The sequence below is a fragment of the Bufo gargarizans genome, chromosome 6, assembly GCF_014858855.1.
Source record: "Bufo gargarizans isolate SCDJY-AF-19 chromosome 6, ASM1485885v1, whole genome shotgun sequence".
Taxonomy (NCBI): Eukaryota; Metazoa; Chordata; class Amphibia; order Anura; family Bufonidae; genus Bufo; species Bufo gargarizans.
Genome location: NC_058085.1, coordinates 31,053,880 through 31,198,058, shown reverse-complemented (window position 1 = coordinate 31,198,058; position 144,179 = coordinate 31,053,880). Strand labels below are relative to the sequence as shown.

Here is a 144,179-nt window from a genome sequence, read left to right as displayed (position 1 = left end):
TCCATCACATGATCCATCACATGATCCATCACCATGGTTCCGTTGCTGGGCCACTTTTACCAACTGGGGGGATGCCGCACTCCGGCCCCGGTTCCAGTTGGAACTATCTGATCCTATTAGAGACTTATTATCTCTACCATCCCCACCATCACTAGATGTGGCAATCCAGCAGGCAATCAACGCTGATCGCCGAATTCGGCAACGTCGTCTGGAGTGGGCTTCTCGCCAAGCCTCATCCAGTCTATCTCCAAAACCCAGTAAACCATCTGAGGAACCCATGGATCTGGGGTCCTCTCGTCTTACCAATACTGAGAGGGCTCGCCGACAAAAGGAGGGTCTTTGCCTATATTGTGGAGGAGTTGGACACCAGCTAAAGAGATGCCCATGTCACAACCAGACAGCTGAGAAGCTCTGACAGAGGCCTTTCAGAACCTCCTCCTTGAGTTCTCTTTGTTGTGCTGTTCAGTTCCTCATCTCGTTAGCCTCTCTCAGCTGTCATGGAGTTGGACTGATTGCATTCCTTTAAATTCCGCCCCATAATGCATTACTGGGCGTCTTATACTACTTCCTGGAGTGTGTGTGCATGCTGATCTTGTTTTCCTGTCTGCTACAAAGTTAAGTGCTGAACATTTATCTGTTATTTTCTGTTTGCTGGATCCCAGGTGACCCTGACTCCCTCCGTTTCTGGTGTAGGGAGTCGGTGGTCGTGTCCCCTCACTATTGTAGGGTGTTCAGGGGTTAGATAGTCGAGGTACGTGGATATGCAACCTTCCACCTCTGGGATCTTTGCATAGGCTGAGCAGCCAGGGAAAGTCTCAGGTCTTGTGCAGGGGTCTCCCTTTTGGTTCCTTAGCTTTGGATCCACTCAGTCATATATGCATGTTGCTTTGTCTTGTTTCCTGTACACCGTCCGTGACATTACAAGCCGCCAAAACCGTCTCAAGCATGGATCTGGTTTCACTTTTGGCTGAACGCTTCCAGGGTCTTTCATTGGAGGTAGCTGATCTCCGTAAGAATTTTTCTCAGCTTCAAGTGACCGGTTCAGCTTGCGTTCATGGAGTTTGTTCTGAGCCTAAGATCTCGCTCCCGGATACGTTCTCCGGGGGTAGTGAGAATTTTGTGCGTTTTAGAGAGGCTTGCAAACTCCATTTTCGCCTTCTTCCCCATTCCTCTGGTGATGAGGAACGGAGAGTGGGGATCATTATATCGCTGCTCAGGGGTAACGCTCAGTCCTGGGCCTTTTCGCTGCCGGAGGGGGCACGACCTCTCCGTTCAGTGGATGAATTCTTTTTAGCCCTGGGTCAGATATATGATGATCCGGATCGTATTGCTCTGGCTGTTATGGGACGTTGTGCACGCTGGGTGACAGGGATGGAGATCACCAAGCACTACATCCTGTAACGTTTCAGTAACTTTTTTGATGATCGCAAATTCGAATATATGAGATTTGGGACAATTTTTACAGGTCATTTGGGGCCATCTGTGAACGATTACAGATTTTTGCACTTGGTCGCAGCTTTTATAGACTACGTCTATTATGCCAGGGTAAACAATCCGCAGAAATATACTGCTAAGAATTTCGGAGATGGGCAGTTGATACTGGTTGGAATGATGCTGCACTCCGAAGTCAATTTTGCCATGGTCTTTCAGAGGGATTGAAAGATGCATTTGCCTTTCATGAGAGGCCTATTTCTTTGGACTCTGCTATGTCTCAGGCCGTTCGTATTGACAGGCGTCTTAGAGAGAGAGGAGAGATGTCCCCTTCCTGTCATACTCAGTCCCAGGACAGTGCAGCGGTCCCATTCTGTGCGCAGGGGTCTCAGTCGCTGTCAGCCCCTTCTGAGCAGGAGCCCATGCAGCTGGGGTTGATTGCTTCTGACAATAGAAGATTCAGCTTGCATGGGAGGGTTTGTTTTTGTTGTGGAGGTATAAATCATTTGGCAAATATTTGTCCCTCTAGGAGATTCAGGCAGTTTTCTGGGAGTAATAAAGAAACAAACAGGAAAAAATCTTTTAAAAATGTTCCGTCTGTTACTATTGGCAGGGTTGAGGCGGAAATTGAAGGTTTTCAGTTTGCTTGTAGTTCCCGTTTTGTCCTGCCGGCTAGGGTGGCGCTAGAGAGCAAGAACATTTTTTGTGAGATTTTTGTGGATAGTGGAGCAGCGGTCAATCTCATTGATAATCAATTTGCGATAACTCATGGTTTCCAGGTGCGCACTTTGGGAAAGGATATTCCGGTTTTTGCTATTGATTCCGCTCCACTTTCTCAGAAATAATTAAAGGGCATAGTTCACAATATCCGTTTAATTGTGAGTGATGCTCATGTTGAAGATGTGTCATGTTTCGTCCTTAGCGGTTTGCCTACTCCTCTAGTGTTGGGGCTACCCTGGCTCACTAAACATAACCCCACCATTGATTGGCAAGCGAGGCAAATAAATGGTTGGAGTGACTTTTGCAGAGAGAATTGCCTCACGACATCTGTTTCTGAGGTTGCTACTAAGACTGTACCACCTTTTCTCTCTGAATTTTCGGATGTCTTCTCTGAGAGTGGAGTTCAGGATTTGCCTCCGCACAGGGAGTACGATTGCCCTATTAATCTCACCCCAGGCGCCAAACTGCCTAAATCTCGTTTATACAATCTTTCCCAACCTGAGAGGATCGCTATGCGTGCTTATATCTCTGAGAGTCTGAGAAAAGGACACATACGACCCTCGAAGTCACCTGTTGCCGCTGGTTTTTTCTTTGTTAAGAAAAAAGATGGTTCTTTAAGACCTTGTCTGGATTTCAGGGAGCTGAACAGTATCACTATTCGTGACCCTTATCCGCTTCCTCTGATCCCGGACCTGTTTAACCAGGTTGTTGGGGCTAAAGTCTTTTCCAAATTAGATCTAAGAGGGGCATACAACCTGGTCAGGGTCAGAGAAGGAGACGAATGGAAGACGGCCTTCAATACCCCTGAGGGCCATTTTGAGAATTTGGTTATGCCTTTTGGTTTGATGAATGCCCCAGCCGTTTTTCAGCATTTCGTGAACAGCATTTTTTATCATTTGATGGGAAAATTTGTATTAGTGTATTTGGATGACATTTAGATTTTTTCTCCTGATTTCAAAACTCATAAGGAACATTTACGTCAAGTCTTGCTCATCCTGCGGGAGAATAAATTATATGCAAAACTGGAAAAATGTGTGTTTGCGGTTCCAGAAATTCAATTTCTGGGGTTTCTTCTCTCCGCTTCTGGTTTTCGCATGGACCCCGAGAAGGTCCGCGCTGTGCTTGAGTGGGAGCTTCCTGAGAATCAAAAGGCGCTGATGCGGTTTTTGGGCTTTGCCAATTATTACAGGAAGTTTATTTTGAATTATTCCTCTATTGTTAAACCACTCAGTGATATGACCAGAAAGGGGGTAGATTTTTCTTCTTGGTCAGTGGAGGCGCGTAAGGCTTTTTCTAATATCAAGGAGAGTTTTGCTTCCGCTCCCATCTTGGTGCAACCTGATATTTCTTTACCCTTCATAGTCGAGGTTGATGCTTCTGAGGTGGGTGTGGGGGCGGTCTTGTCTCAGGGTTCCTCTCCTGCCAAATGGCGACCGTGTGCCTTTTTCTCGAAAAAACTCTCCTCCGCAGAGAGAAATTACTATGTGGGAGATAGGGAATTGTTGGCCATCAAGTTGGCTTTTGAGGAATGGCGCCATTGGCTAGAGGGAGCCAGACACCCTATTACCGTATTTACTGACCATAAAAATCTGGCCTACTTGGAGTCAGCCAAGCGTCTAAACCCGAGACAGGCCAGATGGTCTTTGTTCTTTTCTAGGTTTAATTTTGTTGTCACGTTCCGCCCTGGAGTTAAGAATGTGAAGGCAGATGCCCTGTCACGTTGTTTTCCGGGAGGCGGGAATTTTGAAGACCCGGGTCCCATTTTGGCTGAAGGTGTGGTGGTCTCTGCTCACTTTTCTGAATTGGAGGCAGAGGTGCAGGCAGCCCAGTCAGAGGCTCCTGATCTTTGTCCTCCTGGGAGGTTGTTTGTGCCTCGCTTTAAGACACAAAATTTTTAAGGAACACCACGATACGGTCCTTGCTGGGCACCCGGGGGCAAGAGCCACACTGGATCTCATCGCTCGGAGATTCTGGTGGCCTGCGCTTCGTAAGTCGGTTGAGGGTTTTGTGGCAGCCTGCGAGACTTGCGCTCGTGCCATAGTCCCTCATTCACGGCCATCAGGTCCTCTCCTTCCCTTACCCATTCCTTCCCGTCCTTGGACACATCTGTCCATGGACTTTATAACGGACCTGCCTCGTTCCTCGGGGAAGACTGTGATTCTGGTGGTGGTGGACCGTTTTAGCAAAATGGTGCATTTCATCCCTTTTCCTGGTTTGCCCAATGCTAAGACGCTGGCGCAGGCATTTATTGATCACATTGTCAAATTGCACGGTATTCCTTCAGACATAGTCTCTGATAGGGGCACGCAGTTTGTTTCCAGATTCTGGAAGGCTTTCTGTTCTCGCCTGGGGGTTCGGTTGTCATTCTCTTCTGCTTTCCACCCGCAGTCAAATGGCCAGACAGAGCGCGTCAATCAGAATCTGGAGACATATCTGCGCTGTTTTGTGGCGGAGAATCAAGAGGATTGGTGTTCTTTTTTGTCCCTTGCTGAGTTTGCTTTAAATAACCGTCGTCAGGAGTCCTCTGATAAGTCACCATTTTTTGGTGCATATGGGTTTTATCCGCAGTTTGGGACTTTCTCGGGAGAGGGGTCTTCTGGTTTACCTGATGAGGACAGATTCTCCTCGTCTTTGTCATCTATTTGGCAAAAGATTCAGGATAATCTAAAGAGCATGAGTGAGAGATATAAGCGTGTGGCAGATAAGAGACGTGTGCTTGGTCCGGACCTGAATGTTGGTGATCTGGTGTGGTTGTCTACCAAGAATATCAAATTGAAGGTTCCCTCCTGGAAGTTGGGTCCTAGGTTTATTGGGCCTTACAAAATCCTGTCTGTCATCAATCCTGTTGCCTACCGTCTTGATCTTCCTCAGACTTGGAAGATCCATAATGTTTTTCATAAGTCCTTATTGAAACCTTATGTTCAACCCATTGTACCCTCGCCTTTGCCTCCTCCTCCGATTATGGTTGATGGGAATCTTGAATTTCAGGTCTCTAGGATTGTGGATTCTCGTCTTGTCCGCGGTTCACTTCAGTACCTTGTTCATTGGGAGGGTTATGGTCCTGAGGAGAGGATGTGGGTCCCAGTGACGGACATTAAGGCCTCTCGTCTCATCAGGGCTTTCCATAGGTCCCATCCTGAGAAGGTGGGCTCTGAGTGTCCGGAGTCCACTCGTAGAGGGAGGGGTACTGTCACAACCAGACAGCTGAGAAGCTCTGACAGAGGCCTTTCAGAACCTCCTCCTTGAGTTCTCTTTGTTGTGCTGTTCAGTTCCTCATCTCGTTAGCCTCAATCAGCTGTCATGGAGTTGGACTGATTGCATCCCTTTAAATTCTGCCTCATAATGCATTACTGGGCGGCTTATACTACTTCCTGGAGTGTGTGTGCATGCTGATCTTGTTTTCCTGTCTTCTACAAAGTTAAGTGCTGAACATTTATCTGTCATTTTCTGTTTGCTGGATCCCAGGTGACCCTGACTCCCTCCGTGTCTGGTGTAGGGAGCCGGTGGTCGTGTCCCCTCACTATTGTAGGGTGTTCAGGGGTTAGATAGTCGAGGTACGTGGATATGCAACCTTCCACCTCTGGGATCTTTGCATAGGCTGAGCAGCCAGGGAAAGTCTCAGGTCTTGTGCAGGGGTCTCCCTTTTGGTTCCTTAGCTTTGTATCCACTCAGTCATATATGCATGTTGCTTTGTCTTGTTTCCTGTACACCGTCCGTGACAGCCCATTACTCCTGCCGGGAAACGACAAAGCCTAGTGGGAATTGAGGAGAGCCCACTACTTAAAAGAAGTCTGCTTCTCATACCCATTTCTATTGAATGGCAAGAGAAGGACCATCCTTTTTCAGCTTTACTTGAGTCGGAAGCTGCCGGAAATTTTATCGACTAACCTGGTTCGATAGTTACAGATTCTAGTCGTTAAGCCGGAAGCAGCCATTTCCATCACTGCTGTGGACGGGTCTCCCCTTCAAGAAGGCCGGTTGTTGTGGATGAAACCCGGGTTGCAGGTAACGGTGTGGGCTGGTCACCGGGAGGTCTTAAACCTTTTAACCCTGGATATGCCATCCACTCCTGTGATTTTGGGTCTCCCCTGGTTGAGACTTCATAATCCATAAACCAGTAGTGGACTGGCGCTGCGGCCAAATTTGCCAGTGGAGTTCTGATTGCCTCACAAGGTGCACTGGCATCCACAGAAGTTCAGAGTGTGTTACCTAAACATTATCATCACTTCCAGGATGTGTTCAGCCCACAGGGGGCTGATGTCTTACCTCCTCATAGGCCATATGATTGTCCTATTGATTTGTTGGCAGGTACCATGCCACCCAGAGGACATCTGTATAATCTCACTGGACTTAAGATTCAGGCCCAGCGGGATTATACAAAAGAGAACCTCGATATGGGTTTCATTCGACCGTCTACTTCTCCCGCAGGAGTGGGATTCTTCTTCGTGGGGAAGAAAGACGGCGGATTGAGACCCTGTATCGATTTCCATGGCCTCAATCGGTACCCTCTTCCACTTATTGAGGACTTATTCTCTCAGGTGGTGGGATCCCGAGTCTTCACCAAACTCCATTTGCGGGGTGCATAGAATTTGGTACGCATTTTTTAAAGGTGACGAATAGAAGACCGCATTTAACACCAGGGACGGGTATTATGAGTATCTCGTAATGCCTTTGGGTCTCTGTAATGCCCCTGCGGTCTTCCAGGAGTTCATTAACCTTCCTGACGGTATTACCGAGCGTGACTCAGGGTTGATTTTCACTGCCAGGAACGGTAACCCCGAGTCACGCTCGGGGTAACATTGCAGAGTCCCTTCACCTTCTGTCGGCAATCCGGCAATGTCCTCCGCTTGTGTTCTGCCAGATCTCCATACCTTGCGAAAAGTCTATACCGGAAGTGATGCGGCCGCACCGGAAGTGACGCGGCCGCACAGGAATCAGCTGGAGGAGGGTGTGCGCAAGCGCACATCCACTGGCTTAGGAAAGAGTCGTTGCAGCACCGAGATAGAAATACTTTGTGCACTGCGCGTGCGCACTTAGGGGTATAGAGATTTTGCAGTGCACAATGTTGCATCAGATCTCCCTACCCCTGAGTGCACAGGTGCGCACAAATCATCAGTTGCAGTTCATCCTGATTTGATCTGACGATTTGTGCGTGCGCACTCAGGGGTAATCGCTAATTCTGCCAAAGGAAGGTATTTAACCCACAACTGTCGATTACCAGACAGGGGCGTAGCTAGAAATGACTGGGCCCCATAGCAAAAAAAATTGATGGGCCCCCCCCTCCCGGATCTCCCACCTCCACATACCTCTCAAACCTCCCACCCCTTCCAGAGCTCCCACCCAAACACCCCTCCAGGACCTCCCACCCCAACATCCCCATACCCCTCCTAGACCTCCCACCCCCACACCCATCCTAAATCTCCCACCGCCAGTCCCCAGATATAATTGTCCAGACATCAAGTGTCCTGCTCCCCCCTCCTGCCTATATAATGGTCCAGACATCCAGGTTCCTGCTTCCCCCCTACTCCCCATATATAATGGTCCAGACCTCCAGGATCCTGCTTCCCCCTACTCCTCATATATAATGGTCCATACCTCCAGGGTCCTGCTTCCCCCTCCTCCCTAAATATAATGGTCCAGACCTCCAGGGTGCTGCTCCCCCCTAAATAGAATGGTCCAGACCTCCAGTGTCCTGTTCCCCCCTATATAATGGTCCAGACCTCTAGGGTCCTGCTCCCCCTTCTTAAATATAATGGTCCAGACCTCCAGGGTCCTGCTCCCCCCTTCTCCTTAAATGTAATGGTCCAGACCTCCAGGGTCCTTCTCCCCCCTCCTCCCCAGATATAATGATCCAGACCTCGTGTCCTGTTCCCCCCTATATAATGGTCCAGACCAGATCTCCATGGTCCTGCCCCCCACTTCTCCTTAAATGTACTGGTCCAGACTTTCACGGTCCTGCTCCCCCCTTCTCCTTAAATGTATTGGTCCACACCTCCATGGTCCTGCTCCTCCCCAGATATAATGGTCCAGGACTCCAGAGTAAGTTTTACCAGTCCCAGAGTCAGCCAGCCCTCACCTCACAGCCAATTGAACGTCTGTGCGCCCACACTCCAGCAGCACGCAGCTTCGCTGTATGCTCCACCTCCTCCACTTCCGGCCAGTAGGACTGCTGCCCAGACTGGGAGCGGGACCACTCCCTCTCCTCACTGCAGGTATGCCTCTCTGCCTCCAGCTGCCGCCTATCGCACCGCCCACAGCCTGCAGGCCCTGCATATAGCTCTTTCTCTGTCTGTCCCGGAAGGGCCTGCGACCCCTGTAGCTACGCCACATGAATTTAAAAAAAAATCCTCAGCCGGCGGCCCGGGCCCCCAATGGCGTAGGGCCCCATAGCCATTGCTATGGCTGCTATGGTGATCCCTACGCCCATGTTACCAGAGACATATGAAATTGTTCCACAGACTGATTAAGTCGCTCCATCTGCCAGTTACTCTCAGGATGATAGGCAGAAGAGAAGGACAACGAGATTTGGCACCTCTGACAGATGTTGTTCTGCCTTAATTAGAGCCGTAAGATCTTGGGACACGGCTGCTAAAAAGACACTAGCTGGAAATATGGTTTCAGGCGGTGCGTCCGTGGGCTGGAACGCACAGAAACTCCGGGATAGGGCATCTGCCTTCACGGTCTTACTTCCTGGCCTGAAAGTGATGGTGAAAAACAATGCCCATCTGGCTTGATGGGGATTCAACCTCTTAGCAGACTCAAGAAACATCAGATTTTTGTGATCAGTAACAACGGTAACACAATGTTTAGCCCCCTCAAGAAAATTTCTCCACTCCACAAATGCCCATTTAATAGCCAGCAATTCGCGATTCCCCACATCATAATTTCTCTCAGTTGGAGATTTTTATTTTTGGGAAAAGAAGGCACAAGGCCTAAAATTGCTAAGGCTAGCGGGACCTTGAGGGATGGGCTGCACCTCAATGGGGAAGGGGCAGGAGTGTTGGGGGAGAAGACGGCTAGAAGGTTGGAGGATTGTTTAAACTAGGAACTGGGGGGAGGGTAATTACATTATAGGATGGGAAGATAGTGCAGATAGAGACCAGGGGCGAGGTAATGGGACTGGGGAAAGAATGGAAGGAGGGACTAGAACAGATCAGAAGTAAAGGTGTAGGGGAAAAAATATACAAACACCTCTTAATTGTATGTATACTAATGCCAGAAGCCTGACTATTAAAACTGGTGAACTAGAATTAATGATTAGAGATGTCGCGAACATAAAATTTTCCGTTCGCGAACGGCAAACGCGAAATTCCGCAAATGTTCGTTAACGGGCGAACCGCCATAGACTCCAATAGGCAGGCAAATTTTAAAACCCACAGGGACTCTTTCTGGCCACAATAGTGATGGAAAAGTTGTTTCAAGGGGACTAACGCCTGGACTGTGGCATGCCGGAGGGGGATCCATGGCAAAACTCCCATGGAAAATTACGTAGTTGACGCAGAGTCGGGTTTTAATCCATAAAGGGCATAAATTACCTAAGATTCCTAAATTGTTTGGAATAACGTGCTTTAAAACATCCAGTATGTGTATACGATCAGGTATGATGTTGTATCGATCAGGTAGTGCAAAGGTTACGCCCGCTTCACAGTGACAGACCAAACTCTGACAGACCAAACCCCCCATTTAACGCACCGCAAATAACCGCAAACAGTCCATTTGCACAACCTCAAACTCATTTGCACAAGGTTGGATACCAAGCTTAGTCATGTCCCCTTCCTTGTCCTCAATGACGTCATTGAAGGTTTCTTCCTCCACCCAGCCACGTACAACACCAAGGGTCCCCGAAAGGTGACAACAAGCCCCCTGGGATGCCTGCTGTGGTTGGTCCTCCACCTCCTCAAAGCCACCTTCCTCCTCTGACTCCTCTTCTTCAGACTCCTCTCTCTGCATTGCCGCAGGTCCAGCAATCGACGACGACAAGGCTGCTTCTGGTGGTGATGGTGACCCCAACTCTTCCTCTTTATGCTCATCTATGGCCTGATCCAGCACCCTTCGCAGGGCACGCTCCAGAAAAAATGCATATGGGATGAGATCGAGGATGTTGCCTTGGGTTTGACTGACCAGGTTTGTCACCTCCGCAAAAAGACGCATGCGCCTACAGCCATTGTGCATGATCGTTCAGTAACGCGGCCAGAAAATACCCAGCTCGGCAGAGGCTGTCCTTTTTTTTTTAAATAAAAAAAATATATCTGTTCTTAATCTCTGTTTTGTCCCCTATCAGGGGCCGGTGGAATAGATTTTAGGAACCGGGAAATGGAAACAGATGCTTGGTCGTTCCTCTTACTTCCAATTTGGGGCACTGCGCGTGCGCGTGCAATGTACTGTGCAATCCCAATATGAGTGGTATGTTAAGTAGTACTATTCCTATCAGTTTAATCCCTGTTATGTCCCCTATCAGGGGACGTGTATGGAATAGATTTTAGGAACCGGGAGACGGAAAAAGATGCTTGGTTGGTCCTGCTACTTTCAATTTGGGGCACTGCGCGTGTGCCTTGCAATGTACTGTGCTACCCTATATGAGTGGTATGTTAAGTAGTACTATTCCTATCAGTTTAATCCCTGTTACGTCCCCTATCAGGGGACGTGTATCGAATAGATTGTAGACAACCGCAAAGAGTTGTCAATTGTTGACACACTCATGACATAAATTTTATTCCTCTATGGGTCAATCTTGGTGTAGTGATGACTGTGCTCGTGGCGGTTTTTCAAAGCCTATGGAGGTAGTTCAGTGACAGTTAAGTGACCCAGAAAACAATGATTCTGCAGGGTGGGACTATTGTTGGCCTTGTAGGCTTTAATGATCACCTTAGATGATCACAAAGAAAATTCATGTTTTTTCTATGCAAAATTATACAGCCGATCGCTTTTGGTCTGTTCACAATGACCTTATCATCTGGGGTGTGCCAACATTGCTATTGCTAACACACTCATAGAGGTGATCGCTTTATTGTGATATGCAAGCCCCTTCTCCACAACAAGGTAACGATCACGAAGGGGAATTGACACATGTATGTGCCTTTTTTTGTTTTGTTTTTGCAGACACAGTGCAGCACCAGAGGCCAGAAAAATTAGGCATGTACACCTGCCAAAAAAAATCAGGTATTGTTGCAGCCGCTGCTGTCAAATGTATTGCCCACTGTTAGTCCCTTCGGGATCCATGCCTCATTCATCTTAATAAAGGTGAGGTAATCTAGACTTTTTTGACCTAGGCGACTTCTCTTCTCAGTGACCATACCTCCTGCTGCACTGAAGGTCCTTTCTGACAGGACACTTGAAGCGGGGCAGGCCATAAGTTCTATCGCAAATTGGGATAGCTCAGGCCACAGGTTAAGCCTGCACACCCAGTAGTCAAGGGGTTCATTGCTCCTCAGAGTGTCGATATCTGCAGTTAAGGCGAGGTAGTCTGCTACCTGTCGGTCGAGTCGTTCTCTGAGGGTGGACCCCGAAGGGCTGTGGCGATGCGTAGGACTTAAAAAGTTCTGCATGTCCTCCATCAACAACACGTCTGTAAAGCGTCCTGTCCTTGCCGTCGTGGTAGGAGGAGGATTACTTTCACCTCTTTCCCTGTTAGATTCCCGTTGTGCTGTGACATCACCTTTATACGCTGTGTAAAGCAAACTTTTTAACTTGTTTTGGAACTGCTGCATCCTTTCCGACTTCCGGTAATTCGGTAACATTTCAGCCACTTTCTGCTTATACCGGGGGTCTAGTAGCGTGGCCACCTAGTACAGGTCGTTCTCCTTCAGCCTTTTTATACGAGGGTCCCTCAACAGGCACGACAGCATGAAAGACCCCATTTGCACAAGGTTGGATGCCGAGCTACTCATGTCCCGTTCCTCGTCCTCACTGATCTCACTGAAGGTCTGTTCTTCCCCCCAGCCACGTACAACACCACGGGTACCAGATAGGTGACAACGAGCACCCTGGGATGCCTGCTATGGTTGGTCTTTCTCCTCTTCAAAGCCACATTCCTCCTCTGACTCCTCTTCCAGCGTTGCCGCAGGTCCAGCAAGCGATGCTGATAAGGCTGTTTCTGGTGGTGATGGTGACCACAACTCTTCCTCTTCACGCTCATCTATGGCCTGATCCAGCACTCTTCACAGGGCACGCTCCAGGAAGAAAACAAATGGGATGATGTTGCTGATGGTGCCTTCGGTGCAACTGACTAGGTTTGTCACCTCCTCAAAAGGACGCATGAGCCTACAGGCATTGCGCATGAGCGTCCAGTAACGTGGCCAAAAAATTCCCAGCTCCGCAGAGGCTGTCCTAGCACCCCGGTCATACAAATACTCGTTGACGGCTTTTTCTTGTTGGAGCAGGCGGTCGAACATTAGGAGTGTTGAATTCCAACGTGTCAGGCTGTCGCAAATCAAGCGCCTCACTGGCATGTTGTTTCGCCGCTGAATATCTGAAAAGTGCGTCATGGCCGTGTAGGAACGCCTGAAATGGCCACACACCTTCCTGGCCTGCTTGAGGATGTCCTGTAAGCCTGGGTACTTATGCACAAAGCATTGTACGATCAGATTCAACAAGATGCTGGACCAGGAGGAGAATGGTGGCTTTGAGTTTGTGTGCTGCTTGTACTCGTCATCATGTGTTGATCCCATAGGCGTTTGTGATGTGAGATCATGTGCCTTCGCAAAGCAGTTGTACCTAGGTGGGTGTTGGACTTCCCACGACTCAGTTTCTTTTGGCACAGGTTGCAAATGGCATCGCTGTTATCAGAGGCAGACACACAAAAAAACTCTGACACACTGCGCAGCTTTGCAATGACGGCATTCTGGTGGTGGCAACAGCATGCGTTGATTGGCGTGCTGTCTGTCTGACCCCGGGTGCCGATACATGCTGTCTGACTGTGCCACTAGCTCCTTGCGACGACCTCCCCCTGCTACCAACTCGTCTTCTCCTCCTCTCTGTCTCCCCATCTGAACTTTCCCCCTGTTCTTCTTCTCTTCGAGCGGGCACCCACGTGACATCCACGGACACATCGTCATCATCAACCGCTTCACTTGTATTTGACAACTCAGCAAAGGAAGCATCAGCAGGTACAACATCATCATCATCACATCGTACGTCCATGTGTGTAATGCTGCCTGACTGTGACATATCCATGTTATCTACATCCTCTGGCAATAATGGTTGCGCATCACTCATTTCTTCCAACTGATGTGTAAATAACTCCTCTGACAGATCAAGTGAAGCAGCTGTGGTGCTAGTGTTGGTGGTGGCGGCAGACGGGCAAATTTTAACTTGAGAGGTGCCCGAAGCTGAGTTGGAGGAGGATGGTGCGTCAAGGTTCCGAGAGGAAGCTGTAGAAGATTGGGTGTCCTGTGTTAGCCAGTCAACTATTTCCTCAGAACTTTTCGAGTTCAGGGTACGTGGCCTCTAAACACTGGGCATTATTTTAGGGCCAAAAGAAAAAATCACAGCACCACGACCACGACGGCCCCTGCGGGGTGGCCTGCCTCTGCCTGTCATTTTTTTTTAGATTAGTTGTACTATGCGTGCAAGCTACTGTGACACCAGATATGAGTGGTGTCACTGTGCACTGGCAGTAGTTGGCACACACGCTTGCAGGCTACTAACTGCAATTATATTACAGTCAAAATTGCAGTTTTTTTTAATGTAATCTACTGTGACATCAGATATGAGTGGTGACACTGTGCACTGGCAGTAGTTGGCACAGTACACACTGACGCTGCAGGTCTGACACACACGCTTGCAGGCAACTAACTGCAATTATATTACAGTCAAAATTGCATTTTTTTAAATGTAATTTACTGACATCAGATATGAGTGATGACACTGTGCACTGGCAGTAGTTGGCACAGTACACACTGACGCTGTAGGCCTGACACACACGCTTGCAGGCAACTAACTGCAATTATATTACAGTCAAAATTGCAGGTTTTTTTTCTACTGTGACACCAGATATGAGTGGTGGCACTGTACACTGGCAGTAGTTGGCACATATGCCGGCAATTATATTACAGTCAAAATTGTTTTTTAGTTTTTTTTTATGTAATCTAATGTGACACCAGATATGAGTGGTGGCACTGTGCACTGGCAGCAGTTGGCACAGTACACGATGACGCTGTAGGCCTGACACACACGCTTGCAGGCAACTAACTGCAATTATATTACAGTCAAAATTGCATTTTTTTTAAATGTAATTTACTGACATCAGATATGAGTGATGACACTGTGCACTGGCAGTAGTTGGCACAGTACACACTGACGCTGTAGGCCTGACACACACGCTTGCAGGCAACTAACTGCAATTATATTACAGTCAAAATTGCAGTTTTTTTTTTTTAAATGTAATCTACTGTGACACCAGATATAAAAAAAGATTAATCTACTGTGACACCAGATATGAGTGGTGGCACTGTGCACTGGCAGTAGTTGGCACAGTACACACTGATGCTGTAGACCTGACACACACGCTTTCAGCCAAGTAACTGCAATTATATTACAGTCAAAATTGCAGTTTTTTTTTTAAATGTAATCTACTGTGACACCAGATATGAGTGGTGGCACTGTACACTGGCAGTAGTTGGCACAGTACACACTGACGCTGTAGGCCTGACACACACGCTTGCAGGCAACTAACTGCAATTATATTACAGTCAAAATTGTTTTTTTTTTTTATGTAATCTACTGTGACACCAGATATGAGTGGTGGCACTGTGCACTGGCAGTAGTTGGCACAGTACACGCTGACGCTGTAGGCCTGACACACACGCTTGCAGGCAACTAACTGCAATTATATTACAGTCAAAATTGTTGTTGTTTTTTTTTTATGTAATCTACTGTGACACCAGATATGAGTGGTGTCACTGTGCATTGGCAGTAGTTGGCACACACACTTGCAGGCTACTAACTGCAATTATATTGCAGTCAAAATTGTTGTTGTTTTTTTTTTAATGTAATCTACTGTGACACCAGATATGAGTGGTGTCACTGTGCACTGTCAAAATTGTCAACAGTCAAAATTGTTGTTGTTTTTTTTTTATGTAATCTACTGTCACACCAGATATGAGTGGTTGCACTGTGCATTGGCAGTGGTTGGCACAGTACACGCTGACGCTGTAGGCCTGACACACACGCTTGCAGCCAAGTAACTGCAATTATATTACAGTCAAAATTGAATTTTTTATTTTTTTTATGTAATCTACTGTGACATCAGATATGAGTGGTGGCACTGTGCACTGGCAGTAGTTGTTTCATTTCCACTCCCCCAGTTCGACTCTGTGCCGGCTGAGGAAGTCCGCTGTGGAGTTGAGGGTCCCTTTCAGGTGCGTAGCTGTAATGGATAAGACCCTCTTTTCTGCCCACTCGAAGATTAGATCCGCTAAACTCTGAAGTTGAGGGTTCTTCGTCCCTCCTTGCCGTTTTATGTAACAGACTGTCGTCATATTTTCCAACAAGACTCTGACATGATGACCTATGAGGAGATGTTCTGTGGCTTTCAAAGACTCCCAAACTGCTTTCAGCTCTTTGTAGTTTGAGGATCTTAGGGCGTCTGTACTGGACCAGCTGTCCTGAAAGAATTGGTCTTTTGAATGAGCTCCCCAACCCCGGCTGCTTGCGTCCGTGATTATTAACTTGAGGTATCATATTCCAGGAAACCCCTTTTGACAGTTTTTTTGCTACCAACCACCAGGAGAGGGAGTCTACTGCTCTGTCTTAGAAAGCTATCCCGGAGAGATAGATGATCCTTGTCCCAGGTAGAGAGGACCTCTCCCTGGATAATTATTGAATGGAATTGGGCCCAAGGTACTGTCGCGATGCACGAGGTCATTAGGCCCAGAATCTGCATGGCCTCTCTCAGGGTCTGCTTTTCTTTTAATCTAAAGGTGTTTATTCTTTCTCTTATGTTGAGCTGTTTGTCGTGAGGAAGGAAAGAATGTTGAGCTACCGAGTCTAAGAGAGTTCCCAGGAACTTTTTCTTTGTTGCGGGTTGTAAATCCGATTTTTCGTGGTTTATCTTCCATCCCAGTACTATGAGCAAAGACAGAGTCTTTCTCTTGTGATTCTTTAACTCCTGTTCTGAATCTGCTACAAGTAGAAAGTAGTCTAGACAAGGGCGTAGCTATAGAGGGTGCTGAGGTAGCAGTCGCTACCGGGCCCAGGAGCCTGAGGGGGCCCAAAGACCCTTGTGCCATATAAGAAGACACCGGTGTTATGGAAAGTGCATGCTGGTCAAGTTACACCCCTGGCTGTAGGGAAGGTGTTAGGTCAAGAATTTGGCATGGTGCAGTTAAATTTTTTCTATTTTTGCCTCCCTGGCCACAAAGCACTGAGGGAAAGGGGAGCCCAAGCTGAAATCTTGCACAAGGGCTCATGACCCTTTAGCTACGTCTAGATATGGGATTATAGTCACCCGCCTCTGTTTTAGATAGGCCACTATCTCTGTCACTACCTTTGTGAAGATACGGGGGGCTGACGACATCCCAAACGGAAGGCACTGAAATTGATACTGCATTATCTTCCCTCCTTTCTTGATCGCAAATCTTAAGTACTGCTGAGACTGATGGTGAATGGGGATGTGGTAATAGGCATCCTTTAGATCCAGGGTGCACAGAAAGGCCCCTGGATTTATTAGTGGAATCATAGATCTTATTGACTTCATCTTGAAATGATAATGTGTTATCCATCTGTTTAAGAATTTTAGGTTGATGATGGTCCTTATTGATCCGTCTGGTTTTGTTATGAAAAATAGTTTTGAATAGGGACCCTTGAATTCCTGTGTAGGAGGGAACTGCACTATTGCCCCCAATTTCAATAGCTTTTGGACATCCACGTAAAGTTGATCCTGAAGCGAAACTGACTGGAAATCTGTAGTCTGAAACAGCTGTGGTGGGGGAAGCGAAACTCTATTCTGAACCCCTTCTGGATGGACTCCAGAATATACAGGTCCTTCTAAAAAAATTAGCATATTGTGATAAAGTTCATTATTTTCTGTAATGTACTGATAAACATTAGACTTTCATATATTTTAGATTCATTACACACAACTGAAGTAGTTCAAGCCTTTTATTGTTTTAATATTGATGATTTTGGCATACAGCTCATGAAAACCCAAAATTCCTATCTAAAAATATTAGCATATCATGAAAAGGTTCTCTAAACGAGCTATTAACCTAATCATCTGAATCAACTAATTAACTCTAAACACCTGCAAAAGATTCCTGAGGCTTTTAAAAACTCCCAGCCTGGTTCATTACTCAAAACCGCAATCATGGGTAAGACTGCCGACCTGACTGCTGTCCAGAAGGCCATCATTGACACCCTCAAGCAAGAGGGTAAGACACAGAAAGAAATTTCTGAACGAATAGGCTGTTCCCAGAGTGCTGTATCAAGGCACCTCAGTGGGAAGTCTGTGGGAAGGAAAAAGTGTGGCAGAAAACGCTGCACAACGAGAAGAGGTGACCGGACCCTGAGGAAGATTGTGGAGAAGGACCGATTCCATACCTTGGGGGACCTGCGGAAGCAGTGAACTGAGTCTGGAGTAGAAACATCCAGAGCCACCGTGTACAGGCGTGTGCAGGAAATGGGCTACAGGCGCCGCATTCCCCAGGTCAAGCCACTTTTGAACCAGAAACAGCGGCAGAACCGCCTGACCTGGGCTACAGAGAAGCAGCACTGGACTGTTGCTCAGTGGTCCAAAGTACTTTTTTCGGATGAAAGCAAATTTTGCATGTCATTCGGAAATCAAGGTGCCAGAGTCTGGAGGAAGACTGGGGAGAGGGAAATGCCAAAATGCCTGAAGTCCAGTGTCAAGTACCCACAGTCAGTGATGGTCTGGGGTGCCATGTCAGCTGCTGGTGTTGGTCCACTGTGTTTTATCATGGGCAGGGTCAATGCAGCTAGCTATCAGGAGATTTTGGAGCACTTCATGCTTCCATCTGCTGAAAAGCTTTATGGAGATGAAGATTTCATTTTTCAGCACGACCTGGCACCTGCTCACAGTGCCAAAACCACTGGTAAATGGTTTACTGACCATGGTATTACTGTGCTCAATTGGCCTGCCAACTCTCCTGACCTGAACCCCATAGACAATCTGTGGGATATTGGGAAGAGAAAGTTGAGAGACGCAAGACCCAACACTCTGGATGAGCTTAAGGCCGCTATCGAAGCATCCTGGGCCTCCATAACACCTCAGCAGTGCCACAGGCTGATTGCCTCCATGCCACGCCGCATTGAAGCAGTGATTTCTGCAAAAGGATTCCCGACCAAGTATTGAGTGCATAACTGAACATAATTATTTGAAGGTTGACTTTTTTTGTATTAAAAACACTTTTATTGGTCGGATGAAATATGCTAATTTTTTTAGATAGGAATTTGGGGTTTTTATGAGCTGTATGCCAAAATCATCAATATTAAAACAATAAAAGGCTTGAACTACTTCAGTTGTGTGTAATGAATCTAAAATATATGAAAGTCTAATGTTTATCAGTACATTACAGAAAATAATGAACTTTATCACAATATGCTAATTCTTTTTTTGAAGGACCTGTACTGATTCTTGGTTATTTGGATCCATTTTTCCCAAAAGAATTGGAGTCTACCCCTACTGGCCTGGCGTCATTGTCTTTCTGTTTTGGAATTGGGATTAAAGAGAAAGCCTCTGCCTTTTCCTCCTTTCGGGTAGCTCCATCTTCCCATTTTCCCTTTACTCTTAGAAGTGTTTTGGAAACTGCTGACCGGTTTACGAAAGGGCAATGGCTTCTTACTTTTATCCTCGGGGAATCCCTTCTTTTTATCTGCCGTCTTCTCCAGAATTTCATCTAATACCGGGCCGAAGAGGTGGGACCCTTTAAGAGGTATAGCGCCAAGTTTATTTTTAGAGGCTATATCCACTGACCAGGATTTTGGCCACAACGCTCTCCTAGCTGTATTAGTCAAGGAATCTGTTTTTGCTGCAAATCTTATGGATTCGGCTGAAGCGTCTGCCATAAAAGACGCGGCCAACTTAAATAAAGGTAGAGAACCCATGATCTCTTCCCTAGAGGTGTCCTGTTTAAGATGATCCTCCAGCTGATTCACCCATAAACACATAGATCTAGCTACCGAGGTAGCTGCGAGGTTAGTATTGATCGTGTTAGCGGACACCTCCCACGCTTTCTTGAGTAATCCATCAATCTTCTTATCCATCGGATCTTTTAATTGAGCCGAATCCTCAAATGGTAATGTGGTTCTCTTAACCACTTTCGCTACCTGGATATCAACTTTAGGGAACACATCACACAGTTTTGTATCCTCAGGGTTGAATAGCAATCTATTTATAAATTCACATGGTACATACAGCTTTCTATCTGCATCCGCCCACTCGTCAATTACTAAGTCCTTTAAAATTTCATTTACAGGGAACAATTTCTTTTTCTTTGCTTTTAACCCGCCGAACATTTCGTCTTGAACTGAGCGAGTCTTCCGCCCGCACGCCGACGGGAGGAGCGCAGGAGCCGCAGCTTAGCCCAGAGCTCCCAACCAGAGCGCAGCCTGCTGGTCAATCTTTGAATAGCATTGCTATTGAAATGTAATGCATTATAGAGATAATGCATTACATTTTAAAAGCAATCAAAATACTGTATATTATAGTCCCCTTGTGGGACTTTTAAGTAGTAAAAAAATTTGAAAAAAAATACACTTTTATTAACCGCCTCCGGACTGCCTGACGCAGGATCGCGGTCCGGAGGCGGCAGTGTGAGGCAGAGTCACGCATATACGCGTCATCCACGCTCACAGCCGGCCCGCGCATGCGCATTGCGGGCCGGCAAAAGTTAGAGGAGGGTTACATCATCAACCTGCCAGCCAATTATCATCGCTGGAAGGCTGATGATTTTTAAAAAAAACGAATCACAGGCCATTTAACACCTTATATTTATAAATATAAGGTGTTAAATGGCTTCCCTGCTCCTCTGCTGATTCTTTTGGTCAGTTGGTCTCAGCAGAGGAGCAGACATCACAGTGAGTACACCAAACAGCACACTTAGCCCCCAGATCACCCCCCTGCACCCCAATTAACCCCTTGATCGCCCCTGTCAATCACCTAGAAAAAAGGGAAAAAGGGAAAAAAGTGATAACTTTTTCACTGGTATTGACTGATAGTTTTAGGATAGTTTAGGCCCCTTGGTTAGGTAGTTTAGGGATCGGTTAGCGCCCAGCCCACCGCACCGCAGTCACTGATTCGCTGATTAGCGTATCGCTAATCAGCATTTCTACTGTTATAGTATCTGTAAGTTATCAGAACTGATCACAGTCAGATCTATAATAGTATTAGTGTCACCTTAGCTCGCCCTCCACCCAAAACGCAGTGTTTGCCCGATCAGGCCTGATCGGTTGCCCACACGTGCGTTCACCCACGCACGCCCCGCTGCAGTGACAAAATTTTTTCATTTTTTTGATCACTGCACATTCACTTTACAAGCGCTGCGGCGATAAAAAAAAATCATATTTTTTATCAACCGCAGCGGCCTCCGGTACTTTGCTAGCCTCCCCTTTGTAAGACAGACTTGCTTTTTTCTTGGGTAGTCTCAGGGAAAACCCCTAAATTTAGTTGCCCAAATGTCAAACAGGGGGTATTCTTCTGAAGAGGCCTACAGGCTTCTGACCCAGTCGGATGAGGAGTGGGAACCCTCATCTGACGAATCCAGCGGGTCAGAGTATGAACCTGTAGAAAGCAGTGGCAGTCTGACCCAAAGTTCGGACGAGGAGGTTGAGGTCCCTGATAGCACCAGGCGTACCCGGCCACGTGTTGCTACACCACAGGTTGCGCAGGATCCGCTTCAAGGGCAGCAGAGTGGGGCTGGCACTGTCGGATTACGTAGTGAGACATACACTAGCAGCGCAGCCCACCCTGGACCTAGTACCAGCACTGCCGTACAACATGGTGAAGTGGCGAGCACCAGAAGGGCAGTTGAAGCTGTGTGTGTATAATGTACAGTGCAGAGCTGTGTGTATAATGTACAGTGCAGAGCTGTGTGTGTATAATATACAGTGCAGAGCTGTGTGTATAATGTACAGTGCAGAGCTGTGTGTATAATGTACAGTGCAGAGCGGTGTGTATAGTGTACAGTGCAGAGCTGTGTGTACAATGTACAGTGCAGAGCTGTGTGTATAATATACAGTGCAGAGCTGTGTATATAATGTACAGTGCAGAGCTGTGTGTATAATGTACAGTGCAGAGCGGTGTGTATAGTGTACAGTGCAGAGCTGTGTGTACAATGTACAGTGCAGAGCTGTGTGTATAATATACAGTGCAGAGCTGTGTGTATAATGTACAGGGCAGAGCTGTGTGTGTATAATGTACGGTGCAGAGCTGTGTGTGTATTATGTACAGTGCAGAGCTATGTGTATAATGTACAGTGCAGAGCTGTGTATAATGTACAGTGCAGAGCTGTGTGTATAATGTACAGTGCAGAGCTGTGTGTGTATAATGTACAGCGCAGAGCTGTGTGTAGAATGTACAGTGCAGAGCAGTGTGTATAATGTACAGTGCAGAGCTGTGTGTTTAGAATGTACAGTGCAGAGCTGTGTGTGTATAAAGTACAGTGCAGAGCTGTGTGTTTAGAATGTACAGTGCAGAGCTGTGTGTGTATAATGTACAGTGCAGAGCTGTGTGTATATAATGTACAGTGCAGAGCTTTGCGTAATATACAGTGCAGAGCTGTGTATAATGTGCAGAGCTGTGTGTATAATGTACAGTGCAGAGCTGTGTGTGTATAATGTACAGTGCAGAGCTGTGTGTGTGCATAATGTACAGTGCAGAGCTGTGTGTATAATGTACAGTGCAGAGCTGTGTGTATAATGTACAGTGCAGAGCTTTGTGTGTATAATGTACAGAGCAGAGCTGTGTGTATAATGTACAGTGCAGAGCTGTGTGTGTATAATGTACAGTGCAGAGCTGTGTGTATAATGTACAGTGCAGAGCTGTGTATAATGTACAGTGCAGAGCTGTGTGTGTATAATGTACAGTGCAGAGCTGTGTGTATAATGTACAGTGCAGAGCTGTGTGTATAATGTACAGTGCAGAGCGGTGTGTATAGTGTACAGTGCAGAGCTGTGTGTACAATGTACAGTGCAGAGCTGTGTGTATAATATACAGTGCAGAGCTGTGTGTATAATGTACAGGGCAGAGCTGTGTGTGTATAATGTACGGTGCAGAGCTGTGTGTGTATTATGTACAGTGCAGAGCTATGTGTATAATGTACAGTGCAGAGCTGTGTATAATGTACAGTGCAGAGCTGTGTGTATAATGTACAGTGCAGAGCTGTGTGTGTATAATGTACAGCGCAGAGCTGTGTGTAGAATGTACAGTGCAGAGCAGTGTGTATAATGTACAGTGCAGAGCTGTGTGTTTAGAATGTACAGTGCAGAGCTGTGTGTGTATAAAGTACAGTGCAGAGCTGTGTGTTTAGAATGTACAGTGCAGAGCTGTGTGTGTATAATGTACAGTGCAGAGCTGTGTGTATATAATGTACAGTGCAGAGCTTTGCGTAATATACAGTGCAGAGCTGTGTATAATGTGCAGAGCTGTGTGTATAATGTACAGTGCAGAGCTGTGTGTGTATAATGTACAGTGCAGAGCTGTGTGTGCATAATGTACAGTGCAGAGCTGTGTGTATAATGTACAGTGCAGAGCTGTGTGTATAATGTACAGTGCAGAGCTTTGTGTGTATAATGTACAGAGCAGAGCTGTGTGTATAATGTACAGTGCAGAGCTGTGTGTGTATAATGTACAGTGCAGAGCTGTGTGTATAATGTACAGTGCAGAGCTGTGTATAATGTACAGTGCAGAGCTGTGTGTGTATAATGTACAGTGCAGAGCTGTGTGTATAATGTACAGTGCAGAGCTGTGTGTATAATGTACAGTGCAGAGCTTTGTGTGTATAATGTACAGAGCAGAGCTGTGTTTATAATGTACAGTGCAGAGCTGTGTGTGTATAATGTACAGTGCACAGCTGTGTGTGTATAATGTACAGTGCAGAGCTGTGTGTATAATGTACAATGCAGAGCTGTGTGTGTATAATGTACAGTGCAGAGCTGTGTGTATAATGTACAATGTAGAGCTGTGTGTGTATAATGTACAGTGCAGAGCTGTGTGTATAATGTACAGTGCAGAGCTGTGTGTATAATGTACAGTGCAGAGCTGTGTGTGTATAATGTACAGTGCAAAGCTGTGTGTATAATGTACAGTGCAGAGCTGTGTGTATAATGTACAGTGCAGAGCTGTGTGTATAATGTACAGTGCAGAGCTGTGTGTATAATGTACAGTGCAGAGCCGTGTGTGTATAATGTACAGTGCAGAGCTGTGTGTATAATGTACAGTGCAGTGCTGTGTGTATAATGTACAGTGCAGAGCTGTGTGTATAATGTACAGTGCAGAGCTGTGTATAATGTACAGTGCAGAGCTATGTGTATAATGTACAGTGCAGAGCTGTGTGTATAATGTACAGTGCAGAGCTGTGTATAATGTACAGTGCAGAGCTGTGTGTATAATGTACAGTGCAGAGCTGTGTGTATAATGTACAGTGCAGAGCTGTGTGTAGAATGTACAGTGCAGAGCAGTGTGTATAATGTACAGTGCAGAGCTTTGTGTGTATAATGTACAGTGCAGAGCTGTGTGTGTATAATGTACAGTGCAGAGCTGTGTGTAGAATGTACAGTGCAGAGCTGTGTGTGTATAATGTACAGTGCAGAGCTGTGTTTGTATAATGTACAGTGCAGAGCTGTGTGTATAATGTACAGTGCAGAGCTGTGTGTATAATGTACAGTGCAGAGCTGTGTGTATAATGTACAGTGCAGAGCTGTGTATAATGTACAGTGCAGAGCTGTGTGTATAATGTACAGTGCAGAGCTGTGTGTGTATAATGTACAGTGCAGAGCTGTGTGTAGAATGTACAGTGCAGAGCAGTGTGTATAATGTACAGTGCAGAGCTGTGTATGTATAATGTACAGTGCAGAGCTGTGTGTGTATAATGTACAGTGCAGAGCTGTGTGTAGAATGTACAGTGCAGAGCAGTGTGTATAATGTACAGTGCAGAGCTGTGTGTGTATAATGTACAGTGCAGAGCTGTGTGTAGAATGTACAGTGCAGAGCTGTGTGTGTATAATGTACAGTGCAGAGCTGTGTTTGTATAATGTACAGTGCAGAGCTGTGTGTATAATGTACAGTGCAGAACTGTGTGTGTATAATGTACAGTGCAGAGCTGTGTGTATAATGTACAGTGCAGAGCTGTGTGTATAATGTACAGTGCAGAGCTGTGTGTATAATGTACAGTGCAGAGCTATGTGTATAATGTACAGTGCAGAGCTGTGTATAATGTACAGTGCAGAGCTGTGTGTATAATGTACAGTGCAGAGCTGTGTATAATGTACAGTGCAGAGCTGTGTGTATAATGTACAGTGCAGAGCTGTGTGTGTATAATGTACAGTGCAGAGCTGTGTGTAGAATGTACAGTGCAGAGCAGTGTGTATAATGTACAGTGCAGAGCTGTGTGTGTATAATGTACAGTGCAGAGCTGTGTGTGTATAATGTACAGTGCAGAGCTGTGTGTAGAATGTACAGTGCAGAGCAGTGTGTATAATGTACAGTGCAGAGCTGTGTATGTATAATGTACAGTGCAGAGCTGTGTGTTTAGAATGTACAGTGCAATATACCTTCCAACTTCAAAATATATAAAGAGAGACAAGTGACATCATTATGAAGGAACCACATAAAACTCCTTCAGCAGAACCACCATGAATCTGACTCCTCCCACACAGGATCACATGGCCGTGACATCATGAACGGTCCTTTACCTCCTAACCTAGAATATGACTCCTCCCACAAATAATCACATGGCCGTGACATCATAAAAGGTCCTTTACCTCCTCAACTAGAATCTGGCCCCTCCCACACAGGATCACATGGCCGTGACAACATGAAAGGTCCTTTAACTCCTCCTGCCGCACAATCTGTTGTCTAACTCCTCCCCCATATGGTCACATGGACATGACATCATGAAAGGTCCTTTAGCCCACTAGTCTCCCCCATACGTGTATTGTCCAGCGGTGCAGGTGGAGGTATGTGTACAGTCCCCGCCATTGTCTGTCAGGATTACTGGGGAGGGGATCAGTAAGGCTGTGGACGCCTTTCATCATTTCTTTATTGAATACTATATATTTTGTGCTAAAAACATTTTATTTTAATTGGATTTAAATAGAACTTGTCACCTCAAAAACGCACATAAAACCGCCAGCATTAGCTGATAGTAGCCCCCAGTCTGTTCATAATCATATGTTTGATCCGGTATTCTGATGCTCAATAGCCTAAAAAAGCAATATATTAAGTGCCATCAGCTCTATCTTGCCGGTCATCTCCAAGGATGATATACAGAGATGAGGAGGAGATATAAGAGGGGTGCAGCACTGGAGAGCACGGGTAGGATGGTAGACAGAGATTACGGAGGAGATATAAGAGGGGTACAGCACTGTGGAGAGCTCAGGTAGGACGGTAGACAGATAAAGAGGAGATGTAGGGGGTGCATCACTGTGGAGAGCACGGGTAGGGTGGTAGACAGAGATAAGGAGGAGATGTAAGGGGGGGTTCAGCACTGTGGAGAGCACGGGTAGGATGGGAGACAGAGATGAGAGAAGAGATGTAGGGGGTGCAGCACTGTGGAGAGCACGGGTAGGATGGGAGACAGAGATGAGGAGGAGCTGTAGGGGGTGCAGCACTATGGAGAGCCCGGGTAGGGTGGTAGACAGAAATGACGGAAGAGATGTAGTGGGTGCAGCACTGTGGAGAGCACAGGTAGGGTGGTAGACAGAGATGAGATTCAGGGGGTGCAGCACTGTGGAGTGCATGGTTAGGATGGTAGACAGAGATGACGGAGGAAATTTAGGGGGTGCAGCACTGTGAAGAGCCCAGGTAGGATGGTAGAGATGAGGGAAAAGATGTAGAAGTGCAGCACTGTGGAGAGTACAGGTAGGATGGTAGACAGAGATGAGGGAGGAGATGTAAGGGGGGTGCAGTACTGTGGAGACCACGGGTAGGTTGGTAGACAGAGATAAGGGAAGAGATATAGGGGGTGCAGCACTGTGGAGACCACGGGTAGGATGGTAGACAGAGATGACGGAAGAGATTTAGGAGGTGCCGAACTGTGGAGAGAACGAGTAGGATGGTAGACAGAGATCAGGGAAGAGATGTAAGGGGGGTGCAGCACTGTTGAGAGCACAGTCAGTATGATAGACAGAGATGAGGGAGGAGATGTAAGGGTTGCAGCACTGTGGAGAGCACAGTCAGTATGATAGACAGAGATGAGGGAGGAGATGTAAGGGTTGCAGCACTGTGGAGAGCATGGGTAGGATGGGAGACAGAGATGATGAGGAGATGTAAGGGGTGCAGCACTGTGGAGAGCACTTATAGGATGGTAGACAGAGATGAGGAGGAGATATAGTACCATTCAAACCATCGCCTCATCCCGCAAAAGATTAGCCCCTACATGAGACAGTCGCCCAAAAAATTTAAAAAACTATGTCTCTCAGACTATGGAGACACAAAAATAATTTTTTTTGGTTTAAAAAATTATATTATTGTGTAAAACCTTAATAAATAAAAAAAGGTACACATAATAGGTATTTCCGTGTCTGTAAGAACTTGCTCTATAAAAATATCACATGATCTAACCCATCAGGTGAACAATGTAAAAATAAAAAATAAAAATGGTGTAAAAAAAAAGCCCAAATTTTGTCACCTTACATCACAAAAAGTGTATTAGCAAGCAATCAAAAAGGTATATGCACCCCAAAATCATACCATTAAAACAGTCATCTCATCCTGCAAAAAATTAGACCCTAACTAAGACAATCGCCCCCAAAAAAACATTTTTTTTGTTTCAAAAATGATATTATTGTGTAAAACTTGAATAAATTTAAAAAAGTAAACATATTAGGTATCCCTGCGTCCGTAACAACCTGCTCTATAAAAATAGCACATGATCTAATCTGTCAGATGAACATTGTAAATAATAAACTCTTGGGGAACACCTAAAGGGTTAATGATGTTTGTAAAATCAGTTTTGAATACCTTCAGGGGGGTAGTTTCTAGAATGGGGTCACTTTTGGGTGGTTTCTATTATGTAAGCCTCACAAAGTGACTTCAGACCTGAACTGGTCCCTAAAAAGTGGGTTTTTGAAAATTTCAGAAAATTTTCAAGACTTGCATCTAAACTTCTAAGCCTTGTAACGTCCCCAAAAAATAAAATGTCATTCCCAAAATGATCCAAACATGATGTAGACATATGGAGAATGTAAAGTAATAACTATTTTTGGAGGTATTACTATGTACTATAGAAGTAGAGAAATTGAAACTTGGAAATTTGCTAATTTTTCAAAAATTTTAGTAAATTTGGTATTTTTTATAAATAAAAATGATTTTTTTTTACTCCGTTTTACCAGTGTTAGGAAGTACAATATGTGACGAAAAAAACTATCTTAGAATAGCCTGGATAGGTAAAAGCGTTTTAAAGTTATCAGCACATAAAGAGACACTGGTCAGATTTGCAAAAAATGGCCTGGTCCTTAAGGTGAAATAAGGCTGTGTCCTTAAGGGGTTAAGGGAATTGTGTTAGAGGTCTTTTTGCTTGGATTTTCAAGGCAAAATCACACACAAATTACTGATAATGCTGAAATGTAGTTATGCTCAACTCAAGAACTGAAATGCACAATTTTTTTCAAAATAAAATATCTGTTAAAATATAATAATTATGTGTAATCCAGCTGTATTACTTACAACTAAATTCCGTAGCAGAGAGGAGGGAGGAGGCAGGCCGGGAGTATGGGCGGGCGACGCGTCACTCACTAATTCATTCATAAAGTGGGCGGCGCAGGTGCATGTCTGTCTCCACCCTCCTCTCTGCTACGGAATTTAGTTGTAAGTTATACAGCTGGATTACACATGATTATTATATTTTAACAATGCCTACAGGTTATACAACAGTGAGTGGGACCGGTGCATTAAAATATCGGGACTGCACCGGTCCCCACTGTCTTGCCTAATCCAGATGCCGGCCCCCAGCCCTTCCTCCCTCTGTTGATACACGTGCCGACCACGCTGTGCGGCGGCCGTGTATCTTTGTAGGTAATCACAGCATTTTTGGGTCGACCAAATCGCCATATCGCAATTGTTGATTATCGTGCAGGCCTAATGAGGAGGAGATATATAAAGGTGCAGCACTGTGGAGAGCACGGGTAAGATGGAAGACAGAGATGAGGAGGAGATGTGTGGGTGCAGCACTGTGGAGAGCACGGATATGTTGGTAGACAGAGATGAGGAGGAGATGTGTAGTGCAGCACTGTGGAGAGCACAGATAGGTTGGTAGACAGAGATGACGGAGGAGATGTAGGGGGTGAAGCACTGTGGAGAGCATGGGTAGGGTGGTAGACAGAGATGAGGGAGAAGATGTAGGGGTGCAGCACTGTGGAGAGCACGGGTAAGGTGGTAGACAGAGATGAGGGAGGAGATTTAGGGGTGCAGCACTGTGGAGAGCACGGGTAGGTTGGTAGACAGAGATGACGGAGGTGATGTAAGGGGGGTGCAGCACCAAAGAATGAGATACCAATAGTAGTCGGTACTATACGCGGGGAAACCCCAATGGATTTCTCGGCCTCGACTACAACAATGACTTCATATCCTGTGTGTAATGAGACTGTATGGTGTACGGCAGAATTATTTTTATGCTGTGTGATGGTGGGATATGGTGTGTTGTTTATCATTTCGTCACTGTTCATAATTTTACACATTTTAGGAGTGTTGTCTTGTTGCTCTACCATTCTGTGTATTCCCCAGGTCGTTGTTGGAGTGGTTGGGGCTCAGGATTGTGTGGTGGGGTTGTCATCGTCCTGCTGCTGGGTGGAGGGGCAGATATAACCGGAGGCTGTGGTTTATGGTCCAGAAGCTTCCTCCATTGCGGTCGGATAGTAAGAGCCACATCGGCCAAAGCTGCCGCTCTATCCAAGGTGCGCGGTGTGCGCTCCCGGACCCATTCCTGTATTTCGGAGGGGCACTTGGCAAGAAATTGTTTGATAAGGAATGCCTGTACAACATCTTCCACAGTGAAGGCTTCCTCCGCTTCCAGCCATCTCTGACATGCCTGGGACATATTATAGGCATACAACTTGAATGATCCCCCTGTGGTCTCGGAACTGGGCCCGATATGAGTCTGGGGTTATAGCATGGTAATCCAGAATAATCCGTTTTACAATGTCATAATCCCGGTTCCGCGGTGGATCCAGGGTTCGGTAAGCCACACTTCCGGTCAGGAGTCCAACTTACAAACACATCCAGTCAGAGTGGGCAGCTCCATCACGGCACACTGCTGCTCAAAATCCTTGAAGAACCCCTCCACATCTCTGTAAAACGTATTAAACGGCTTGAAGTCCATCCGGGTGATCCGTACAGGTTCCTGGGTCGATGGGTTTAATGCTCAAAGTCACGTTACCCCCTCTTTTAGGCGCCATTGCTTCTTGTCTCCGCTGGGCTCGGAGAGCAGCCTCCTCCTTATACTCCTGGGAGACGCCTGGGCCCAGAGCTGCCATCTCTTTTTCGTACCACACCAACCACTGGCTTTTAGGGGTGGGAGTCCCCTTCTCCAACGCTTGTCCGTTGGACATCTGAGAAGAGGTGGTCTGGCTAGCACCCACCAGTAGATCAATTAAGGCCTCTTTAGTCAGTCCCTGCTAGTTTAGGCCCAGATCTATGGCTCTCTCCTGTAGACTGGATACGGTCCAGTTTCTGTATTCAATCTGTGGGTGGTTCTCCATTGGGCTGTGCTCTGTTTTTCCCACTGCTGCCACCAGTTGTCACGGGGTCCTATTCCGGTATCCCCAAATCAGCCCAAGGACCTTTATTATATGCAAACCAAAAGGTCCATAAAAACACTCCACCACACAACGGGTAAATAGTCCAGGAACACGGCTACAGTCCAATAGCAGGATAAATACCCCAGAAGATGAGGGTCACACTCCTCCAGCTTGGAGATTGATATTGCAGTGTGGCTCCAGATGCTTCTCTGTAGAGGCAGTATGTTCCAGGGTAAGCAAGGTTCCTCCAATTCTCTTTGGTGTGCTGTCCCTAGCATCAGCATCCCACAAAGGATCTATCTTGCTGGCCTCTTGTCCTCCTCAGGTGCTGTCCTTATATCTCTGGATAGGCAGACAGGGTTAATGGTTTTCAGGCCCCCTAGACCTGGAAATGGTGCCTCAGTGATCAAGGAACCACAGTGGGAGATCTCCAGCATTTGGAGAGCAGCAGGTCATAAATGGACAGTCAGGAAATGTCAGCAGGGGTCCATCAAGAGGCATGAAAACAGCCAGGCTGCCGATGGTCACTGAGCTGACTCAGTTATCAGACCTTCCTATAATATAATCATCACTGGGAATGCACAGAATGGAAGAGCAACAAGACAAAACTCCTAAAATCTGTAAAATTGATAAACAACACATCAAACAGTGACAAAATGATAAACAACACACCATTTCCCACCATCATATACTGTATATTAGTATTTTATAAACTGTATGGAAGAATTATTTTTATAATATATGGAGACAGTTTTTAATATATGGCGGCAAATATTTCACTGCTGTATAGCAGCATTATTTGTTGTAAAGAGGTAATATTTTATATATTGTGTGGAAGTATCATTTATATATTGTATGGTAGCATTTTACAGAGAGTTTTTGTATTTTTTTTCTATACATTTTAGCAGCCAATAATTAATATTAAAAACCATTATTTTTTCTATGGCGGTAATGTTTTACGTATTATTTGGTAGAATTATAGGGACAATGATTTCTGTTCTGTGTTGGCGGTGTTATATAGCAGTGTTGAATACAGTCTGACAGAACTACTTTTATGCTGTCAGATACATTATTGTTCTTCATATACAGTAAGGGAGAGTAATATTTACTCGTACATACTGGATCTGATGCTATATGGTTGCATTTATATATATGAACCTGTAGTAGATTTTAAATGCCGTATGCTGGCTTATGCAGCAGTTATTTATGCGCTTTATGGCAGAATTATTTCTGTACTGTTTTACAGAGTACTATAAGCGGCCACATAACCCTGGAGCCGGGCTCCTCTGTCTATTTACGGACACAGGCCCACATCCACTAATCGCAGTGCGCCTAAGTGCTATTGAACACCGTACCAAGCTTTGACACCAACTGGTAAAAAAAATTGTGCAAATTGCCACATCTAGTTTTAGCGCAATGCTCTGCTCTTAGCTCTGCCATGTGGGCGTGGCTTTGTGGTAAATGGGCGGGACCTAAGATGCACCAATTTGCACCAAAATTGTGCCTTTCTTACATACAGAGGTCACAAAGTATTACAACCAGTAGTGCCTGCACCGTCCAGCCTGAGCCGCTGTGATAAATCTGGTGCAGGTCTAGGGTAACGTCATGTACAGGTTTAGTAAATCTGCCCCATTCTCATTGCTTACTGTCTTTGTAGTGTGCTAACCACTGAGCCACTGTATATATTTTCCATGGGATATGTGTCTGTTGCATCATAGTATTAATCTCTGGAAGGGATTAAAGGGGTTTTGGCATCACATACAAAGGGGGATATCGCTATTGTCTGATAGGTGTGGGTCCTACCTCTGGGACCTGCACCTACAAGGAGAACTGAGCAGGGAGAGCTGTGGCTAGGGTCCGGCCACCACCACGCGCTGCTCGCCTCTGCTCCCATACATGTAAATGGGAGCGCATCGGACATGTGCCGCCCCCACTCCCATTCATTTCTATGGGGCCAACAGAAATAGCCCAGTTGGCTTGGTTATTTTCGGCGGCCCCATGGAAATGAATGGAGGGTGGCTGCGCATGTGCAATGGCCAAACCCCTTTAAGGAATCGAGCCGTTCATGAAATAGAGCTTTTCGTCTGTAAAAGGTTATCCTTGCAGCTGAAGAAGCTCAACCCTGCCACTAGGGCTGGACAACTCACTTGGCCCTGACAATGTCGCATCCGCGCCATTATTCTGGCGCAAGCAAAAGTTCTGCTTCCAATACCAGAGCAGGGACTGTTCATGCGCCACTACCTGAGAGTGTACCGGTAGTAACTAGAAGTTGCACACCCAGTAGCTGAAGGAATAAATGTTGGTGCCCGTCCATCAGGTGTCCACTGTCACGAATCACCAGTACCATAAAGTCTTTACAGAGTAAGGAACGCCACTCCAAGGGTAATATTTCGATGTGAATAAAGGGAGTCATTTACTAACACTTTTTGGCGCCGGATCTAAAAAAAAGTAGGCATGTTGTGGGCAGGAAGGGGCAGGCCGGCTGGCCCGTCTCATTTATCATTTTCTACGCTTGTTTTAGGCATAGAAAATGATGTATATGTAAGACAAAAAAGCCGACATAGATTTAGATAGGTGCTGGATGTGCCGAAAGTTACGTAGAGGCCGGCTTTTCTACATAAATTCGGCCAGTTAAAGGGGTATTATGACTGCCACAGTTTATTATATCCAGTTACACGAAACACAGTAAAGCAGCGACATTTTGGAGCAGAGCTGCCCTTTATCAAGCTGTGATAGGCAAAAACAACCGTGAGTAACCATTATATGGGGAGTACAATACGGAGCAGAAGAAACGTACATATAAAAACCAAGGTCACAAATGTTGATGCTGACTGCAGTGCATTACATAATGGTACCGTACCACAAATACAACGGTGTGGAATATCCCACCCACGCCAAAATGACTAAACAAGGAGGTGGGTCAGGTAACCTTTATTAATCAATAAATTAGACGCTATAAGCAAAAATTGTAAAGAATGCGCTAAAAGCAAATCTCCATAAATAAATGAGTTATATGAACAAATTGCCAACATCGGCAGGTGTTTCAATATGTCATCTATCCAGTAAGATCCAGATGTCTGTATATTGTTGGGATTTCTCCTATGGTTCAAGAAGGGGGTGAGGGGGTTTTGCAGGGGATCCCATGGTGCTGAAAATCGAAGTGTGCTGTCACTGACCGTGCTATGCCCTATAGATTGATGGGGAATGGGGCCCTATGTCACCCTACCTAACAACACAGAGCACCTGCCAAGATAGGGGCGACCCCATCTGGAACCTGACCCTCAAATGGCCAAATCCCTATCGGTGTCACCACTCCCAACATGACGACATGTTTCATCCCGCAAGTTGGGAATCTTCAGGGGGCAACAGGTGACTAGTAGAGACTGTGGGGATTCGCTCTGGCAGCCAGGACAAGTGGGTGCAGTATAGAGGCAAAGACACGTTTGTAACTCAAAAACTGCAGTGTTTATTCACACTAGTTGCAGGTTCACAGTATGACAGTCCATTTTCAGTATTGGTGTTAGTTCACACCCAAAACAGTTCATACACAAAAACATTCACCTTTGATCGTGGGTGTTTAATCCACACCCGGCTGAATGCTCAGCCTCAGAAAGCCCACCTGCATACTTTAGGCGGCCTGCTCGCCCGACACACTGTCTTCAGCTTTCAGCCCACACACAGGCCTCAGATCTTAGCAGAGTTTCAAATAGCTCCAGTGTCAGAGAGGAGTAATCCACCCACCTGAGACTGCTGGCTGTTTTTTTATAGGCCTGTCGAAACCCGGCCTGGACCGTGGGGAGTAGTCACCCACCCAGCACTTTGACTGCTCCCAGTAAGAGCTGTCCCGTATCAGCTATTTACAGCCATACTAGATAGCAAGATGTCACACAGCAACTGCTGCTAACACATGAAAACTGGCTCCTACTCCACCGAGGCCAGGAACCTCGGTGACACATATCTATTATCCGCTATGATTCCTTGTACCTTCTTACATACCCTCCCCCTTTGTTCAACCCTGAGGGGGTAAACACACGCCAGACAGGGCACCCGGGACAGGACATCCCCGTTACCCTGCAAGCAGCCTGCCCTGTGTTCTACGGAGAACTTAAAGTTCTATAAGGACAGGAACCACCTGGTAACATGGCCATTTCTCTCCTGATTCCTTGTACCTTCTTACAAGACTCATATAACATACCGCAATACACGTAAGGCTAACCTTGGCCTCTCTGTTTTATGCACCATGTTAAGGGCCACTGTTTAGTACTGGCCAAGGTTTTTCCTTAGAACTGCTCCTTCAAAATACGATGGGTTCGATGGATCCACGATTTCTGCCGTTCTAATTGCTCCCAGGAGGTCATGGTACTAGTTTGCAGTATAACTTTCTACAACTTAGATTAGATATCGAGGGGTGCTACATATTCTTCTCATGTACTGTGAACACATGTAAACTTGTATTACTGTTTCTGTATGTGCCTGTGCTGAAACAGACCTGTCTATTTGCACTGATTTAGGCCCCATGCACACGACCGTATATATTTTGTGGTCCGCAAAAACGGATCCGCAAAAAATACCTCAGTGTGCGTTCCGTATTTTGCAGAATGGAACAGCTGGCCCCTAATTGAACAGTACTATCCGTGTCCGGAATGCGGACAATAATAGGACATGTTCTATTATTTTGCGGAACAGAGATACGGACATACGGAAACGGAATGCACGCGGAGTAACTTCCTTTATTTTGCGGACCCATTAAAATATATAGTTCCGCAAAAATAACGGAACGGACATGGAAAGAAAATACGTCCGTGTGCATGAGGCCTTACCCTGATCACTTGCTTGTATGTGTTGGCAAATTTACCATGGTCAAAGACATCACACTGGACAGGTTGTATGAAGGAAGGGCACCTGGAACAGAGGAGTCTGTTTTAGGTTACATTTACATATGCTCTTAGAACCATATCTGGCATACCTGGACAGCACCATGCACCGCCACATCCTCATTGACTATAATAGCATCTAACCGGGATTCTGGTGATTTTCCAGCATAAAGGAATGTGTCAATGACCGTAACCAATGCAATCTGGATGCCTGGAGATGCCTACAAAGGTAATAAACTTCTGGACTTCAAAACCAAATGCAGGATGATTTTTTGGGGGGTTAAACAAACAACCCAACTCATTTTTAACACATATGATCAGCATGTCCAAGGCACCAACTATTTTAGCGATCCATGACCCTGCTATATATTAACCATCTCTGATACTTTCCAGCACTTTTTTGCTTCTTTATACACACATGAGTTACTAAAACCAAACACAAAATTAGTATTTATGTACAAAGTACCACTTGCCCTAAACTGTCTATAACAATACCGGTTGTTTACTAGACCGCAGAACTGGACTTCACCTATAGATACCCACAGGCCAAACTGCACAACAACTGGACGATTGCATGAAACATATGTGAGGCGTGTATCAGCTTTGGTAGACAACGGTGCACTTAGAGAAACTCTCCAGTAGCTGATAAGAACCTAACGATGAAGGACATCAGAGTCCTCCATCGCAGTTTATGGCACATGGTGATGGCATACAGCCAGAGAGTGGATGATGAGTAATTAGAATGGGAGATAAGCCAAACTGACTATGCTCTGCAATACAACCCAACAAGACAGCAAAGACAAGTAAAAAAAAAAAGAACAAACAGATAATACAGAATCGCAGACAAATAATAAACAACAAACCAGTGCTGACAGCAATGAAGGCTGGAGGCCCACAGGACCCAGGATACACAACAACTTACAACAAGATAATGAACATCTGGAAAGGTAAGAACAAAACATATGCTATCCCCGGCAACACAAAAAAGCCTGGACTTTTAAAGGCTAAGTAATCAACAGCTCCTGTCTAAATTAACCAGGGAAAGCTAAGTGATAGACTGACCCAGATTCAGATGGAGGTTACATGGCAACTGCCTTAGACAATATTAGTAAACAGACAAGGACAAGGCAGTGTAGAAATCCCTCTTGCTCTTTACACTGTCAAATTAGCCTGGTGCTCATTGGTTACCCACAGTTATCAAGATGTGTTAGTACCCCAACTGTTTGCAATATTCAATGTAGGCGTCTGAGACAGATGCATAGCCCCATCTATGTATGAAGCCACCATAGTGGTCGTGTCTGTGCCTGGGAAGGACACCAGAGACTGCAAGTAATATTGACTTATTTCCCTAATTAATTAATTGCAGCCAAGATAATTGCAAGAAGACTTAACAAAGTCGTTATGAACATTGTCTATGATGGTCAAAAACAGCTTTATGTCAAAGAAATCTACCTCAATCTCCACAAGGTCTATATACACACCTCAGCAGAAGTAAAACTGCATCTTTAGTTATCCATATTGTTAAAAAGGTTCAAGAAGATCTGTATTTGGAAATCCCTGACTCAGCTTTAGATTTATGAAGTGATCTACCAGTTGACTACTTAAAAAAGGTATCAACACCCTGGATCATGATTGATTATAGAAGTGACGTGAAGGTGCAACATGTTGTTATCTCATAAAGGAACTGGGTGGGTTACAACTGTGACTGGGTGGGTCACAAAGACCAAGAGCACCTTATCCTAATTACTCAGCTGTAGTGATCCACAGACACATGGTTTGGATCATAAAGGAACATAGCGGAACTTATAAGCTATTCAACTCATCTTCCAATCCATACAAAAAGAGAGAGCTGTTTGTTTTACATGGCATTTTGCATGATTTCAAATTGGTTCATCTTCTTTTCATTCAGGTTCCTACAATATAAGATCTGCTCAGTGGATATCTTCTATATAGGATCATTCTCCTGATTGACCCATCAAGGATGAATAGAGATAGGGTCAAGATAGCAGAGACTATATTCAATCTTACCCTGGAGATACTATATCGCATTACTGGAGAGGTGAGAGGTTCTGATAAAATGTCACATTACATCATCTTATCTATGTTACTAACATATGGACATGACTGGAGAGGTGAGGGACTCTGGAGATGTATGGAGTGATATTTATTACTGTGTCTCTCCATAACCAGGACTACACAGTAGTGAAGAAGACCTCTAGTGAGCACAGTCAGGACCCTGTGTCTGAAGGATGGGGAGGAACCCTGAGCCCAATCACAGGGCCTCCACTTCACCCCCTAATAAATGAGGAAATCAATAAAGAGAAGATCCTAGAACTCGCCAACAAGATGATTGAGCTGCTGACTGGAGAGGTGACACTGCTGGGAATGCTGGGACATTATACAGGAACGCTATGAAGGGATCTGGGTGATGACTGTATCATGTTCTTAGGTTCCCACATGACTCCTCCAACCGTCTTCATTTACAGTATTTGTTTCACAGATTTTGGATCCAGATAAAGATCTGAAAATGATTAAGGCTACAGAGACATATGTGAAGGATGATGAGCAGAGTATAGAGGACATTCCTACAGATAACCGCCCAGGTGAGTAGTAACACTAAATTAAGCAATGAAGACTCACGGATTCTACTCATTAACTTGATAGAAAAACTTTACATTCAATTTTTAGGCTCTATCTCAGGGGCGGACTGACAATTCATGGGGCCCCCGGGCAATAGGAGATTATGGGGCCCCTGTGTCCCCTCCCGCCCTCAGGCCACACCCACCCACAACCCTACCCACATATTGCACTGCCCAAATCACCTACACTTGGAACAGAATTTCTCTTCACTATGTTCAAAATAAATGTTTACTAATAAAATAAATCACACCCTCCACCACAACACCACAAGCGTATCTCAGACTCAGTGTATGGCAGATCACCTCATCAATACAATAGACAGGAATGTGCAGTGTGTGAGTATATCATAGCCAACCCAGGGAAGCATTGGGAGGCTATTGCGCAGGCGTGGCTTCATAGAGATGCTTTGAATCAATGCATTTCTATGAGGAGTGTTTAGCGTAAATGCCAGTGTTGCACAACCGGATTAGGAAGCACCTCTAGTGGCCGTCTGATGAGTGGCCGTCTGATGAGTGGCCAATAGAGGGTTTATTGGAGGTAATGTAAATACTGCCTTTTTTTCTAAAAAAGCTTGCAGAGACATGCTATAGCCACCAGAACTACTACGTTTAGCTGTTGTGGTTCCGGCGACTATAGTGTCCCTTAATATAGAAAAAAAAAACAATCAGCACAAAACAAGTATTATATATAATATAACTTACAGTGAATTACTGTAAATACTTGCAGTTCTGAAGACCCCAGCAGGCTCAGGATCAGTGCTCTGGGCAGTAGGCAGCTGGGCTCAGGACTGGAAGTGGGCACCGCTCTGCAGTTCAAGAAGGAGACGTATAAGACGCACTAAGGTTTTAGAAGGGGGACAATAAGAAAAAAATAAATTCATTACACCTCAGGTCAAACCCCCAATGTAAATCAGACCTCAGCTGACAGCCCCAATCAGACCCCCAATGTTAATAAGATCTCAAATCAGACCTCAGCTCGGACCAAAATGTAAATGACCCCCAATCAGCCCTATAAACAGCTCTTATGCCTCTCAGCCCCCATTATAATCCCTTATGCCTCTCATCAGCCCCCATTATCCTCCCTTACGCCTCTCATCAGCCCCCATTATCCTCCCTTATGCCTCTAATCAGCCCCCATTATCATCCCTTATGCCTCTCAGCCCCTATTATCAGCCTCCATTACGCCGCTCTTAGCCCCCATTATGCCTCTCAGGCCCTCCATTATGCCTTTCTGGCCCCCCATTATGCCTCTCAGCCAGCCCCCATAATGACTCTCAGTCAGCCCCCATAATGACTCTCAGTCAGCCCCCATTATGCCTCTTAGCCCCCATTATGCTTCAGCTCCCAGCAAAATAAAACACTTACCTCTCCTGCTCCTGGACTCCGCTGCTCCTCACTGGCATCGCAATCTTCTTCCTCCTGCTGTCGGCTGCTGCGCACAGTGTGACGTCACAGAGCGACTCACGCTGTGCGCAGCCCTGCACAGCCAACAGCCGAGGACCAGGAAGCAGTGAGTACCGATCCTTCCTGGTCCTCCGGTACTAATCAGCGCTTCCAAAATGAAAGCGCTGATTAGTATTCACGGTGAGTCCCTCACTATGCGAGCCATGCCGCTCGCATAGTAAAGGATAAGATCAGTGCACACACGGAGCCGGTGGAGCGGAGGCGGTGGCCGACGGGGCCCCCTAATGGCCGCGGGCCCTCGTTCCATGCCCGAGTGCCCAAATGGTTAGTCCGCCCCTTTCTTCAGTCAGTATTTTTAGCTTTATATTTACCCATTCAGCCAAAATACAAATTAAATATGGGTGAAAATGTGATACCGTTGTATGCAATAACATGTGATATGCATTTAAATGTGGATTTACAGCAATGGACATAAAATATTAAATTTGAATGAGGCCTATTTCTTCAACAATTGCTGTCAGTACTAATGAGAGAAATAATGTTGTGACTATTGATCGATTAGCTCCTGTTAGAGTCATGTTACTGTGTGCAACCGGAATACAGAACATGGAGTCATGCACCGATCAACCATAACATTAGAAACACTCACAGGTAAAGTGAATATAATTTATCTTATGACAATGGAACCTGTCATGCGGTGGCATATGTTAGGCGGCAAGCACTGTGCAGTCATTTCTTTAAATTGACGCAGATGATGTGAATAGAGGCAGGGGAAATGGACCAGGGTAAGAATCTGAGCAGCTTCAACAAGTGCTAAACTGTTATGGCTAGACAACTGGATCAGACCATCTCCAATCTGCAGGTCTTGTTGGGTGTTCTAGTTAGTACCTACCAACAGTGGTCCAAGGAGGTAAACTAGTAAACTGACCACAGGTCATGGCCACTCAAGGCATTCTGATTTGTGTGAAAGCTAGCCCATGTAGTCAAATCCTGCAGAAAACCTACTGTGGGACAAGTTGATGAAAAAGTTCATGCTGGTTATGATATAAAGGTGTCAGTACACACAGTATATCATAGCTCAAAAACCCACTAGAGTGCCCAATTACCATTATCCACTGCCGAAAGTGCATAGAATAGGCATATGAGCATCAGAATTTGAAATATACATGCAGTTTTGCTGAAGCCATTTCAACAAATGGATATACATAATATGAATGTAAGAATATAGTGGTGAGAAAGAAATACAGGGTCGCCATCTGGGACCACCACCAGCAAACTCTAAATCTGCTGCCTATCTTCCTTCCCCACTCCAGTTAGTAGATCAACGGAGCTCCCTGCAAGGCCAGTTGAACTTGGCCACTCAGGCCCCATGTTATGTCTGTGGAGTAAGGCGGTAGAAAACAGGTGTGAGCTCGCAAGTAGCAGAAGAGTAAAAGCAAAACAGAAGACAAGGGGTTATTCTAGAAACAAGCTGAGGAGTCAAAGCCAGTAGAATCAGTAGAAACCTAATTAGTTAGATAGGAAGCAAATCCTGAAACAAGCCAAGGTTAACACACCGGAAGGTCCAACAGAAATGCAGCACTATTTTTTTGAAGATATCAGGAGCCAGAAAACCAAAAATCACAGGCACTGACAGACAGTCAGTGCCTGACTTAAATCCACCACCTAGATTTGAGATTGACACTGAGCCAGGGACCTGATTGGCCCAGCCTTCAAACTCCATAAAAAAATGGATAATATAGATCAATGTATAAATCAATGTGATATACTTTTTAATTTTTTTAGCATTCTGAACAAAACCATGCTTGTGTGTTTTAGGGTATTATTTTTATATTGTTTTATGTGCCCTAAGACTGAAATGTTACCTCTTTATCCCATGGTCAGTTTGATTACAGAGATACCAATTATATGGTTTACTACTTTGTTCAAAAAATTGCCTTGCAACACCTATTTTTGTGGGGTACCATTTGGGGTACATATAACTATGTACCCCAAGTGTTTTCATTTTTTTTTCTGCAATGTCAAACACTATGCTGAGTACATACTTTTGGTCATATTTAACACGGCGATAGCAGTCGTTCTTTATTGGTTGTTTGTGGAAGGGGGGGTGATTTGAATTTTCAGCCCTGTTATTTTTATATATTTGAATTTTATTTTCCCATAGCAGAGTTTAATATGCAGCCATTGGATTGTTGATACGATCCTCTGTAGTACATTAGTGTTGCAGTCTATGGTGACTTTGATGTCTTCCTGTTAAGCCCATTACAAGGTCCCAGGCTTCCTTAATAACCAAACAGCACCCAGCAATTTCACTGGGAAGTGTTTGGTTGGCAGGGAGATGAGGCCTTAGAGGGAGCTTTCCCTTCTAATTATTCAGATACCATAGCCACTATTGACCAAGGCATCTGAGGAGTGAAGTGTCCATGATCACAGACATCTCAGATCATAGACATTGCTTGCCACATCCTATGATGGTGGCTGAGCTCCTGAGTTGGCACCATATTTTACCTCCCAATATACTCTGAACATGATGCTATGGGGTTAATATAAATCTATGGTTATAGTATACAAAATAATAACATTATTTTTATTTTCTTGGTAGATGACTGTACCAGGAGCTCAGAGAGACATCTGATATCTTCTGATTTTAGAACAGAGGATTGTGGTATCACAGAGGACACTTACAAAGAAGATGCCATTATCCCAGATATACCCTTAGTTCTTCACAGCAAACACCTATCATCTGATCCTTTTAAACAGGTCCAATCTTCTGATTTGTCACAGCAAAATAAAAGCCACAGAAAAGTGAAAACAAGGGAGAAGCGATTTTTATGTTCAGAATGTGGAAAAGGTTTTCCCCATAGATTATCTCTTGTTATACATAAGAGAATTCACACACGGGAGAAGCCATATGCATGTTCAGGCTGCGAGAAATGTTTTAAAGATAAGTCAGCTCTTATTAAACATGAAAGAATTCACACGGGGGAGAAGCCATATTCATGTTCATACTGTGGTAAATGTTTCAATGTGGTATCAATTCTTGTTAAACATCAGAGAATTCACATGGGAGCAAAGTATGTTCTATGTTCAGAATGTGGGAGAAGTTTTACAGAAAGATCCGACCTTATTACACATGAGAGAATTCACTCAGGGGCGAAGCCATTCTCGTGTTTGGAATGTGGGAAATGTTTTACCCAAAAATCAATTCTTGTTAAACATCAGAGAATTCACACGGGGGAGAAGCCTTATGCATGTTCAGGCTGCTGGAAATGTTTTACAGATAAGTCAGCTCTTATTAAACATGAGAGCATTCACACGGGGGAGAAGCTATATTCATGTTCATACTGTGGTAAATGTTTCAATGTGGTATCAATTCTTGTTAAACATCAAAGAATTCACACGGGAGCAAAGCCTTTTCTATGTTCAGAATGTGGGAGAAGTTTTACAGAAAGATCCGCCCTTATTACACATGAGAGAATTCACTCAGGGGCAAAGCCATTCTCGTGTTCGGAATGTGGGAAATGTTTTACCCAAAAATCAACTCTTGTAAAACATCAGATAATTCACACAGGGGAGAAGACATATGCATGTTCAGGCTGCGGGAAATGTTTTACAGATAAGTCAGCTCTTATTAAACATGAGAGAATTCACACGGAGGAGAAGCCATATTCATGTTCATACTGTGGTAAATGTTTCAATGTGGTATCAATTCTTGTTAAACATCAGAGAAGTCACACGGGAGCAAAGCCTTTTCTATGTTCAGAATGTGGGAGCAGTTTTACAGAAAGATCCGCCCTTATTACACATGAGAGAAGTCACTCAGGGGTGAATCCTATCTCGTGTTCGGAATGTGGGAAATGTTTTACCCAAAAATCAACTCTTGTTAAACATCAGAGAATTCACACAGGGGTAAGGCCATTTTCCTGTTCAGAATGTGGGAAGAGTTTTACTCAGAAATCAACTCTAGTTAAACATCAGAAACTTCACACAGGGGAGAAGCCATTTTCATGCCAAAAATGTGGGAAATGTTTCAAAGAGAAATCGACACTTGTTAAACATGAGAGAAATCACATAGGCTTGAGGCCATTTCCATGTTCAGAATGTGACAAATGCTTTAACCAAAAATCAGATCTTGATAGACATCAGAGAATTCACACAGGGGAGAAGCCATTTTCATGTTCCGAATGTGGGAAATGTTATAGACTTAAGGCAGGTCTTGTGGCTCATCAGAGGAGTCACACAGGGGAGAAGTAATTTTGATGTACCGTATGTGGAAAGTGTTAAAGTTCACCGTAAATGCGCATCGATGAACTCACACAGGAAGCACATTTTCGTGCCCAGATTCTAATGTGTCATAATAGCAGGCTAGCTCTGTACTTTTACAGCATTCTAATTATGTGGATACTGTCACTGTGCATACACAATCAGCAACAAGATTATGACTGTAATAAAATTAAAAAAAGCTACAACTACAATCAGATAAGTCCCAGCAGTTTAACCTCTTAAATGTCACAGTAAAAAGTGACTGCAGTGTTTGACAGAGGGAAGATTTGCACCAGGGGCCTAAAATTTGTATCTACAGAGGCATGACCTCAGTGTTCAGTATAATTATGTTTAATTAACATTTATATGAAACAGTAAATGCGTTAACCGATTTGGTTTCGAATTTTGAGATCCAGCAGAGTATCTCAAAACTGGACCAAAACAGTTCAGTTTGATTTAACACATCAGGATGCATCCGATCCGTTAGAACACGGTTGTGTTAAATCAAAATGGAACAAAACGGATCCGTCACTAAAAACAATGTAAGTCACGGGTGATGGATACTTTTTAATTTTTTTTATAAAGATCCAAAAAAAATTTGGTTCCGACACCACTGGCTTACATTGTTTATAGTGACAATCTGGTTTGTTCCATTTCGATCACACAAAACCACAGTTTGCATTGGTTTTGTGTCTGCCAGAACAGGATGCATCCTGAAGAGAACATACCCCATTCACAATACATTGGCCCTAATTGGAACCCTTTTGGCCTGGTTTTGAGATCCTCTGCCAGATCTCAAAACCGGAATGCCAAAACGCTGATGTAAAATTAGCCTTAAAAAGTATGCATTTGTAAACACTATTTCACATTTAAAAAAAAATTGGTACTACTACAATCTTTTAACCACCTGTAGAATAAAAATAGCATAGTTATATTGTGCAACAAAAATACCACAAAAACATTGCAAGGTTCTCATTGCTCCAGGTTGTGGTATATCAGTAGTAGTAAGTGAGAGGCACTAGACTTGTATTTTCTTTTGAAGGCATTTCGTTACTCATCCGACTGGCTTTCTCAATAAGAATGACTTGTACAAAGAATCTCTGTCATTAAATACTAGCGACTCATGCTACCACTTACTAGTTTTATCTCCAGTGCAGTTGATTGCCACAGACAGCTGATTGGTGGGATGCTGGATCAGGACCCCACCAGTTTAATACTGATGACGTCTCTGGAGGATATTTCATTGAAGTCTGAAATGGGTGGGTCTTTAAGGGGTTCAATACAGTTTAGTGACATAGTACAAGATAAAAATACAAAGTAAAGTCATAGAATAGAAAGGGAAAGCAATACAGAGCACTAAATGATCATTAAAAATGTCTGCAGATAGCTCACCTGTATATCAACCATGTGTATAGAATATTTCACATAAATGTATATCTCATAATTTGTGGTGGCCAATCATTAATAAACATTTCTTTTAAAACTTGTATTCTTGTGTCTGTGCCTATGATTCCTTATTCTTTAGATATTAAGCTAGTTTACGAGAACCAATGGAGCTGAGTGAGAGCAGGTAGGCATTCTGGGACAGATTGACTAAGACTAGCATTTCATACTTTTCTGGTATCTCCTGAGAAAAGAGAACCATCTGGCTAGCACTACCACTTGGAAGTGGCTCCCTATGAGTCACAATCTGATTTTTAGCAAGCCTTGGGACAATAGCCTGGCCAGATATTCATCCATGGACAGCTGTTTTGGGTTGCTTGACCCTCAACAGTACAGAGCAGTATTATGGCTGGCTGGGTGTGATGGCTTGGATACAGTTTGAGCAGGGTACTGGATGAAATAGTAAATAGAAAGTGGACAAAGTACAATATTAGAGACGCTGCCTGATGTGGTTAGTAGTGTGAACTGGTTCAGCACATACATAAAATGAACCAAACAACGAAAAAAGGCCAATAACCCCATAAAGAATGAGATCCCACATATAAAATACATGTAGTTTAATAAAGACACAATTCAATAACAATAAATATAGCACAAAGGCACAAGGTAATGGTGGGGGCGCCCCGTGTACGGGACCAAAAACAACCACCCTCACATATACTCGACTAACAGGGAAAAAGGGTCACAGACACTGGGTATAAAACCGCATACTAATGGGAGAGCTGTAAGTTCGCCCCAAAGTAACCTATAAACATGTGTGTGCTACATGCAAAAAAATGAGAGAGTCAATGTGGTCACACATAGCAAAATTGCCCAGCTAGGGTAACATAAATGGCCATTAGATGAATACAGATGACCAAATGGTATCACAGACAGGGACGAAGCAAGGATGCTATGTGTAAGCAATATATAATGCTAAAATAACAAACTAGCCATGCATGAAACAAAAACACAAATTACCCATGGTATGCCGGATCCCAAGGACTGTGACCAGAGCTGCACCTCGATGCGCGTTTACAAACCTTGTCTGTAACTGATCTCCTGGCACCCCGACCGGGTACCTCCGTCGATGGATGCTCCTAGCGCTTCCCGAGGACTCCAAGCACTCCACTTGACACCATAACCGCCACAGACCCCATGAACCGCCGAAGCTTGGTTGAGGTCTCGCTGTCTCCTACCCACCCTGGACCTATGACAGGGCTCCAGGCTCCAGTGGGTGAAACTCTCCTAAATCCAGAGATCAGAAACAGCTCTTACAAGAGCTAGTAGTTATAACCAGGGGGGTATAGCAAATCTTCAGCGTATAGCAATCCCCAGTGTCAATCAGTTACCCAAACACCAGCCTCAACATGATGAAGGGTAAAACAGGAACTCTTTATTGAACACACAGCATTGACTTATATACACATGACATACTGAGGACATGGCATAGCAGCCAATCCTATACAGTTTAAACACAAAACTAACCCTATTCAACAAACACAATGGCATTGTCTGTGACGCAATTAACAAAAACACACTGGCATTGTCTGTGACGCAATTAACAAACACACTGGCATTGTATTTGACGCAATCAACAAAATACAATTACCAAACATAATGGGCTAACTTAATCACTCACAGACAGAAACCGCACATTTTTCCCAAAACACCGAAAACACCTAAAAACCCCACATATCCCCATAATGTATACATCCATGGATAGCTCTGATCTGGGTGAACAACATATTAAAAATCACCCAGATCCAAGCAGGGGTTCCCGAATTCCATGGAAGTCACATTTTAAGCATTTTTAAGCCACAGATGTAAGCTGTGCGGCCGGTCTGTCTTCTCCTTCGAAGTTAGTATGGGCCATAATCCTGAGGCAAGAGGCTGGTAGCTAGGCTTCTCTACCACCCAGTGGCGAGGTTGATTTCGTCACAGTGTCCATCTTTAAATAGTGTGGTCCACAGCTGGCAATTGATCAGCGCATATGCCCAGTGATGCAGAGAGTGACATCATAGAGGCGCGCCACCCACCCCCAGAAACCAGACGAGGCCCGCCCATCGCGCCACATTACCAGGCAGGGAGGAGGGAGCCGCACTAACAGTGTGCAGCCACACCCCCTCCCGTCCGATCACATGACATGAGGACGCACGTCAGCCGGCTCATAAGGGACAGGTATAGGAGCGCCACCACGATGCCCCTCAGGTGCGATGCGCATTTGCCAGGTAGAGATAGTAAAATGAAAAAATTCCGCAAATCGCAGTTTGTCAAGATATATAAATCAAGGATCCGGCATACCAGGGTAGCGATAGATGGACAATATAATACTACGAAAATGAGAGCGCACATCTCAGATACAGTATATCTTCCATTCTCATGCATATGAGCTCTGTGGTCTCATGGTCGCAGTATATCGACAATGTACTTTTCATCTGGCAGGGCACTGAGGGCAGGCTTCTGACCTTCCTCCAGCGGCTCAATAACAACAACCTCAACATCAGACTGACATGGCACTATATCCAGGACAGGATGGTGTTCCTGGACATTCTTATCAGTAGGGAGAGAGACGGTCGGGTCTCCACGGATCTATATAGGAAGCCCACTTCCACCAACACCCTCCTACATGCCAAGTCTGCACATTATCCACAGACGGTTAGGGCCATTCCGCGAGGGCAATTTTTGCGTCTCCGACGTGTTTGCTCTAGTGATAAGCAATTTGAGGTGCAGTCTGGTGAGCTTTCCAGGAGGTTTCACAATAGGGCATATAATCAAATTGACATCAAGAGGGGGTATGCACACGCCAAATCTACAAATAGGGACGCCCTCCTGACTAGTAACAGACAAAAGACCGACAACACCAGCTGTCGATTTATTACGCCTTTTAACATGCAGTGGCATAAAATACGGGAAATACTTACCAAGCACTGGCCTATATTGCTTTCAGACAATGACCTGTGGGCGACACTTCGAGAATATCCCCAGGTTACGTGGCGACGTTCCAAAAACCTGGGTAATATGCTCACTAGCAGTCATTATGTATCTCCATCGCCATCTTACATCTTTGGGAGTAAGGGGCCCAAATGGGGTTCCTACCCATGTAACAACTGTCAGGCATGTATATACATGGTTCGGTTTTCCACATTCAAGGATTCCAAGGGTCGACGTGATTATAATATCGTGCATCACATCACATGCAGAACTGCATCTGTGATATACCTGATCACTTGCCCTTGCAATCTCCTGTATGTTGGGATGACCACCAGGGAGCTGCGCGTTAGGGTATTTGAACATGCAAGTAAGATCCGCCAGGCAGCTACTTCTGCACATGATGAGCTGACCCAATTTCAACCTATAGCCTTGCACTTTAGGGACAAACACAATGGCGATCCCCGAGGGTTACAGTGTATGGGTATTGACAAGGCTTCCATGGGCTGCCGTGAAGGTGATATTAAGAAACGCCTCCTGCAATTGGAGACTAAATGGATTGTTCTACTGAAGAGTGAGATCCCTAAAGGTCTCAATGAGACGGTTAGCTTCAAGTCTTTTCTATAAATCGTGCTTTTTACCCTTTATTGTTAGCTGTCCTTTTAGATACTTATTGTTGTTATTTGTATTTCATAGTACATCTGATTGCTGCGACTGTGTGTGGTCCTATTGGAGATACGCGACCTTCGGGCCTAGGGAAGAACATCTCTTTATGGAGCAATGGACATCGATCAAAACCCCAACACCTTCATTATGGTGTGGGAGGGGACTTTGGACGCCGCTCCTCATCCCTCATAACCCTTAGTTGTTAGGATTTTGGCTACCATATTAGGTGGTTAAGGTATTGGCACGTACTATGCGTTTAGTATTCACTAGCTCTGTGGATATTATCCCAGGGCTTTTTTGCACTATGCACTTTCCTTTTATTATCTACTTTAGTCACTTCATCATATTCACGTGTACTCATCATCACTCTTTTTTCACAAAAGTTTTTCACTTTTTCAATATGTATTTTATGTATTGCGATTTTTAATGCACTTATTATGAATTATTGATTATTGACCACATTAATTTCTTTATTAATATATATATGTTATTGGAATGGGGTGATGGGAGACCGTAATATTTATGCTTTTGACGGCCTCTCATCTTCACTTTTCTATGATTATTCAGTCACATTTCTACTTACTATTAAGTATGTATAAATATACCATCATTTTGTTATATTCTACCACATCACTGTATTTCGTATAGGTTTATAGTGTCAGCTTTCCATTTATGATATAGGTCACCCCTATCTCCTTATTATGGTATGACAGAGAGGGGGATTTACATGTTTGCTAATATTTTTACTATTTCAATTTAAATTATATCTTATTTATGATTGCTCTCAGTTTTAGAGGTATGCAAACATGGGGTCTACATAGGGACTTTGATCTCATATGCATGAGAATGGAAGATATACTGTATCTGAGATGTGCTCTGTCATTTTCGTAGTATTATATTGTCCATCTACCCTGGTATGCCACATCCTTGATTTATACAGTACAGACCAAAAGTTTGGACACACCTTCTCATTCAAAGAGTTTTCTTTATTTTCATGACTATGAAAATTGTAGATTCACACTGAAGGCATCAAAACTATGAATTAACACATGTGGAATTATATACATAACAAAAAAGTGTGAAACAACTGAAAATATGTCATATTCTAGGTTCTTCAAAGTAGCCACCTTTTGCTTTGATTACTGCTTTGCACACTCTTGGCATTCTCTTGATGAGCTTCAAGAGGTAGTCACCTGAAATGGTCTTCCAACAGTCTTGAAGGAGTTCCCAGAGATGCTTAGCACTTGTTGGCCCTTTTGCCTTCACTCTGCAGTCCAGCTCACCCCAAACCATCTCGATTGGGTTCAGGTCCGGTGACTGTGGAGGCCAGGTCATCTGGCGCAGCACCCATCACTCTCCTTCATGGTCAAATAGCCCTTACACAGTCTGGAGGTGTGTTTGGGGTCATTGTCCTGTTGAAAAATAAATGATGGTCCAACTAAACGCAAACCGGATGGAATAGCATCCTGCTGCAAGATGCTGTGGTAGCCATGCTGGTTCAGTATGCCTTCAATTTTGAATAAATCCCCAACAGTGTCACCAGCAAAGCACCCCCACACCTCCTCCATGCTTCACAGTGGGAACCAGGCATGTAGAGTCCATCCGTTCACCTTTTCTGCGTCGCACAAAGACACGGTGGTTGGAATGAAAGATCTCAAATTTGGACTCATCAGACCAAAGCACAGATTTCCACTGGTCTAATGTCCATTCCTTGTGTTCTTTAGCCCAAACAAGTCTCTTCTGCTTGTTGCCTGTCCTTAGCAGTGGTTTCCTAGCAGATATTCTACCATGAAGGCCTGATTCACACAGTCTCCTCTTAACAGTTGTTCTAGAGATGTGTCTGCTGCTAGAACTCTGTGTGGCATTGACCTGGTCTCTAATCTGAGCTGCTGTTAACCTGCGATTTCTGAGGCTGGTGACTCGGATGAATTTATCCTCTGCAGCAGAGGTGACTCTTGGTCTTCGTTTCCTGGGGCGGTCCGCATGTGAGCCAGTTTCTTTGTAGTGCTTGATGGTTTTTGTGACTGCACTTGGGGACACTTTCAAAGTTTTCCCAATTTTTCGGACTGACTGACCTTCATTTCTTAAAGTAATGATGGCCACTCATTTTTCTTTACTTAGCTGCTTTTTTCTTGCCATAATACAAATTCTAACAGTCTATTCAGTAGGATTATCAGCTGTGTATCCACCTGACTTCTCCACAACGCAACTGATGGTCCCAACCCCATTTATAAGGCAAGAAATCCCACTTATTAAACCTGACAGGGCACACCTGTGAAGTGAAAACCATTTCAGGTGACTACCTCTTGAAGCTCATCAAGAGAATGCCAAGAGCGTGCAAAGCAGTAATCAAAGCAAAAGATGGCTACTTTGAAGAACCTAGAATATGACATATTTTCAGTTGTTTCACACTTTTTTGTTATGTATATAATTCCACATGTGTTAATTCATAGTTTTGATGCCTTCAGTGTGAATCTACAATTTTCATAGTCATGAAAATAAAGAAAACTCTTTGAATGAGAAGGTGTGTCCAAACTTTTGGTCTGTACTGTATATCTTGACAAACACTGCGATTTGCAGAATTTTTTCATTTCCCTATCTCCACCTGACAAATGTGCATCGCACCGGTGCACTGCGGAGGGGCATAGTGGTGGCACTCCTATACCTGTCCCTTGTGAGCCGGCTGACTCGCGTCCTCATGTCATGTTATTGGACGGGAGGGGTGTGTGGCTGCCCGCTGTTAGTGCGGCTCCCTCCTCCCTGCCTGGTCATGTGGCGCGATGGGCGGGCCTCGTCTGGTTTCTGGGGGTGGGTGGCGCGCCTCTATGATGTCACGCTCTGCATCACTGGGCGTATGTGCTAATCAATTGCCAGCTGTGGACCACACTATTTAAAGATGGACATTGTTTGATATCTTTACCTCCTGATGAAGCCTTTCTCGGCGAAACGCACGTCGAGGTGCAGCTCTGGTCACAGTCCTTGGGATCCGGCATACCATGGGTAATTTGTGTTTTTGTTTCATGCATTGCTAGTTTGTTATTTTAGCGTTATATATTGCTTACACATAGTATCCTTGCTAGTACAAATTTCCCCATTACATGGTAAAAAATGTTGTTCACAAAGTGTTGGAAAACGGCTGGAGCATTCATCAAACCAAAGGGCATAACCAAATTCTCAAAATGGCCCTCAGGAGTATTGAAGGCAGTCTTCTATTCATCCCCTTCCCTGACCCTGACCAGGTTGTATGCCCCTCTCAAATCTAACTTAGAAAAACTTTAGCCCCAACAATCTGGTTAAACAGGTCCGGGATCAGAGGAAGCAGATAAGGGTCACAAATTGTGATACTGTTCAGCTCCCTGAAATCCAGACATGGTCTTAAAGAACCATCTTTTTTCTTAACAAAAAAAAACAAAAAACAGCGGCAACAGGTGACTTTGAGGGTCGGATGTGTCCCTTTCTCAGGGTCTCAGAGATATACGTACGCATAGCGATCCTCTCAGGTTGGATTGTATAAACGAGATTTAGGCAGGTTGGCGTCTGGGATAAGATTAATAGGGCAATCGTAATCCCGGTGAGGGGGCAGCTTCTGGACACCACTCTCTGAAAACACATCCAAAAATTCAGAGAGAAACCTCTGAAAGAGACGCCAGGAGGCAATTCTCTCTGCAAAACTCACTCCAATCATTTATTTGCCTCGCTTGCCAATCAATGGTGGGGTTATGTTTAGTGAGCCAGGGTAGCCCCAACACTAGAGGCGTAGGAAATTCGCTTAGAACGTAACATGAGACATCCTCAACATGAGCATCACCCACAGTCAAACGGATATTGTGAACTATGCCCTTTAACGATTTTTGAGAAAGTGGAGCGGAATCGATAGCAAAAACAGGTATATCTTTTACCAGAGTGCGCACCTGGAAACCATGAGTTATAGCAAATTGATTATCAATGAGATTGACAGCTGCTCCACTATCTACAAAAATCTCACAAAAAATGTTCTTGCTCTCTAGCGCCACCCTGGCAGGTAGGACAAAACGGGAACTACAAGCTAACGAAAAAGCTTCAATTTCCACATCAACCTTGCCAATGGTAACAGATGGAAAAGTTTTAGAGGATTTTTTTTCTTTTAGTTTCTTTATTACCCTCAAAACTCTCCCTGAATCTTCTAGAGGGACAAACATTTGCCAAATAATTTATACCTCCACAACAGAAACAAACCCTGCACTGAGAGCTGAATCTTCTACTATAAGAGGCAAGCAAACCCATATGCATGGTCTCCTGCTCAGAGGGGATTGAGAGAGACTGAGACCCCTATAAACCCAAAACTAAACTCAGAACAGCATAAATTATAGAAATACAAAATCTTTTATTGGACATACACTTGTATAAAACATAGAAATCCGTATATATAAGCAGCATTATATCACACAGGATGATCTCCACAGGTCTGTTCCATTATAATACATATAGTTTTGCAATAAAAGATCCCTGGCTGTGCAATACCATAATCAATCACAGCCCTCAGTCAGTATATATAAAGTGCATAGTGCTTCAACTAAAACATGACACAGGGAAAATACATGCAATACAGGTAAATACAGACCAAGCAGTCCTGGATCCCAACACGTGTTTCGTGGTCGCTTTCTCAAGGGATACTGGTAGTATGTCTGAACTTGTCATATATAGTCTCCAAAATAGGTTATTTGAAATCTACTGGGCTACACATTAATGGCTAAAAGCGAAAACCGGAAGTGCGATGCGTTCCACGCTGGAACGCATCGCATCACTTCCGTTTCCATCAGTGTCTGGACACTAATCCTATTCTTCATAATATAAAACAATGATATAGGGCAGAGAACATACATCCACATATTTAAAAAGCTTAGAGGGGGGTCATGTTTGGCGCTGAGGACGTACGAGAAGGCCCCGGCGACAGGCAGAGGAGGACTGCACCCGGACGCATCGGAAAACCGGATATCCGGTATGCGTTCCACCGCGGAACGCATCAGCCTCAAACCCAGCCGGCAAGGCTCCCTCCCACATCCAGGCCAAAGACAACCGCAAATCCCGCGAGACCAGCAAAGTGAAGCACATGATGTGTTCCTTAAGATTTAATCAAAGATCCCTCTTTTCATCAAGGATATATGTATCCCGGCAAGGCCCACCTATACAGTGAAAACAACATAAGTATCTCCTTGTGGATCACCTGGTATGTACATTCATACCCACAAACAGTGCATAAATAACGGAGTACTCTATTATAAGATACCAAATATAAATAATAAGACCATATGTACAATATGGATTTAAACACTTATCACGAATCCATACATTTTTAGATTAGTGAAAGGAAAAGTGAAAAAGTAAATGAAAAGTGATACATGCAAAAAGTAAATAACCAGTGAAAAAATGGAAAAATAATAAAATAATAATAAACGTGAAAAAATGAAAAAGTGAAGTGATCAGTGCTACACATTATACACATATATTTAATAATTATGATAATAACCCTTATTCATGATATACTGTGTACATATAAATCCCTACTCTATCATACTATATCAATGAATGTATCTGTTCAATGCAGGTAGGACCTTTGCCCTTTCCACAGATTTTTAGGTTACAGGAATGCTCTGTGTATTCTCCATTTATGCACCCTCATTGCTGATGCTCTTCATCATACGCGATTCACCATCGGACACTGTTCCCATTATATACGATTCATCAACGGACACTGTAATATACTGTTTGATACAGCCATTGAAAAAAATGAAATAACCTAATAATGCAGAAGAAACATTATTAAAAGAATAAAAACCCAAAACTGTGTATTAAAAAGGTCAAAGAGATACACACCACTTAGACCTACAGAGGAAATCATTCGCATAGGGCCAATCAACAGTTAGACTACCCCAAAAATGGCGAGAAGCTTAACGTCTCATTCAGGCCAGATGGTATCACCATATTTAGCTCAAAGATCCATTTAACCTCCTTCTGAGCAAGGACCTTTTTACAATTACCTCCCCTCCCATGTATCAGTACCCTATCAATCCCCCTTAGCTTGAGGAGAGAGGCATCACAATCATGATGGATCTTGAAGTGCCGGGGGACCGTCTTTAGATTCTGTGGGTCATCTTCGTCCTTCGCTCCCAAAATTCCAAGCACATGCTCTCATGTTTGTCGTCTCAGCTGTCTCGATGTCATCCCTACATAAGATAAATTGCAGGGACATGTAGCGACATAAATCACTCCCACTGTTGTACACGAAATCGTGTGGGTGATCTCATACTTCTTCCGCCCAGTACAATCTGTGAAGGTATTTGTTCGTATGATATTGGGGCATGCAATGAATTTTCCACAGGGATGACATCCCCATTTTGGACCCTTGAACCCAAATAGATTTCCCGTGGTCTTGCCTTCATAATGACTATGGACTAGCATATCCTTTAAGTTCTTTTCACATTTAAAGGTGAGAGAGGGGTGATGTGGTAAATAACCCCGCAGGGTGTGATCCATCCGTAGAATGTTCCAGTGTTTCTCAAGTATAGAGTTAAGTTCTTCATGACCAGAGTTATACGATGTAATAAACCTCACCATTTTGCTACCATCTTTTTGTTTACCGCGATCTTCCAGCAGTTTCACTCTTTTGCAGTGTTTAGCTCGCAAATATGCTTTTCCTACCGAGCGGTCACTGTATCCACGGTCTTTAACCACTTCAGCCCCGCTAGGTGAAACCCCCTTCATGACCAGGCCACTTTTTACACTTCGGCACTACACTCCTTTCACCGTTTATCGCTCGGTCATGCAACTTACCACCCAAATGAATTTTACCTCCTTTTCTTCTCACTAATGGAGCTTTCATTTGGTGGTATTTTATTGCTGCTGACATTTTTACTTTTTTTGTTATTAATCAAAATATAACGATTTTTTTGCAAAAAAATGACATTTTTCACTTTCAGCTGTGAAATTTTGCAAAAAAAACGACATCCATATATAAATTTTTCGCTAAATTTATAGTTCTACATGTCTTTGATAAAAAAAAAATGTTTGGGCAAAAAAAAATGGTTTGGGTAAAAGTTATAGCATTTACAAACTATGGTACAAAAATGTGAATTTCCGCTTTTTGAAACGGCTCTGATTTTCTGAGCACCTGTCATGTTTCCTGAGGTTCTACAATGCCCAGACAGTAGAAAACCCCCACAAATGACCCCATTTCGGAAAGTAGACACCCTAAGGTATTCGCTGATGGGCATAGTGAGTTCATAGAACTTTTTATTTTTTGTCACAAGTTAGCGGAAAATGATGATGATTTTTTATTTTTTATTTTTTTCTTACAAAGTCTCATTTTCCACTAACTTGCGACAAAAAATAAAAAATTCTAGGAACTCGCCATGCCCCTCACAGAATACCTTGGGGTGTCTTCTTTCCAAAATGGGGTCACTTGTGGGGTAGTTATACTGCCCTGGCAATTTAGGGGCCCAAATGTGTGAGAAGAACTTTGCAATCAAAATGTGTAAAAAATGACCGGTGAAATCCGAAAGGTGCACTTTGGAATATGCGCCCCTTTGCCCACCTTGGCAGCAAAAAAGTGTCACACATGTGGTATCGCCGTACTCAGGAGAAGTTGGGCAATGTGTTTTGGGGTGTCATTTTACATATACCCATGCTGGGTGAGAGAAATATCTTGGCAAAAGACAACTTTTCCCATTTTTTTATACAAAGTTGGCATTTGACCAAGATATTTTTCTCACCCAGCATGGGTATATGTAAAATGACACCCCAAAACACATTCCCCAACTTCTCCTGAGTACGGCGATACCAGATGTGTCACACTTTTTTGCTGCCAAGGTGGGCAAAGGGGCACATATTCCAAAGTGCACCTTTCGGATTTTGCAGGGCATTTTTTACACATTTTGATTGCAAGGTACTTCTCATACATTTGGGCCCCTAAATTGCCAGGGCAGTATAACTACGCCACAAGTGACCCCATTTTGGAAAGAAGACACCCCAAGGTATTCCGTGAGGGGCACGGCGAGTTCCTAGAATTTTTTATTTTTTGTCACAAGTTAGCGGAAAATGATGATTTTTTTTTTTTCTCTTTTTTCCTTACAAAGTCTCATATTCCACTAACTTGCGACAAAAAATAAAAAATTCTAGGAACTCGCCATGCCCCTCACGGAATACTTTGGGGTGTCTTCTTTCCAAAATGGGGTCACTTGTGGCGTAGTTATACTGCCCTGGCAATTTAGGGGCCCATATGTGTGAGAAGTACTTTGCAATCAAAATCTGTAAAAAATGACCGGTGAAATACGAAAGGTGCACTTTGGAATATGCGCCCCTTTGCCCACCTTGGCATCAAAAAAGTGTCACACATCTGGTATCGCCGTACTCAGGAGAAGTTGGGGAATGTGTTTTGGGGTGTCATTTTACATATACCCATGCTGGGTGAGAGAAATATCTTGGCAAACGACAACTTTTCCCATTTTTTTATACAAAGTTGGCATTTGACCAAGATATTTTTCTCACCCAGCATGGGTATATGTAAAATGACACCCCAAAACACATTCCCCAACTTCTCCTGAGTACGGCGATACCAGATGTGTCACACTTTTTTGCTGCCAAGGTGGGCAAAGGGGCACATATTCCAAAGTGCACCTTTCGGATTTTGCAGGGCATTTTTTACACATTTTGATTGCAAGGTACTTCTCACACATTTGGGCCCCTAAATTGCCAGGGCAGTATAACTACGCCACAAGTGACCCCATTTTGGAAAGAAGACACCCCAAGGTATTCCGTGAGGGGCATGGCGAGTTCCTAGAATTTTTTATTTTTTGCCGCAAGTTAGTGGAATATGAGACTTTGTAATGAAAAAAGAGAAAAAAAAAAAAATCATCATTTTCCGCTAACTTGTGACAAAAAATAAAAAATTCTAGGAACTCGCCGTGCCCCTCACGGAATACCTTGGGGTGTCTTCTTTCCAAAATGGGGTCACTTGTGGCGTAGTTATACTGCCCTGGCAATTTAGGGGCCCAAATGTGTGAGAAGTACCTTGCAATCAAAATGTGTAAAAAATGCCCTGCAAAATCCGAAAGGTGCACTTTGGAATATGTGCCCCTTTGCCCACCTTGGCAGCAAAAAAGTGTGACACATCTGGTATCGCCGTACTCAGGAGAAGTTGGGGAATGTGTTTTGGGGTGTCATTTTACATATACCCATGCTGGGTGAGAAAAATATCTTGGTCAAATGCCAACTTTGTATAAAAAAATGGGAAAAGTTGTCGTTTGCCAAGATATTTCTCTCACCCAGCATGGGTATATGTAAAATGACACCCCAAAACACATTCCCCAACTTCTCCTGAGTACGGCGATACCAGATGTGTCACACTTTTTTGCAGCCTAGATGCGCAAAGGGGCCCAAATTCCTTTTAGGAGGGCATTTTTAGACATTTGGATCCCAGACTTCTTCTCACGCTTTAGGGCCCCTAAAAAGCCAGGGCAGTATAAATACCCCACATGTGACCCCACTTTGGAAAGAAGACACCCCAAGGTATCCAATAAGGGGCCTGGCAAGTTCCTAGAATTTTTTTTTTTTCGCATAAGTTAGCGGAAATTGATTTTTTTTTGTTTTTTCTCACAAAGTCTCACTTTCCGCTAACTTAGGACAAAAATTTCAATCTTTCATGGACTCAATATGCCCCTCAGCAAATACCTTGGGGTGTCTTCTTTCCAAAATGGGGTCAGTTGTGGGGTGTTTGTACTGCCCTGGCATTTGAGGGTCTCCGCAATCATTACATGTATGGCCAGCATTAGGAGTTTCTGCTATTCTCCTTATATTGAGCATACAGGTAATGAGATTTTTTTTTCCGTTCAGCTTCTGGGCTGAAAGAAAAAAAATGAACGGCACAGATTTCTTCATTCGCATCGATCAATGTGGATGAAAAAATCTCTGCCAAAAAAAAAAAATGGAGGGGAAAGGCGTCTGCCAGGACATAGGAGCTCCGCCCTACATCCATACCCACTTAGCTCGTATGCCCTGGCAAACCAGATTTCTCCATTCGCATCAATCGATGTGGATGAATAAATCATTGCCGGGATTTTTTTTTTAATATATATATATATATACAAAATGCTTGCCAAAGCATAGGAACGCCGCCTCCTCCTCAGCTCGTATGCTTCGGCAAACGTATCTGTCACTGCAGAGGAGAAAATCCCGTCTTGCAGCGCCGCATACACCGACTTGCGTGTAATCTGACAGCAGCGCAATGCTTCTGTCAGAATGCACATCGGTGCTGCAGCTAGTTCATCGGTTGGTCCACCTGGAAGGTAAAAAGACAAAAAAAAAAAAAAAGAAAAAACCAGGCCACAACGCAATAATTTTATTAACTTTGGAACAGAACATGTAACTTTAACTTTTGGAACTAAACATTAACCTGTTTGCTTACCTGTTTTTTTTTTTTTTTTTTTGTTTTTTTACCTTTATAGAACAAACCTCTCCTCCCCCATGGGTCAATGTGCAAAGCGCAAATCGCCCAAAGATGTGGCGAAGTGCGTTATGCACTTTGTCCCATGTGAAAGGAGACGTTTGCAGCAGCTGTGTGAGTGAATGGGCCCTAATAGCCCTGTGTGCCTATCCTGGTGAGATGTGATCCCTATGCTAGGTGTACCTGTGTGTGGTACTTTCGGAAACAATCCCCTAAGCATAGGGCAGGGTGGTCAGGACAGTCAGGACAGAAATACCGGGTGTCACGCCTTATTCCACTCCTGCTACAGACACGACATCTTTTTCGGGGTGACGGTTGGGTTGAGGTACCAGCAACGACATTGGGGAAATGTCGCTCGTGTAGACGGCTAACTACACTGGTGGATGGGGCCACGGAACCTTCTGGATACAGGAGGTTCTCAATGATCTCTTCCTGAAATTTGAGGAAGGATCCAGTTCTCCCAGCCTTACTGTAGAGAACAAAACTATTATACAGCGCCAATTGAATCAAATATACAGACACCTTCTTATACCAGCGTCTGGTTCTGCGGGAAACTAAATACGGAGACAACATCTGGTCATTGAAGTCGACCCCTCCCATGTGGAGGTTATAGTCGTGGACTGAGAGGGGCTTTTCAATGACACGGGTTGCTCGCTCAATTTGTATTGTCGTGTCTGCGTGAATGGAGGAGAGCATGTAAACGTCACGCTTGTCTCTCCATTTCACCGCGAGCAGTTCTTCGTTACACAGTGCGGCCCTCTGCCCCCTTGCAAGACGGGTGCTAACGAGCCGTTGGGGGAAGCCCGCGCGACTAGTTCGCGCGGTACCACAGGCGCCAATCCGTTCTAGAAACAAATGCCTAAAGAGGGCCACACTTGTGTAAAAATTGTCCACATAAAGATGGTATCCCTTGCCGAATAAGGGTGACACCAAGTCCCAAACTATCTTCCCACTGCTCCCCAGGTAGTCAGGGCAACCGACCGGCTCCAGGGTCTGATCTTTTCCCTCATAGACACGAAATTTGTGGGTATAGCCTGTGGCCCTTTCACAGAGCTTATACAATTTGACCCCATACCGGGCGCGCTTGCTTGGGATGTATTGCTTGAAGCCAAGGCGCCCGGTAAAATGTATTAGGGACTCGTCTACGCAGATGTTTTGCTCAGGGGTATACAAATCTGCAAATTTCTGGTTGAAATGGTCTATGAGGGGCCGAATTTTGTGGAGCCGGTCAAAAGCAGGGTGGCCTCTGGGACGGGAGGCGGTGTTGTCACTAAAGTGCAAGAAACGCAGGATGGTCTCAAATCGTGTCCTGGACATTGCACCAGAGAACATGGGCATGTGATGAATTGGGTTCGTGGACCAATATGACCGCAATTCATGTTTTTTTGTCAGGCCCATGTTGAGGAGGAGGCCCAGAAAAGTTTTAAATTCGGAAACTTGGACTGGTTTCCACCGGAAAGGCTGGGCATAAAAGCTTCCCGGGTTAGCGGTTATAAATTGTGTGGCATACCGGTTTGTCTCTGCCACGACTATGTCTAAGAGCTCCGCAGTCAAGAACAGCTCAAAAAATCCCAGGGCCGAACCGATCTGAGCCGTCTCAACCCGAACTCCAGACTGGGCGGTGAAAGGGGGAACTACAGGTGCGGCTGAAGTTGGGGGCTGCCAATCAGGGTTTGCCAGCACCTCTGGGATTCTAGGGGCTCTACGGGCACGTCTTTGCGGTGGCTGCGACGGGGTCACTACTGCTCGTGCCACCGTACCAGCTTCAACTGCCCTTCTGGTGCTCGCTACTTCACCAGGTTGTACGGCAGTGCTGGTACTAGGTCCAGGATGGGCTGGTCTGCTGGTGTATGCCTCACCACGTAATCCGGCAGCACCAGCCCCACTCTGATGCTCTTGAAGCGGATCCTGCGCAACCTGCGGTCTAGCAACACGGGGCCGGGTACGCCTGGTTCTATCAGGGACCTCAGCCTCCTCGTCCGAACTTTGGGTCAGAGAGCCGCTGCTTTCTACAGGTTCGTATTCTGACCCGCTGGATTCATCAGATGAGGGTTCCCACTCCTCATCCGACTGGGTCAGAAGCCTGTAGGCCTCTTCAGAGGAATACCCCCTGTTTGACATGTGGGCAACTAAATTTAGGGGTATTCCCTGAGACTACCCAGGTAAAAAAAGCAAGCCTGTCTTACAAAGGGGAGGCTAGCGAAGTACCGGAGGCCGCTGCGGTTGATAAAAAATATCAAAAGTGATTTTTTTATCGCCGCAGTGCGTGTAAAGTGGATGTGCAGCGATCAAAAAAAAATTTTTTTTTGTCACTGCGGTGGGGCGGGTGTGGGCGAACGCACGTGTGGGCGACCGATCAGGCCTGATCGGGCAAACACTGCGTTTTGGGTGGAGGGCGAACCTAAAGTGACACTAATACAGTTATAGATCTGACCGTGATCAGTTTTGATCACTTCCAGATACTATAAAAGTACAAATGCTGATTAGCAATACGCTAATCAGCGAATAACGGACTGCGGTGCGGTGGGCTGGGCGCTAACTGATCCCTAACTACCTAACCAAGGGACCTAAACTATACCTAAAACCTAACGGTCAATAACAGTGAAAAAAAAAAAGTGACAGTTTGCACTGATCACTTTTTTTCCTTTCACTAGTGATTGACAGGGGCTAGAAGGGGTGATCAAAGGGTTAATAGGGGTTCAGGGGGGTGATCTGGGGCTAAGTATGTACTGTTGGTGTACTCACTGTGAAGCCTGCTCCTCTGCTGGATCCAACCGACGAAAAGAACCAGCAGAGGAGCAGGCAGCCATATAACAGATCATATTTACAAATATGATCTGCTATACGGCTCTGTGATTGGCTTTTTTGAAAATCAGCAACCTGCCAGCCAATGATCGCTGGCTGGCAGGTCCTGACGAAATACTCCTCTATGAAATGCCGGCCCGCGATGCGCATGTGCGGGCCGGCTGCGGCGAAATCTCGCGTCTCGCGAGATGACGCGCCGATGCGTCCAGGAGGAGAAAAGCAACCACCTTCCGGACGCATCGGCGCGTTAGGCGGTCCGGAGGTGGTTAAATCTCTTGGTTAAATCACCTGCCCGTTTTTCAAAATCTTCATCCCTGGAACAGATTCTTTTCAGTCTCAGGATTTGTCCAACTGGTATGCCATCTAGTAATTTTCTTGGGTGATAGGAATCGGCACGGAGGAGACTGTTCACAGCGGTCGGCTTCCGAAACAGATCTGTGTGAATAAAGCCCTCATTATCCACATGTAAAGCCACATCCAAGAAATCCATCTTGGTTCTACCCATCTTATTGTAATGACCGGCGTCACGCACAGGGAGGGAAAAGGGAAAGCCCTGCCCAAGGGAGAGGGAAAGGTGGTGACCCATGACTTAGCTTGCGGCTGGCACCTGACTGCCCTGACGTCCCTAGACTGGTTCCTCACCCGTGCGGCGATCACGTGCCTAAACCCTGGCTTTCCCTAAAATGAGCCCTAGATAGTGAACGGGCCGGTGGGATCGCTAGTCCGCACCACTGACACTAAGAGGAAAAACACCAGGGAGAGGAAGACAATACAGACAAACACATAAACCCAGGTGGGCAACCACAGTAGACCACAAAGGTCCAACAGGGATCCGGAGGGAAACGTTCTGGACCAACAACCAGAGAACGCAGCAACACAGCTCCAGTGGGTCAGTATAGAAGTCCAGGCAGGAAGCTCTATCTCTGGCAACCAGAGAAGTGTGAGAGGGGAATATAAGGAGGTTGGGAGTGCTGGACAAGGAACAGCTGAGGAGAAGGAGCTACGGATCCCTGAGTGAGCCAAAAAGGGTTGCAAAGCAAACCCAGAAAGCTACCATAAGGAAACAGCCCTATCTTACTACATAGAGTGCGCAGCCAACCGCTGCGACTTCCTGACCCCGGGTATAACGGAGTCAGGCGTGGTTCTTGACACCCTTGTGACACTTATACGTAAGATAAATATTTACGTTGTTCTCATTGAGGAGTGCCATAAACTCTTTCAAATCCTCGGTGTTTCCCTGCCAAATCATGAGAACATCGTCGATATATCGACTCCACATGTGGACCTTCTCGACGTGTTTAATTGGGTCCGTTAAAAAGATATTTCTCTCCCACAGCCCCAGGAAAAGATTCACATAGGAGGGCGCACAAGACGCCCCCATTGCGGTTCCCTGGAGCTGTAGGTAGAAAGACCCCTTGAAGGTGAAGAAGTTGTGTCGCAAAGTGAAGTCAAGTAGGTCAAGAATAAACCCGGCATACTCACTTCGTATATTCAAAGTCATCAGGTAGTGTGTTGCAGCCAGAATCCCGCCATCATGGCGAATAGACGTATAGAGTGACTCAACGCGCACATATCACCAGGATCATGTCTTCATGCAGTTGCAAACCGTCAACTTTCCGTAGCAGGTCACCGGTATCCTTAAGATATGACGGTAGACTGTCAACAAATGGTCTTAAAAACATAATCAATTAGTTTGCTGACAGGCTCGCACATGCTGTTGTTACCTGAGACTATCGGGCGTTCTTGCGGAACCTTCGCATTCTTGTGGATCTTAGGCAACATATAAAACGTCGCTATGGTAGGGTCGCTGATAAAAAGACAATTCTGTTCTTTAGGAGTGATTATTCCTGTGTCTGCTGCTTTTTGTAAAATCCCACCCAGGTCACCCTGGAATGCAATCAAGGGATTAAAAGTCAGTTTCCGGTAGCAGTCTGAATTCCTTAGCTGCCTGAAGGCCTACCGTTCGTACATATTGGTTGGCCACAGGACCACGTTCCCTCCTTTGTCCGAGGATTTAATTACGAGGTTCTCCATTTTGTTGTTTCAGAGCCAGACTCTGTCGTCTATTAAGGTTGTCCCCGGCTGTAAATCTTTGAACCGACCCAGTTCGTCTGTAACAACTTTAACAAAGATATCTATATTTGAGAATAATGACATGGGGGGAAATTTCTTTGATTTTGGTACCAGAGCTATAGGTAGTCTACTCACCGGTGCAGCATCCAATTGTTCATTCTGCAAATCCTCCAAGGTACGGATTGCTTCCAATTCAACCGCCGTGAACATAGTATCCTCCGTGCCCCCCCATGATATAACGTCTTAAAAATGAGATTTCGTGCAAAAAACTGTAAATCTTTTACCGCTGTAAAAAGATTAAAGCCGGTTTTAGGAATAAAATTAAGACCAAGGCTCAACACCTCCAATTGTTCATCACTCAGAGTATGGTTAGATAAATTGATTACCTGTAAGCGTTGATTCTTGGGGTCACCTGTACCCTGGAATCTTGTTGGTGGGCGACTTCTCGCTACTTCATTCCATTTTCTCCCATATCGTGTGGGGTATGTTCTTATGTTTGATTCTGAGTAACTTGCCTCATTATCGGTTGAGATGAGTGACGACACAGATGCACTTCTACTCCGTGGTTCTGCCGTCTTCTGTTTCCACTTATAGATCCTATTCTGATCCAGGTCCTGTAGGTCCCTTTGAAATTTACTGGTCTTCCTTTCCTTGATTTGTTTCTCCCATATTTTGAAAGCCTCGTCGACCTCACTTTTAAACACCTCCCGTTCATTCTCATTCAGCACCTGACTTAGTTGTTCTTCCAAATTCTTTAATTTGTTATCCACTTCTACAAGTGGAAGTGGATAACGAATTCCACGTGGTTTAAGAGTACAGGTTTTTCCATCCCATAATCTTGGTACGGAGCAACTTAACACAAAATGGGAGGAAGCATGTAACCTATGCTCCCTGACATTTATGCAGACTCTTATTACCACGAATGACATGATGCTTGTAGAAGTGGATAACGAATTAAAGAATTGGGAAGAACAACTAAGTCAGGTGCTGAATGAGAATGAACGGGAGGTGTTTAAAAGTGAGGTCGACGAGGCTTTCAAAATATGGGAGAAACAAATCAAGGAAAGGAAGACCAGTAAATTTCAAAGGGACCTACAGGACCTGGATCAGAATAGGATCTATAAGTGGAAACAGAAGAGGGCAGAACCATGGAGTAGAAGTGCATCTGTGTCGTCACTCCTCTCAACCGATAATGAGGCAAGTAACTCAGACTTTAACATGAGAACTTACCCCACTCGATATGGGAGAAAACGGAATGAAGTAGCGAGAAGTCGCCCACCAACAAGAAGATTCCAGGGTACAGGTGACCCCAAGAATCAACGCTTACAGGTAATCAATTTATCTACCATATTCTGAGTGATGAACAATTGGAGGTGTTGAGCCTTGGTCTTAATTTTATTCCTAAAACCGGCTTTAATCTTTTTACAGCGGTAAAAGATTTACAGTTTTTTGCACGAAATCTAATTTTTAAGAAGTTATATCATAGGGGGGGGCACAGAGGATACTATGTTCACGGCGGTTGAATTGGAAGCAATCCGTACCTTGGAGGATTTGCAGAATGAACAATTGGATGCTGCACCGGTGAGTAGACTACCTATAGCTCTGGTACCAAAATCAAAGAAATTTCCCCCCATGTCATTATTCTCAAATATAGATATCTTTGTTAAAGTTGTTACAGACGAACTGAGGTCGGTTCAAAAATTTACAGCCGGGGACAACCTTAATAGACAACAGCGTCTGGCTCTGAAACAACTTAACAAAATGGAGAACCTCGTAATTAAATCCTTGGACAAAGGAGGGAACGTGATCCTGTGGCCAACCAATATGTACGAACGGGAGGCCTTCAGGCAGCTAAGGAATTCAGACTGCTACCGGAAATTGACTTTTAATCCCTTGATTGCATTCCAGGGTGACCTGGGTGGGATTTTACAAAAAGCAGCAGACACAGGAATAATCACTCCTAAAGAACAGAATTGTCTTTTTATCAGCGACCCTACCATAGCGATGTTTTATATGTTGCCTAAGATCCACAAGAATGCGAAGGTTCCGCAAGAACGCCCGATAGTCTCAGGTAACAACAGCATGTGCGAGCCTGTCAGCAAACTAATTGATTATGTTTTTAAGACCATTTGTTGACAGTCTACCGTCATATCCTAAGGAAACCGGTGACCTGCTACGGAAAATTGACGGTTTGCAACTGCATGAAGACATGATCCTTGTGACATGTGACGTCGAGTCACTCTATATGTCTATTCGCCATGATGACGGGATTCTGGCTGCAACACACTACCTGATGACTTTGAATATACGAAGTGAGAATGCCGGGTTTATTCTTGACCTACTTGACTTCACTTTGCGACACAACTTCTTCACCTTCAAGGGGTCTTTCTACCTACAGCTCCAGGGAACCGCATCGGGGGCGTCTTGTGCGCCCTCCTATGCGAATCTTTTCCTGGGGCTGTGGGAGAGAAATATCTTTTTAACGGACCCAATTAAACACGTCGAGAGGGTCCACATGTGGAGTCGATATATCGACGATGTTCTCATGATTTGGCAGGGAAACACCGAGGATTTGAAAGAGTTTATGGCACTCCTCAATGAGAACAACGTAAATATTAATCTTACGTATAAGATGGGTAGAACCAAGATGGATTTCTTGGATGTGGCTTTACATGTGGATAATGAGGGCTTTATTCACACAGATCTGTTTCGGAAGCCGACCGCTGTGAACAGTCTCCTCCGTGCCGATTCCTATCACCCAAGAAAATTACTAGATGGCATACCAGTTGGACAGTTCCTGAGACTGAAAAGAATCTGTTCCAGGGATGAAGATTTTGAAAAACGGGCAGGTGATTTAACCAAGAGATTTAAAGACCGTGGATACAATGACCGCTCGGTAAGAAAAGCATATTTGCGAGCTAAACACTGCAAAAGAGTGAAACTGCTGGAAGATCGCGGTAAACAAAAAGATGGTAGCAAAATGGTGAGGTTTATCACATCGTATAACTCTAGTCATGAAGAACTTACCTCTATACTTGAGAAACACTGGAACATTCTACGGATGGATCACACCTTGCGGGGTTATTTACCACATCACCCCTCTCTCACCTTTAAACGTGAAAAGAACTTAAAGGATATGCTAGTCCATAGTCATTATGAAGGCAAGACCACGGGAAATCTATTTCGGTTCAAGGGTCCAAAATGGGGATGTCGTCCCTGTGGAAAATTCATTGCATGCCCCAATATCATACGAACAAATACCTTCACAGATTGTACTGGGCGGAAGAAGTATGAGATCACCCACACGATTTCGTGTACAACAGTGGGAGTGATTTATGTTGCTACATGTCCCTGCAATTTATCTTATGTAGGGATGACATCGAGACAGCTGAGACGACGAACTCGAGAGCATGTGCTTGGAATTCTGGGAGCGAAGGATGAAGTCGACCCACAGAATTTGAAAACGGTCCCCCGTCACTTCAAGACCTATCATAATTATGATGCCTCTCTCCTCAAGGTAAGGGGGATCGATAGGGTACTGATAGGTGGGAGGGGAGGCAATTGGAAAAAGGTCCTTGCTCAGAAGGAGGTCAAATGGATCTTTGAGTTAAACACTGTGATGCCATCTGGCCTGAATGAGATGTTAAGTTTCTCACCATTTTTGGGGTAGTTTAATAATATCTGTTGATTTGCTCTACATGAATGATTTCCTCTGTAGGTCCTTGTGTGTACATCCTTGACCTTTTTAATGCACAGTTTTGTGTTTTTAATAAATTTTATAACAATGTTTTCTCCACATTATTTGGTTATTCTGGGTCGCATTTTGTTCGATGGCTGTATCAAACAGTATATTACAGTGTCCGTTGATGAATCGTATATAATAGGAACAGTGTCCGATGGTGAATCGCGTATGATGAAGAGCATCAGCAATGAGGGTGCATAAATGGAGAATACACAGAGCATTCCTGTAACCTAAAAATCTGTGGAAAGGGCAAAGGTCCTACCTGCATTGAACAGATACATTCATTGATATAGTATGATAGAGTAGGGATTTATATGTACACAGTATATCATGAATAAGGGTTATTATAATTATTAAATATATGTGTATAATGTGTAGCACTGATCACTTCACTTTTTCATTTTTTCATGTTTATTATTATTTTATTATTTTTCCATTTTTTCACTGGTTATTTACTTTTTGCATGTATCACTTTTCATTTACTTTTTCACTTTTCCTTTCACTAATATAAAAATGTATGGATGAGTACTAAGTGTTTAAATCCATATTGTACATATGGTCTTATTATTTATATTTGGTATCTTATAATAGAGTACTCCGTTATTTATGCACTGTTTGTGGGTATGAATGTACATACCAGGTGATCCATAAGGAGATACTTATGTTGTTTTCACTGTATAGGTGGGCCTTGCCGGGATACATATATCCTTGATGAAAAGAGGGATCTTTGATTAAATCTTAAGGCAGGATGTCGCTTGCGTTCCAGCGTGGAATGTGCTTCACTTTGCTGGTCTCGCGGGATTTGCGGTTGTCTTTGGCCTGGATGTGGGAGGGAGCCTTGCCGGCTGGGTTTGAGGCTGATGCGTTTCCGCGGTGGAACGCATACCGGATATCCGGTTTTCCGATGCGTCCAACTCGTGTGCAGTCCTCTTCCGCCTGTCACCAGGGCCTCCTCGTACGTCCTTAGCGCCAAACATGACCCCCTCTAAGCTTTTTAAATATGTGGATGTATGTTCTCTGCCCTATATCATTGTTTTATATTATGAAGAATAGGATTAGTGTCCAGACACTGATGGAACCGGAAGTGATGCAATGCGTTCCAGCATAGAACGCATCGCACTTCCGGTTTTCGCTTTCAGCCATTAATGTGTAGCCCAGGAGATTTCAATGAACCTAATTTGGAGACTATATATGACCAGTTCAGACACACCACCAGTATCCCTTGAGAAAGCGACCACGAAACACGTGTTGGGATCCAGGACTGCTTGGTCTGTATTTACCTGTATTGCATGTATTTTCCCCGTGTCATGTTTTATTTGAAGCACTATGCACTTTATATATACTGACTGAGGGCTGTGATTGATTATGGTATTGCACAGTCAGGGATCTTTTATTGCAAAACTATATGTTTTATAATGGAACAGACCTGTGGAGATCATCCTATGTGATATAATGCTGCTAATGTATATGGATTTCTATGTTTTATACAAGTGTATGTCCAATAAAAGATTTTGTATTTCTATAATTTTTGCTGTTCTTAGTTTAGTTTTGGGTTTATACATGTAATTGGTCCAGGACAGCAACAATACCGGGCGTTTACTCGCTTGCGATTTTGGATGTGAGACTGAGACCCCTGCGCACTGAATGAGACCGCCCCACTGTCCTTGGACTGAATATGACAGGAAGGAGTGATCTCTCCTCTCTCTCTAAGACGCCTGTCAATACGAACAGCTTGAGACATGGCAGACTGCAAGGAGGCAGGTCTCTCATGAAAGGCAAATGCATCTTTCAATCCCTCCGAAAGACCATGGCAAAATTGACTTCGGAGTGCAGCATCATTCCAACCAGTATCAGCTGCCCATCTCCGAAATTCTGAACAGTATATCTCAGCGGACTGTTTACCCTGGCATAAAAGACGCAGTTTAGATTCAGCCAGAGCAATACGGTCCAGGTCATCATGTATCTGACCCAGGGCTGCAAAAAATTCATCCACCGATTGGAAGGGCCGTGCCCCCACCGGCAGCGAAAAGGCCCAAGCCTGAGCGTTATCCCTGAGCAGCGAGATGATGATCCCCACCCTCTGCTCCTCATCACCAGAGGAATGGGGAAGTAGGCAAAAATGGAGTTTGCAAGCCTCTCTAAAACAAACAAAATTCTCACTTCCCCTGGAGAACGTATCCGGGAGCGAGATCTTAGGCTCAGAACAAACTACATGAACGCAAGCTGAACCGGTCACCTGAAACTGAGATACAGTTTTACCTCCAGTGAAAGACCCTGCATGCGTTCAGTCAAATGTGAAACCGGATCCATGCTTAAGATGGTTTTGGAGGTTTATAATGTCACGGATGGTGTTGCAGAAAACTAGAAGACACAAATAAAGATCCGACTGACTTGATCCCAAACTAAGGAACATAAGGGTGAGCCCTATAAAAGCCCTAGAGCTCTCCCTGACTTCTCAGCCCATGCAAAGATCTTTATGATAGAAAATCGCATGCCCTCGTACCTAGACTGTGTGACACCTGAAAACCCTATGATAGTGAGGGGACACGACCACCGGCTCCCTACACTTAATACGGAGGGAGTCAGGGTCACCTAGGATCAAGCCAACAGGAAAACACAAATAAAGGAACAGACTTATCTGTAGAAGCATCAGTTGCAGCATCTAGCAGTGAGCACCATCCAGGAAGTTGTATAAACCGCAAAGTGATGCAGGGAGGGGATATAAAGGGATGCAATCAGTGCAACTAGATGACAGCTGAGAGAGGGAAACGAGATGACAAAACGAAACCAAAACAAAAGAACCTCAAGCAAGAGGTACTGAAGAACGTCTGTCAGAGCTTCTCAGATCTCTGGCGGTGACACATGTCTCCTGCCATACCATAGTAGATAAAACCTTGTACTATGTCTATACAAACATTGTTGGAGCCTATAAGGAAATGCCCCTCCCCCACTTGGGACAGTCTGATCACCCTTTCTTTGTTTCTCACCCCAAAGTATTCACCGCTTATCAACCATGTGAAACCATCAGTGAAGACAAAGTGTGGACAGTGGGGGTAGATTCTGTACTCCAGGACAGGTTTAAATACACGGACTGGAGCATGCTTGCCTCTCAGGCCACCTGTGGCCCTCACACTAACATCGACTCTTATACGTACTCAGTATTGGAATATATCAATGCTACTATTGAAAATGTTACCACAGAAAAACAGATTGCAATGTACCCAAATCAGAAACCATGGATGAACGAGTTAGTGCGACTTATACTAAAGGCATGTAACATGACCTATAGTATGTCCAGGGAAGAATAGTTGAATGGGGCTAGTGGTTAACCAAGCCTCACTGATATTTCAAGGTTCAATATGCGTAAAGGCCCACCACAAGAAAGCGTGGGGAAATATCCTTATTAAAATAACTTTTATGTGATATACATTAAAATACACCAAGGGATGCATCAACATGACATACACATATATATAAGGGGTCCAATTTAGAGCAAAGGTAAGTAAATGAACCTGCTGCGCCTGTGTGGATGCAAGCAGTCTTACCCGACCAACCAGGTGGCTTGGATCAGTTTGGTTTTGCTTGTTGCCTGGACCGGACGGTATCTCGTGTTGGCAGATTGTCAGATGGAATCGTGATGCTGTACCCTGTCTCACCCTTATATTTGGGGGAAGGGGACTGCTTCCATACTGCCTGTCTACACAGAGCACTCGCCCTAGTAAGGGCGACCCCGTCTGAATACCTGTCCCTAGTTATGGACCTGATCACTAGCACTATTAAAATGCAATTTCTTCAGACCTCCCGACGTGGCACGTTTCTGTCGTGTCGACTCCTCAGGGGAAGTTGGTACACAGAAAAAAAGCTGAATATACCATATGCGACCACAGGTAACAAAAAGACCATGTAGTCAAACAAATTGAAAAAAGGGGGGCTCTATCAGGTACAATGAGAGCCTATATACTGACACCCCTGGTGTTGGAGTGCCAAGCTGCAGAGGGATGGATGTTCCTCTGCTAGTCGGTGTGTGGCATATGGTGGTCCTCACTTAAGGTAATGTCCCTCTAGCTTTGGGGTTCCTCAACATCTACCAGCCACACAGATACATACCTCCATGGGATTTAAATAGAGCCCATCCGCGCCTCTCTTGGTAAGACCGCCCTGTGATCGTCCTCGCCGGCATCTGACGTAACGCGCATGCGCCGCGCGACAATACGTCAGGAGCCGGCGCCGGCACCACGTGATCGCGGCTGCCAGTCACAGTCACGGAGAGGCGGTGCAGAGGGAGGGTTGCCTAGGAGATCAAGTCAAAATCACAGCAAGATGATACTGATATTTCTTGCAGGATTATAGCGGACAGGATTGATCGCAGACACTACTGCAAGTCGCGCCGAATATAGGGTCGGGGGGAAGGAAACCTGGAAATGTTACACAGGTCCGTCCCACCAATCCATTATATGAAGCACCCATAATCCAGCCTTTCATTCAGGCCCCGGGGTGCAGAGGTTTTGAGACAAAAGATCCAGCGCAATTCACGCTGGAGGAGAAGCTTGTCCCAATCACCCCCTCTAGGGGGAGATTTCACAAGATCAATGCCCATAAATCTCAAAGAAGCGGTGCCATTATGGGTAGTGTGTACATGTTTGGATAATGGAGTATCCCGTCTGTGTGAGATGTCCCCCAGGTGTTCCCCTATCCTCCTCCTAAATTCCTGTATCGTCTTCCCTATATACTCCATCCCACATTCACACTGAATACGGTATACAATCCCTCTGGACTTACAGTTAATGAAATGTGGGATGGAGTATTGTTTTCCTGTCACGTGGCTTACAAGGGATTTCGTGGTCTGCATGAATTTACATGATACACAGTTACCACATTTGTGGCTGCCCACAACCTTGGACCGCAACCAGGTAGAGTTTGTGCGGTTGGGTGCATACTGACTGTGTACCAGTTTATCACGCAAGTTGGGCCCCCTTCTATAGGTGATTTGCGGTTGATCACCAAGCACTTCTTTCAAGTCTGGGTCCATTTTCAGGACCTCCCAATTACGTTGTATGATGTGCTTGACTTGTTTGGACCCTCTGTCAAAATTGGTGATAATCCTCAGCACTTTCGCCTGAGGGGTGGGAGATTGATTCAGAGTTAGTAGAGAGGATCTTGGGCGGGATAACGCTGTCTGATAAGCAGACATCAAAACATGATCGGAGTACCCCCTCGACAGAAACCTCCTCCTCAGATCAACTGCCTGTGTAACAAAGTCATGCTTATCTGAGCAGTTGCGTCTGAGACGCAGATATTGGCCCCTGGGGATCCCTCTCCTGAGCGGGAGCGGATGGTTACTCTCCCACCTCAGGAGGGAATTCGTGGAGCTGGCCTTCCTAAAGATTGAAGTATCGAGTTCACCCCTGTTATTCCTGGAAATTTTTATGTCCAGGAATGGTAAGCTTGTAGGATGCAATTCGCAGGTAAAATGCATGCCAATCTGGTTCTGATTGAGATGCTGAACAAAGGCCTCAAAACCCGCCTGATCTCCATTCCAGCGAATGAAGATATCGTCAATGTATCGCGCCCACAAGCCAATTTCAAAGGTGTCTAATGCTTCATCCTCCCTGAAAACCAACATCTCCTCCCACCAGCCCAGGAATAGATTTGCGTACGACGGGGCACAGGGACTCCCCATCGCCGTACCCCTGAGCTGGTGGTAGGTCTTACCGTCGAAGGAGAAGAAGTTTCGTTTGAGAGTAAATTCCAGGATACATAGGACAAATTGGCTGTGGGCGCGATACTGACAACCCCGTGATCAGAGAAAGTGTTCTTTTGTACCCACCCCCAAATTTGATAGATTTTCATCTATTAAAGACATCAATATAAGACATATATTTTAATAAGGATATTTCCCTATGTCCAGGGAAGACCTGATGAGGGGCATCAAGGAGGCCAAGCACAGCTACAAGCTGAAGGTGGAGGAACACTTTGTCAACTCTGACCCACGATGCATGTGACTGGGCATTCAGGCCATCTATGACTATAAGTCTAGTAATTCTACACAGACAGCCATGGATGTTTCCTCCCTCAATGAGCTAAAGGACTTTTACGCTTGTTTTGACAAGGACAACAAAGAATAACTGGCACATCTTTCACCTTTACAGATGTTTATAACGCACTGAGCAGTATCAACGCTCGCAAGGCTGCTGGCCCTGACGGCATTCCTGGATGTGTACAGTGCAGAGCTGTGTATATAATGTACAGTGCAGAGATGTGTGTGTATAATGTACAGTGCAGAGCTGTGTGTATATAATGTACAGTGCAGAGCTGTGTGTATAATGTACAGTGCAGAGCTGTGTGTATAATATACAGTGCAGAGCTGTGTGTGTATAATGTACAGTGCAGAGCTTTGTGTATAATGTACAGTGCAGAGCTGTGTGTGTATAATGTACAGTGCAGAGCTGTGTGTGTATAATGTACAGTGCAGAGCTGTGTGTATAATGTACAGTGCAGAGCTGTGTGTGTATAATGTACAGTGCAGAGCTGTGTGTATAATGTACAGTGCAGAGCTGTGTGTGTATAATGTACAGTGCAGAGCTGTGTGTGTATAATGTACAGTGCAGAGCTGTGTATAATATACAGTGCAGAGCTGTGTGTATAATGTACAGTGCAGAGCTGTGTGTATAATGTACAGTGCAGAGCTGTGTGTATATAATGTACAGTGCAGAGCTGTGTGTGTATAATGTACAGTGCAGAGCTGTGTGTATAATGTACAGTGCAGAGCTGTGTGTATATAATGTACAGTGCAGAGCTGTGTATAATGTACAGTGCAGAGCTGTGTGTGTATAATGTACAGTGCAGAGCAGTGTGTATAATGTACAGTGCAGAGCTGTGTGTATAATGTACAGTGCAGAGCTGTGTGTGTATAATGTACAGTGCAGAGCTGTGTGTGTATAATGTACAGTGCAGAGCTGAGTGTGTGTATAATGTACAGTGCAGAGCTTTGTGTATAATGTACAGTGCAGAGCTGAGTGTGTGTATAATGTACAGTGCAGAGCTGTGTATATAATGTACAGTGCAGAGATGTGTGTGTATAATGTACAGTGCAGAGCTGTGTGTATAATGTACAGTGCAGAGCTGTGTATATAATGTACAGTGCAGAGATGTGTGTGTATAATGTACAGTGCAGAGCTGTGTGTATATAATGTACAGTGCAGAGCTGTGTGTATAATGTACAGTGCAGAGCTGTGTGTATAATATACAGTGCAGAGCTGTGTGTGTATAATGTACAGTGCAGAGCTTTGTGTATAATGTACAGTGCAGAGCTGTGTGTGTATAATGTACAGTGCAGAGCTGTGTGTGTATAATGTACAGTGCAGAGCTGTGTGTATAATGTACAGTGCAGAGCTGTGTGTATAATGTACAGTGCAGAGCTGTGTGTGTATAATGTACAGTGCAGAGCTGTGTGTGTATAATGTACAGTGCAGAGCTGTGTATAATATACAGTGCAGAGCTGTGTGTATAATGTACAGTGCAGAGCTGTGTGTATAATGTACAGTGCAGAGCTGTGTGTGTATAATGTACAGTGCAGAGCTGTGTGTGTATAATGTACAGTGCAGAGCTGTGTGTATAATGTACAGAGCAGAGCTGTGTGTGTATAGTGTACAGTGCAGAGCTGTGTGTATAATGTACAGTGCAGAGCTCTGTATAATGTACAGTGCAGAGCTGTGTGTGTATAATGTACAGTGCAGAGCTGTGTATATAATGTACACAGTGCAGAGCTGTGTATAATATACAGTGCAGAGCTGTGTGTATAATGTACAGTGCAGAGCTGTGTGTATAATGTACAGTGCAGAGCTGTGTGTATAATGTACGGTGCAGAGCTGTGTGGATAGTGTACAGTGCAGAGCTGTGTGTATAATGTACAGTGCAGAGCTGTGTATGTATAATGTACAGTGCAGAGCTGTGTGTGTATAATGTACAGTGCAGAGCTATGTGTATAATGTACAGTGCAGAGCTGTGTATAATGTGCAGAGCTGTGTGTAATGTACAGTGCAGAGCTGTGTGTATATCATGTACAGTGTAGAGCTGTGTGTGTATAATGTAGTGTAGAACTGTGTATAATATACAGTGCAGAGCTGTGTGTATATCATGTACAGTGTAGAGCTGTGTGTGTATAATGTAGTGTAGAACTGAGTATAATATACAGTGCAGAGCTGTGTGTATAATGCGCCAGCACTCTGGAGTCCGAATCAGTAACACCCGCCCGCGCCCTGCCCCCTACTTGTGATCCATCTGACATCATCTCCTTGATTCCTTCTGTTGCCGGCCGGATGCTCTGCGAGTTTGTTCAGTCACTTCGGGCAGAGCAAGCGCCAAGCAGCTGACACACAGCTACGAGACCCTGGTGTATTTAAATCTAATTTAGCCTGTCTTTCAGAAAAGTTTCTTCTGGGATTCAAACTCACACCCTTTCACATCAGAAGCAAGGCATTTACCCACACAGCTATGAAAGCTGTATTGCCTGTAACTTAAATAAAAAAAATATAAGACTTCTATTGTAGGTAACTTTGATACCTAGTGTACATCCTTACACATGACAGCTCCCCCAACACACCCAGCTCTGCTACATCCATACACCCTACTGATGCTCTCCACAGTGATGCACCTCCCTATATCTCCGTCTACCATCCTACCCATGCTCTCCACAGTGCTGCAGAAAGGGTTAAATATGATCTGATTCTGCAGATCAGCATTGGAATGGAGGAGGGGATCACTGATTATTTGATATTTAACCCTATCTGCGTCACCCCTTTTTAATTTAAAAAACAAAATTATTCCTCTGAAAAACCCTAACAATTAAAGGGAACCTGTCACCTCAAAAATGCACATAAAACCGCCAGCATTACCTGATAGTAGCCCCCAGTCTGTTCATAATCATATGTTTGATCCGGTATTCTGATGCTCAATAGCCTAAAAAAGCAATATATTAAGTGCCATCAGCGCTATCTTTCCGGTCAGCTCCAAGCCAAGGTAAGCACGCCCCCTAACCGTCCCCTCTCTTCTTAGATTGACAGCCTGAAGAGCGGCCGGGGTCGCAGAAGTCTCACAGATGAGCGGTGCGCCGCTGAAAGACAGTGGCAGCCGGAGATGGGATCGCGCCTTACCAAGGAGGGCACCCCGCATGCGCGAGACTTCTGGCTGTCAATCAAAGAAGAGAGGGGACGGTTAGGGGGCGTGCTTACCTTGGCTTGGAGCTGACCGGAAAGATAGCGCTGATGGCACTTAATATATTGCTTTTTTAGGCTATTGAGCATCAGAATACCGGATCAAACATATGATTATGAACAGACTGGGGGCTACTATCAGCCAATGCTGGCGGTTTTATGTGCGTTTTTAAGGTGACAGGTTCCCTTTAAATCCAATTAAAATGAAATGTTTTTAGCACAAAATATATAGTATTCAATAAAGAAATGATGAAAGGCGTCCACAGCCTTACTGATCCCCTCCCCAGTAATCCTGACAGACAATGGCGGGGACTGTACACATACCTCCACGGCGTCCACAGCCTTACTTGACAGCTGCCCCAGTACACTGTGTATGGATGTACACTAGGTATCAAAATTATCTACAGTAGAAGTCTTATATTTCTATTTTTAAGTAACTAGCTATATAGCTCTCATAGCTGTGTGGGTACATGCCTTGCCTCTGATGTGAAAGGTTGTGAGTTTGAATCCCAGGAGAAACTTTTCTGAAAGTGTTTTTTTTTTTTTTTTAAATACCGGACTGTTACTTTACTTTTTAAAAGGGGCGGATTCAGGGGGGGCAAAATTAGCTTTGGCCTAGGGTGGCAAAAATCCTTGCACCAGCCCTGGTATAATGTACAGTGCAATATACCTTCCAACTTCAAAATATGTAAAGAGAGACAAGTGAGGAGGACATTGTGACATCTTCATGAAGGAATCACATAAAACTCCTTCAGCAGAACCACCATGAATCTGACTCCTCCCACACAAGATCACATGGCCGTGACATCATGGAAGGTCTTTTACCTCCTCAACTAGAATCTGACCCCTCCCACATATGATCACATGGCCGTGACAACATGGAAGGTCTTTTACCTCCTCAACTAGAATCTGACTCCTCCCACACAGGATCACATTGCCGTGACATCATGAAAGGTCCTTTACCTCCTAACCTAGAATATGACTCCTCCCACAAATAATCACATGGCCGTGACATCATGAAAGGTCCTTTACCTCCTCAACTAATCTGGCCCCTCCCACACAGGATCACATGGCCGTGACAACATGAAAGGTCCTTTTACTCCTCCAGCCGTACACCCTGGTGCCTGACTCCTCCCACAAATAATCACATGGCCGTGACATCATGGAAGGTCTTTTACCTCCTCAACTAGAATCTGACCCCTCCCACATATGATCACATGGCCGTGACAACATGGAAGGTCTTTTACCTCCTCAACTAGAATCTGACTCCTCCCACACAGGATCACATTGCCGTGACATCATGAAAGGTCCTTTACCTCCTAACCTAGAATATGACTCCTCCCACAAATAATCACATGGCCGTGACATCATGAAAGGTCCTTTACCTCCTCAACTAATCTGGCCCCTCCCACACAGGATCACATGGCCGTGACAACATGAAAGGTCCTTTAACCCCTCCTGCCGCACAATCTGATGTCTAACTCCTCCCCCATATGGTCACATGGTCATGACATCATGAAAGGTCCTTTAGCCCACTACTCTCCTTCTCCTCCCCCATACGTGTATTGTCCAGCGGTGCAGGTGGAGGTATGTGTACAGTCCCCGCCATTGTCTGTCAGGATTACTGGGGAGGGGATCAGTGAGGCTGTGGACGCCTTTCATCATTTCTTTATTGAATACTATGTATTTTGTGCTAAAAACATTTCATTTTAATTGGATTTAAAGGGAACCTGTCACCTCAAAAACGCACATAAAACCGCCAGCATTGCCTTATAGTAGCCCCCAGTCTGTTCATAATCATATGTTTGATCCGGTATTCTGATGCTCAATAGCCTAAAAAACTATATTTCAAGTGCCATCGGCGCTATCTTTCCGGTCAGCTCCAAGTCAAGGTAAGCACGCCCCCTAACCGTCCCCTCTCTTCTTTGATTGACAGCCAGAAGTCTCGCGGATGCGGGGTGCCTTCCTTGGTAAGACGCGATCCCATCTCCGGCTGCCACTGTTGGCCGTCTTTCAGTGGCGCACTGCGCATGTGTGAGACTTCTGCGATCCTGGCCGCTCTTCAGGCTGTCAATCTAAGAAGAGAGGGGACGGTTAGGGGGCGTGCTTACCTTGACTTGGAGCTGACCGGAAAGATAGCGCTGATGGCACTTAAAATATTGCTTTTTTAGGCTATTGAGCATCAGAATACCGGATCAAACATATGATTATGAACAGACTGGGGGCTACTATCAGCCAATGCTGGCGGTTTTATATGCGTTTTTGAGGTGACAAGTTCCCTTTAATTGTTAGGGTTTTTCAGAGGAATAATTTTGTTTTTTAAATTAAAAAGGGGTGATGCAGATAGGGTTAAATATCAAATAATCAGTGATCCCCTCCTCCATTCCAATGCTGCTCTGCAGAATCAGATCATATTTAACCCTTTCTGCAGCACTGTGGAGAGCATGGGTAGGATGGTAGACGGAGATATAGGGAGGTGCATCACTGTGGAGAGCATCAGTAGGGTGGTAGACAGAGATGAGGGAAAAGATATAGGGGGTGCAGCACTGTGGAGAGCACGGGTATGGTGGTAGACAGAGACGATGAGGAGATGTAGGAGGTGCAGCACTGTGGAGAGCACGGGTAGGGTGATAGACAGAGACGATGAGGAGATGTAGGAGGTGCAGCACTGTGGAGAGCACGGGTAGGGTGATAGACAGAGACGATGAGGAGATGTAGGAGGTGCAGCACTGTGGAGAGCACGGGTAGGGTGGTAGACAGAGACGAGAGAAGAGATGTAGGGGGTGCAGCACTGTGGAGAGCATGGGTAGAGTGGTAGACAGATTTGAGGGAGGAGATGTTGTCTTGTTGCTCTACCATTTTGTGTATTCCCCAGGTCGTTGTTGGAGTGGTTGGGGCTCAGGATTGTGTGGTGGGGTTGTCATCGTCCTTCTGCTGGGTGGAGGGGCAGATATAACTGGAGGCTGTGGTTTATGGTCCAGAAGCTTCCTCCATTGCGGTCGGATAGTAAGAGCCTCATCGGCCAAAGCTGCAGCTCAACCCAAGGTGTGCGGTGTGCGCTCCCGGACCCATTCCCGTATTTCGGAGGGGCACTTGTCAATAAATTGTTCGGTTAGGAGCGCCTGTACAACATCTTCCACAGTAAAGGCTTCCTCCGCTTCCAGCCATCTCTGACATGCCTGGGACATCTTATGAGCATACATCCTGAATGATCCCCCCGTGGTGCATGTGGGTGGTCTCGGAACTGGCCCCCGATATGAGTCTGGGGTGATAGCATGGTAATCCAGGATAGTCTGTTTTACAATGTTATAATCCCGGTGGATCCAGGGTTCGGTAAGCCTCGGCCACACTTCCGGTCAGGAGTCCAACTTACAAACGCATCCAGCCAAAGTGGGGCAGCTCCTTTACGGCACACTGTTGCTCAAAGTCCTTGAAGAACCCCTCCACATTTCTGGAAAACTCATCAAACGTCTTGAAGTCCATCTGGGTGATCCGTACAGGTTCCTGGGTCGTTGAGTTAACAACGCTCCAAGTCACGTTTCCCCCTCTTTCGGGCGCCATTGCCTTTTGTCTCCGCTGGGCTCGGCAAGCAGCCTCCTCCTGGGCCCAGAGCCGCCATCTCTTCTTCATACCACACTAACCACTGGCTTTTAGGGGTGGGAGTCCCCGTCTTCAACGCTTGTCCGTTGGACATCTGGGAGGGGGTGGTCTGGCTAGCACCCACCAGTAGATCAATTAAGGCCTCCTTAGTCAGTCCCTGTTAGTTTAGGCCCAGATCTCTGGCTCTCTCCTGTAGACTGGACACGGTCCAGTTTCTGTGTTCAATCTGTGGGTGGTTCTCCATTGGGCTGTGCTCTGTTTATCCGACTGCTGCCACCAGTTGTCACAGGGTCCTATTCCGGTATCCCCAAATCAGCCCAAGGACCTTTATTATATGCAAACCGAAAGGTCCATAAATACACTCCACCACACAACGGGTAAAATAGTCCAGGAACACGGCTACAGTCCAATAGCAGGATAAATACCCCAGGAGATGAGGGCCACACTCCTCCAGCTTGGAGATTGATATGGCAGTGCGGCTCCAGATGCTTCTCTGTAGAGGCAGTATGTTCCAGGGTAAGCAAGGTTCCTCCAATTCTCTTTGGTGTGCTGTCCCTAGCATCAGCGTCCCACAAAGGATCTATCTTGCTGGCCTTTTGTCCTCCTCAGGTGCTGTCCTTATATCTCTGGGGTAGGCAGACAGGGTTAATGGTTTTCAGGCCCCCTAGACCTGGAAATGGTGCCTCAGTGATCAAGGAACCACAGGGGGTGATCTCCAGCATTTGGAGAGCAGCTGGTCATAAATGTACAGTCAGGAAATGTCAGCAGGGGTCCATCAAGAGGCATGAAAACAGCCAGGCTGCCGATGGTCACTGAGCTGACTCAGTTATCAGACCTTCCTATAATATAATCATCACTGGGAATGCACAGAATGGAAGAGCAACAAGACAAAACTCCTAAAATCGGTAAAATTATGAACAGTGACAAAATGATAAACAACATACCATATCCCACCATCACATGCTGTATATTAGTATTTTATAAACTGTATGGAAGAATTATTTTTATAATATATGGAGACAGTTTTTAATATATGGCGGCAAATATTTCACTGCTGTATAGCAGCATTATTTGTTGTATAGAGGTAATATTTTATATATTGTGTGGAAGTATCATTTATATATTGTATGGTAGCATTTTACACACTGAAGTATATCCGTACTGCATGGAGACACATGTTCTAATTATTATAAGGAGAGTTTTTGTATTTTTTTTTCTATACATTTTGGCAGCCAATAATTAATATTAAAAACCATTATTTTTTCTATGGCGGTAATGTTTTACGTATTATTTGGTAGAATTATAGGGACAATGATTTCTGTTCTGTGTTGGCGGTGTTATATAGCAGTGTTGAATACAGTCTGACAGAACTACTTTTATGCTGTCAGATACATTATTGTTCTTCATATACAGTAAGGGAGAGTAATATTTACTCGTACATACTGGATCTGATACTATATGGTTGCATTTATATATATGAACCAGTAGTAGATTTTAAATAGGGTTCGACGGATATTAATTTTTTAGAGCCGATACTGATATTCTGTCATTTTTTTTAGTAACTTTGAGCCCCCTTAGGGACTAGAACCCTTGTCCTATTCACCCTGATAGAGCTCTATCAGGGTGAATAGGAGCTCACACTCTCCCTGCTGCTCTGTGCTTTGTGCACACAGCAGCATGGAGCTTACTATAGCAGCCAGGGCTTCAGTGGCGTCCTGGCTGCCATGGTAACCGATCGGAGCCCCAGGATTACACTGCTGGGGCTCCGATCAGAACTGCCACTGAGGAGGAGGGGAGCGGGGACCCTGTGGCCACTGCCACCAATGATTAATACTGGGGGGGGGGGCGCACTGCGCCACCAATGAAGATACCTCTCTCATTAATTCATATACAGGAGGCGGGAGCTGGCTGCAGAATCACATAGAGGTATCTTCATTGGTGGCGCAGTGACCACAGCCCCTCCCTTCCTCTTGTCCCCTGCCCTCCCATTGGTGGCAGCAGCAGCACAGGGGGAAGGGAGACACTGCTCCTTCTCCCCTGTGCTGCTGCTGAGGGAACACGGAGAGCGCTGTCAGCAGCGCGATCCTTGTTCCCCATACGTTATCAGTATATAGGCAAAATAGATGCTGATACGATAACGGCCAAAATACTGAATATCGGCCGATAATATCGGTAAAACCGATAATCGGTTGATTCCCTAATTTTAAATGCCGTATGCTGGCTTATGCAGCAGTTATGTATGTGCTTTATGGCAGAATTATTTCTGTACTGTTTGACAGAATACTATAAGCGGCCACATAATCCTGGAGCCGGGCTCCACGTCCACTAATCGCAGTGCACCTAAGCGCTATTGTAAACCGTACCAAGCTTTGACACCAACTGGAACATTTTTGGTGAAAATTGCCACATCTAGTTTTAGAGCAATCCTCCGCTCCTAGCTTGGCCATGTGGGCGTGGCTTTGTGATAAATGGGCGGGACCTAAGATGCACCAATTTGCACCAAAATTGTGCCTTTCTTCCATACAGATGTCACAAAGTATGACAACCAGTAGTGCCTGCACCGTCCAGCCTGAGCCGCTGTGATAAATCTGGTGCAGGTCTAGGGTAACGTCATGTACAGGTTTAGTAAATCTGCCCCATTCTCATCGCTTACTGTCTTTGTAGTGTGCTAACCACTGAGCCACTGTATATATTTTCCATGGGATATTTGTCTGTTACATCATAGTAATAATCTCTGGAAGCGATTAAAGGGGTTTCGCCATCACATACAATGGGGGATATCGCTATTGTCTGAAAGGTGCGGGTCCCACTTCTGGGACCCGCACCTACAAGGAGAACGGAGCGTAGAGAGCTGTGGCTGGAGGCCCCCTGGTTTCCCAAGGTCCGGCCACCACCAAGCGCTGCTCGCCGCTCCTCCCGTACATGTAAATGGGAGCGCACCGGACATGCGCCGCCCCCACTCCCATTCATTTCTATGGAGCCAACAGAAATAGCCTAGCTGGCTTGGTTATTTTCGGCGGTCCCATGGAAATGAATGGAGTGTGGCTGCGCATGCGCAGTGGCAAAACCCCTTTAAGGAATCGAGCCGTTCATGAAATAGAGCTTTTCGTCTGTAAAAGGTTGTCCTTGCTGCTGAAGAAGCTCAACCGTCCCACTAGGGCTGGAGAACTCACTTGGCCCTGACAATGTCGCATCTGCGCCATTATTCTGGCACAAGCAAAAGTTCTGCTTCCAATACCAGAGCAGGGACTGTTCATGCGCCACTACCTGAGAGTGTACCGGCAGTAACTAGAAGTTGCACACCCAGTAGTTGAAGGAATAAATGTTGGTGCCCGTCCATCAGGTGTCCACTGTCACGAATCACCAGTACCATAAAGTCTTTAGAGAGTAAGGAACGCCACTCCAAGGGTAATATTTCGATGTGAATAAAGGGAGTCATTTACTAACTATCTGTAACTGCTCACGCCGGATCTAAAAAAAGTAGGCATGTTGTGGGCAAGGAAGGGGCAGGCCGGCTGGCCCGTCTCATTTATAATTTTCTACGCCTGTTTTAAGTGTAAAAAATGATGTATATGTAAGACAAAGAAGCCGACATAGATTTAGATAGGTGCTGGATGTGCCGAAAGTTACGTAGAGGCCGGCGCTTCTACATAAATTCGAGGGGTTTTATGACCGCCACAGTTTATTATATCCAGTTACACTAAACACAGTAAAGCAGCGACATTTTGGAGCAGAGCTGCCCTTTATCAAGCTGTGATAGGCAAAAACATCCGTGAGTAACCATTATATGGGGAGTACAATACGGAGCAGAAGAAACGTACATATAAAAACCAAGGTCACAAATGTTGATGCTGACTGCAGTGCATTACATAATGGTACCGTACCACAAATACAACGGTGTGGAATATTCCACCCACGCCAAAATGACTAAACAAGGAGGTGGGGTAGGTAACCCTTATTAATCAATGAATTTACCATGGTCACAGACATCACACTGGACAGGTTGTATGAAGGAAGGGCACCTGGGACAGAGGAGTCTGTTTTAGGTTACATTTACATATGCTCTCAGAACCGTATCTGGCATACCCGGACAGCACCATGCACCGCCACATCCTCATTGACTATAATAGCATCCAACAGGGATCTGGTGATTTTCCAGCATAAAGGAATATGTCAATGACCGTAACCAATGTAATCTGGATGCCTGGAGATGCCTACAAAGGTAATAAACTTCTGGACTTCAAAGCCAAATGCAGGATGATTTTTTGGGGGGTTAAACAAACAACCCAGCTCATTTTTAACACATATGATCAAGGGCTCCCTATGGCGACAAAAATGGTCACCAATGCAACTTTAGTCTTGTCACCATATGCTACTAGACCCGCCGCTGCAGCTCTGCAGTTTAATACTGCGGCGGGGCACAGGAGATGATAGTTCTCTGCCCTGCTGCCGATCACCCTCATAGGCTTCAGGCTTAGAAGGCCTGAAGCCTATAAGGTAGTAAATACTCGCTCAGGCATGCGTGATGACGTCATCACGCCTGCCTGCGCCGGGACACAGTGAAGTGATGTGGCCGTAGACCAGAAGAGGTTGTGGCCTGCATCGTGAACACCGGCGAATGTGGGATACAGGTGAGTATTAGTTGTTTTTTTTTCACTGCCAACTTGGGGGCCTTTACTAACAGGAAGGATAACGCTGCAGGGGGCATTGGGGACATAATACTGAAGGGGCACTTTGGAGCATTACTCAATGGGAGCACTATGAGGGACATTACTACAGGAGAGACGCTGTGGGGGATGTTACTACTTGAGGGACGTTACTACTGGGGGGGCGCTGTGAGGAACGTTACTATTGGAGGGACGCTGTGGGGGACATTACTACTGGAGGGGTACTTTGGGGGACATTACTACTGGTAGGGAACTGTTGGGGACATTAATACTGGGGTGCACTGTGGGAGACATAACTGGCAGCATAATTGGGGCACTCTAGAGGAATTTTTAATACTGGGGACAGTATAAGGGCCATTACTGGTGGCACTGGGGACTTTTAACACTGAGGCCCTATAGGGGGCATTACCAGGGCATTTTTTAATGGGGCATTACTGGATGCAATGTGGGGCATTTTAATCCTGGGGCACTATAGCGGAATTTTATGTAAATGGACATTACTACTAGGGGCACTATAGGGGACATTTAGGGGGCACTACAGTGGCATTTTTACCTAGGGTAAAATAGGAGATATTAATGCTGGAGGCACTGTAGGGGCATTTCTATTACAGGGACATAATAGGGGACAGTATTTTTGGGGACACTATACAGGCATTACTACTAGGAGAACAATATAGGGTTTTATTATTATTATTATTACTGGGGGCATTTTAGCAGACATGATTATTACTGGGGAAGGGCACTCTAGGGGGCATTATAATTGCTGGAGGTACTATAGGGACACTGTCTACTGGGGTCACAATTTTTATCAGCAGGGGCATTTGGGAGCACAGTGGGCAAAGGGCTGGGAAGGACAGCAGGATGACATTGTTGGGAAACCAGGGTGGGGAGGTTGTGTTGAAAATGTGGGGAGACTTCTAAAAAAATTAAGAAATCTAACATGTTTTTAACAAACTCTGCAGAGCCTCGATGCGGCTGAAAGAATCTGTCATGGTGGTCTGGGTCAAACAAAGGAGAAGAGGAAAGAGAACGTCTACATGACAGGAGATGTCAATGGATGGAAGAGGTATGTGTTGATGTAGACTCCTATATGTTTCCTAGTTCTGGCAGGAAGTATGCTGTATGTAGAGCTGTCTCACTACTGTCTCATCTTCTCCTCTAAGTCTTTTTTAATTATAATTATATGTATTTTTTTTTGTCTGGAGCAGTTTGATCAGCATCTCCAATGCACCAACTATTTTAGCGATCCATGACCTTCTCTATACTATCCATCTCTGATACTTTCCAGCATTTTTTGCTTCTTTATACACACCTGAGTTACTAAGGGTACTTTGCCACTAGCGGCAAGGAACTCTGGCAGGCTGTTCCGGCGGGTGAACAGCCTGTCGGATCCATGCTGCCGCTAGTGCACGCGTGCCCCGGGCTACCGCCCCTGCCCCTTTGTCTATAATGGGGGTGGGCCAGAGTTTCGACAGCAGCACGGTAAACATGCTGAGAGGCGGCCAAAATAAAAGTACTACATGTTGTACTTTTATTCTGGCCACCTCTCAGCATGGTTTCCGTGCTGGCACCGGAACTCCAGCCCGCCCCCATTATAGTCAATGGGGCTGGAGCGGTAGTCCGGCGGCACGCATGCACTAGTGGCAGCACGGATCCGACAGGTTCAAGTTGTTACAAGCGAGTACAGCTACTAATTCTCCAGATGCAAAGGTGATAAACATTTGCTTGTTATGCAGATTCAAACTTCACAGGGGAACTAAGAGTGATCCCTTGCATAGATGCACTATTAACCATGACTGTCGAAAATATTGGCACTTTGCCTGCATATCTCCCTGTATGTTCTTGGTCTGTCCATCAGAGGGGCACTTTGAAGCTAGATCTATATGCAGAGATAACTGGGCACTCTCAGGATATCTGGACCATTTGAAATGTATTAACATATAATAGCATGAATAACTACTTACTGACAATGATAATATTAAAATGTAATATAAAATACCTATCCGCTACACCATAAAACACAACATGCAGTAATACAATATGACAAATGGAAAATGGTATAATAAAATACAAAAATTTGAGGAATAAAATAGAATATTCAACAATAACTCTATATTCGGCAAATATTCGTATGGGAAAGTCTTGTATTTAAAAGGTTGCGATAAACCAATGTCCTTTATGTACTTCACAGAAGTTTTAAGACCATTGTAGCATATGTGTGTTTTTATATATATTAAAAGTTATTTGGCAATATGATTTTATATGGTATAGCAAGGATTTTAATGGGAATAGACTCAATGAAATAGAGTGGATTAAAAATCGATCCACTCCAGGTTTTTGGAACATCTTATCCAGATTTTTGGAATAGCTTTTCCACTATATAAGAAAGGAATTGTTTGGGGGACTGACAGCTACTGAGGAAGGGGTACTGCTAAACCCCGAAACGCATCTAGCCTAGACAGGACCCCAACATTTGGACCACTTGGGAAGCTGGAGATTTGACTGGAGAGTCGCAAAGAAAGAACCATTTGTCACGCGAAAGGCATACTTGGAAAAGAACATGCAAGGCCTGATTCCATGGTGAAGGCCTGACTACATGTGCCAATCAATTGCCGGTGTGGGAGTTTATTACGAAATATTGGTCTGCAAACTTAGAGGACCATAACTGAATCTTTGTCGACTTATCAAAGGAGACGGTAAGACTATTCGATTTTATCCAGCGATTATTATCCAGCTATTTAAAAACTGCATTATTATTCCAGTGGGACGCTGCTGGTGGATGCTATTAGCGGGGCGCCGCTTGAGTTTGATCTTTGATTGCGCATTGGGCCTTTGCTTATTTTCGGATATCCCTGATATATATCGAAAGGGACGTACATAAAGGACATTGGTTTATCGCAACCTTTTAAATACAAGACTTTCCCATACGAATATTTGCCGAATATTCATACGAGTTATTATTGAATATTCTATTTTATTCCTCGAATTTTAGTATTTTTTATATTTTAGTATACCATTTTCCATTTGTCATATTGTATTACTGCATGTTGTGTTTTATGGTGTAGCGGATAGGTATTTTATATTACATTTTAATATCATCATTGTCAGTAAGTACAGTTATTCATGCTATTATATGTTAATAAATTTCAAATGGTCCAGATATCCTGAGAGTTCCCAGTTATCTTTGTTCTATTATATTTCTCTTTTTGAGTGGACTGGGAGAGTCCACTCGACTGTGTGCACCTCTTGGGTCAATAGCCAGTCTAGTGCGTCACATTTACTCTTTTTTTTAGATTTTTATGCAGATTATTTTATTCTGTCCCACAGGAACACAGGTCCATCTCTGTGCGTAGCTATAAACATCATAGATTAATTTGGCCGTTCTTCTAATTTTTAAAGGGGTTGTGCAGTTTGTTTAAACTGATGATCTACTCTCTCGATACATCATCAACATCTGATCGGCGGGGGCTCGACACCCGGGACCCCTGCCGATCAGCTGTTTGAGAAGGCAGTGGTGCTCCAGGAGGGTAGATCATCAGTTTAAACAAACTGCAGAACCCCTTTAATAGTTTGTTTATTTACTTGATATTAATAAGCCTGACCTGCCAATGAGAGGACTTCCCCTGAAGCTTCTTTCATCCTCCCCCATGGATTCTGGGATACGGGAATAAATAGGCTTAAACAATGGCTAAGTGAATAAGTGATTTACCGAATAATAGCAGTACTAAAATACATATATAGATACAACAGCAGTTATATAAAGTAAAGAAACGTTTAAATAGCTTAGTTCGAATCTTGGTAAGCTTTTGTTATGTGTTAGTCCCCAAGATAGTGGATAAAAAAGAGATAAGGTAGCAAGTTCAAAAGACATCTTATCTAGTGTTTACTGTTTGTGACATGTAGGAAGTATTTATACCCTATAACCCACACTGGGATGGACACAGAATAATCCAGAAAATTGCTTGTGTGTCTTCATTCTAAAATAATAAATTTAGGAATGTGGTATAGTTTAGAACTGTTATCTGTTAACTGTAGTGAAAAGTCATAAAGCGGACCAAGTTAGTTAGTTAAAATGTTACCTTCTTCTACTGCTAGCTATACTCAAATCATTTTTCCACATTTAAGATGCTTTTTTGTGGTTCCTGTGGTTGGGTTCAAGAAATAAAGGATAATAGAGTTGTAGTGAAGCTGAACCAACTTACAGTCAGGTCCATAAATATTGGGAGATCGACACAATTCTAACATTTTCGGCTCTATACACCACCACAAAGGATTTGAAATGAAACGAACTGCTTTAACTGCAGACTGTCAGCTTTAATTTGAGGGTATTTACATCCAAATCAGGTGAACGGTGCAGGAATTACAACAGTTTGCATATGTGCCTCCCACTTGTTAAGGGACCAAAAGTAATGGGACAATTGGCTTCTCAGCTGTTCCATGGCCAGGTGTGTGTTATTCCCTCATTATTCCAATTACAATGAGCAGATAAAAGGTCCAGAGTTCATTTCAAGTGTGCTATTTGCATTTGGAATCTGTTGCTGTCAACTCTCAAGATGAGATCCAAAGAGCTGTCACTATCAGTGAAGCAAGCCATCATTAGGCTGAAAAAAAAAAAAAACATCACAGAGATAGCAAAAACATTAGGCATTGCCTTAAAAAGAAGGAACGGACCGGTGAGCTCAGCAACACCAAAAGACCCGGAAGACCACGGAAAACAACTGTGGTGGATGACCGCTGAATTCTTTCCCTGGTTAAGAAAACACCCTTCACAACAGTTGGCCAGATCAAGAACACTCTCCAGGAGGTAGGTGTATGTGTGTTAAAGTCAACAATAAAGAGAAGACTTCACCAGAGTGAATACAGAGGGTTCAGCACAAGATGTAAACCATCGGTGAGCCTCAAAAACAGGAAGGCCCGATTAGAGTTTGCCAAACGACATCTAAAAAAGCCTTCACAGTTCTGGAAAAACATCCTATGGACAGATGAGACCAAGATTAACTTGTACCAGAGTGATGGGAAGAGAAGAGTATGGAGCAGGAAAGGAACTGCTCATGATCCTAAGCATACCACCTCATCAGTGAAGCATCGTGGTGGTAGTGTCATGGCGTAGGCATGTATGACTGCCAATGGAATTGGTTATCTTGTATTGATGATGTGACTGCTGACAAAAGCAGCAGGATTAATTCTGAAGTGTTTCGGGCAATATTATCTGCTCATATTCAGCCAAATGCTTCAGAACTCTTTGGACGGCGCTTCACAGTGCAGATGGACAATGACCCAAAGCATACTGCAAAGGCAATCAAAGAGTTTTATAAGGGAAATAAGTGGAATGTTATGCAATGGCCAAGTCAATCACCGGACCTAAATCCGATTGAGCATGCATTTCACTTGCTGAAGGGAGCCCCAAGAACAAGCAGGAACTGAAGACAGTTGCAGTAGAGGCCTGGCAGAGCATCACCAGGGATGAAACCCAGCGTCTGGTGATGTCTACGCATTCCAAACTTCAGGCTCTAATTGACTGCAAAGGATTTGCAACCAAGTATTAAAAAGTGAAAGTTTGATTTATGATTATTATTCTGTCCAATTACTTTTGATACCTTTAACAAGTGGGAGGCACATATGCAAACTGTTGTAATTCCTACTCCGTTCACCTGATTTAGATGTAAATACCCTCAAATTAAAGCTGACAGTCTGCAGTTAAAGCACATCTTGTTTGTTTCATTTCAAATCTATTGTGGCGGTTTATAGAGCCAAAAATTTTACAATTGTGTCCATGTCCCAATATTTATGGACCTGACTGTATGTATTGGGGAGCTCCTCTTGACATATGGGACAGTCCAAAGAAAAACTCTCACAATAGTAAATAAATACAATAAATGTTTTACAAAGTTTAGAAATCGATGGCCCTTATTTACAAATGTGTAAAAAAAATTATATCCAAAAAAGTGGCGCAAATGGGCACATCTTGCGTTTCTTTTTACCGACATGCTCAACAAGGGGTGGGGCCTAGTGGAAAGTGGGCAAAGCTTCATGGACTAAGATTTTGTGCCAATTCTTGCATAAAAAGGACACCAACCAATAGTTGCTATAGAGTCAGAAAAAAGTGTCTATCCAAGCACCACATTTATCATACAGCCTGAGCCCCTGTGATAAATCTTGCATATATTTAGCATATTCTGTATAGTTTACACCATCTTTAGGATTAGGGACAATTTTTGGATGTTTGGATTGTTGAGTGGAATTATTGTGGAGCAGTAACATGTATACAAATGGACCACTACCATGTTTCATTGATGGTATAAAAGCTGCTGCTGTTTGCATCTTCAGTCCTCCATATTGCTAAAAAGGTTCAAGAAGATCTGTATTTGTTTATAACTATTGAAATCCTAAGGACAGGAAATTCCTGACTGAGCTTTAGATTTATGAAGTGATCTACCAGTTGACTACTCAATACTGGTATTAACACCGTGGTTCATGATTGATTATAGAAGTGACGTGAAGGTGCAACATGTTGTTATCTCATAAAGGAACATAGCGGAACTTGATGAGCTATTCAACTCCTCTTCCAATCCATACAAAAAGAGAGTTGTTTGTTTTACATGGCATTTTGCATCATTTCAAATTGGTTCATCTTCTTTCCATTCAGGTTTCTACGATATAAGATCTGCTCAGTGGATATCTTCTATATAAGATCATTCTCCTGATTGACCCATCAAGGATGAATAGAGACAGGGTCAAGATAGCAGAGACTATATTAAATCTCACCCTGGAGATACTATATCGGCTTACTGGAGAGGTGAGAGGTTCTGATGATGTTACATTACATCATCTTATCTATGTTACTAACAGATGGACATGACTGGAGAGGTGATGGACTCTGGAAATGTATGTAGTGATATTTTTTACTGTGTCTCTCTTAATAACCAGGAATACACTGTAGGGAAGAAGTCCTTGAGTGAGCACAGTCAGGCCACTGTGTCTGAAGGATGGGGAAGAACCCTCAGCCTAGTCACAGGGCCTCCACTTCATTCCCAAGAAGAAGTCAATGAAGAGAAGATCCTAGAACTCACCAACAAGATCATTGAGCTGCTGACTGGAGAGGTGACACTGCTGGGAATGCTGGGACATTATACAGTAACACTATGAAGGGATCTGGGTGATGACTGTATCATGTTCTTAGGTTCCTATAAGGTGCCATGGAGTCTATTTCTCCATGGAAGAGTCAAAATGTTTAGAAGGAAACAAAGATCTGTACAAGGACGTCATGATGGGGGATCACCGGCCTCTCACATCATCAGGTAATAGACATGACTAAATACACACGTCCTCTCATTATTTGGTGAATTAATTCAGTCACTGGATGTTTTCTACAGTTAGGTCCGGTAAGAGAAAAACACAGGAGAGGCGGCACAGTCCTCTTGTTCCACAGCATGGTTCAGAACAACATCACAATGTCCCACAGGATGATCAGGTAGACGGAGATAAGGTCTCATGAAATGTTCTCTATGATCTGTAGAAGATCTTGTGTTCAGTCTTGTTCTATCCTTCTCAAACATCCCACATGACTCCTCCAACCGTCTTCATTTACAGTATTTGTTTCAGGTTTTGGATCCAGATAAAGATCTGAAAATGATTAAGGATACAGAGACATATGTGAAGGGTGATGAGCAGAGTATAGAGGACATTCCTACAGATAACCGCCCAGGTGAGTAGTAACCACTAAATTAAGCAATGAAGACTCAGGGATTCTACTCATTAACTTGATAGAACAACCTTACATTAAATTTTTAGGCTCTGTCTTCAGTCAGTTTTTTTAGCTTTATATTTACCCATCCAGCCAAAATACAAATTAAAAAAGGGGGAGAATGTGATACCATTGTAGGCAATAACTCGTGATAAGCTTTTAAATGTGGATGTACAGCAATGGACATGAAATATGAATGAGGCCTATTTCTACAACAATTGCTGTCAGTACTAATGAGAAAATAATTTTGTGACTAAGGATCGATTAGCTCCTGTTAGTCATGTTACTGTGTGCAACCAGAATACAGAACATGGAGTCATACACCGATTAACGATAACATTTAGAGACCCTCACAGGTAAAGTCAATATAATTTATTTGATGACAATGGAATCTGTCAAGCGGTGGCATATGTTTAGGCGGCAAGCACTGTGCAGTCATTTCTTTAAATTGACGCAGATGATGTGAATAGAGGCAGGGGAAATGGACCAGGGTAAGAATCTGAGCAGCTTCAACAAAGAAATACAGGGTCGCCCTCTGGGACCGCCACTAGCAAACTCTAAATCTGCTTCCTATCTTTCTTCACCACACTAGTTAGTAGATCACCGGAGCTCCCTGTGAGGACAGTTGAACTTGGCCACTCAGGCCCCATGTTATGTCTTTGGAGTAAGGCAGTAGAAAACAGGTGTGAGCTCGCAAGTAGCAGAAGAGTAAAAGCAAAACAAAAGACAAGGGTTTATTCCAGAAACAAGCTGAGGAGTCAAAGCCAGTAGAATCAGAAGAAACCTAATCAGTTAGATGAGAAGCAAATCCTGAAACAAGCCAAGGTCAACACACAGGAAGGTCCAACAGAAATGCAGCACTGTTTTTTTTGCAGATATCAGGAGCCAGAAAACCATAAATGACAGGCACTGACAGTCAGTGCCTGACTTAAATCCACCACCTAGCTTTGAGATTGAGACCAAGCCAGGGACCTGATTGGCCCAGCAGTTAAACTCCATGAAAAAAATGGATGATATAGATCAATGTATAAATCAATGTGATATACTTTTCAAAAATTGTTAGCATTCTGAAGGAAACCATGCTAATTTGTTCTAGGGGCAAGATGACCCAAAAAATGACGATTTGAGTGTTTAAATTTTTTTCTGTTATGTCAAACACTATGCTGAATACATAGCAGTCGTTCTTTATTGTTTTTTTGTGGAAAGGGGGGTGATTTGAATTTTCAGCCCTGTCATTTTTATATATTTGAATTTTACTTTCCCCTAACAGATTTTAATATGCAGCCATTGGATTGTTGATACCATCCTCTGCAATACTTTAGTGTTGCAGTCTCCGAGACTCATAGAGGTCGAGTGCGGCTATATGATTCTGTCACCGGCACCCGCCTCCTGTATTTGAATTAATGGGCGACTTATCTTCATTGGTGGCACAGTGCGCCCCCCCCAATCCCCAGTATTAAAACCATCAGTGGTGCAGTGCGCCCCCCCCCCAACCTAAGTATTGAAAACATCAGTGGCGCAGTGGCAGCTTCTGATCGGAGCCCCAGCATTGTAATCCTGGGGCTCCGATCGGTTACCATGGCAGCCAGGTTGCTACTGAAGCACTGGCTGCCATAGTCAGCTCCCTGCAGTTGTGTGCACAGAGTGTGGGAGAGTGTAAAGTCCTATTCACCCTAATAGAGCTCTATTAGGGTGAATAGGACAAGGGTTCTAGCCCCTAAGTGGGCTAATAGTAAAAAAAAAAAAAAAAAAAGTAAAAAAAACCACAAACACTAAAATGTTAAGTATAAATGAAAAAGAAAGATTTACAAAAAAAGCTAAACATTAATTTTCTTATTTTCTTTAAAAAATGAAAATGCACAGAATATCGGTATAAATTATCGGCTATCAGCCTGAAAGTTCGCAGAATATCGGTATCGGCTCTAAAAAAATAACAATATCTGTCAATCCCTAGTTGGCATCATATTTAACCTCTCAATATCCTCTGTACATGATGCTATGAGGTTAATATAATTCTATGGTTATCGTATACAAAATAATAAATACATTTTTATTCTTGGCAGATAACTGTACCAGGAGCTCAGAGGGACATCTGAAATCTTCTGACTTTAAAACAGAAGATTGTGGTATCTCAGAGGACACTTACAAAGAAGATGCCATTATCCCAGATATACCCTTAGTTCTTCACAGCAAACACCCATTTGATCCTTTTAAACAGGTCCAATCTTCTGATTTATCACAGCAAAATAAAAGCCACAGAAAAGCAAAAACAAGGGAGAAGCGATTTTTATGTTCAGAATGTGGAAAAGGTTTTCCCCATAGATCATCTCTTGTTGTACATAAGAGAATTCACACAGGGGAGAAACCATATGCATGTTCAGGCTGCGGGAAATGTTTTACAGATAGGTCAGCTCTTATTAAACATGAGAGAATTCACACGGGGGAGAAGCCATATTCATGTTCATACTGTGGTAAATGTTTCAATGTCGTATCAATTCTTGTTAAACATCAGAGAATTCACACGGGAGCAAAGCCTTTTCTATGTTCAGAATGTGGAAGAAGTTTTACAGAAAGATCCGCCCTTATTACACATGAGAGAATTCACTCAGGGGCGAAGCCATTCTCTTGTTCGGAATGTGGGAAATGTTTTACCCAAAAATCAACTCTTGTTAAACATCAGATAATTCACACAGGGGCAAGGCCATTTTCCTGTTCAGAATGTGGGAAGAGTTTTACTCAAAAATCAACTCTAGTTAAACATCAGAGAATTCACACAGGGGAGAAGCCATTTTCATGCCAAAAATGTGGGAAATGTTTCAAAGAGAAATCGACTCTTGTTAAACATGAGAGAAATCACATAGGCTTGAGGCCATTTCCATGTTCAGAATGCGGGAAATGCTTTAACCAAAAATCAGATCTTGATAGACATAAGAGAATTCACACAGGGGAGAAGCCATTTTCATGTTCCGAATGCGGGAAATGTTATAGACTTAAGGCAGGTCTTGTGGCTCATCAGAGGAGTCACACAGGGGAGAAGTCATTTTGATGTACCGTATGTGGAAAGTTTTAAAGTTCACAGTAAATGCGCATCGATGAACTCACACAGGAAGCACATTTTCGCGCCCAGATTCTACCTGTGTCGTAATAGAGGACTAGCTCCGTACTTTTACAGCATACTTTTACAGATAAGTCCCAGCAGTTTAACCGCTTAAATGTCACAGTAAAAAGTGACTGCAGCATCTAAAGTGTTTGACAGAGGAAAGATTTCCGCCAGGGACCTAAAATTTGTATCTACAGAGGCATAACCTCAGTGTAAAGTATAATTATGTTTAATAAACTTTTATATAAAACAGTCCAACCAAAAATGAAATGCGTACATTTTTTAATTTTTTTTATTTTTTTATTAGGCTACTTTCACATCTGCGATTTGGTTTCAAGTTTTGAGATTCAGCAGAGGAAATCAAAACTGGATCAGAACGGTTCAGTTTCATTTAACACATCAGGATGCGTCCGATCCGTTATGACTCCGTTGTATTATATCAAAAGGGAACAAATCGGATCCGTCACTAAAAAAAATGTAAGTCAGTGGGTGACTGATACGTTTTTTTTTATTTTAGGATCCCCCAAAAAATTAATCTGACACCACTGGCTTACATGGGTTTTTAGTGACAATCTGGTTTGTTCCATTTCGATGACTGGACACGAAACCACAATTTGCATCGGTTTTGTGTCTGCCGGAACAGGATGCATCCTGAACAGAACATACCCCATTCACAATACATTGGCCCTAAACGGAACCCTTTTAGCCAGGCTTTGAGATCTTCTGCCGGATCTCAAAACCGGAATGCCAAAATGCTGATTCGAAAGTAGCCTTAAAAAGTATGCATTTTAAAACACTATTTCACATAAAAATAATAATAATTTGGTACTACTACAATCTATCACCTGTAGAATAAAGATAATATAGTTATATTGCGCAACAAAAATACCACAAAAACATTGCAAGGTTCTTATTTCTCCAGGTCGGGGTATATCAGTAGTAGTAAGTGAGAGGCACTGGACTTGTATTTTCTTTTGAAGGCATTTCGATAGCCATCCGACTGGCTTTCTCAATAAGAATGACTTGTACAAGGAATCTCTGGCATTAAATACTAGCGACTCATGCTACCACTTACTAGTTTTATCTCCAGTGCCGTTGATTGCCACAGACAGCTGATTGGTGGGATGCTGGTTCAGGACCCCACCAGTTTGATACTGATGACGTCTCTGGAGGATATTTCATTGAAGTCTGAAATGGGTGGGTCTTTAAGGGGTTCAATACAGTTTAGTGACATAGTACAAGATACGAATACAAAGTAAAGTCATAGAATAGAAAGGGAAAGCAATACAGAGCACTAAATGATCATTAAAAATGTCTGCAGATAGCTCACCTGTATATCAACCATGTGTATAGAATATTTCACATCAATGTATATCGCATAATTTGTGGTGGCCAATCATTAATAAACATTTCTTTTAAAACTTATATTCTTGTGTCTGTGCCTATCATTCCTTATTCTTTAGATTTTAAGCTATGTTCTGAGAACCAATGGAGCTGAGTGAGAGCAGGTAGGCATTTTGGGGCAGATTGAGTAAGACTAGCATTTCATACATTTTTGGTATCTGCTGAAAAAAGAGAACTATCTCGCTAGCGCCACAAGTTGAAAGTGGCTCCCTATGAGTCACAATCTGATTTTTAACAAGCCTTTGGACAATAGCCTGGCCATATAGTCATCCATGGACAGCTGTTTCGGATACTCAGTAGGTAATCTGGAGGTGGATACAATCTAAGCAAGTAAGATTTGTTTGTTTAAAATCTTTCCCCTCTTTACAATGGCAGACCTGGTTCTGTGCAGGAATTGTTGTGCTTTTATTTCAGGTTCCACTCTTCGGAGGTTTGGATACTGTCTGATCTGTAGACAGCTCTCCATAATGCAGCAGGAAATTGCCTTTTTGAAATATGAGATTTGTAAATTAACCGTTAAACTCAGGCTGAGAACGTTGCAATGTCACTGCCACAGAGGCCCCCTAGAAATGGAAGATGGGTTACTACAGGTTCTGGTAGACTGAGAGTTGTGGATAGAAGACATGTCCCACAGTCTGTGGCTCTCCATAATTCATTTGCAATAGCAAAAGGATTTGGCGGCTCACTCACTGTTAACCTATGGAGTAGGTGCTCTACCACACAGCACTCCCTATTGCTGATAAAATACAGTTAAAGAAAATAGAGTTTGGCGTCACTCAATATCGGGCAACAATCAGACAACAACATAGATCTGAAAATATTATTTTATATTCGCAACATGTTGCATAAAAATCACAATAAAATACAATAAAATTACAATGAAATTATAATATATAACCATATAAAAACATATAGAGCGTGATCCCCTCTAAAAGCGCTAATTAGTCTGTCTGGCTTTAATGTGCGGTTTCCCTGATAGCCACCAGGGTAAAGCCAAGGGAACAGTTGCGTTGTAAAAGAGTCACAATGAGTTTTTTGTATTGATACAATATTGCTTGGGAGTTTAAATGTACTTTACCACTCCTATGGGTTGGATTTCCTGTAAGATGCAGTCGCTCTGTGAGCTGCGTGGAAATGTAAGTCCGATCTCTTTAGATTAAAACACCCGGCTGTTTGACGATGATCTTTGTTACTTTGGCCTTCCAGGACCTACTTGTGGCGTCCCACGTGGTGCTACTGGATAGGTCACGTGACTTTCGATTCCAGGCGGGGTTTTCAAATCTGTTCAGTATCCAATCATAGATGTTAAATGCTTCCTTTTCTTGTCCCTCACTGTCTGCAAACCAAACGCGTTTCGGGGTACAGCAGCCCCTTCCTCATTCATTTGCAGCACTTTCAGAGTGCAAGAGTGTGGTGAGGGTGAGGAACAATCATCTCCCATGCCTAAAGTATGCAAGACTGCAGCCAAAGACAAAAAGGAGAAGGTGAGGACTGGTAGTAAGCAGCTGTTGGTGGGCGATTCCATCATAAGAGGTGTGAAGTTTGAGGAAAATGGTGTTGTGAGATGTCTCCCTGGTGCTACTGCTAGCAGGGATAGACGACGGATCCTTAATATTGTTAGGCAAGCAAAGCAGGAAAGGGAGTTGGATGTTATTGTCCATCTTGGGACAAATTATCTGGCTTGCAATGAGATTTCAAAGGTGAAAGAAGCTTTTCACACACTTGGAAAGGATATACGGGAGGTTGCATCAACTGTTTCATTCTCTGCAGTTTTGCCTATGCATAACCTTTAGCATGACAGGAAGATGCGCATTTAGGAATTAAATGTATGGCTTGGTGAATGGTGTCTGAACCAAGGGTTTGGCTTTGTGTCTCATGTTAGCTCTTGTTGGAATGGAAAAGAACTGTACAAGAAAGATGGTTTGCATCTTTCTCTCAAGGGAACGAATGTCCTCGGTGAACAGTTCCAAGTATTTGCGAAGGAGCATTTAAACTAGGAAAGGGGGGAAAAAGGGTGATAATCCAGCAGTCCGACTGCCCCTCGGAACAATGAAGATGCCAGTAGCACAGAGGTTAAGAAATGAAAAGCTCAGAGTCTTGTCTACAAATGCTCGCAGTTTAGGGAATAAGATCAATGAACTTGAGGCTATAATGGCATCTGAGAATATAGATTTAGTGGCTGTTACTGAGAACGTGGTTCAATGGGAGTAATGACTGGGATATAACAATAACAGGGTTCTCTCTATACAGGAAAGACAGAGAAGGCAAGAAGGGGGAGGGGTGGCCCTGTATGGGAAAGATAGCATAAAATCTAATTTGATACAAGTTAGTGAGAACAATTTAGTTTTGGTTACCTTGCAGCTTGATAATCATAAGGTAACTAGTGTAGGTGTGATAAATAGACCACCTAGCCAAGTCAAAGAATTAGATGATCTACTAGTTTAGGAAATAACTTCCCCCTTCAATGTCATTTTAGCTATCATTATGGGAGACTTCAATCTTCCTGATTTAAACTGGAAAACCAAAATAGCTAGTTCTGCGAGGAGTACAGATATTCTAAATTCCCTACTGGGAATTCTCTCTCTGTCTCTACAGCAAGTAGTTCAGGAGCCAACCCGGAAGGAGGCCATTTTAGATTTAGTATTCACAAATGGGAATTTGGTATCTGATATTACTGTAGGGGAAAGCTTGGGATCTAGTGATCACCAGTCAGTGTGGTTTACTATAAGTACTGAGTCACACCACACAAACTGACTTTTCTCAAATTAAATTAGTGGTATACGAGTCCCTATCAGATTGGAACAGTTTTATTGGAGTCCAGGAGAAATGGGACTACTTAAAAGTGGCACTATTGAAGGCAACAGAAGATTGCATTAGGCTTGTCAGTAAAAGGAAGAGATCACTGTGGTACAAAATCATTAAAAACAAAAAGATAGCATTTAGGAATTTTTTATTTTTTTTTAAACGAGGATGACCGGGAAATTTATTGGATTAGGCAGAGAGAGGCCAAACAAGTTATAAGAGCTTCTAAAGCACAGGCAGAAGAGAAATTTAGCTCAGTCAGGGAAAAAAGGCAATAAGGCATTCTTCAGATACATAAATGAAAAAAGGAAACTAAAACAAGGATTTAAAAACAAAAGAAGGAAGGTATATGGAAGAAGATAAATAACTAGCTGACTGCCTCAATGAATACTTCTGTTCAGTTTTTACAAAGGAAAATGAAGGAAAAGGACCTCAGTTAGGAAAGAAGACTAATGAATCTTTTGATGCATGTGTCTTTACAGAGGAAGAGGTTCTAAGTCAGCTGTCTAAAATTAATACAAATAAGTAACAGGGGCCTGATGGGATACACCCAAAGCTATTAAAAGAGCTCAGTGGCGAACTAGCAAACCCATTAACAGATTTATTTAACCAATCACTGGCAACAGGATTCGTCCCAGAAGATTGGAAAATTAGCAAATGTTGTGCCCATTCACAATAAAGGTAGGGAGGAATCTGGCAACTATAGGCCTGTAAGTCTGACATCAATAGTGGGGAAATTAATGGAAACCATACTTAAGGAGAGGATTGTAGAACATCTAAAATCCCATAGATTGAAAGATGAAAAACAGCATGGGGTTACTTCAGGGAGATGATGTCAAACTAATCTTATTGATTTTTATTTTTTTTTGATTGGGTGACTAAAATAATAGATGGAGGAGGTGCAGTAGACATCGCTTATCTAGACTTTAGTAAGGCTTTTGATACTGTCCCACATAGAAGACATATCAATAAATTGCAGTCTTTGTGCTTGGACTCCCATATTGTTGAATGGATTAGGCAGTGGCTGAGGGACAGACAACAGAGGGTTGTAGTCAATAGAGTATATTCAGACCATGGTCTTGTTACCAGTGGGGTACCTAGGGGATCTGTTCTGGGACCCATATTGTTTAATATCTTTATCAGCGAAATTGCAGAAGGCCTCAATGGTAAGGTGTGTCTTTTTGCTGATGACACAAAGATTTGTAACAGGGTTGATGTTCCTGGAGGGATACACCAAATGGAAAAGGATTTAGGAAAACTAAAGGAATGTCAGAATTCTGGCAACTAAAATTTAATGTTGATAAGTGCAAGATAATGCACCTGGGGCATAAAAACCCAAGAGCAGAATATAAAATCAGTGATACAGTCCTAACCTCAGTATCTGAGGAAAGGGATTTAGGGGTTATTATTTCAGAAGACTTAAAGGTAGGCAGACAATGTCATAGAGCAGCAGGAAATGCTAGCAGAATGCTTGGGTGTATAGGGAGAGGCATTACCAGTAGAAAGAGGGAGGTGCTCATGCCGCTCTACAGAGCACTAGTGAGACCTCATTTGGAGTATTGTGCTCAGTACTGGAGACCATATCTCCAGAAGGATATTGATACTTTGGAGAGAGTTCAGAGAAGAGCTACTAAACTAGTACATGGATTGCAGGATAAAACTTACCAGGAAAGATTAAAGGAACTTAACATGTATAGCTTGGAAGAAAGACGAGACAGAGGGGATACGATAGAAACTTTTAAATACATAAAGGGAATCAACGAGGTAAAAGAGGAGAGAATATTTAAAAGAAGAAAAACTGCTACAAGAGAACATTGTTTTAAATTAGAGGTGCAAAGGTTTAAATGTAATATCAGGAAGTATTACTTTACTGAGAGAGTAGTGGATGCATGGAATAGCCTTCCTGCAGAAGTGGTAGCTGCAGATACAGTGAAGGAGTTTAAGCATGCATGGGATAGGCATAAGGCCATCCTTCATATAAGATATGGCCAGGGGCTATCCATAGTATTCAGTATATTGGGCAGACTAGATTGGCCAAATGGTTCTTATCTGCCGACAAATTCTATGTTAATTGACATTTAACAGTACAGAGGAGTATTCTGGCTGGCTCGGTGTGATGGCTTCGATACAGTTTGAGCAGGGTATTGGCTCTCCTTAAAGGATAACTCACATTTAAACCCTAATTTCAATTTTCATATATCTAGTTACTAATAATATGATATTCCAGAATCAGTTACTATTAGACTGACTTACCCCATATTTAATAAGATTCAGCCCTTAGCAACCAGTCTGCATAAAACTGCAATTTCGCTATTCAGTTAAGATGGCCGTCACTGCCCTCACCCTGAGCCTAATCCCGCCTGCCCCCACTAGCCAGTAACAATAGCCCCCCATAAGTGTCAATAACCAGAGTGCTCCCCCTAAAGGGTTAATCTCCTGCGGCACAAAGGTGTCCTCTTACCACATGTTGTTCATTTATACACTAAGCAGACGGCAGATCTCCCTTCCCTGGTCTGCGCTGCTTCAACTCTGCATTCTCCAGCTCTGCTGAGTGAGGGAGCGTCTGCCAAGTGCAGGGACAGGGAGAGGTGCACACAGCCCAGGCACTGTTATCAGCTGCTGGGGAGGACCTGGCTTTAATCATTTACTTACAGTCCCTGGCTGTCAGTAATGTGAGCCTGCACGCTGCGTGCTTCTGCGTCCTCCGTCCTTCAACAGAGAGACGGACCATGCCTAGCAACCTGATTTTAAGCACAGGTAAAAATAGGCAGTACAGGGAACAAAAATGTGGAATTAAGGGGTAATTGAATACATCGTGAAAAGTTGAAATAGGACCACCAAGGTGATATTAACCCCTTAGGGACACATGACGTACCAGGACGGCATGTTTCCCGAGTCCTTAAGGACCCATACGTCATAAGTTTAAAATAAGATTGCGGCGCCCCGGGGGTTAATCTGAACAGGATGCCGGCTGAAATCATTCGTGGGGTCATGTGACCCCCCGTATCGGCGATCGCAGCAAACCGCAGGTCAATTCAGACCTGCGGTTTGCTGCGCTTTCAGCCTATTCTGACTTTCTCAAAGTTTCAAATGCCCCAAATAAAGTTTTATTAACCCCCCCCCCCCTGCACCCCTGAATGCTATTATGTGGGCGGGTGGTGCAGGGGGGTGTCGCAGGCGGTGCAGGAGGCGGGCGTTGCGGAAGGCGGGATCGCGAACCCCCGCCCGCCTTCCTTTGAATAATCGTTGGTGGTTAGGGGGTATACCAGGGTGTCAGCACATTGCTGACACCCTGGTATAAATGGCTGACATCGGTGATGCGATGTCAGCCGTTTAACCCTTTCTATACCGCGGTCCGTACGGACCGCTGTATGGAAAAGGTTAACAGCTCAGGGAGCTCCCTCCCTCTCCCATCGGGGGGCTGCTCTGCCTTTGCAGCCCCCCGATGGAGAGGGAGAGAGCCCCCAGACAGCCCCCCGACAGCCCCGTCCTTATCCTTCCCCGTCTGCGCAGTTATGGCTACAACTGAGCAGACGGGGAAGGTTCCCATAGCAACAGGACGCCTTCTCAGGCATCCTGCTGTCCATGGTGCTGAACAGATCTGTGCTAAAGGCATAGATCTGTTCAGACAAAGTGTAAGTAAAATACAGTACAGTACCCTATATAGCGTACTGTACTGTATTATACAGACATCAGACCCACTGGATCTTCAAGAACCAAGTGGGTCTGGGTCAAAAAAATGTAAAAGAAAAGTGAAAAAAGTTAAGATAAAAAAAACACATTTATCACTGAATAAAAAAATAAAATAAAAAATACACTACACATATTAGGTATCGCCGCGTCCGTAACGACCTGATCTATAAAACGGTCATGTTACTTTCCCCGCACGGTGAACGCCATAAAAATAAAAAAATAAAAACTATGAGAAAATTGAAATTTTGCCCACCTTACTTCCCAAAAAAGGTAATAAAAGTGATCAAAAAAGTTGCACGTACGCCAAAATAGTACCAATCAAACCGTCATCTCATCCCGCAAAAATCATACCCTAGCCAAGATAATCGCCCAAAAACTGAAAAAACTATGGCTCTTAGACTATGGAAACACTAAAACATTATTTTTTTTTGTTTTAAAAAATGAAATCATTGTGTAAAACTTAAAGGGATTATCCCATCTTAGACAATGGGGGCATATCGCAAGGATATGCCCCCCATTGTCGATAGGTGCGGGTCCCACCTCTGGGACCCGCACCTACAATGAGAACGGAGCTGGGGAGAGTTGTGGCTGGAGGACCCCGGGTTTCCCAGGGTCCGACCACCACCAGGCACAGCTCCCCGCCTCTCCCATTGAAGTGAATGGGAGCGAACCGCACATGCGCGGCCAACGCTCCCATTCATTTCTATGGGGCCGACGGAAATAGCCGAGCCAGCGCTCGGCTATTTTCGGCGGCTCCATAGAAATGAACGGAGGGCGGCTGCGCATGCGCAGTGGGCCCTCCTCCACTTTCTCTGCTCCGTTCTCCTTGTAGGTTCGGGTCCCAGCGGTGGGACCCACACCTATCAGACAATGGGGGCATATCCTTGCGATATGCCCCCATTGTCTAAGATGGGATAACCCCTTTAAATAAAAAAATTTTTAAAAAGTATAAATATTAGGTATCGACGCATCCGTATCGACCGGCTATATAAAAATATCACATGACCTAACTCCTCAGATGACCACCGTAAAAAAAATAAAAATAAAAGCTGTGTAAAAAAAGCCATTTTTTGTCATCTTACCTCACAAAAAGTGTAATAGCAAGCGATCAAAAAGTCATATGCACCCCAATCAAACCGTCATCTCATCCCGCAAAAAATGAGACCCTACTTAAGATAATCGCCCAAAAACTGAAAAAACAATGGCTCTTAGACTATGGAGACACTAAAACATTTTCTTTGTTTTAAAAATTAAATCATTGTGTAAAACTTACATAAATAAAAAAAATTGTATACATATTAGGTATCGCCGTGTCCATGACAACCTGCTCTATAAAATTACCACATGATCTAACCTGTCAGATGAATGTTGTAAATAAAAAAAAAGTGCCAAAAAAGCTATTTCTTGTTACCTTGCCGCACAAAAAGTGTAATATAGAGCAACCAAAAATCATATGTACCCTAAACTAGTACCAAAAAAACTGCCACCCTATCCCGCAGTTTCTAAAATAGGGTCACTTTTTTGGAGTTTCTACTCTAGAGGTGCATCAGGGGGGGCTTCAAATGGGACATGGTGTAAAAAAAAAACATTCCAGCAAAATCTGCCTTCCAAAAACCGTATGGCATTCCTTTCCTTCTGCGCCCTGCCGTGTGCCCGTACAGCAGTTTACGACCACATATGGGGTGTTTCTGTAAACTACAGAATCAGGGCCATAAATAATGAGTTTTGTTTGGCTGTTAACCCTTGCTTTGTAACTGGAAAAAAATATTAAAATGGAAAATCTGCCAAAAAAGTGAAATTTTGCAATTGTATCTCTATTTTCCATGAAAATAGTCTTGTTTGGCTGTTAACCCTTGCTTTGTTAGTGGAAAAAATGGGTTAAAATGGAAAATTAGGCAAAAAAATAAAATTCTCAAATTTCATCCCCATTTGCCAATAACTCTTGTGCAACACCTAAAGGGTTAACGAAGTTTGTAAAATCAGTTTTGAATACCTTGAGGGGTGTAGTTTCTTATATGGGGTCACTTTTATGGTGTTTCTACTCTAGGGGTGCATCAGGGGGGCTTCAAATGGGACATGGTGTAAATAAACCAGTCCAGCAAAATCTGCCTTCCAAAAACCATACGGCGCACCTTTCCCTTTACGCCCGCTGTGTGGCCGTACAGTAGTTTATGGCCACATATTGGGTGTTTCTGTAAACGGCAGAGTCAGGGCAATAAAGATACAGTCTTGTTTGGCTGTTAACCCTTGCTTTGTTAGTGGAAAAAATGGGTTAAAATGGAAAATTTGGCAAAAAAATAAAATTCTCGAATTTCATCCCCATTTGCCAATAACTCTTGTGCAACACCTAAAGGGTTAACGAAGTTTGTAAAATCAGTTTTGAATACCTTGAGGGGTGTAGTTTATAGAATGGGGTCATTTTTGGGCGGTTTCTATCATGTAAGCCTCACAAAGTTACTTCAGACCTGTAGTGGTCTCCAAGATTTGCTTCTAAACTTCTAAGCCTTGTAACATCCCCAAAAAATAAAATATCATTCCCAAAATAATTCAAACATGAAGTAGACATATGGAGAATGTAAAGTCATCACAATTTTTGGGGGTAGTACTATGTATTACAGAAGTAGAGAAACTGAAACTTTGAAATTTGCAAATTTTTTTTTTTTACTTCATTTTACCAGTGTCATGAAGTACAATATGTGCCGAAAAAACAATCTCAGAACGACCTGGATAAGTCAAAGTGTTTTAAAGTTATCAGCACTTAAAGGGACACTGGTCAGATTTGCAAAAAATGGCCAAGTCCTTAAGGTGAAATAGGGCTGAGTCCTTAAGGGATTAATCACCACAATCCAATACACCAAAAAAATAAAATAAAATTACAGTTGTCCTTTAAGGAGACCAGCCTTGAGTAGAGACTTACTGTAAGTGTTTCCTGGCCACACCTTCCGTTATGGATGACCGATGATGGAACGGAGGAGGAGCAGAAGCATAAGCTGATGATAACAACAATGACCATGTACTGCTGGTTGATATGGCTTGGCTACTAGAATGATGAGAGGAAGAAGAAGAAAGGAGGACAGTCTTGCTCACAATGATGGACAGTTTGACTTTCTCACATGTACATCTGATGCCGCTTCATGTTGAATGAGAACCACAGTTTCCGGAAGGCCACGTCTTAATCTCTGCTTGCAGAAGTTGTACACTGCAGTGATTTTGTCAGTCAGCAATGTAGAGAAAAATTCCCACATACTGTAGGACATGGCCACACAGAGTCACCACCAGCAGCGCATGCAACATTTCTGCCACCCCACACCACCACCCAAGCTCAACCTAGCCCACACCAACAGCGGCAGTGGCATCATCTGAACCTCAGCTGACAACAGTAGAAGCAAATCTTCCCCAGGCAGGTGTTTTTGAGGTATTAGCCGTACATTGCATTGCGCAAAAAATTGACTTTCTGACTGAAGGAGTTGCCTTCACCAGCGTTAAAAGAGGTCGTAGTTGTGATGTACTAAAAAAAAAAATAACACCCAAACAGATATACAGTTGTGTTCATAATAATAGCAGTCAGACATCACTAACCTGATCAATCACTGTTTTTGGTAGAAATTATATTTCTACATGGCAAATAATTTACTAGCAGGTGTAGTAGAGTAATAGAAATCCAACAGTCATGACATGCATGCTGCTGAGTCTGTGTAATTGAATCACTAATTGAAAGGGGCATGTTCAAAATAATAGCAGTGTAAACAGGAGGCAATTATTGCCCTTATTTAAGGAAGGAAGGCAGCAAATGTTGTACATGCTAGTTACAGTGAATTTCTCTCTGAAAGTCTAAGGAAAATGGGTTGTTCCAGACATTGTTCAGAAGAACAGCATACCTTGATTAAAAAGTTGATTGGAGAGGGGAAAACATATAAAGAAATGCAGAAAATGATAGGCTGCTCAGCTAAAATGATCACACATACTTTAAAATGGCAACCAAAACCTGAAAGACGTGGAAGAGAGCGAAAAAATACCATTCGAATTTGGGTCTAGTGGCCGGAGACAGTTTGTCAGACGACCCCCAAACACTGAATTCAGCCACAGTACACTGTGAAGACAGTGAAGCATGGTGGCACAAGCATCATGATATGGGGATGTTTCTCATACTACGGTTTTGGGCCTATTTATCACATACCAGGGATCATGGATCAGCTTGAAGAGGTCATGCTACCTTATGCTGAAGAGGAAAGGCCCTTGAAATGGGTGTTCCAACAAGACAATAACCCTAAACACACCAGTAAATGTGCAACATCTTGGTTCCAGACCCACAAGATTGACGTTATGGGGCGGCCAGCCCAATCCTCGGATATTAATCCAATATAAAACTTGTGGGGTGACATCAAATCTTCAAACATTTTTCAGTTTATATAGTGAATGTTTGAGTTTGTAAAGAAGAATACAAACACTGCTAATATTCACTTTTCTTCAGGAACAACACAAATTTGATATATTTTTCTTCATGTTTTGATTTGGAATAGAATGTGTAGTGTTCCCAATGCATTTGTGTGAATGGAAATAAAAGCTATTAGAAGGATTTTGAGCTTTATTCACTTTTTTAAACACACTGCTATTATTTTGAACACAACTGTATAAATGATTACAGGTGTGGTCTGATTCGGTACTGGGCCTGGGCTGTTTCTCCTTCTGCCCTAAACAATATAATGTATTGTGTATAATGTACAGTGCAGAGCTGTGTGTGTATAATGTACAGTGCAGAGCTGTGTGTATATAATGTACAGTGCAGAGCTGTGTGTGTATAATGTACAGTGCAGAGCTGTGTATAATGTACAGTGCAGAGCTGTGTGTGTATAATGTACAGTGCAGAGCTATGTGTATAATGTACAGTGCAGAGCTGTGTGTATAATGTACAGTGCAGAGCTGTGTATATAATGTACAGTGCAGAGCTGTGTGTGTGTATAATGTACAGTGCAGAGCTGTGTGTATAATGTACAGTGCAAAGCTGTGTGTGTATAATATACAGTGCAGAGATGTGTGTGTATAATGTACAGTGCAGAGCTGTGTGTATAATGTACAGTGCAGAGCTGTGGGTATAATGTACAGTGCAGAGCTGTGTGTGTATAATGTACAGTGCAGAGCTGTGTATAATGTACAGTGCAGAGCTGTGTGTATAATGTACAGTGCAGAGCTGTGTATATAATGTACAGTGCAGAGCTGTGTGTGTATAATGTACAGTGCAGAGCTGTGTGTATAATGTACAGTGCAGAGCTGTGTGTGTATAATGTACTGTGCAGAGATGTGTGTGTATAATGTACAGTGCAGAGCTGTGTGTATAATGTACAGTGCAGAGCTGTGGGTATAATGTACAGTGCAGAGCTGTGTGTGTATAATGTACAGTGCAGAGCTGTGTATAATGTACAGTGCAGAGCTGTGTGTGTATAATGTACAGTGCAGAGCTATGTGTATAATGTACCGTGCAGAGCTGTGTGTATAATGTACAGTACAGAGCTGAGTGTATAATGTACAGTGCAGAGCTGTGTATAATGTACAGTGCAGAGCTGTGTGTGTATAATGTACAGTGCAAAGCTATGTGTATAATGTACAGTGCAGAGCTGTGTGTATAATGTACAGTGCAGAGCTGAGTGTGTGTATAATGTACAGTGCAGAGCTGTGTGTGTATAATGTACAGTGCAGAGCTATGTGTATAATGTACCGTGCAGAGCTATGCGTATAATGTACAGTGCAGAGCTGAGTGTATAATGTACAGTGCAGAGCTGTGTATAATGTACAGTGCAGAGCTGTGTGTGTATAATGTACAGTGCAGAGCTATGTGTATAATGTACAGTGCAGAGCTGTGTGTATAATGTACAGTGCAGAGCTGAGTGTGTGTATAATGTACAGTGCAGAGCTATGTGTATAATGTACAGTGCAGAGCTGTGTGTATAATGTACAGTGCAGAGCTATGTGTATAATGTACAGTGCAGAGCTGTGTGTATAATGTACAGTGCAGAGCTATGTGTGTATAATGTACAGTGCAGAGCTGTGTGTATAATGTACAGTGCAGAGCTATGTATATAATGTACAGTGCGAGCTGTGTGTGTATAATGTACAGTGCAGAGCTATGTGTATAATGTACAGTGCAGAGCTATGTGTATAATGTACAGTGCAGAGCTGAGTGTGTATAATGTACAGTGCAGAGCTGAGTGTGTATAATGTACAGTGCAGAGCTGTGTGTATAATGTACAGTGCAGAGCTGTGTGTATAATGTACAGTGCAGAGCTGTGTGTATAATGTACAGTGCAGAGCTGTGTGTATAATGTACAGTGCAGAGCTATGTGTATAATGTACAGTGCAGAGCTGTGTGTGTATAATGTGCAGTGCAGAGCTGTGTGTGTATAATGTACAGTGCAGAGCTGTGTGTATAATGTACAGTGCAGAGCTGTGTGTATAATGTACAGTGCAGAGCTGTGTATAATGTACAGTGCAGAGCTATGTGTGTGTATAATGTACAGTGCAGAGCTGTGTGTATAATGTACAGTGCAGAGCTTTGTGTATAATGTACAGTGCAGAGCTTTGTGTATAATGTACAGTGCAGAGCTGTGTGTATAATGTACAGTGCAGAGCTGTGTGTATAATGTACAGTGCGGAGCTGTGTGTGTATAATGTACAGGGCGGAGCTGTGTGTGTATACTGTACAGGGCGGAGCTGTGTGTGTATACTGTACAGTGCAGAGCTGTGTGTATAATGTACAGTGCAGAGCTGTGTGTATAATGTACAGTGCGGAGCTGTGTGTGTATAATGTACAGGGCGGAGCTGTGTGTGTATAATGTACAGTGCAGAGCTGTGTGTGTATAATGTACAGTGCAGAGCTGTGTGTGTATAATGTACAGTGCAGAGCTGTGTGTGTAATGTGCAGAGCTGTGTGTATAATGTACAGTGCAGAGCTTGGTGTATAATGTACAGTGCAGAGCTGTGTGTATAATGTACAGTGCAGAGCTTTGTGTATAATGTACAGTGCAGAGCTGTGTGTATAATGTACAGTGCAGAGCTGTGTGTATAATGTACAGTGCGGAGCTGTGTGTATATAATGTACAGTGCAGAGCTATGTGTGTATAATCTACAGTGCAGAGCTGTGTGTATAATGTACAGTGCAGAGCTGTGTGTATAATGCACAGTGCAGAGCTGTGTGTATAATGTACAGTGCAGAGCTGTGTGTATAATGTACAGTGCAGAGCTGTGTGTATAATGTACAGTGCAGAGCTGTGTGTATATAATGTACAGTGCAGAGCTGTGTGTATATAATGTACAGTGCAGAGCAGTGTGTATAATGTACAGTGCAGAGCTGTGTGTATAATGTACAGTGCAGAGCTGTGTGTATAATGTACAGTGCGGAGCTGTGTGTATAATGTACAGTGCAGAGCTGTGTGTGTAATGTGCAGAGCTGTGTGTATAATGTACAGTGCAGAGCTTTGTGTATAATGTACAGTGCAGAGCTTTGTGTATAATGTACAGTGCAGAGCTGTATGTGTGTAATGTACAGTGCAGAGCAGTGTGTATAATGTACAGTGCAGAGCTGTGGGTATAATGTACAGTGCAGAGCTGTGTGTGTATAATGTACAGTGCAGAGCTGTGTGTATAATGTACAGTGCAGAGCTGTGTATAATGTACAGTGCAGAGCTGTGTGTAATGTACAGTGCAGAGCTGTGTGTATAATGTACAGTGCAGAGCTGTGTGTATAATGTACAGTGCAGAGCTGTGTGTATATAATGTACAGTGCAGAGCTGTGTGTATATAATGTACAGTGCAGAGCAGTGTGTATAATGTACAGTGCAGAGCTGTGTGTATAATGTACAGTGCAGAGCTGTGTGTATAATGTACAGTGCAGAGCTGTGTGTATATAATGTACAGTGCAGAGCTGTGTGTATATAATGTACAGTGCAGAGCAGTGTGTATAATGTACAGTGCAGAGCTGTGTGTATAATGTACAGTGCAGAGCTGTGTGTATAATGTACAGTGCGGAGCTGTGTGTATAATGTACAGTGCAGAGCTGTGTGTGTATAGTGTACTGTGCAGAGCTGTGTGTATAATGTACAGTGCAGAGCTGTGTGTATAATGTACAGTGCGGAGCTGTGTGTATAATGTACAGTGCCTCATTAATAAAGTGTCACGTTATAGGCGTGAGACGAAGCAAGTCTTGTGATATTTGTCGCAAGTTCATAAAGACCTCCGCAGAGCCTACTGGTACCTAGGTACTGAAGCCGACTTCAGATCCTAGTTTTAAAATTGTTTTCAAGTTGAATATCGATGAAAATCGATTTCTGAAGTTATTTAACGAAATCTCACCCGACTTCAGAGATAATGAATTTCACCTCCGCGCAGCCCATACATTTGAATGCTGTACGGAGACGGACCTCCGTTCAGCATTTAAACTAAGCGACCGCAGCGACTTCCGATCTATGATCTAAAACCCGCTTTGTTTAATACTATTTAAGGCTGCAGCCTAGAACCTGACTCCTCCCACACATGGTCACATGGTTATAACATCATGAAAGGTCCTTTAGATCCTCCAGCAGCACAGCCTGACTCCTCCCACACATGATCACATGGTCATGACATCATCACAGGTCCTTTAGATCCTCCAGCAGCAAAGCCTGACTCCTCCCACACATGATCACATGGTCATGACATCATCACAGGTCCTTTAGATCCTCCAGCAGCACAGCCTGACTCCTCCCACACATGATCATATGGTCAAGACATCATGAAAGGTCCTTTAGCCCACTAGTCTCTCCCCTACAACTTACATGTCATGTAGTCTCTTGAGTCTTTGGTAAGTGATGGGATGGGGACTGATGTGATTGTGGATGTAGTCTGTGCTGTATCTGCTGATATCCGCTGTGTAGATACAGCATATATAGCTGTATGTGTGCACACTATACGCCACATGTAGCGGTATATGTCCGTCAGGAATCCGCCGGACCCCGTTACAGTGGATGGAGATGCGGCTGTGACCGGCCGTGCCAGATACGGTGACCCAGCAGTCTGTTCTTCTGCTGGAGAAGTGAATGGAGCCTAAGAAGAACATTCAGAAATCTTTTTACGCGTTTGCTCCTCGTTTTTCAGCCCTTTCCTGGTAGTGAATGTCAGAATTACGGAACTATTCGCCGTTCTAAAACATAACATTTATTTTAAATGGTTAAAGGGGTTGTCCATGTTATTTTCATTATTGATCTATTATCTGATACTCGGCACCCCCGCCGATCAGCGTGCCATACCATTCCATGCCAGCACAGCGCTCCCTTCTTTCTTTACCTGCTCGCTGTCGCAACCGCAGCAGTGATCAGTGTAATTGCAAGCCGTCCCATTCACTGCAATGGGACGGCTTCTTCCTATACACTCGAACGGAAGGAGCGTCCCACAGTAGTGAATGGGACGGCTTCTTGTAATTATACTGCTCGCCGCCTTCTCTTCAAACAGCTGATCGGCGGAGGTCCAGGGTGTAGGAGCCCACCGATCTGATATTGATGATCTATCCTGAGGATAGGTCATCAGTATAAGTAACTTAGACAACTCCTTTAAAAGGGGTTTCCAAGACTTAAAACAGGTCATCAGTATCGGTGGAGGTCCGACACCCGGGACCCCCACCGATCAGCTGTTTCAGAAGGCACCGGCGCTCCTGTGAGAACTGCGGCCTTCTCTCTGCTCACCAATCACTTACCTTAACACAGAGTTATTCTTGGTTGATTATATCCAACTTGAGTTGGCACTCAGAGCCCTCTCTGTGGGCACCCACGCCCTGGAGATAGTCTTTGAAACGCTGAAACAATTACTGTATTTCTACTCCTTGTATATCTAAGGAGTGATTTAAAGTTCTTTTATATGTTTAGTAGAGTGTGAGGATGAGAGCAATGAACCATAGTTGCTATCAACCTTAAAGGGGTTCACTGGGAATTTTATATCCTTAGGATAGGTCATCAATAGGAGATCAGAGGTGGTCCAACACCCAGGACCCCCGCCGAACTGTTGTTTGAAGAGGTTGGGTGCTCCCAAAGTTCCTAGGCCAGTGATGTCACTGTAATTCAGTCAAATGAATACATTCCATTGACTGTCAGTACAGTAGGTAGATTTTTGTCTAGAACTAAGGCCTTCCTCCTTGGTGCACCTGGACAACAGAAGTGACTGGCAATTAAACTAGATTGTGAATATGGAAGCGAAGTCCCAACCTATGGAATATTGAGTATTAACCCTGAGGAGGATGGCTTGATCACAGCAGCCTCTCCCTAATGTATTTCCATCCCATCACCATAATATGAGCATTGTCCTTACATGCTAAGACAATCAAAGAAGCTGTGAGATGAGAGCGTCTCCACCACTTGTCTCGGGAACACATCAACAAAGTTTTAGTAGGGAGATGGTATCCCAGACATGATGGAGACTGAGAAGACCAGCAAGGGACTGGAAAGTGATATATGTGAAGACAATTTTGAAAACAAAATGAACCCCAGTTGCAGAGTGAAGGTTGAGCCACGGAGGGGGCTTAGCTTCCGGCTGAGTATCCTGTAAACTATTGTACATTTCTCCCCGCTCATCTGGGGTTTTCACGGCTTATTTCTGCTCTGGAGTGGTTCCCCATGTGCCTCGCAAACCTACTGCCGCACAATGAGACGTCAGAAGTCAAAGGAGAAGGATGGGAAGGACGGTGAATGTGCCACTCATGCAAAACAAAATGGCGCCGGGCAGGCAGTGAAGCTGTTGGACGTGGCAGCGTGGATTGAAAGATTCGCACACACTGCAGAGCCTGCGACTCCTGCTCCAGTTCTTGAAGCCCACTCTGCTGCTATCAAGCGGAACCTATCTGTACCTTTATCCCATGATGACTGAGGTCAGTGAAATTAAGGGCAAGATGGCCGCCTCGGCACTTGAGCCCACTATAAAAGATGTTTTCTCGGCAGTGACACAATGTAATACTGCGTTGGCTGCGCTTACTACAAATGTGGGTGGCCTGAAGGAGGACATAGGGTTACTCAGGCAAGACATGCAACACACTCCTTCCTCCCTGAAGAAGCTTACGCGAAACGTGCGTTGGGGCTCTCTGGTTCACCACTCAGGTACTTACTCTATGGCTCCTTAGTAGACAGCTCAGTATGCTAGATCTATGTACTTTGTAATTTTTGCACTTTATACATTTATGTACTGTATCTGATTTCTACTCTGTCCTGATAGCTTTGGCTGGTATATGTACTAGATACCCTGTTTGGGTTACGTATATATTATTTTATATTCATATGATCTCACCAGCCTTGTCATGTTGATTGATTAGTGGTGTCCCATGTCTTCCTGTGTGTTCTCCATTCACCATTGTACTGTCCTTTACCTGTCTTTTATTGTATCTTGTCTCGTACTGAGACTATAATAAAGTTTATATTCATTACTATTTGTGCTAGCCCCGTTTTTTTTTTGGTGTTTTAAGACATGCGACAAGTTAAAGAACACATAGGTGAAATGGAAGGTCGCTTAAGTGACCTAGAAGACCAGATGCCGCCGGTTAAACGAGACATGCAGCGGGTGATTCATAATGTTACAATGCTTCTCTCTAAAACTGATGATATGGAAAACAGACTGCATCGGAATAATGTCCGCATGATAGGTGTGCCAGAACGTACCGAAGGTGCTGATGCCGTCGCGTTTGTGGAAAAATGGCTGACAGAAAAGACAAGTTGTCACCGCTCTTCGCTGTGGAGCATGCACACCGGGTGCCGTTTCGCCCTCCACCACCTGGGCCACCACCGCGTCCTCTATTGCTTAGAGTTCTTTATTTTCGGGACCGAGATGCCATATTGAAAGGTGCAAGAGACTGTGCTGATTTGCTGATTTGGCCATCAATGGATCTCTCTATTTCCTGACCTTGTAGCAGAAGTCCAGAAGAAGCGAGCACGTTTTTTTTATGTCAAATGCAGGCTGCGACAATTGCAACTACCGTATTCCATGTTATATCCTGCCAAACTGCGAGTAGTGGCGAAGGATAAATGGCACATGTTTTAAGATCCAGTTGCAGCATGTCAGTGGCTGGACTCTGTTGAGAAGGATATACGCAGCGGTACTTAAACTGAGCGGTTGTAATATTATCTATCATCTCCTTTTACTATGGAAAGATATACAGTAGGGTGATATTATGTCATTATTATGTTGCTTATTGTTTATATCATGTTATGGGTATGAAGGGATACTGGGCGAGTTTTTGCCTCCGTGCTGGTGGGGACTTCTAATTTTATGTTACTCTCGTCAGTTAGGGTTGACAAGCTAAAGCGAGGGGTTCAAAGTTGTACTGGCAATGCCGGGATTGTTAGCTGAGCGTTGATACTGGTTTAATATATTTTTGATTTTGCAGGTTTGACCATATTCCTTAGGTTCAGGTATTTATTTTCCCCAGTTCCTCTTTTATATGTGAAATGTCTGTATTTGTTACACACTGGTTGGGAGGGGGCGGTGGGGTTATGTGGGATTTTGAGACCTTGTGCACTAGAGACAAACAGATATATATATGTGTGGCCTGGGAAAGGACAGGCATGTAGTTTTAAGGTTCAGGAATATAAATGGGTACCCTTAGTATAATTGCCTGGAATGTGAGGGGGCTGAACCAATCTGCTAAAAGTAATGCTGTTTTATATGCTCTTCAAACGCATCAACAGGAAATATTGGGCCTCTCTGAAACACACCTTACCTTTTGAGAGAACATATCTCGTTCACAAGGCCTGGGTGGCGCATAAGTTCCATTCCAACTACTCTACACAATCAAGAGGGGTGAGCGTGTTGGTACACAAACATCTCCCCTTCATTTCTACGGAGGTCTATGTAGATGCCGAGGGCCGATTCGTGTCTTTCGAATGTTGTTGGTGGCTATTTACATACCTCCCCCCATATTCCAATGATGTTCTTAAAAAAAAGTGTTGACTTTTACCTTCAAATTTCCATAAACGCCGATATTGATAGTTGCCGACTTCAATATGTACTTAGATAGTTCCCTAGATAAGTTCCAGTCTGATAGCGGGGCTTCTGGCCCTCCCCTAACATCATTAGCCAGGGCACTTTTAGAAGTGGAACTGTATGACTTATGGAGGACTAGAAACCCCGGAGTGAAGCCGTACTTTTGTTATTCTCCCTTTCATAACTCTCTATCTAGAATCAATCTAGTTGTAGGGTCTCTGGTGCTGCTGGATAGGGTCCGGGATATTAAATACTTACCCCGCAGTATCTCTGACCATTCTCCTGTCTTGCTAATATTAGATTTAGGGAATGGTACATTAATTCCGAGACAGACGTGGCAATTAAACCCTTTGTGGATCCAATTAGTAGATACTGGCAATGTCATTTTAGTTGCCTTGAAATAATTTTTCGCCACCAATGAAGGCTCAGCTAGCCTTTCAATTGTTTGGGACATGATGAAAGCTTATACTAGAGGGCTGTATATTAAACATATTAGTTCCCATAAAACTAAAAGGAGGGCCCTCACAGCAGAACTTTTAGATAGAGTTCAAGCTACTGAGGCTAAATACGTTGCTAACCCTACACTAGAAAACGCTTCCTACTGGACGGAAACAGGATCTACTGAAAGAACATCAGATTAGCAGGGCTGGGGCCAAGCAATTCTTTAAAACCCAACATTATTACATGGAGGGGGAAAGTACAGGCCATCTGTTAGCCACTATTGTAAAAATTCAGACAGGCCCGTCTTGTGTGCCTGTTATTACACGCTGGGGGCTCAGGTAACGGGTGATGAGTGTTTTCCATGCTCATTATGATGTCTATAAGTCCAGGTTGAAGATTACCAAGGAGAAAGGGAACACTATCTACATAATATTCAGATGCCCCGTTTATCAGATGAGCATGGGGAGATGTTAGATGGTGATATTCAACTAGAGGAAATGGAATTGGCAGTGCAATCCCTTCCTAATGAGAAAGCGCCTGGTGGGGACGGTCTGCCTGGGGAATTTTATAAGAAGCTTCGAGAAGTTTTACTCCCGCGTCTCCTAACTGTGTTTAACGAATCCTGTAGGACAGGTATTTTACCGAGCTCTATGAGAGAGGCAGAGGTGGTGGTACTTCCCAAACCGGGCAAGGACCCCTCTATTGTAGATTCCTATAGGCCTATCTCGCTTTTAACGCTGGATATTAAAGTGTTAGCTAGCTAATAGGCTTTTGACTGTTATATCCAACATTATTCACGAGGATCAATGTGGTTTTATGCCTGGTAAGTCCACGTCTTTGAACCTCAGACGTTTGTTCCTCAATCTTCAGATGGGGGAGATGAACTGGGAAATGGGGAACCCTGCAGTGGTCTCGCTTGACGCTGATAAAGCTTTTAATGGCGTTGAGTGGGAGTTCCTGTGGGCGGTCATGTTAAAGCTAGGGTTCGGCTCTGTGTATATTAACTGGGTGAAACTGCTTTATAGTCAGCCGAGAGCTAGACTTAGAATAAATGGAAAGCTATCCCCAATGATGACACTAGAGAGGGGCACCAGGCAGGGTTGTCCCTTGTCGCCCCTTTTATTTGCCATTGCTATAGAGCCTTTGGCCTGTATTTTACAATCTACCCCGTTGATTCAAGGCTTGGGAAGAGGAGACGTGGAGGAACGGGTTTCGCTATACGCGGACGATATGTTGCTATATGTAGGGGATCTGGCTACATCGATAGATCCCACTATATCATTAATATCAGATTTTGGGAGATAATCCGGCTTACATATTAACTGGAACAAGTCTGTTATCCTTCCATTGTCCCCTCTTCCGCAAACCCTTTGTTTGGACAACATTAATTTGAAAGTAGTCTCCTCCTTCATATATATTTTGGAAATAATATTTCGGTAAATTCCCAGTTATACATTACAGACAACATGACACTGTTACTGGCTAGGTTTAAAATGAAAACGGCTACTTGGCATAAACTCCCACTATCTGTAATAGGTAGAGGTAATCTTCTTAAAATGATTTTAATGCCTCAGCTACTTTACATCCTGCATAACTCAACAGTATGGATATCCATGCAGTATTATTATAAGATACAACAAATATTCGGATCTTTGTTGTGGAAAAATAAACATAGTAGAATCCGGTATGAAACATTACAGCAAGATAAAGAAATGGGTGGATTGGCTTTGCCTAACCCCTTCCTATATTTTCTAGCAGCTCAATTGCAACATTTTAAAAGTTGGGGTGTACTGGGAAAGGTGGGAAGGAGTGGAAAACTGGTAAAGTGGGCGTCTGGGTAGTGTCCTCCTATTTCAATTCTAGAAAAAGACTTACTTGACCCTTTCAAATCCCTCAAAAACTATTAGATTAATGCAGAAAATCTAGGGAAATTCTGGGAGTCTCGGACCTACTTCATTTGTCTCCTGTTTGGAATAATTCTAACTTAAAGGGGTTCTGCACTTTGTTTAAAGTGATGATCAATCCTCTGGATAGATCATCAGCATCTGATCGGCGGGGGTCCGACACCCGGGACCCCCACCGATCAGCTGTTTGAGAAGGAAGCGGCGCTCCAGCAGCGCCGCGGCCTTCTCACTGTTTACCGCAGGCCCAGTGACGCCACGACTAGTATCAACTGGCCTGGGCGGGGCTAAGCTCTGTTCACTTGAATGGAGCTTAGCCGCACCCAGGCCAGTGATACTAGTCGAGATGTCACTGGGCCCGCGGTAAACAGTGAGAAGGCCGCGGCGCTGCTGGAGCGCCGCTGCCTTCTGAAACAGCTGAGGATAGATCATCAGTTTAAGCAAAGTGCAGAACCCCTTTAATTGAACTGTCCAAATTACAGGGATTCTCTGTATCGGAGCGAAAAGGGTTATGGAAAATGGGGCAACTTTATTCTCAAGGCCTCCTGAAACAATTCACCCAACTCTGCTCTGAGTTTGGTTTAGAGTCTACTAATTTTTATAAATACCTTCAGCTAAGACATGCTATAAATTCACAATTTAAAGTGGTGGAACCAGGCTCTGGGAAGGGAGCCATCTCCAGCACTTACAAGGCTTTACAAAGTGAATATTTGAAAAACTCCCCACTTACGGTTAAGGCGAAATGGGAGAAGGATGTAGGCCCCATCACGGATACCCAATGGGAGGACATACTTGCACTGACTCCTACTCTGTACCTCAGTGAAGCAGCTAGACTATCCAAACTTTTTATGATACATAGGCTGTATAGAACCCCAATCTTTTTATGGAAAGTTATGTCTGAGATGCAGGGAGGAAGGAGCTTGTTTGTTTTATATGATGTGGAGTTGCAATGCCTTGCAGGGATATTAGACGGGTGTAATTAATCTGATAAACAAAATATATAGTGCTAATTATAAACTGGATCCCAGAATGTGCTTACTTGGGATATTTGAATTAGATAATTTGCAACCGTATATTACGGTTGGAATAAATAGAATTTTGTATCAGGCACGCAAAACTCTAGCTGCTAAATGGATACAGCCGCTTCTGAATTTATTGTAAGAATGAATATAGTTATACAGGTGGAAAGGGGAATTTATATGAAGCGTAATTGCCTTTCAAAGTTTGAAAATATCTGGGGCCCATGGATAGACAAATCTGGAGTTTGTAGCCCATGGCTGACTTTCCACAGTGGATTCAGGATTGTTACTGGGTGACACCGGTGGGCGTAGTTAAAGGTTGTTTGGGGATATCTGTACTGAATTTGTCTGAAATAATCTTCAGAAATGGCATATTGGTCGGCTACTGCTTATGTTCTTAATATGAGATATATATCTCATAGTTGGGATTTTATACATAGGCACAAGATGGTTGTCTCTTTTTCGTAGCAAGTGTCTCAAAATGGGTTGGGGGATATTCTGTTGGGGTTTGTATACAAAGAATTTTGTATGGTGGCTGCTTTGCATTTTACAAATATTGTCTTTGAATTGTATTGAACAAAACAATTTATGCAAAAAATTGTAACATGGCAATGGTTATTTTCATAAATCAATAAAAACGTATCTGATTAAGGTTGAGCCACAGCAATCCCAGTAGGATGAGAATGAGATATAAAACAAAAAATGAAACCCTGAGGTATCTAAGACCACTTAGACTTAACTAGATTCATGGTGAGACTTGAAGGAAAGAATAGCAAGAATTAGAACATCTTGCATGGTCCAAACCCGTAGGAAACTTGGATATAAATCTTTCTATTTCCAAAATAAAGTTATTGGATTCCTTCCACTTCCATGTTGCCTGTGTTCCCTTTGATTGATTAATGGTCATATGAAGGTAGTGTATGGTTTACCACATTGACCTCAAATAGGGGGGAATATCTTTGACAAGCTATTCATCTCATATTCAAATCCATACAATAGAGAACATAACAACTACATTTTATTATCTCCTCCGATGTCTCCTCTTATCTCCAGTAATTGTATTTTACATGGGATTCTGTAGGATTTTACTTCAGCTCATCTTCTTTCCATTCAGGTTCCTACAATATAGGATCCTCTCAGTGGATATCTTCTATATAAGATCCTTCTTCTGGTTGACCGTTCAAGGATGGATAGGGACAGGGACAAGATGGCGGAGAGTATAATAAATCTCACCCTAGAGATCCTCTTCCGGCTTACAGGAGAGGTGAGAGATTCTGATGATGTCATATTACATCATCTTATCTATGTTACTAACAGATGGACATGACTGGAGAGGTGAGGGACTCTGGAGATGTATGGAGTGATATTTATTACTGTGTCTCTCCATATCCAGGACTACACAGTAGTGAAGAAGACCTCTAGTGAGCGCTGTCAGGCCCCTGTATCTGAAGGATGGGGAAGAACCCTGAGCCCAATCATGGAGCCTCCACTTCACCCCCTGATACATGAGGAAATCAATAGAGAGAAGATCCTAGAACTCACCAACAAGATGATTGAGCTGCTGACTGAAGAGGTGACACTGCTGGGAATCCTGGGACATTATACAGGAACTTTATGAAGGGATCTGGGTGATGACTGTATCATTGTGTTGTCAGGTTCCTATAAGGTGTCAGGATGTCACTGTTTATTTCTCCATGGAGGAGTGGGAGTATTTAGATGGGCACAAAGATGTGTACAAGGACGTCATGATGGATGATCACTGGCCCCTCACACCACCAGGTAATAGACATGACTAAATACACACGTCCTCTCATTATCTGCATGTAAGGAATGAGATGTGTTTCACTAGATGTGTCAGTCACTAGATGTGTTTTTATTCTGCAGTTAAGGAAGAGAGAAGAACACCGGAGAGATGTCCCAGTCCTCTTCTTCCACAGGATGGTTCAGAAGAACATCACAATGTCCCACAGGATGATCAGGTAGATGGAGATAAGATCTCATGAAATGTCTCCTATGATCTGTAGAAGGCTGTGAAGATCTTGTGTTCAGTCTTACTTTATCCACCAGTATTATATGTTTTATCCTTGTATAATGAGAAAAGTGGAGATGGCAGGATTACAGCTGACCATAGACATTACATGTTGTCTGGATCTTCTCACAATTATCAGGATATGGAGACCTCTAAAATGGGCTCTCCTGTCATATCATGAAAATTTTTTGAGTGCTTCTTGAATGGGCTGAGTGACTGTGCAATAAGTCAATGGATCTAGCAGAATCTACACCACCGGGCGGCAAACGTAGTTCAAGTCTTTAATTTCTTGATAAGGGGTACTGTCTCTGTAAGGGACCACTCAACATTACTTGTAAGATCAGCAGAACCTGCAGTAACCGCACAGGACAACTTTACCTTGCAGTGTACCGTGCAGCACTTGAGCCTTCCATTTTGACAGGAACAAGGAATAACTCTGTCACTTGACTTATCTTGAGCACAGCAGCCAGCTAAATCGTCTGGATGAACAGGCCTTTCACTAGGCTTCAGTGGAGCCAGTCTCCTACTACCTGCTGAGCACTCTCTGCGACTCAGTGGTTCCCAAACTATTACAGACTGCCTCTCACCATTCACTAGCATATTTCTTAGCGGAAACACTTTAGGCCGGTTTGTGCTGCATCCCTCAGGTACCCTAGATCCTCTGGTCTCTTGCTCACCAACAGTCATAAGGCAACACGCTCCACTGCTCCACTCAGGCTTCCTGACGCTCTATCTCTGGCCCACTGGTGCACTCAGTGATGGCTTTGTTTGTGCCTGCTCTGTCCTCACACTCTGATCGAGGTCCTCAGGCATCCCATGCAGTCTGACCAGATACAGATAACAAATAGTAATGAGCGGCAGGGGAAATATTCGAATTTGCAAATTCGAGATTATTTTCTTGATCGCGAAAAATCGGCAATGTAATATTCGCGTAATGCTCACGAAATACAGGCGTGGGTCACTATAACTACATTTTTTAAGCTGCTAGAAGTTTCCTGAGACTGGAGAAAATGGTTGGCACGGCAGAACATTATAATAACTTTATTTGCAGATAGCGTGCTCCAATATATTTGCAATTGCGAAATCGGCACTAATGATGCGAATGTTTTGGCGCAATATGTGCAACTTCACATTTTAACAGGTCTGACTACTTATTACTGATTGGTGCACTAAGTAATGTTGTGAACTTGTGACATCACAGCACCATGTCTGTAGCATGTATGTAGGGACAGCCGAACCTATCAGCTACACTATATCACTATCTAACCTACACTGGCTATATCCCACTAACTATCTGTAATATATATATATATATATATATATATATATATACAGTCATGTGAAAAAATTAGGACACCCTTTGAAAGCATGTGGTTTTTTGTAACATTTTTAATAAAAGGTTATTTCATCTCCGTTTCAACAATACAGAGAGATTAAAGTAATCCAACTAAACTAAGAAAACTGAAGAAAAGTCTTTTCAAGATCTTCTGTAAATGTCATTCTACAAAAATGCCTATTCTAACTGAGGAAAAAGATAGGACACCCTCACATGTATTCCCTCTTAAATTGGCTCAGATCTCACACAGGTATATCACACCAGGTGCACATAATTAGTAGATCGTTACTCTGCATGTTGAATGAGGCTTGCCCTATTTAAACCTCAGACATTTAGTTTGGTGTGCTCCTGACTGTTGAAGTGAGAGTGAGCACCATGGTGAGAGCAAAAGAGCTGTCAGAGGACTTCAGAAAAAAGATTGTAGCAGCCTATGAGTCTGGGAAGGGATTTAAAAAGATCTCAAAAGATTTTGAAATCAGCCATTCCACTGTCCGGAAGATAGTCTACAAGTGGAGGGCTTTCAAAACAACTGCCAACATGCCCAGGACTGGTCGCCCCAGCAAGTTCACCCCAAGAGCAGACCGCAAGATGCTAAAAGAGGTCTCCAAAAACCCTAAAGTGTCATCTCGAGAACTACAGCAGGCTCTGGCTACTGTTGATGTAGAAGTACATGCCTCTACAATCAGAAAGAGACTGTACAAGTTTAACTTGCATGGGAGGTGTGCAAGGAGGAAACCTTTGCTTTCCAAGAGAAACATCGAGGCCAGACTGACATTTGCCAGAGATAAAGTTGACAAAGACCAGGACTTCTGGAATAATGTTCTTTGGACAGATGAGTCCAAAATTGAATTATTTGGACACAACAGCAGAGGACATGTTTGGCGTAAACCAAACACAGCATTCCAAGAAAAGAACCTCATACCAACTGTGAAGCATGGAGGTGGAAGTGTCATGGTTTGGGGCTGCTTTGCTGCAGCAGGACCTGGTCAGCTCACCATCATAGAATCCACGATGAATTCTACTGTGTATCAGAAGGTGCTTGAAGAACATGTGAGACCATCAGTTAGAAAATTAAAGCTGAAGCGGAACTGGACCATGCAACATGACAATGACCCAAAACATACTAGTAAATCAACCAAAGATTGGCTGAAAAAGAAGAAATGGAGAGTCCTGGAATGGCCAAGTCAAAGTCCAGATTTGAATCCCATTGAGATGCTGTGGGGTGACTTGAAAAGGGCTGTACGTGCAAGAAACCCCTCAAACATCTCACAGCTGAAAAAGTTCTGCATTGAGGAGTGGGGTAAAATTTTCTCAGACCGATGTCGAAGACTGGTAGATGGCTACAAGAACCGTCTCACTGCAGTTATTTCAGCCAAAGGAGGTAACACTCGCTATTAGGGGCAAGGGTGTCCTATCTTTTTCCTCAGTTAGAATAGGCATTTTTGTAGAATGACATTTACAGAAGATCTTGAAAAGACTTTTCTTCAGTTTTCTTTGTTTAGTTGGATTACTTTAATCTCTCTGTATTGTTGAAACGGAGATGAAATAACCTTTTATTAAAAATGTTACAAAAAACCACATGCTTTCAAAGGGTGTCCTAATTTTTTCACATGACTGTATATATATATATATATAAAAAATACAATCTATCTATCTAATGTAATGACACAGGAAAGCACAATGATACTGCTGTCTCTCTCAGAACTGCAGAAAATGGCTGCTGGGGAGATTCTTATATAGTAAGGGGTAGGCAACGTTCCTATTGGTCGCTAGGGATGTTGCTAAGCTCTGACAAAGATATTGCAGGCTTCTCATTGGCCCACAAGCAAGAAGGGAGGTTACTGATGGAAAAAAAATAATTTGAATATTCAAAATTACGAATATATAGCACTAAATTCTAAATATTCGCGAATTCTCGAAGTGCCGATATTCGCGATTAATATTTGCAAATCGCATATTCGCACCCAACACTAATAACAAACGGTGCCTTTTTATCACTTCCCCTGTCCCCTTTTAGCCAAGATTACGGCACAACTCTGAGTGACACATTGCTTAGCACCACGTCAGCATCACGTTCTACGTGGGTCTGGACTGACTCTCAACCCCTCCTCCTGTGATACAGACAGGGCCTGGTGTTGCCTCCATGTATACAGGTGCACAAGCAATTTAGGGCAACCTAAGGCACACAACTTGGCAACAGCAATTTTGAATAAGACACAATTTAATGTCTGGTACTTGGAATAAAGAAACACCAGGTGGGATTTATGCAGGAGACTTGCAGATATTTGGGCCAGATAATCCCAACTCTCAGATTTTTTATGTTTTACCAACTAATGATATTTTCTAAACCTTCCACACGACTTTTCCAACCATCTGATGACTTTTACAATATTTGTTTCTCAGGTTCTGAATCCGAGTGAAGATCTGAACATCATATATGTTACAGAGACATATGTGAGGGGTGATGAGCAGAGTATAGAGGACCTTCCTACAGATAACCGCCCAGGTGAGTAGTAACCAGTAAGTAATGCAAAGAGGCCCAGATTCTACTCCTTCACTGGATACAATAATTTTATGTTGAATTCTTTAAAGGGCATTTGTCAGCAGATCTGTACCTATGACGCTGGCTGACCGGTTGCATCTGCACTTTGCAGTTGAAGGTATCTGTGTTGGTCCCATGGTCCTAAGGGTACTTTCACACTAGCTTTAAAGTTTACCGGTATTGAGTTCCGTCACAGGGGCTCAATACCGGAAAAAAACGCTTCGATTTTATTCTAATGCACTCTGAATGGAAAGCATTCCGTTCCGTAAGCATTCAGGATGTCTTCAGTTCAGTCACTCCTACGGTATTTGGCCGCAGAAAATTCCGCAGCATGCTGCAGTATTTTCAACGGCCAAAATTTCCGGAACACTTGCTGGAATGCCAACTCCATTGAAATGTATTACCGTATATGTATCACTGTATATAATCTTATCTATAATTGTAGGCATTGTTAATATATAAAAGTTCAGGGTAATCAGCGCCTGTATACTGTACTTACAAGCACTCGTAGCAGAGAGGAGGGAGGAGGCAGGCCGGGAGTACGGGCGCTGGCAGCGTGAGTCACTACGTTATGTGCCCACGCCGCCTGCTTCATTCATAGTGGACGGCGCAGGCGCGTGATGTAGTGACACATGCTGCCAGCGCCCGTCCTCCCGGCCTGCCTCCTCCATACTCTCTGCTACGAGCGCTTGTAAGTAAGGTATACAGGCGCTGATTACCCAGAACTTTTATATATTAACAATGACTACAATTATAGAGAAGATTATATACAGTGAGCGGGGCCCATGTAGTAGAATACAGTGACTGCACGGGCCCCGCTGTCATTATAAAAGCAGATGCCGGCCCCAGCCCCTCCTCCCTCTCAGCTGATACACCCGCCGCGCGGAAAAATGCATAATTCGCCCCATAAGACGCACTGCTATTTCCCCCTATTGGGGGGAATAAAGTGCGTCTTATAGGGCGAAAAATACGGTAATGCCGGATCCAATACCAAGTGTTCCGGAAAAACGGATCCGGTTTACCCGATATGCGCATGCGCAGACCTTAAAAAATTTGAAAAAAATAAATACTGGATCCGTTTGACACCGGAGAGACGGATCCGGTGTTTCAATGCATTTGTCAGACGGATCCGCATTCAGAAACAAATGCTATTTGTTTGCATTTGGATTTCCGGATCCGGCAGGCAGTTCCGGCAACAGAACTGCCTGCCAGAATCCTCTAACGCAAGTGTGAAAGTACCCTAAGTTTTAATATATACAAATGAGCCTCTAGGAGCACTGGGGGCATTGCCGTTACACCTAGGCGCTCTGCTCTCTCTGCCACTGCCGCGCTCTCTGCACTTTGATTGACAGGAACAGGCAGGTATGATCACTTTTACACTGCCTTGCCCTGACAAACAAAATGTCTCTGTCTCAGTTTGTCTTTTTTTTGTTTTAGTTTTTTATGGTTACGGAAGTGTTGCCAATCACATTGTTAGCCTTTGGGCTATGGATTTTTCATCTCATCCATAGTTTATCATACAGGTGAAACTCGAAAAATTTGAATATCATGCCAACGTTCATTTATTTCAGTAAAGCAACTTAAAATTAGAATATTGTAAAAAGGTTCAATATTCTAGGCTCAAAGTGTCACACTCTAGTCATCTAATTAATCCATACCCCCTGAGCAAAGGGTACCTGAGATCGTGACTTTGGGGTTTTCATAAGCTGTAAGTCAATCATCCGAATTATAACAAATAAGGGCTTGAAATATCTCGCTTTGCATGTAATGAGTCTCATATATTAGTTTCACCTTTTAAGTTGCATTACAGAAATAAATGAACTTTGCACGATATTCACATTTTTCGAGTTTCACCTGTATATTTCGTGTCATTGAAAGGGACCCGGCAATCAGGAGACCCTTCTTTATCTTTTATATTTTTAACAACTTCATGCTGATTTTCGAGATGATAGTGTTCAGAATTTCTTTTACACTCTTTGTTCATTTCTTTTTTCTCAATTAACAAAAATCTTATTGAGAGCAAAAGAGTCCTCTTAAGTTGAGAGAGACTCATGGGGAAATATGAGTTTGCAATGGAGAGTGTCCCCTGTTAATGTGCATTTTCTACTCTTAAGGCATTTATTTCTTTTGACTGTAGATACAAAGCGGGTGCCTCTTATTTGTATGAGGGGGCATTGCATTCACAAGCGTATCCTTAGGATTATAGTTTGCATCCATGTTTTTACAGATCAAAAGAGCTTCTTCTGTATTGAATCCAGTGAGAGACTTAAAAGGGTTTTTCATCTTTTGGGGCTCTTTCGACAGGTTTGCCAGTTAGTGCCAGACCTGTGGAGGTAAGTATACTTACCTGATCCCAGCCACTGGGTCTGCTCTCCAGCCACCTCTGAGGCTCAGCTCCCCTAGTGTCAACATCTAGTCTGCTTCCACTGCAACCAGTCATTTTCTGCAGTGGTGGCCTGCCTCTCTTGCATTACGTGACCCATAGATGTGACACAAAGTAGGCTGGTTACTGCTGGAGCCAGTCATTGGCTTGCAGTGGTCTCAAACTGGATGTTGACAGTGGGGGACCCAAGTTCAATAAAGAGGGCGGAGGAGCTAAGGAGCCAGGACCCAGTGGCAGGGAGCAGGTAAGTATTCTTCTCTCCACAGGCTTGGCCATAATGGACTGGGAAATCTGTTGAAGATGAACATACCCTGTAAACCCAGGTGGGCTATATGGGCCCTGCTTATCTCCTAGATTTATTTATTTTTTACTTTCCATCCAAGCTATATTGTTAAAAATAATACATTATGTTGTATTCTTGGCAGATAACTGTACCAGGAGCTCAGAGGGACAACTGATGACTTTAGATTTTAAATTAGAAGATCAGAGTATCACACAAGATACATATGAAGAACATGCCATTGCTACAGATATACCTTCAGACATTCGAAGCAAAGATTTGTTATCTGATCCTTTCAAACAGGTCCTATCAACTGATTCATCACAGACTGTTAAGCAAAATAAAAGTCGCAGAAGGGGTGAACATCAAAGAACTCACACAGGAGAGAAAGCATTTTCATGTTCAGAATGTGGAAAATGTTTTTACCAAAAATCTGCTTTTGTTATACATCAGAGAATTCACACAGGGGAGAAGCCATTTTCATGTTCACAATGTGGGAAACAATACAGCATTAAATCAGATCTTGTTAGACATCAGGCAATTCACACAGGGGAGAAACCATTTTTATGTTCAGAATGTGGGAAATGTTTTAACAGGAAATCACATCTTGTTACACATAGGAGAACTCACACAGGGGAGAAACCGTTTTCATGTACAGAATGTGGGAAATGTTTTAACAGGAAATTACATCTTGTTACACATCAGATAATTCACACAGGAGAGAAGCCATATTCATGTTTAGAATGTGGGAAATGTTTTACAAACAGATCAAATCTTTTGAAACATAGGCATATTCACACAGGTATGAAACCACATTCATGTTCTGAATGTAGGAAATGTTTTACCCAGAAATCAGCGCTTGTTACGCATCAGAGAATTCACACTGGGGAGAAGCCATTTTCATGTTCAGAATGTGGGAAATGTTTTACTGTGAAATCAACTCTTGTCAGTCATCAAAGAGCTCATACGGGGGAGAAGCCATTTTCATGTTCAGAATGTGACAAATGTTTTCACCAGAAATCTGATCTTGTTAAACATCAGAGAATTCACACAGGAGAGAAGCCATATTCATGTTCTGAATGTGGCAAATGTTTTAATCAAAAATCAATTCTTATTTGCCACCATCAAACTCATACAGGGAAGTTTACATTTTTTTAATTAATTTTTTTATATAACAATATATTGGTTACAGTTATATAAAGGTCACGCGACATACAAAAGAAAGGGAATGCAATTAGCAGCACTAAATGATGATTAAGAAATGTATGCAGTTACCAATAAATATCTGTTATAAATAAAATCCAGATAACGCACCTATATATCCACCATGTACACTGAAAATTTGACATGAAAGGACCACTAAACCTTTAAAAACAAGAATAAAAAAGGAATAATTTGTCTCTAGTTCTGCCTGAATGGCTTTCTGCAAGGTGTTACAGAAAGCAGCATTAGAAGAGATTATGTAGTCATATTACTTCCCCCATCCCCTCTATCTTCAACTGCACCAGCTTCAAAAAAAGTTCTAGTAAAGGGGAGGGGTGTCAATAGACACCCAGAACACTGGGTGGAAGTGTTCTGGGTGGAAGTGGAAAGTGCACAACTTCATCAGCGTCTTAGAAACCCTCCACTTCTGGGATCCTGATCTGCACACTAGTGGCATTGATCACTCCAGAGTGCTTCTAACAACTATTCAAGTGCTCCTCATCATGGTCAACATGAAAAAAACATCAGAGACCTGCAAAATTAACAGAATATTTTCCTAAATTAACACTTCCGGCTTTAGGTCTTGGTCCAGTGAGGTCTGAGAATGAAGCATCAGTAGCCGACATAGATGACCTCCGGGGCGTAACGAAAGGCACTTGAGGAGGGGACCGCGGCCCCATGAGAAGGTAAGCAATCTTGCCTGCTTCTAGTTTCTTTGTTTCATTACGTCATGGCTGTCTGTCTGCTGGACGATGATCATACTGTGAGTAGTAACTGGTGTTGAAATTTTGGGTCCTTAGGACCTCAGACTGAGAAGGAACGTTTTACTCTATTGTGGATATTCTTCTCTGTGTTTTCTGTGGTTTGTGTTATGTGTCAGGCGCCTCCCAGGTAGCAATTAACCAGGGCAAGAGAATTCCCCTGGCAGGAGGTTGCGCTCTGAGCGCAGGGATAGGACTGACTGAGACTACAAGAGATTTCTGCCTATGAGAGTCTAGAGGAATTGCCAGACAAGGGGGTGGTCTGACCGGCAGGCCAACTGTGCAAGCCGGGGAAAAATCCTGTCTGCCAGTGAGGTGAGCCCTGCTTGTTGTTAAAGAGGGGAGGTGCTGCTTGTTTTAGTCTTGTAAATGTTTAAGTGGAAAAATAAGAAGTTAAAAAGTTTATCTTTAGCGTGTATACTTGTTGATTGTGTCTCCCATCAAAAGAAAACAAAAAAAAAACGGTGCAATGTAGCAGAGGAAATTCCTGTACTGATTCTTTGAAGTTGCGATTCATCAAGTCCGGTTGTGACTGCCATCCCTCTCAGGGAGCATTGTGTCTTGTCTGTGTATCTGTGTGACTCGCACTATGAAGAAGTAAGCCCCTAAGGGGAGAGTGTCAGTATCTAAAACATAACTTTTAATTAAGTATGCAACTAAAACACACCACTGTGATGCAATAATCTAAAAGACATGAGGGGTCCAAGCCTGGTACCCCAGCACTGGTAGAGTAAGGGCTCTTTCACACTTGCGTTGTCCGGATCCGTCGTGTACTCCATTTGCCGGAAGTGCCCGCCGGATTCGTAACACCGCAAGTGAACTGAAAGCATTTGAAGATTGATCCGTCTTCAAAATGCGTTCAGTGTTACTATGGCAGCCAGGACGCTATTAAAGTCCTGGTTGCCAGTAGTAGTAGTGGGGAGCGGGGGAGCAGTATACTTACCGTCCGTGAGGCTCCCGGGGCGCTCCAGAATGACGTCAGAGCACCCCATGCACATGGATGACGTGATCCATGCGATCACGTCATCCATGCGCGTGGGGCGCCCTGACGTCACTCTGAAGCGCCCCGGGAGCTGCATGGACGGTAAGTATACTGCTCCCCCGCTCCCCACTACACTTTACCATGGCAAAAAGGGCTTTAGCGTCCTGGCAGCCATGGTAACCATTCAGAAAAAGCTAAACGCCGGATCCGGTAATGCGCCGAAACGACGTTTAGCTTAAGGCCGGATCCGGATTAATGCCTTTCAATGGGCAATAATTCTGGATCCGGCCTTGCGGCAAGTGTTCAGGATTTTTGGCCGGAGCAAAAAGCGCAGCATGCTGCGGTATTTTCTCCGGCCAAAAAACGTTCCGGTTCTGAACTGAAGACATCCTGATGCATCCTGAACGGGTTTCTCTCCATTCAGAATGCATTGGGATAATCCTGATCAGGATTTTTCCGGCATAGAGCCCCGACGACGGAACTCTATTCCGGAAAAGAACAACGCAAGTGTGAAAGAGCCCTAAATATAAACCTGCTCCACCTATTGAAAGGTGCGAGCAGTCTTACCAGACCAATATGGGCAATGGGATTAGCGAAAGTGTCCAGGGAGATATAGCCAAAGGACATCAGGTGTAGGCCGGATGGAAGGTCACAGTATTAGATGTACAGTTGTGCAGAGCTGTGCCCTATTAAACCCTATGAGTGGGGAAGGGGACTGGTTTCATTCTGCCTATCTATACAGAGCACCCATCCCGACAGGGGCGACCCCGTTCGGATACCTGTCCCTACTTCGGACCTAATCCCTCAATCTGATGATGAACGTGGCCAGCTAATGTGTTCCTGATGACCTCCCGACGTGGCATGTTTCTGTCCGTGTCGACTCTTCAGTGGAATAAGTACAAAAGGAAAAAACGCAGGTATATAACCTGCAGCGATAACTGGGTAATTAAACTTGTGTTTGCCACCCCAGGGTGACAGGGTGCAAGTGTGCAAAGGAGATGGTGATCCTATGCTGGTTGGTCAGGAGGATATGATAATCCTACATATGGCAGATCCCCTATGGTTGGGGGAAAAATAAATCTACCAGCCACGATAATGCACCTAACCAGTGGGATTTAAATACTACCTGGCCGCGCTTCTCCTAAAGGGAAAGCCCCCCCCCCCCACCTTCGGCATCGGCATGTGACGCCAGACGTCAGCGCCGTGATCACGTGGGACAGGCAGCCAGTAACTAGATAGGGAGAAGCGATGCAGGTGGTTGCCTGGATACGAAGGTAAACAGGAAACCACGTGGGGCGCACACGTCTTGTGTGTCCATGGTAACGTTATGAATACAAACCATAATAGAATGGTGGCATTTTTTGCAGGATTAAAGACAAGAGGATATGAATGGGAATTCACAAAGCTATCTAGAGGAACATAAATGTTCACAGAATGATAGTTCTGGGGGCAAATGACCTAGTTGGTGATCCCAGGGAGTGTAAGGTGTTGGGATTAAATGTACATGCAAAAATTACTCTTGCATAATCTGTAGGAACTCTGTCTTCTGAAATAGAGAACATATGGTGACGGAGATCTGGGTACTTGTAAGGGACACAGCAGGGGCTACAGCTTCCAGGGAAGTGATATTGGAATGTGTAATTACAAGGCAATGTATGTGAGGTACTAAGTGTGCGTGTATGGAGCTCCAGATCAAGTTCAAAGACTTATGTGTACTAAGGTCTGGGAGATGTTTCTTTGTGTCTGTGTGTGTTGCCGACTAGAAAACTGACTATTATTGTACGGTTGTTACCCAATTGTTACTAAAGAAGAAACCCAGTTAAGGGGCAGCCTGTCAGTTACAGGATGGTTCATGTTCTTAACCCCTTCCCGACCTATGACGTGTATACTCGTCATAAAACACTGCTAGTTAGTGCTCCATGACGAGTATATTCGTCATGGCATTAAACTGTCACCATGTCTGCAGACATGGTGACAGCGCTGAGTGCCGGCTGTTACACACAGCCAGGCACCCAGTGTCAATGCCGAGGGGGGTCCTGTGACCCCCCCCCTATCGGCGATTGCTTCAAACCGCAGGTCAATTCAGACCTGCGGTTTTTAGCGCTTTATGCCGTTTCTGATCCCTGCGGTCCCTGACCGCAGGGATCAGAAACTTTAAAATTGCCAAAATCAAGTTTTTTTACCCCCCCCTGCACCCCTGAATAGTATTATGTGGGCGGGTGGTGCAGGGGGAGGGTTGCGGGCGGTGCGGGCCGTGCGGGAGGCGGGCGGTGCGGCAGGCGGGATCGCGATCCCCCGCCCGCCTCCCCTTCAATAATCGTTGGTGTACAGTGGGTATACCAGGGTGCCAGCACATTGCTGGCACCCTGGTATAAACGGCTGACATCGTTGATGCGATGTCAGCCGTTTAACCCTTTCCATACAGCGGTCCGTACGGACCGCTGTATGGAAAAGGTTAACAGTAAGAGAGAGCTCCCTCCCTCTCCGATCGGGGGGCTGCTGTGCCTTTGCAGCCCCCGATGGGAGAGGGAGAGAGCCCCCAGAGAGCCCCCCGCCAGCCCCGTCCTCACCCTTCCCCGTCTGCGCAGTTGTGACAGACGGGGAAGGTTCCCATGGCAACAGGATGCCTTCTCAGGCATCCTGCTGTCCATGGTACTGAACAGATCTATGCTGAAAGCATAGGTCTGTTCAGGCAAACTGTAAGTAAAATACAGTGCAGTACTGTATAGTATATTGTACTGTACTGTATTATACAGACATCAGACCCACTGGATCTTCAAGAACCAAGTGGGTCTGGGTCAAAAAAAATGTTAAAAAAAGTGAAAAAAGTAAAAGATAAAAAAAAAACATTTATCACTGAATAAAAATAAAATAAATAAAAAACGCTACACATATTAGGTATCGCCGCGTCCGTAACGACCTGATCTATAAAACAATCATGTTAATTTCCCCGCACGGTGAACGCCATAAAAATAAAAAAATAAAAACTATGAGGAAATAGAAATTTTGCCCACCTTACTTCCCAAAAAAGATAATAAAAGTGATCAAAAAAGTCACATGTACGCCAAAATAGTGCCAATCCAACCGTCACCTCATCCCGCAAAAAATGAGCCCCTACATGAGACAATCGCCTAAAAACTGAAAAAACTATGGCTCTCAGACTATGGAGACACTAAAACATGATTTTTTTTTGTTTCAAAAATGATATTATTGTGTAAAACCTAGATAAATTAAAAAAAGGTAGACATATTAGGTATTGCCACGTCCGTAAGAACCTGCTCTATAAAAATACCACATGACCTAACCCCTCAGGTGAACACTGTAAAAAAAATTAAATAAAAACGGTGTCAAAAAAACCATTTTTTTGTTACCTTACATCACAAAAAGTGAAATAGCAAGCGATCAAAAAGTCATATGCACCCCAAAATAGTACCAATCTAACCGTCATCTCATCCCGCAAAAATGATACCCAACCTGAGACAATCGACTAAAAACTGAAAAAACTATGGCTCTCAGACTATGGAGACACTAAAACATGATTTCTTTTTGTTTCAAAAATGATATTATTGTGTAAAACCTAGATAAATTAAAAAAAGGTAGACATATTAGGTATTGCCACGTCCGTAAGAACCTGCTCTATAAAAATACCACATGACCTAACCCCTCAGGTGAACACTGTAAAAAAAATTAAATAAAAACGGTGTCAAAAAAGCCATTTTTTTGTTACCTTACATCACAAAAAGTGTAATAGCAAGCGATCAAAAAGTCATATGCACCCCAAAATAGTACCAATCTAACCGTCATCTCATCCCGCAAAAATGATACCCAACCTGAGACAATCGACTAAAAACTGAAAAAACTATGGCTCTCAGACTATGGAGACACTAAAACATGATTTCTTTTTGTTTCAAAAATGATATTATTGTGTAAAACCTAGATAAATTAAAAAAAGGTAGACATATTAGGTATTGCCACGTCCGTAAGAACCTGCTCTATAAAAATACCACATGACCTAACCCCTCAGGTGAACACTGTAAAAAAAATTAAATAAAAACGGTGTCAAAAAAGCCATTTTTTTGTTACCTTACATCACAAAAAGTGTAATAGCAAGCGATCGAAAAGTCATATGCACCCCAAAATAGTACCAATCTAACCGTCATCTCATCCCGCAAAAATGATACCCAACCTGAGACAATCGACTAAAAACTGAAAAAACTATGGCTCTCAGACTATAGAGACACTAAAACATGATTTTTTTTGTTTCAAAAATGATTTTATTGTGTAAAACCTAGATAAATTAAAAAAGGTAGACATATTAGGTATTGCCACGTCCGTAGGAACTTGCTCTATAACAATAGCACATAATCGTACCTGTCAGATGAACGTTGCAAATAATAAAAAATAAAAACAGTGCCAAAACACCTATTTTTTGGGAAATTTTCCATTTTAATCAATTTTTTCCCGTAACAAAGCAAGGGTTAACAGCCAAATAAAACTCAATATTTATTGGCCTGATTCTGTAGTTTATATAAATGCCCCATATGTGGTCGTAAACTGCTGTATGGCCACACGGCAGGGCACAGAAGGAAAGGAATGCCATATGGTTTTTGGAAGGCAGTTTTTGCTGGACTGGAATTTTTGACACCATGTCCCATTTGAAGCCCCCTGATGCACCCCTAGAGTAGAAACTCCAAAAAGTGACCCCATTTTGGAAACTACACCCCTCAAGATATTCAAAACTGATTTTACAAACTGTGTTAACCCTTTAAGTGTTCCACAAGAGTTAGTGGCAAATGGAGATGAAATTTCAGAATTTCTATTTTTTGTTACTTTGCCTCACAAAAAGTGTAATATAGAGCAACCAAAAATCATATATACCCTAAAATAGTACCAACAAAACTGCCACCTTATCCCATAGTTTCCAAAATGGGGTCACTCTTTTGGAGTTTCTAACCTAGGGGTGCATCAGGGGGGCTTCAAATGGGACATAGTGCCCAAAAAAACTGTCTAGCAAAATCTGCCTTCCAAAAACCATATGGCATCCCTTTCCTTCTGCGCCCTGCAGTGTGCCCATACAGCGGTTTGCGACCACATATGGGGTGTTTCTGTAAACTACAGAATCAGGGCCATAAATAATGAGTTTTGTTTGGCTGTTAAACTTTGCTTTGTAACTGGAAAAAAAAAAGTAAAATGGAAAATTTGCCCAAAAATTGAAATTCTGAAATTTCATCTCTATTTGCCAATAACTCTTGTGGAACACCTAAAGGGTTAACAACGTTTGTAAAATCAGTTTTGAATACCTTGAGGGGTGTAGTTTCTTAGATAGGGTCACTTTTATGTAGTTTCTACTCTAGGGGTGCATCAGGGGGCTTCAAATGGGACATGGTGTCAAAAAAACTGTCCAGCAAAATCTGGCTTCCAAAAACCATACGGCGCACCTTTCACTCTACGCCCCGCTGTGTGGCCGTACAGTAGTTTACGGCCACATATGGGGTGTTTCTGTAAACGGCAGAGTCAGGGCAATAAAGATGCAGTCTTGTTTGGCTGTTAACCCTTGCTTTGTTAGTGGAAAAAATGGGTTAAAATGGAAAATTAGGCAAAAAAATGAAATTCTCAAATTTTATCTCTATTTGCCAATAACTCTTGTGCAACACCTAAAGGGTTAACGAAGTTTGTAAAATCAGTTTTGAATACCTTGAGGGGTGTAGTTTCTTAGATGGGGTCACTTTTATAGAGTTTCTACTCTAGGGGTGCATCAGGGGGCTTCAAATGGGACATGGTGTCAAAAAAACTGTCCAGCAAAATCTGGCTTCCAAAAACCATACGGCGCACCTTTCACTCTACGCCCCGCTGTGTGGCCGTACAGTAGTTTACGGCCACATATGGGGTGTTTCTGTAAACGGCAGAGTCAGAGCAAAAAAGATACAGTCTTGTTTGGCTGTTAACCCTTGCTTTGTTAGTGGAAAAAATGGGTTAAAATGGAAAATTAGGCAAAAAAATGAAATTCTCAAATTTTATCTCTATTTGCCAATAACTCTTGTGCAACACCTAAAGGGTTAACCAAGTTTGTAAAATCAGTTTTGAATACCTTGAGGGGTGTAGTTTATAGAATGGGGTCATTTTTGGGTGGTTTCAATTATGTAAGCCTCACAAAGTGACTTCAGAGCTGTAGTGGTCCCTAAAAATTGGGTTTTGGAAATTTTCCGAAAAATGCTTCTAAACTTCTAAGCCTTGTAACGTCCCCAAAAAATAAAATGTAATTCCCAAAATGATCCAAACATGAAGTAGACATATGGGGAATGTAAAGTCATCACAATTTTTAGGGGTATTACTATGTATTACAGAAGTAGAGAAACTGAAACTTTGAAATTTGCTAATTTTTCCAAATTTTGGGTAAATTTGGTATTTTTTTGTGCAAAAAAAAATTTTTTTTTGACTTAATTTTACCAGTGTCATGAAGTACAATATGGGACGAAAAAACAATCTCAGAACGGCCTGGATAAGTAAAAGTGTTTTAAAGTTATTCACACATAAACTGACACTGGTCAGATTTGCAAAAAATAGCCTGGTCCTTAAGGTAAAAAATGGCTTGGTCCTGAAAGGGTTAAAGAAATTAACAAGGTGACAATTTTGAAAATCCCAGATAGAAGGGAGGTTGTTGAAAGGATTCAAGTTCCAAAAGGAGCACAAAGCCTATGGGTTCACACCTGAGCGTTCTGAAAGGAGCGCTCTATATGCACGATTGTACCGGCGTTTACAATCGCGCATACAGAGACAAGCGAACGCCCATTGTCGCGCGTTCCCGAAAGTCTGAGTACGGGAACGCGCGACAAAACGCCCCAAAGAAGCTCAAGAACTTTTTTGAGCGTAGGGCGTTTTTCAGCGCGTTCAAACGCGCTGTAAAATGCTCAAGTGTGAACCAGGGCCATAGGGAAGCATTGGTTTTCATGTGTTGAGCGTTTTACAGCGTGTTTTAACGAGCTGTAAAACGCTCACGTGTGAACCCAGTGTTAGGGTGTTTTTGGGGCTGGTGTCATACTGCTGCCCCTAGATTAGACATGCCTCCATGTTAATGCAGCCTCTGTATGATTGTCTGTTATCTGACCCATTTCACCTGACAGAAGAGGCAGTGAATAATTTTCATACAGTAAAGCTGTGCATAACCTCTTCCCCAGCCCTGGGTATTCCAAAATATGACGAGGAATTTCAGTTGTTCTGTTTAAAAATGCAGGGTCACAGTACTGCTGTACTGACTCAGAAACCCGGTGACTGCCAGCACCCAGTGGTGTACTTTTCAGCCAGGTTATACTCTGTTGCTTGTGGCGCCCCCTCCTGTGTCAGGGCAGTCGCGGCAGTGCAGGCAATGATTGAAAAAGCCTCAGAAATAGTGTTGGACTACCCAATAGTTGTGCAAACACCACCTGACATGCAGGGGATTCTCACACAGGTGCAACCAAAACATATTTCTATGGCTAGACAACTCAGACTCCAATGTGCACTCCTCATGCCAGACAATATTTCTTTTAAAATATGTACTACTCTGAATCTGCTACTTTGTTATCAATTACAGATTCAGAAATAGGGGAGGGTAGCAGAGGTAGCCTTTTGTCTGATTTATCTGAAATTGATCTTCATGATTGTATACAGTTGTGCAACAAGAAACTTCTGGATTTTCTCATGTGCATGAAAAACCTGTTGATAACCCTGATGTTGAGTGTTTTGTAGATGGAAGCAGGTTTATGGGAGAGGATGACTGGTTCCATACTGGATATGCAGTGGTCACACAGCATGAGGTAGCCATTGCTGAACCACTCCCTCCGCACATGTCTGCGCAGGAGGCAGAGCTGAAGGCACTCACTGAGGTGTGTAAATTGGCTGAGGGGAAGAAGGTGAACATCTATACGGACTCCAGGTATGCTTTTGGTATTGCACATGATTACGGGCTCATATGGCGGGCTAGAGACTTTCTAACTTCTGCAGGTCAGCCCATTAAAAACAAAGACTCTGTGCTTAAACTAATGAACTAGCAACCAGAAGAAGTTGCTATTGTAAAGGTAAAGGCTCACACAAGGTGTACTACGGTATAGGCAAATGGCAATGACAAGGTAGCCAAGCAAGCTGCGCTCCAGTCACTGAGTGCTGATGCCACCCCAGTAAGAGCCTTAAAGTCTGTGGAAATATCTAAAGACGTTTTAATTAAGTTGTTTGAACACCCGAAGAGAAAGAACTATGGACTAAACAAGGGGCTAGGCCAGATGACCAAGTAGTATGGAAAAAGAAGGACAAAATTTGTCTACCACGCCCTCTGTACCCAGCTATGGCTCAGGAGGCCTACTCACCTATGAAAAGGTGCCATGGTAAGTGTGGTTAATGCAGGGTGGATTGCTCCAGGGTTTTCTACAGTATCTGCTCGATTCACATAAGGATGTATAGTCTGTGCACTGAATAACCCCGGTCAAGTGGTGAAGACTCCAAGCAAGCACACCCCTAGGCCACTTTACCCGTTCCAGAGACTGCAGAAATATTACGTACAACTACCAAAGGTAGGAGTGTATGAGTTTGTTCTGGTGTGTGTTGATCTCTTTTCAGGTTGTCCGGAAGCCTTCCCAATAGCTAAAGCCATTGCCAAGGATACGGCAAAGAAAGTGAACTGATATGCAGGTATGGTGTTCCTGAGGTTATTTAGTCAGACAGAGGTTCTCATTTCACAGGTGAAGTGATGAGAGAGGTTATACAAGCATTAGGGGTGACCCAAGCCTTCCATACAGCTTACCATCCCCAGCAGTGGCCTTTTTGAGCACTTGAATGGCACATTGAAACTGAAAATACAAAAGGCCATGTGGGAGTCCCTCTAGCCCTGTATTTAGTAAGGAACACCCCAAACAAGAAGACAGGGTTGTCCCCATTTGATATCCTGTTTGGAAGTGCCCCCATGTTAGGGTTATTCTTTCCTCAGCAGCTGCAGATGAATAATAACAGTTACATGCGGGCCCTCACAAAAAGGCTAGAACACACGCATAAACTGGGGTTTGCTTCACTCCCAGATCCTGACTCAGTAGAAGGAACTCACAGCTTGCAGCCCAGAGACTGGGTGGTGATAAAGAGGCATGTGAGAAAAGAACTAAATCCAAGATTTGATGGTCCCTTTCAAGTACTGTTGACCACCCACACCGCTGTAAAAGTTGAAGGAAATCCCAACTGGATACACACTTCTCACTGCAAGAAAGTCTTGGAACCACGGGATGAAGGTCCTTCTGCTGACAGTGGCTCTGACCCTGAGCGTGTCAGTAGTGTTTTGCCCATTGAATAGTGAATGGGACCGAGCGTGCCCCAACCGCCCCCGCTTCCCAGAACACTGCATTGTGACAAATATATAATAAAATGCAAGTGAGAATAAAATGGAAAAAAACTGCTCACATCTGCCAAAACTGTAGTCATAGTCGCCCATTTCACATGAAAAAAAAAAAATCGAAATTAAGGGAATCAGTTTTAAACATTTATTTTGGTGCCAATTTGCATACTTAAAGAATAAGGGGGCGTGGCTTGGAGCGCACCAGAGCAGACGCATGTCTCTGTAGCTCCGCTTCTCTCAGTCTCAAAGCGGCTCAAAGGACTCCTTTACAGAAGCTATTACTAGCCTAAATCCTTCTCTAACACCTAAAGGCTCGATCCTGTCATGCTCAAGATGCCGAGGGGCAAAAGAAGACCTGGAACACCAGCTAAACTTACGAGTTTCTTCAGTCCGGCATCGCTCCAAAATGGCGCCGGCGCGCGGGAACCTACATCCCCCACGAGTGAAGAAGCTGTCCCTGCCTTCGGATCTCCTCACAGCTCACCAGCGAACAGCTCACCGTCTTCTGCATCGCACAGAACACAAGGCAAGTCGCAATCCTCCTCTCTATCCCCTGTCCATCCAGAGTTCATGGGTGCAGGGAAAGCTCATAATGCGGATCCCATAACGTTTGAAGCTATGAAAGAGCTACTGTCTGACTTGAAAACCTCATTTAATAATGATCTTAAGACAGCTCTCTCTTCACTAAAGGCAGATATCACTGCCATAGGGGACCGTACAGCTCATCTTGAAGAGAAAATGGAGGAGTTCACAAATGCACACAATTGCCTTGTGGACGCTCATAACTCTGCCGAAGATGACATAGCAGCTATTAAGCTAAAGTTGGCAGACATAGAAGATAGATCCAGAAGGAACAACATTCGCTTCAGGAATATACCAGAAACAGTACAGGATGATCAACTGCAGGACTATTTGATTGATATGTTCTCAGCTCTGCTACCTCACGCCTCCAACACTGATCTACTAATAGACAGAGTCCATAGACTTCCCAAACCTAAATCTATTCCAGCCTCTCTGCCCAGGGACACTATAGCAAGGATCCACTATTACCATATTAAAGACTCGATCCTGAAGGCTGCTGCCAAAAAGCCAGATCTCCCTGAAAGGTTTCAAGAAATATCTCTTTTCACTGATCTGTCACCTGCCACCCTTGCCAGACGCAGGGAATTTATTAAAACTACACAAATACTAAGAGAGCAAAAAATTCTCTACAAATGGGGCTTCCCAGTTAAACTCATAGTTTACTACAATGGCCGCACTACGGTGTTGATCTCTCCTAAAGAAGCAATGAACTTTCTATCAAAGAACGCTCTTATCAAAGATCCAGAGGAACCAAGAAGCCCACCAAAGAAAAAAAAGCACACACTTGCCCAGGAATGGACAGTAGTAGGCTCTCCTAAAGCTAATATCTCCCCCAGACAAATAACACCTTAAATACTGGCTAGTATCTAGATAGCTGTTCTTTTTTCAGTCTGACCCAAACAGTATCAGACTGGTGTGATAATGTTAGAAGCAAAGTATTTCTCTAACTTTTACTTCCACCCCCCACGTTATGATGGCGGCCTGGGGTCGCATTGGTTCACATAGAACCGGACTTTATCATCTCACCTTTATGTTTTTTATGTTTTTAGTTCTATTTTACTTCAATGTTCTGTTGAAAATTATTTGTTTGTGGTACATTAACAATTTATGGTACTCTTCACTATTGCAGGTATACTCTATATTATATCTCCTCTGCGCACTTCTTTCCTCTAAAGAATTATGGTCATACAAATTGCCTCCTTGAATGTCAAGGGCCTTAATAGCCCAGCCAAACGCTCTTTTTTATGGAAGGAAGCTCACAGACTGGGATGTGATATACTTTGCGTTCAAGAAACGCATCTAAATGAAGCGGATAGCTCTAGAATTTGGTCATAAAGACTTTCCCACTATCCTATTTTCACATGCTATTAACAAAAAGAGAGGGATTTTAATCGCTGTAAAGAAATCTATCGCCTTTCAAACTCTTTCTTTGGATATAGACCCTATGGGCAGATTTATTATGGTTACATGTCTAATCAATAATTCTCCATATACGATTGTGTCATTGTATGCCCCTAACTCTAGAACTTTAAGTTTTATTAGGTCTATCTTGGAGTCTCTCTCAACCAAAAAGAAAGGCTCCATCATCATCTGCGGAGACTTTAACCTGGTAATGGACCCTCGTATTGACAAATCTTCTCCCGTAAGTAGAAATGACAATTACAAACTTAAAGATTTGTGTCACAAAGAAGAGCTGTTTGACGCATGGAGGTCACTACATGCCTCTGAAACAGACTACTCCTTTTTCTCCAATCCGCACAACTCATACTCCCGGATAGACTTCTTTTTGGTTGACAAATGGTTACTCCAAAAAATAGTAGACTCCAAGATAGGCCTGATTACTTGGTCTGACCACGCCCCTATCACAATATCCATTCAAGAGGACTTCAACCTCAAACACTCCTCTCCTTGGAGGTTGAATAACCTTCTACTATCTAACAAACACTATAAGGAATTAATTTCGAAAGCACTAACAGAATATTTCCAACTCAATTCCAACCCAGAAATCAACCCAACTACGTTATGGTGTGCTCACAAGGCGGTAATAAGAGGACTTTTTATCAAATATTCCTCAGAGGAAAAAAAGAATGCTTAAGTTAGAAGAGTTACACAAAAAACTTAGAACCTTAGAAGTAGGAAACCAAAAATCCCCAACCCCCCTTATTTCTCAAAAAATTATCAGCACTAGACGTGAAATATATCTCTTGATGCAAAATAATTTTGAGAGGCACCTCAGGCAATCCAAAGCACAATTTTACAGACAAGGAAATAGAGCGTCTAAAATGTTAGCCAACAAACTTAAAAACAATGCAGCAAACACTCGAATTCCCTTCCTGTGGTCTCCCAATAAGAGCAAAATAATTAATCCCCTTAAAATTGCTGAAGAATTCGCCGAATATTATCACTCTCTTTACAACTTAAAAAATGACCCAAACTCCCACCAACCAACCACAGAAGACATTAACTCCTTTTTATCTAATATTTCACTTCCCCTATTATCCCCAGCTCAACTTTCCTTTTTAAATAAACCCATTTCTCTACAGGAAATACTAGACACAATTTCCACTCTTAAAATAAATAAATCTCCGGGTCCAGACGGATTTATAAATGAGTATTATAAATCCTTTTCCAATATATTAGCTCCCCATCTAATGTCCTGCTTTCATCATATGATGTTAGATAACGGCATTCCCACAGAGATGCTCCAAGCAATAATAATTACCTTACCCAAACCTGGAAAAGCCCCCAACACACCAGCTAATTTTAGACCTATCTCCCTTTTAAACTCTGACCTAAAATTATTTTC

At 43.7% G+C, this 144,179-nt stretch overlaps 2 protein-coding genes and 1 long non-coding RNA gene across 3 annotated transcripts; all 3 read left to right on the top strand.

The window, feature by feature from the left end:
• The first annotated feature begins 25,243 nt into the window (after positions 1–25,243).
• On the top strand, positions 25,244–129,872 carry LOC122941918 (zinc finger protein 184-like). Its single transcript, XM_044299416.1, has 16 exons — positions 25,244–25,281; positions 36,844–36,993; positions 37,125–37,304; positions 92,016–92,133; positions 92,209–92,306; positions 92,426–92,540; positions 94,643–95,615; positions 101,971–102,026; positions 115,049–115,246; positions 117,388–117,636; positions 119,550–119,659; positions 121,470–121,496; positions 121,579–121,702; positions 121,808–121,902; positions 125,692–125,794; positions 128,639–129,872. The coding sequence occupies exons 2-16, from the start codon at positions 36,916–36,918 to the stop codon at positions 129,649–129,651; spliced, it is 3,537 nt and encodes a 1,178-aa protein (XP_044155351.1). The 5' UTR covers positions 25,244–25,281; positions 36,844–36,915; the 3' UTR covers positions 129,652–129,872.
• On the top strand, positions 37,322–44,690 carry LOC122942575 (gastrula zinc finger protein XlCGF26.1-like). Its single transcript, XM_044300234.1, has 2 exons — positions 37,322–37,537; positions 41,580–44,690. The coding sequence occupies exons 1-2, from the start codon at positions 37,462–37,464 to the stop codon at positions 43,229–43,231; spliced, it is 1,728 nt and encodes a 575-aa protein (XP_044156169.1). The 5' UTR covers positions 37,322–37,461; the 3' UTR covers positions 43,232–44,690.
• LOC122942576 lies at positions 112,320–121,371 on the top strand. The gene is made up of 3 exons (XR_006390596.1): positions 112,320–112,408; positions 121,038–121,187; positions 121,317–121,371. It is a non-coding gene; the product is annotated as an uncharacterized LOC122942576 (long non-coding RNA).
• Positions 129,873–144,179: the final 14,307 nt, after the last annotated feature.

Coding starts and splice junctions, on each gene's coding strand:
- LOC122941918 (XM_044299416.1), top strand. CDS start 36,916: ATGAATAGAGATAGGGTCAAGATAGCAGAGACTATATTCAATCTTACC. Junction 95,616..101,970: donor AGGAGTCACACAGGGGAGAA/GTCATTTTGATG, acceptor GACATTTAACAG/TACAGAGGAGTATTCTGGCT. Junction 119,660..121,469: donor AGGCGAAATGGGAGAAGGAT/GTAGGCCCCATC, acceptor GAACTCACCAAC/AAGATGATTGAGCTGCTGAC.
- LOC122942575 (XM_044300234.1), top strand. CDS start 37,462: ATGATTAAGGCTACAGAGACATATGTGAAGGATGATGAGCAGAGTATA. Junction 37,538..41,579: donor TCCTACAGATAACCGCCCAG/GTGAGTAGTAAC, acceptor TTTTCTTGGTAG/ATGACTGTACCAGGAGCTCA.